This window comes from Astatotilapia calliptera, chromosome 20, assembly GCF_964374335.1.
Source record: "Astatotilapia calliptera chromosome 20, fAstCal68.1, whole genome shotgun sequence".
NCBI lineage: Eukaryota > Metazoa > Chordata > Actinopteri > Cichliformes > Cichlidae > Astatotilapia > Astatotilapia calliptera.
This window is the reverse complement of record NC_137441.1, coordinates 28,887,782-29,030,937: the sequence shown is the minus strand read 5'-3', so window position 1 is coordinate 29,030,937 and position 143,156 is coordinate 28,887,782. Positions and strand designations below refer to the sequence as shown.

The 143,156-nt window shown below is 40.9% G+C and overlaps 6 protein-coding genes, 2 long non-coding RNA genes and 1 other non-coding gene across 21 annotated transcripts in view; 3 read left to right on the top strand and 6 right to left on the bottom strand.

Annotated features, from left to right (window-relative positions):
- The window catches only part of LOC113013668 (hyaluronidase-1), an 18,371-nt gene extending 6,047 nt beyond the window's left edge, over positions 1-12,324 (top strand). For all 3 annotated transcript variants that reach the window (XM_026154751.2, XM_026154749.2, XM_026154753.2), the window contains exons 2-7: positions 4,202-4,835; positions 6,734-6,982; positions 7,565-7,711; positions 8,011-8,097; positions 10,035-10,217; positions 11,475-12,324. In XM_026154751.2, the coding sequence (XP_026010536.2) occupies positions 4,260-4,835; positions 6,734-6,982; positions 7,565-7,711; positions 8,011-8,097; positions 10,035-10,217; positions 11,475-11,864 (1,632 nt within the window). In that variant the 5' untranslated portion in view covers positions 4,202-4,259 and the 3' untranslated portion in view covers positions 11,865-12,324. The remainder of the gene's footprint in view (positions 1-4,201; positions 4,836-6,733; positions 6,983-7,564; positions 7,712-8,010; positions 8,098-10,034; positions 10,218-11,474) is intronic.
- A 2,899-nt stretch (positions 12,325-15,223) lies between these two features.
- On the bottom strand, positions 15,224-25,658 carry borcs6 (BLOC-1 related complex subunit 6). 5 transcript variants are annotated; one of them, XM_026154374.2, is made up of 7 exons: positions 25,559-25,658; positions 23,057-23,679; positions 22,500-22,686; positions 22,113-22,295; positions 19,353-19,516; positions 18,704-18,787; positions 15,224-18,315 (listed from the first exon to the last, which is right to left on the bottom strand). In XM_026154374.2, the coding sequence occupies exons 2-7, from the start codon at positions 23,666-23,668 to the stop codon at positions 18,190-18,192; spliced, it is 1,356 nt and encodes a 451-aa protein (XP_026010159.2). In that variant the 5' UTR covers positions 23,669-23,679; positions 25,559-25,658; the 3' UTR covers positions 15,224-18,189. The 5 variants fall into 5 exon arrangements, with proteins under 5 accessions (XP_026010159.2, XP_026010160.2, XP_026010156.2 ...); XM_026154375.2 differs by having other exon boundaries at positions 23,057-23,676; positions 25,559-25,649; XM_026154371.2 differs by lacking the exon at positions 25,559-25,658 and adding an exon at positions 25,488-25,544.
- Positions 25,659-33,284: 7,626 nt separating this feature from the next.
- LOC145422699 (uncharacterized) lies at positions 33,285-33,534 on the bottom strand. The gene is made up of 2 exons (XR_013903988.1): positions 33,428-33,534; positions 33,285-33,384 (listed from the first exon to the last, which is right to left on the bottom strand). It is a non-coding gene; the product is annotated as an uncharacterized LOC145422699 (long non-coding RNA).
- A 2,176-nt stretch (positions 33,535-35,710) lies between these two features.
- Positions 35,711-87,689, bottom strand: sema3h (sema domain, immunoglobulin domain (Ig), short basic domain, secreted, (semaphorin) 3H). Of its 4 annotated transcripts, XM_026153945.2 has the most exons (20): positions 87,617-87,689; positions 86,377-86,424; positions 84,597-84,747; positions 64,738-64,892; positions 60,382-60,444; positions 59,649-59,768; positions 57,727-57,820; positions 57,290-57,409; positions 56,648-56,793; positions 55,708-55,822; positions 43,693-43,762; positions 40,586-40,730; positions 40,262-40,351; positions 39,844-39,973; positions 39,651-39,739; positions 38,477-38,518; positions 37,779-37,936; positions 37,070-37,131; positions 36,729-36,871; positions 35,711-36,614 (listed from the first exon to the last, which is right to left on the bottom strand). In XM_026153945.2, exons 3-20 carry the CDS (start codon positions 84,703-84,705, stop codon positions 36,162-36,164), a joined length of 2,304 nt encoding a protein of 767 aa, XP_026009730.2. In that variant the 5' UTR covers positions 84,706-84,747; positions 86,377-86,424; positions 87,617-87,689; the 3' UTR covers positions 35,711-36,161. The 4 variants fall into 4 exon arrangements, with proteins under 4 accessions (XP_026009730.2, XP_080150486.1, XP_080150484.1 ...); XM_080294360.1 differs by lacking the exons at positions 86,377-86,424; positions 87,617-87,689 and adding an exon at positions 84,906-85,041; XM_080294358.1 differs by lacking the exons at positions 86,377-86,424; positions 87,617-87,689 and adding an exon at positions 84,919-85,032.
- On the top strand, positions 44,967-45,915 carry LOC145422700 (uncharacterized). The gene is made up of 2 exons (XR_013903989.1): positions 44,967-45,087; positions 45,331-45,915. It is a non-coding gene; the product is annotated as an uncharacterized LOC145422700 (long non-coding RNA).
- Positions 81,200-81,272, top strand: trnar-ccu (transfer RNA arginine (anticodon CCU)). Its single transcript has one exon. It is a non-coding gene; the product is annotated as a tRNA-Arg (tRNA).
- Positions 87,690-97,118: 9,429 nt separating the features above from the next.
- Positions 97,119-108,589, bottom strand: rhoab (ras homolog gene family, member Ab). The gene is made up of 5 exons (XM_026153868.2): positions 108,451-108,589; positions 100,219-100,376; positions 98,691-98,811; positions 97,634-97,764; positions 97,119-97,429 (listed from the first exon to the last, which is right to left on the bottom strand). Exons 2-5 carry the CDS (start codon positions 100,372-100,374, stop codon positions 97,256-97,258), a joined length of 582 nt encoding a protein of 193 aa, XP_026009653.1. The 5' UTR covers positions 100,375-100,376; positions 108,451-108,589; the 3' UTR covers positions 97,119-97,255.
- Positions 108,590-109,779: 1,190 nt separating this feature from the next.
- On the bottom strand, positions 109,780-119,638 carry tmem115 (transmembrane protein 115). 2 transcript variants are annotated; one of them, XM_026155132.2, is made up of 4 exons: positions 119,505-119,638; positions 118,064-118,752; positions 116,042-116,406; positions 109,780-114,217 (listed from the first exon to the last, which is right to left on the bottom strand). In XM_026155132.2, the coding sequence occupies exons 2-4, from the start codon at positions 118,553-118,555 to the stop codon at positions 113,914-113,916; spliced, it is 1,161 nt and encodes a 386-aa protein (XP_026010917.1). In that variant the 5' UTR covers positions 118,556-118,752; positions 119,505-119,638; the 3' UTR covers positions 109,780-113,913. The 2 variants fall into 2 exon arrangements, with proteins under 2 accessions (XP_026010917.1, XP_026010918.1); XM_026155133.2 differs by lacking the exon at positions 119,505-119,638 and adding an exon at positions 119,205-119,451.
- Positions 119,639-128,384: 8,746 nt separating this feature from the next.
- LOC113013452 (helicase ARIP4-like) overlaps positions 128,385-143,156 on the bottom strand; it is a 77,418-nt gene continuing 62,646 nt past the window's right edge. For all 3 annotated transcript variants that reach the window (XM_026154354.2, XM_026154357.2, XM_026154356.2), the window contains 20 exons: positions 141,862-141,995; positions 141,463-141,636; positions 138,234-138,451; positions 137,881-138,063; positions 137,219-137,352; positions 136,283-136,479; positions 135,920-136,123; positions 135,693-135,831; positions 135,433-135,610; positions 135,110-135,322; positions 134,770-134,888; positions 134,485-134,609; positions 133,783-133,882; positions 133,483-133,688; positions 132,725-132,900; positions 131,960-132,156; positions 131,579-131,778; positions 131,377-131,466; positions 131,046-131,141; positions 128,385-130,875 (listed from right to left, as the gene is read on the bottom strand). In XM_026154354.2, the coding sequence (XP_026010139.1) occupies positions 129,794-130,875; positions 131,046-131,141; positions 131,377-131,466; positions 131,579-131,778; positions 131,960-132,156; positions 132,725-132,900; positions 133,483-133,688; positions 133,783-133,882; positions 134,485-134,609; positions 134,770-134,888; positions 135,110-135,322; positions 135,433-135,610; positions 135,693-135,831; positions 135,920-136,123; positions 136,283-136,479; positions 137,219-137,352; positions 137,881-138,063; positions 138,234-138,451; positions 141,463-141,636; positions 141,862-141,995 (4,165 nt within the window). In that variant the 3' untranslated portion in view covers positions 128,385-129,793. The remainder of the gene's footprint in view (positions 130,876-131,045; positions 131,142-131,376; positions 131,467-131,578; positions 131,779-131,959; positions 132,157-132,724; positions 132,901-133,482; positions 133,689-133,782; positions 133,883-134,484; positions 134,610-134,769; positions 134,889-135,109; positions 135,323-135,432; positions 135,611-135,692; positions 135,832-135,919; positions 136,124-136,282; positions 136,480-137,218; positions 137,353-137,880; positions 138,064-138,233; positions 138,452-141,462; positions 141,637-141,861; positions 141,996-143,156) is intronic.

Below are 143,156 nucleotides of genomic sequence, written 5' to 3'. Positions count from 1 at the left end.
CAGGCACTCAAATAGTGGGACATTTCCCTTTTTAATGGCTTGTTAGAGAGTATGCAGCTATCTGTGCTCCCGAGAAGAGTTGCTACTGCTAACAAGCAATTGTTAGAACATTTTTCACCAAAATGTGACAAGCACCTGGTGAACAAAAAAAAAAAAAAGATAACGTCTGGAAAGCACAAGAATGCAACAAGCCCTTGTTAACACAGAGGAATTGGACACAATTTGATAAAGTGAAGTAAAACTGACAAACTTCCTTTAAGTTATTGCAGATTTCTCTTGTTAATTTAGATTTAAACTGTAAAAGGATGGCACTCGTTTCGAGAGGATTACCTCTTACAAAAGGCCTAACATCCAGCTAGATGACACGCTTACCTTTGTTATACATACTAATGGGCTCCTGAAGGCTTTTATGTTTGTTTAAGAGCCGTCGTACTTTTAAGATTAGAAAGATTAGCCCTATTCGTTATTATTTATGTGCACACAGTCTGTCAGGTTGCTTTGCAGTTTTTAAACTGTACAGCTGCCAGAACATGTTACTGTGTACCAGTACAATTCACTGCTCCTAAAGACCAAACAATATTTTTCTTTTATTCCAAGAGCTCCACTGGATAAATGGTTTTCTCCCTACCTTGACCACAACCTCTGGCAGAAGAGGTGCCGTATCTCAGTAGGATCAGCATAAATGCATAAAAAGAAAACAATTCTGCAGAGACATGCACTAAATGGACAAAAGGTATTGGGCCACATGTCCTAATTCTTGAATTCATGTGCTTTCAGTCTCATGGCAACAGGTTTATAAAAATCATCTAGCCATGCAGTCTGTCTTTACGAACATTTGTGTAGTAATGGTTTGTTCCTAAGTGCTACTAGATATTCCATAATCAACTGTAAGTGGTATTATTGCAAATTAGAGGCATTTAGGAATTACAGTAAGTCACCCACAAAGTGAGGGTCCATGTAAAGTGTGGGGGTCACTGAGTGCTGAGGTGCATAATGCATAAAAGTCACGAGTGCTCTGCTGACTCAATAACTGCATCGCTCATGTCCTTTGGCATTAACATCATACAAAAACTTTATAGCATGGGTTTCCACAGACAAACAGTTCCAGTATTGGAAATCTCAAGTTCCCAGTATCCATGCCCAATGCTCTGTATATATGCACTGTATATAAAAGATGAACACTGCTTCTTGGTGTGATGAGTGTGCTAATGTGCTAATGTGTAAGAAACCCCTGGCTCCAAGAAATCTATGAGGAAAAAATGGCTCCACTTCTTAATTTATTTAATACTGTAACAGCCTCAAATCTTGTTGAACACAGCATCATTTTAATTTAGTAAATTATACTCCAATTTATAGTAAAATTGACCATAAAGCAGGGTACGCTTTAGGGTATGGCTACCTTGTGTGAAGTCTCTACCTACTGAGTGGACATAGATTCACAGACAAATCCACCGCTGGCATGTCGGTCCTGGTCCAAGACGAGGGTTTGGAGGCAAAAATTTGATGATTTAAAATGTCAAAAAAAAAACCCAAAAACAACGTGTAATATATCCACTCCTTATGCTAGGGCACAGATGCAGTGATATTGTCTAAAGTCACATATCTCTGCATGCTACCAATTTAATAGACAGTTTGCCTGGCATCTTTACCCCCATTAAAAATTTATATTTTGTATTTATATCGTGAGCAGATCTTGGTGCATATCTGTGTCAGTTCACACAGATAATGATGCTATGGTGTCACAGCAGAAGTATTCCTCTGCCACTTTTAGCAATGCAGAGTCTCCCTCCATTATCAGTTTTTCTGCCTACACAAAAAAGCAACACAAGTGCTGTTTTCAGTTCTTATTAGCTCATATCTTGCGCTGCCTGCTGAACAACACTCCTTCAGAGTACAACAACAGTGTCTCTCCCTCCCAATTGGACAATTGTTTCCATGGACAGTTCTCTATTTTCTAGTTTGTGTGTGTGTGTTTTGTTTTTGTTTTAACAAGAAGCTGCAAGAGATCTTGCTCTCCCCTCCTTTTCTACAGAAATGTAAAAGGATACCCGGGCATTCATAGTTCATTATTCCTGAGCAAGCCACTCACTCACCCCAGTTTAGACTTTTAATCACTATATTCTTATAGTAATTACTCAAACAATCCAAAACTTCATGCACATTCACTGGCAGGAAGCAAAAGCAGTACCTCTTGTGCCGCTTTGAATTGTGTTAATCTAAAACAAAGCGTCCCACAACAAAAAAAAAAAATCTTTAAAGGCTGAGAGGCAAACATATTTTCTCCTATTTTCCCCCTCAGTTTTCTCTAGCTATCTGAACTGACGGGATAATTTGGTGCATATATTAGCACTTCATTATGATCCAAATTAGCCGAGTGAGTCACACAGTGGTCACACTGAATAGAAATTAAAATGTGACTCATAAAGTTACTTTAAGGAAAAGAGTGTTAAAAATGAAAAAAAAAAAAGTATTTTACTCCATGTTAAAGATAGCAAAACTATTTAAAAGTGTTTATAGCATCAATGAATTTAAGGGTGAAATAAATATTTGAAACTTCTTATCTACTCTCTCAGAACCAAACACTCTTGTAACCTAACAAGATTCTCAACTACTCAGCGTAAACCACTGGTGCCATGTGTGTTTGTGTGTTGTGCACCTTCAGGATTTCAGGGGGTTAATCAGATCAATCAAAAAGAGCTGTATTAAGCTTGCAGTAGAAATATCAAAAGAGGCTATGGGTTTGATTGAGGTCTCTTTCTGAGAGCAACAGTGGGTTACAGATGTGACCTGTTGGTCTCAGGATCTTGTGCCTGCTTGTTGCAATGGTTTTTGAGGGCTCCAGCAAGCCGTGACCTCCAGCTTGCACTGGGGTGGTTTGCAGCTGAGATGAGAATTAGCACTTCCAAGTCAGAGGCCATGGATCTCAGCCAGAAAAAGGTGGAGTCCCCCCTCTGGGTTGATTGAGTTGCTGGCCCGAGTGGAAGAGTAGTACCTTGGGGTGTTGTTCACATGGGAGTAAAGAAGGTTGTGGGAGACTGATAACAGATTGGTGCAACGTCTGCAGCAGTGCTGTACTGGAAGGAACTGAATGTGAAGCGAAGTTATCCATTTACTGGTTGACCTATACGTTCCTTTCCACACCAATGAACGACAGCTCTGGGTAGTGACCAATATAATACAGACACAACCGGTGAAAATGAGGTTCTTCCTGGGTCTCCCTTGGAGGTAGGGTGAGAAGCTCAGTCATTCACGGGGACTCAAACCAATAGTAGGCAGCTGAGGTGGTCCAGACATCTGATTAAGATGCTTCCTGAGCACCTCCTTAGTGTGTGTGTTTTTTGGGAATCCTACTGGCAGGAATCCCCAAGGCAGAGCCGGGAGACATGATTATGCAAACTCCTCGTTGTCGTTCCAGTCAAAATGGAGTAGGTGGCAAAGGAGAGGGACATCTAGACATCTCTGCTTGGACTGCTTGAAACCCTGCAACCCAGAAAATGTATCTATGAAACAATGTATTTTACTGTGCTGTTAGTCATTGGGCATTTTGTCAGTGTAAAAGAAGAAGAGCGGGTTTTGTACAATGTGACTGATACATGAAATCTAAATTTTACCATTTAGACCTTAAAAAGCCTTTTCAGCATTTCTGACTGATAATAATCAGTACTGGTTATTAAATGCAATCAGCAAAGCTTATGTATTAACAAATAAGATCAAAGTTTCCCATCCTAACTGTTGCAACAAAATGAACACAACTGCAAAAAAAGATGGCCATCAAGCCAGTTACAGTCCTGAGAAGATGCAGTGTCAATGAGCACATCTGGTCATGGGTGGTGGGTTTCTTTCCTTCTGGACTTTCCTTGTAAAATAGAAGTTATGTTTAGTGTCTCTCACCAACATGTGGTGAGTATTCTTGAGCTCAAGCAGATGTGTAAAGTGCACCATGAGGGCATCATCAAACAAGTGGAAAGCCAATTCGAATGTTTACATACATGTTTAAGATCCACAGATATCTGGGACAGGTTATTCCCCAGTGACCATTCTTAATGTTTCAAGTTGCTCTAATGAGCTCAAATGACCTTCAACAACTAACTGACAACAAATAACTTGTTCATCACTTGCTGCATACAACTTGATGGTGACATTGTTTAGCAACTGCATCTCTTTATAGAATAAAGTTTAACTCCTGCTTTGTGTTTTCCAGGAACATGATTTGCTGTGAGGGGCTCAAGGAGACGAGAACCTGAGAGGGAACTGCTTCAATGGCGTGGACTGAGCCTCGGTCTCATCAAGACCCACAGCCAAAACCAAAACTGAAACTTTACCATCTCAGAACTCACTCTGCTTCTTTATCAGCTCTCTTTTTCCTCATGATTGCTGCCTTTGCTGGCATCTGTACAGCTGCTCCACCGCGGCCAGCCTTCCCCCCTCTCCTGTCTGGACAGCCTTTTATTATCTTCTGGGGTATCCCTGATTCTTCCTGCTCTGGTCGGCCAGATCCCGGCTCTTTCGGGATGGAACGGGACAGCCGTGTAGCTGTCTTTTATGAAGATACATTGGGGAACTACCCTTACTTTGTAGATATAGACACGCCAATAAATGGGGGACTACCACAGCACACACGGCTGGAAACTCACCTCCAGAAGATGAAGCAGGACTTAGAGGAAGCTTTACCTGCCCCAAGGTACCTTGGTCTGGGGGTACTGCGTTGGGGTGAGTGGGTCCCTCAGTGGTCGCGGAGTCGAGAGAAGCAAGCGTTATATGTGGAGGCATCAAAGAAACTGCTCAAGGGTTTTTTTCCTAACTGGACCCCTGCAGAAGTGGAGAAGTGGTCAAAGGTAAGGAAAGTCCAAGGTGGTAGAAATAAAGAGCCAATATGGCACGAAGAAAAGATGGTGAAAAGGTAAAAATGCTAAGATGAGTTCATTTTAAAGTTCAGGGCAAACTGGGAAGAAGCCAACTTTGTTTTAAGAAAAAATGTTTGATGAAAAATTCAAAAGAAATACTGCTACTAAAAGCCCCACTATGGTCTATTTTGCTTTTGGTTAACACACCAAAGTTGCATCATTAAGCAGGCAAGATTTTAAAGTAACAGTGTAATAAACTATAAAGAGAAAGACGATGAGGAAATGTGAGGAAGGAAAATGTAGAAGAAAGTCAGACTGAAAATTTGGTACTTATCTCGTGAGTGTATTTTATGTGATGACTCACTTGGACAAAGTGATCCTTGGCATCATTTTGTAGCAGAGAGATTATCATTTAAACCTCAGCCTGGCCTTAGAAAATACACAACTTGCATTAATTTAGACAATTTGTGTGAACATAAATAGGTGTAAATAAGATATTTTAACCACATATTCACACTTAGCAACTCTAAGCAGTTGTATTTATGTAATAAAACTGCTAAAGAGATTTCAGATGTATTTGGTGTACTATCAAGGCCAGCATGGTAAGAGGCATTTTAGTAAAGGCAGAGAATATTGCTAATAAAATGTCAATCAAATTATAGTATCAACTATTTGTAGTAAACTCTTAATAAATTATTTTAAGGTAATGTATTTAAATATATATATATTGATTTTGATCTGTTGTAGGTCTCTTCCTGTAACATTATAGTTCTACTGGGTAAACAGTGGCTGGTAACTGCAGCACAACCAAAACTACAATGTACATACAAAGAAATTCATATTAAACAGAAATTTACATTAACTACTTGCATTCAGTCCAGACAGAACCTCATAGATTTGAAACAGAAATTCAGAAATTCATAGTTGCTGCAGGAAAGTAATTTAAATTGCAAAATGACAGAGGCGCTCAGTGACCAAGCTTTTACACAGGAATATAAGCAACCAGCTGTGTCGAATCCCCTATTGCAAAGAAATGTGTCGCAGATGAGTTGTGTTTATCAGTGCATTCCCATATGGAAAAGATATATATAAATCTTATAAAGTTTTTATCTGTCTTGTATGAAACTTGTATGAAAAGCATACAAGAGTGAAAACACATATAAGATCCCTTGAAAAATTATATAATGAAACTTGTATGTTTTGTATACTTACTAAAAAAATATATGAAAGTAATGAGAAAGTGGCCACTTTCATGAGTAAATCATATATGCTTTTGCTATTTCTTTTCCATATGGGTTGGCTTCTTCTGGGGAGGCTAGTCTATCAACTGTAGTGTTCCATTGTGTACTTTTCTATCCATCCAAGCTTTTACTGTATTGGCAGAGTGTTTGGAATCATTATCACACTCAAAAATAAACCTGGTGCCAATTAGATGCTGTCTAGATGATACTGTGTGGCTAAAAAAAACCAAACCCCAAATCCTCAAATGTGTTAAGGACACACTGCACACAAGGCTAACATATACCAAGTTTTATTCCAATAACAGTTTAGGAATCACCTTGCTGGTGCAAAAGTACAACTTCATGTCTCTCAAACTGTGTTATATTTGGCATTTTTCATAGATACAACTAAGAAAATGGAAATAAATTATGTGCTTTTGTAAAAGACTACTAGTAACAAAGTGTCAAAAAAATACTGCTGATACTGCCAAGAAGTCCTGTTCATTGAGCTGATAAGACCTGCTTGTACATTTCTGTCATCTTGTGTTGTATTTTGTTGTTTATCATCAAATAAAATGTGTCGGGATGATGACGTGCCCAAAGTCTTTTTAGACCACAAAACAGCAATTTCCCCTTAAAAGACATAAAGATCTGCTCATGTTTTCACAGGTGGACTTCGAGGCAGCAGCCCAGTCAGTAATGATGGAGACTCTACGGGAGGTCAAAAGGTTAAGACCCAAAGCATTATGGGGCTTTTCCCCTTACCCTAGCTGCTACAATAGCGACCCAACTCAAACCATGTTAGCCAATTACACCGGCCAGTGCCCCCCTGCAGAGATGGCTCTTAATGATGAGCTTTCATGGCTATGGAAACGAAGCTCTGCCCTCTACCCTCTCCTCACCCTGGAGAAGCTGCAGGTCAGTAACTTTTCCACGTGTATGTTTTAAGTGAACAGTTTTATTTGCTTGTAATTGCTATTATGTATTGCTATTATGACCCACCTTTATTTGTATGATAAAACTATGATAATAGAAAACATTGTGTTTAGGGAGCACTGAAAACCTAATCACTGTCATGTGTACTTCAGCTTGTCTGTCAGACAAGCAGAGGGAAAACTAGGGAGAAGAGAACAAGTCCCAAAAACTGTTCTCCAGCTCAGTTTCACTTCTTGGGCTGTCAAAATCTACCCGACTGTAGAAAGGCAGCTCCTAGTGTAAAACCAAAAAAAGAAGAAGGTCACGTCTGGTTTGAAACCTTTTACCTGTCAGAGTTAATGCATGCCAACATCTCTGTGAGCTCAGAGATACAGTACCGAGAAGAGCCAAAAAAACCTGAGTGTTTTTGCATTTGACAAAGACCAACCAATTTCAATTCTAAAACGCTGCACAGTAAACACATGTCCATGTCAAGAATATACCTGGAAAAGGAGCTTTGATCACCACAAGATGACACCGTTTATTTCTGTTAAAAGTGTGTGCATTATGTTTGCTTTTTTATAGAGTGGGACACCTGGAGCCAGACTTTTTTTATCCAGTCAAATAAAGGAAGCACTACGAATATCTTCTGCAAGCGGGGCAGAGTTTGACCTTCCAGTATTTCCTCTTGTTAAGAGTGTTTATGCCTCAACTAACACTTTTTTATCACAGGTAAGACATAAGATACAATGATATACACTTGTAGTGCACAGCAAACATATTTTACTTAAATAGTCAAGCAAAACATAAACAGATGAAGTGCAGAAGTTAATTCCAGTGACATATTCCAGTTTAAAATGTAATCTCAGAAAATGTGTTTTTCTGTTGCTTCACAGCTTCCTTATGGGATTATGATTCATGGCTTAATAAACAGATAGTTCCACTGTAATATACACTGAATATTACAAAGCCATTGTATTGACCTTTCATGGCTTAATTTATTGCACATTTTCTTCGTCTTTTTGTTACAGGCTGATCTGGTCAGCAGCGTAGGAGAAAGTGCTGCCATGGGAACAGCAGGAGTTGTCGTGTGGGAGAGAAGTGAGACTAAAACAGAGGTACACACTGTGCATAAAGACCACAGCATGCTCTGCACCCTCATTACTTCTGAAAAATGTGGGACACTGTGTGAAATATAAATAAACAGAAAACAGTGATTTGCAAATTTCATAAACCCATATTTTACTTCAGTAGAACATAAAAATATGTCAAACTGTGGAAATTTAAAAAAAAACATTGGCTCAGTTTAAATGTGATGGCAGGGGTGAGGGCAGCAAACGTCTAGAAAAGGGAAACATTAGGTTAATTAGGTAAACTGGCCACAGGTCAGTAACGTGATTGGGTATAAAAAGAGCATCTTAGGTCTTAGAGAGGTGGAAAACATTCCACAGCATAAAACTGTGAAGACTTTTAGTATCGAATCATCTACAGTACATAATATCATCAAAAAGAGTCCAAAAACTTTGAGAAATGTGTGGGTGGAAGGGACAAGACCAAACATCAGTACTGGATGGTCATAATATTTGGGCCCTCACACAACCCTGAATTACAAACAGGCTCGATTCTGTCATGGAAATCAGCGCATGGGCTCAAGAACACTTCCAGAAATCATCGTCCGTGAACACAGCTCACCCGGCCAACAAATCCAGGTTAAAGAGATATGTGAGCACAATCCACATATCCTCTCCGGGCCAAAGCTCATTTAAAATGGACTGAGGGAAAGTGAAAAACTCTTCTGTGGTCAGAGGAATCGAAAATCTGTGTAGAAAAAATGGCTTCTGTCCTCGGGAATGAAAATAAGCAGAACAATTCAACTTGTGATCAGCACTCAGTTCAAAAGCCTGCATCCCTGATGGTATCAAAATTCTGCTCTTGCTCTTGACGAAGGCGGTCGCACTTTTCTCCTCTCCTCCCCTCCCTTAGCTTCCCTGCTTAGCCTCTTGTGTCCTTGTCTAGTCTCGTGTTTTTTGTATTACTTTTCCCTGGAACACTCTCTCACAGTCTGTTCTCTAAAACCTACAAGAGAATTATGGATTTGATCAACTGGTCCCTGAATGCAATTGACACCCCTTTCTCAATGAGAAGTTTGGGCTTGGGTGAGCCTGAGTGCTGAAGATATCTACCTATTCGGAACCATGATAACAAGGTTCTTGCTGATCGGAGCTGGCTTGGCCCTGACTTATCGAAGAATTAAGAGAGCGGAACCGGCTGTTCAAACCCCCACAAGGCTGCCCGCTGGGACTGAAACGATGGGACGAGGCGTGAGTTTCTCAAAATGGGCTTATTGAGTCAGCACAGATAAGATCTTGGAGAAGCTTACGGCTGCCGTGAATACTCAGAATAAGACCTCTGAGTGCAAACTGGATTACATCTTGGAGGGGCTCGCTCGAAATAACACCTCTGAGCGCAAATTGGATGACATCTTGGAGAAGCTCACTGCAGTCGTGAGTTCTCAGAATCGGCTCTTTGAGCACAAGAATGACAACATCACGGAGTGTAAGTTTGATAACATCATGGAGAAGCTCGCGGCTCTCCAACGGGAGATTGAGAGACCAGTGTCGGACTGTTAGAACAGCTTTGAAATTCATGAGCTGTTCGCACTAACGTAAAAACCACCATCACTTCATACGGATACCCCTTTGGCGCCAGCTGCGGTCTCAAGGCTGGAGCTGAACAACAACACCCTGATAATGGACTGTGTTTAGACTGTTCTTCCCATTCTATGCAAGGCCACCTGAGTTGGCTGGAAGACTAATGTGGGACTAATAAAGGTATATCAAAGTATGGGGGTGCATTAGTGATTGGAGCTACAACCCTAAATCAGACACGAATAAGACAACATTCCTCTCCGGCAACTGGTCTCCTCGCCTCCCATATATTTTTATGTTTGCATTACAACTTTTGTGGTCTGCTACAACGCTTAACTTCATAAAGGAAACTTTAAGAGAGTTTCGTCCATTTTCCTGTTTACATCAAACTGCCTCTCTTTTTCCAGAGAGAGTGCCAGGAACTGGCTGAGTTTGTCCGTAAGGTCCTGGGACCCTACTCCATCAACGTTACCACAGCAGCTCGACTCTGCTCAGCCTCCCTTTGTCAAGGAAGAGGTAGATGTGTCCGTCAAAATCCAGAAAGCTCTGCCTATCTCCATCTCCCACCTCCATCCACAGTGGCTGAAAAGGTGAGAAAATACTATTTAAAGCCATTTAAACTTCAGCTTCCTGCATGTCAGGAATGAACTATGTAGTAGTCGCAGTGAAATCATGTTTGTGGAGAAGGCTGACAAACACATTGTGGTACCAGAGGCTATATAATAAAACCTAGATTTCTACAACTGATTCACAAAGTCTGCTTACTGTAGTTTACAGGGACGCAGTGATGCACGCTCCTAACCTGCTGCATGTTTGAAAAGTTGGAAACATAAAAGCTAATTTTGAAGAAGAAAATTTTAAAGTAAACCAGGTATGCTTAATCAGGGGGAATATAAACTAATCTCAGAGGGAACAAAAACAGCAGGGAGTTTGACCGCTTGAGGATATTCTGTGTTCAACAGACAAGAAGACGGCAGCTAAGATGCAAAGGAGGTGGATGCAGTGGAGTCTGATCCTCCACAGCAGGAACACCGTGTTATATTTCTGTAAATGACTAGATCAGGATTTCACAACACTCAGTACACACGGTTAGGTGCATACACCTAATGGCAATGATGCTTTTTTGTAGTTTTTCCTCTGCTCACCATAACATTGGATTTTAAATCAAACAATCAACATGTGATTGAAGTGTAGACTTTCAGCTTTAGTTCAAGGGTTTTCGAAAAATTTTGCATTAACTTCATTAATATGAAGCACAGCTGTTTTTATGTATAGCCCCCATTTTCAGAGGATCTAAATCAAAAGGTTAGACTAATGTAATTTTAAATATTATATTAATGATTGTTTTTAACACTTGGATGAAAATCAGTTGGAGTCTGAATACTAAAATCCATGTACATTACCCAGCGCTGGGATTCCTCCCTTGAGATGCTGTTATCTTTTTACTGCAGTCATCTTCCACTGCTGCTTGTTTTAGACTGTCTGTATTCAGTTTATTCCTCCGTCGCTGAAAATCACGCTCTGTTGGCTTGAGATCAGTTGACTGACCTGTTGCTTAAAGAATGTCCCATTTCTTTGCCTTTAGAAACTCTTGGGTTGATTTTGCAGGACGCTATGGGTCATTGTCTATTTGCACTATGATGCGCTGTCCGATCAGTTTCTCTCCTTCTCCACACTTTTCTCTTTCCATCATTGGGAAGAGAAAAGTGTGGAGAAGGTGTCAAGGTTTGTTGAGTAGTTCTTAAAGTGCAGAAAACTTTAGACTAATACTCCAAAAAACTGCAATATTTCCTGTGAGAGTAAATATAGTAGTGTTTGTTACTGATAACATAATTTTCTGCCATCAGTCTCAGGTGGAGGCAGCGAAAGCCACGGATCTGCCGGACACAGACACTAAGACAGCTGAACCGGATCCAGCTGAAACCTGGAAGAAAGACTTCCAGTGCCAGTGGTATAAGACAGAAGACCAGGATGTCTTAGACCTGCAGTCTCCCAAAGATGGAGTGTCTCTTGGAGGAACACTGGAAGCAAATGCTGGAGGTGTAACAGAGACTACAACAACTGCAGCAACAAAACGTGCCTCTGTGACAGAATTTAGTGGGAGTAGCACAGCTGGTACTGGAATTCCAGCACCTTCACTGGAAGCATCGACAGATAAGGGTACCAATCCCCCGAGTCCCCCAAGCATCACCGTTTTGCTGTTGCTGGTGGTTGGAAGCCTAAGCCTGGAACCTTAAATTTTGAACTGAACAGCCTTCCTCTTGGAGGACTGCATCAAAACCACACGTGTGAGCCCTTCTGAAGTGCCCTTGAGCAAAACATCCAAACCCTGCCAGGTGCAGACGATTAACCAAGTGTGTGATCTGAATGGTGCATCATTAAGAAAAGGACAAACTATGACCAGAGCTGAGGGTGAAGACCTACCACTGGTTGTGCCAACAGATTCAGGTTACACTGACTGGTTGGATTTAAAGAGAAATGACTAATAAGCCAGAAAGTCATCCAACCTCGCCACGCACTGGTAACGTTTGTAAAACTGCTTTGAGGTTTGTCCGTGCATGTGTGTATGGCCAGAGAAGGCCCAAAATACTCTGGCTCCCCTTGTATTTCAAGAAATGAGTCATGTTAAAGGGCTGGTTCAAAAATAAATGTTTTATTTTATCATGAAATAAAAGAACAGAAGAAACCACACAAGCACACACAAATGTCAGTGACTGATTTCATATGCATGTAACGAAGGCTGCTGTTAGTTACAAGTGTAGATGATCCATGGTAACGGTGCCTGGGTAATAAAACCAAACCTATTCACATCCCTGAATCATGGTCCAGGTAAGTGAAATGTCACGTTCTCTTATTTTGGGAAGCTCAACTTTGAATCTGCTTTTAACAGGGAGTTTATTTAAAGCTTGGCATGAAGAATTTAAATGCAAATTTCCTACACAATGAATGTGTGTCATCCTTGGGCTACATATTTACCATATTAACACACACACACACACACACACACACACACAAAACTCACTTAAGCTTTACATATCATAAATGTTAATACTGCTGAGATGCAGCACATATTTTCTGAGTGCTCTGGCCTCCTCTGCCTGAGTTCTGCAGGAACTACACCGCTCCACACTGGGAAACCGTCTGTAGGAAAAGCTCAGTTGTAAACACCTATGCACGGCTCCTCTTTGTAGACTACAGCTCGGCTTTTAATACCATCCGGCCATACAAACTCCGTCCCAAACTCCACCAACTGGGACTTAACTCCTCTCTGTGCAACTGGATTGTGGACTTCCTCACTAACCGTAGACAGAGTGTCAGAGTGGGTAAGAACACCTCTTCCACCCTTGTGGTCAACACCGGTGCCCCTCAGGGGTGTGTTCTGAGCCCTCTGCTATACACTCTCTTCACCCATGACTGTATTTCCTCCTGCGCGTCCAATCTCATTGTTAAGTTTGCAGATGACACTACAGTGCTCGGACTTATATCCAACAATGATGAGACAAACTATAGGACAGAGGTGCAACAACTAGAGTCATGGTGCCACGACAATAACTTGGTCTTAAACACCAAAAAGACCAAGGAGATCATTGTAGATTTCCGGAAGAGGGGCCATAACAACCATCTGCCTCTCTTCATTGGCAGTGAGGCGGTGGAGAGGGTGAGCAGTTTTAAATTCTTGGGGGTAACTGTGACCGAGGACCTGTCCTGGGGCAACCATATCACCTCAGTTGTACGGAAGGCCCAACAGCGCCTCTACTACCTGAGGAGACTGCGGAGCGCACACATTCCCAGATCTCTGATGTTGAACTTCTACAACTGTGCCATCAGCAGCGTTCTGACGTATGGATTTCTAGTGTGGTTCCCCAGCTGCACCAAGGCCGATCAGCAAGCACTCCAGCGGGTGGTGAAAGAAGCTGGCAGAATTACTGGAACAAGTCTGCCAGAGATCAGTAATATCTTCCCCACTCGCTGTCTGAGGAGGGTGCACAGTATCCTGCGGGACCAACATCACCCTGCGCGCCACCTTTTCCATCTGCTGCCCTCAGGGAGAAGGTACAGGTCTATACAGGCCAGAACATCCAGACTGGCCAACAGCCTGTATCCACAGGCTGTGAGGCTCCTGAACTCTCTGCCCCCCTCTCACGGACAATAACCATATCCAACTTCTTAATAGCAATGAACTGGTCTGCATTGGTGCATCATATCTTTATTCTCTTCCCCCTCCTGCCCCCCCCCCTCTTTCTTAAATAGATAACTATCATATCTGATATCATATCTCACAGTACAATAATATTGAATGGGTTGCATTGTTGTATTTTGTCATGTTTCTCAGGTCTTTGTCTGAATTTCTACGAACATTATTGCTAAGGATTGTCTTATTGCATTGGAGTCACACTGGGTTAAATATGTACACTTGGGTTTTAAGGGGTATTTATTATTTTCTTCTTTTTTGGGGGGGGGGGGGGGTTGTATGGAAGCCCCAAACGCAATTTCATTGTTCTTGACAATGACAATAAATAAATAAATACTAAATACTAAATAAACAATAAAATGAGTGAAGGCACAATTCTGGTTTGCCATTTCACTTTCAGGGTCACTGGATTTCAAATCTGGGCTCAACACCACATTTTCATGGCTTACAAAGAAAGCAGTAAATGCAGTACTCCAGACAAGCTGCAAATTCATATATATATAGTCTTGTGTATAAGACTGTGCTGTCCTGTGAAACTGAAGTACACTTGATGATCCAAGAGCTTGTACAACCATCTTTAGATAATCTAAAGAAATCATTTTTTGTGTGACTCTCACATTGTTGCAGAGGAATTTTGTCCCACTCTTCAATACAACCTCTCTTCAGTTCACCAATTGTTTGGTTTTATGCACAGCTCTCTCAAGGTCCTGCCAAAGCATTTCAAAATCGGCGACGCTCTCATCAATGGATGGGTTTTTCTCTTTTTTTTCCAGTATTTCTTTCACAGGTTTGTTGCTGTGCTTCACATCATTGTCCGTGCACGACCCAACTCTGACATTTGACTCTAGAATACTTTGGTCTTGGATTCCATGGCTGCAAAACAAGCCCAAATCACCATCCCTCCACCACCGTGCTTGGCAGTAGGTATGGGTATGCTGTGGTTGGATTTCACCAAATGTGGTGCTGTGCATTATAGCCAAACATCTCCACTTCGATCTGGTCTATCCAAAGGACATTGTTCCAGAAGTCTGATTAGTCTTTTTCTAACTGTGGGGTCATGAACTTGAAAAATTAAGATGTTAACTAAGGCCTGTAGAGTCTGAGTCAGAACATATCACACAGTTACTTTGGTTGAATCTGCTGGGACGTCCATTCGTGGGAAGGTGAACAATCTTTCTCACTGTAGAATGATGGACTTTAAATTGTTCGCAAGTAGCTTTTTAACCCTTTGCAGACTGATGGGCAGCAACAATTGCTTCTTTACTTTACTTCACTGCTGATGTCTTTCCTCCTGACTGCTACTTACACTCCTCTGGCAGCAGTAAAGATTCATTTTTAATCACAGGACTGTAACAGAATACTGGAGGTGGTATTCTGTTAAAAAAAAAGCTCCAAATGTTTGGGTTTTTTGCAGCTTCTGTAAATTTATTTTTCAATAAAATATACAGTCAAGACAAAGGTATCTAAATCATTTTAGTTACAGAAAGAGATCATATGTACACAGGTGCCTCTGATTGTAAAACAGAATTTAAAAAACAAAACAAGAAAATGACATTTCCTCTCTTACATCACAGCTCTATGATGTTTCTCTTGCCTCAAATATCTATCAAGTCTTCCAGTAACATTTTTTTTTACTTTACACTCTCCTACAAAACAGCATTTACATCTTTACACACATGTACTGGTATACGTCAGTATAACTGAGGGAACCTGGATGAATATTAACTTTACTATATACCTTGAAATTTTAATAAAATTTCCTGGCTAAAACCCTTTCCAACGAGGTTCAAGGGACGTAATTAAGAAACCAAAGAGCAGTTTTACACAAACAGCCATCATAACCAATTGAATGTATTTTTTGGTTTGATCTTTACCGCACTGATGATAACAAGTGCAGAGCGACATAGAGGGGCACGTTTTGCAGAGTTAATGCGCTGCTCTGAGCTCCACATCCACATATGACACTTCGTAAAGATGTTTGAAAGTGATTTAATGGCTGAATTAAGCTTCAATATTATGTTCAAGATTAAAATGTATACTTACCTTGCTTACAGTATTGCTCAGACAACATTTTAGATTAAAAATGACTTCAGTATTTGGTTTGGATTAATCTTGAAACGCTACTGACAGAAATGTATGCAGAGTCCAGTGTAAGACAACCAAAACAAGACTCCTCATTCCAAATGACATCTATAATAAGGTTCGCTCTTAGAATGAAGATCTTCAACACATACTCTGATCTAGATTAATCCTACAAGTGCAATTACAGCAGACATTTCATTAAATTAAAAAAGGCTGGGAACAACAGCAGGGCGACGCTGCACTCACTGGCTTTATCATTGGGTAAATTAATAAATGCTTAAGTAAACCACCTTAGCTCACATCCACAGGCCGTAGCTCTTTTTTGTTGTAACACTGTGTCCACTGTGCTGACATTATAAAAAGTTGCACAACAGTTTATCTGCTGTCTGAGTAATTTCTCTCCAACCCTTCGGTGCAATCAAAAGTCAGAACTGTGAATCAAAATTAATTTTTAGCATTTGATTTTCCATGTTTCAAACACATTTATTAAATGCAAAAGTACCCATCTTCACCAAAGTAAAACAGAAAGCTACAAAATCTCCAACTTGAGTCATTCACCACGTTTAGCAGCTGATTTAAGTCCAAAGCTGGCAAAGCCCTCACAATCATTCAAGAGCAGTTTAATGGATTTAAAATGTGTTTTTGAATGGAGCAAATTCTAATGCATAAATCATTTCTTTAAATTGGGTGAACAGGAACCTAACCAAACACGATACAATTAATGACACTGAGCAGTGTTTTTGTAGTTACTCGCCTGGAAATAAAAAGACTTTCAACAGCTTTAGATTTCACTGGAAATCAATCTTCGCTTTTTTTTTTTCTCGTTATTCTCAGTTTTGTGTGGCTGCAGTGGTTAATTTTTCTAAGTGGTTTCAGTCAGAGCTGCATAGAGTGTAAAGTGTTTAAACCTTGGAAATAGAGTTGTCACAATGTGCACATGAATCTTGTTTTATAAAGCCACATTGAGTCACGACTATAATCATGAGGGGGACAGACTGAAAAAAAGAAGACTGCACACTGATCTGAGCCCTTGGTTTGTGTTTGATGACAAGATGAGATGTTATCTCTGGCTACAAGTTATGGAGGCACGCAAGTCATGAATTTACTTAATCCAGTCAGTCTCTTGGGTTGCTAATGTAAGCTAGCCATCTCAGCACAAACAGTGCTAACGAGAATGAGATGAGACATTCAGTCCTGCGTGTGCTCAAAGTTACAATGCTTTTATTTTTAAGTTACGCACAATTATGCTGCCCCTTGATTGTGTTTTACAATTTAGCCCATCAGATGCACTTTACTTAGTTTTACAGTTTTATAGGATGTAAGAATTTAGGTTCTCAAGATGTGATGCAGCTGAATAATGAAGAATTAAAATCAGGAGATCAACGTCAGTATCCAGCCTTATAAATGGCATCTAAAAGTCAAAGGAAATTAAATACCTGAAGCTGTTAATCTTACACGTAATATTTAAAGCCACTGCGAAGGCTGCACAACATATTTTTCCAGTTATGTACTCAACATCATCTTGGACTGCACTGACAGAGTACGGACTGTACTGGTTCCCAGTGGCACAAAGTTTCAGTGTTTTTGAACAAGCACGCATGCTGAGGAAACTGAAAACACACAAAACACGTAAGGACAAACAGACATGACACAACTGTAATTTCTCTTGCAGTGAAAGAATCTGACCCTTGTTGCATAAGATTAAAAAATAGACTTTCTGTTCCTGTGCAAAAGTCACCGCCTTCTGAGCAGTTTATTATTGCCTCTCCAGTGGCAGAGAGACGGAGAACGAAACATCACCTCCATGTGGGGAACAGAGGTTAGTGCAATCTGAACCAAGCAGGCTGGACGGAGACCAACTCACTCCTTTTAGACAGTGAAGTGAAAAAACAAAACACAAAAAAAGAGCCCATTATCCCACCTTCTTTAAAGATCTGTCCATGTGCATGTGTCCACGGTACAAGTGTCTCTAAAATTGGTTAATTTGTGAGATTTTGTTTCATGACAACTTGGATAGCGTAAATGTTGTGAAAAGGAAAAAGCTCAGCCTGAAGAGCGAAATAAGCACAGTTCATCTGAGATCTCACAACACAAACATGAGGAACGTCTAAGCCAGTCCAGAGGAACTAGGAGTGCCAATAATCCAACATGCCGAGCAGCAACAGTTCCCGGACTCCACGGGTGTCTTCGCTGCAGTATGTGTGTGTGTGCTACCTGCACATGGGTGGGTGGGTTGCACACATGCGCCTGATGCTAGACCTTTGCATCTGGGATGTTTGTTTATGGTGTTACTTGCAAATTGCCTCCAGAGTGTCAAGGGTGCGTTTGATATCGCGTATCTGCGTAGCCAGGTTGTGTATGGGCTGCATGGAACGATCCAACTCCTCGCAGCGAGCCATTAGTGTATACATGCCCTGTGGAGGCAAAAACATGGACGACAGAATTTATCAGAAAAGGAATAATTTGTACTTTAAAAAAATAATGTGAGGGGGTTTCCCACTGTGGTCCTAATTTAAGGTTTTTCCTCATTAACAGTTTCTTTTCAGGTTCACAAGTTAGGAATGCCTTATGTTAAATCATATTTCTGTAAAGTGACCTATCATGTAGCGACTACAATCCAAAATCCAAACCCATAAACAAAACTCGTGTCCAAGGAAAATCCTGCAAAATGACATAAGCTGGGCTATCACTATTATTTAGCTAATTAGGTAGTAAAGGTTCATAATGCATGCTCTGGTGGACCCAGCAAACAGCAATCTTTACTTGTCACATTATGTGAAAGGAACAGAAATTACATGTCACCTTTATACTCATATCTACAGACTCTCCCAGGCTGTCCACTGAGTCTCTGTAGGTCTGGATATACCCCACACTCAGAGCTGTCATCTGCATAAAAGAGATGGTTAAGAGAGAGATTAAAGAATAGCACAAAAACAAAAGGGGAGAAATAAAATAGTAACATAAAACATGAAGACCCTGCAATATATCTACATACACCCTCAGCAGTGCTATTACAGGGTTAGACCCCTTTTTGCCTTAAGAGCTGCATTAACTCTTAATGGCATAGATTCAACAAGGTGCTGGGAACATTGATGTCAACATGAAAGCATCACAAAGTCAGCTGCAGATTTGTTGGTTGCACATCCATGATGTGAAAGATGCTCTTTGGATTGATATCTGGTGACAACAGTGAACTTGTGATATGAGGTGTTGATGGAAGGCAGGAAGCTTTTATGTTGTTTATGCCAAATTCTGACCCTACCGTCTGAATCCAAAGCAGAAATCGAGACTCATCACCAGGCAATGCTGTTCTCAGCTGACATCTGTGACACCCATCCTCACCTTAAACTACTACGTAATACACAGACTTCAATGACGTGTACGTGTTACACTTCTGACTCAGACGACAGCATAAACAGGGTGATTTGAAGAAAGAACTACTAAGACTCACATTTTGGATGGTTCCATTGAGGCTCCGCATCATCACCTCCACACTGTGTGCCACTTCCTGGGTGTGTCTCTGAAGGTCCAAAAGGACGGTGGGATCAATGGGTGGTATATCCGCTGGTCGCCGTGTCAACCCTCGACTTCGGTAAATAGGACCCGAACAGTCCGCTAGTGAGAGTCATCATAAATTAGATATACAATATAGAATAGCTAATATAGAATATACTTTTTTATATAAGCCATTAGCAGAATTATCTATAAAGTGCAAAATTATGGACACTGGAGGAGGAGATAAGCATATGCCTTCTGAGTGAAATGCAGTGAACCAAATTCTAGTCGGACCTGTGGGGTGCAAAATTAAACTATAACTACAGTGAGGAAGGAAAAAAAAAAAAAAAAAAGAAACACTGAATAAAATGAAACATTTTTATTTGACTGTTTCTCAGAAATTGAAACAAATTACACACTTAGCCAAGAGTGCCATGAGTAATTAAACCTTGGATTAAACAAACCCCAGTCAATAAATTGGAATTTAAAAACAAAAACAGTTTCAACCTCTGAAAAGTTTCTGTCGGGCTGTGGCAGGACCTTTAAGAAATCCCTTCAGTCTAAACAAGGTCTGTGCGTCATCAATCTTAATTGAATCAGCAGGTAGAGAGAATGAGCTGCCACAGAGGACATATTGACTGTGGCCCTGTGTTTAAATTGAGAGGCCAGTTTAGCTGACACTCTCATCCAGGGGGGTTTCTGAGTGAAGGGCAGGGGCTCTGTGTCTTACTCCAGCAAAATCTGACAAGACGGATGGCTGCTAATGCACAAGCTCTGCCAGGTCGACCTGCTGAACCTACATAGATGATTTAATTTCTGAGACAGCGGCACACGTGTGGGATTTTGAGGAAAAAGAAACAAAACCTTTTCTCCTGGGGTTGGGTCTCCATCATCTCCCCACAGCTCAGACTTAGGCTAATTTAATCACACAGGAAAATGTGATAAAATCTTATGCAGAGAGGACTCTGAAGGGAAACAAGCACTGGTGGAGGGTTTCACTAACCAAAAGTGTAACTTTTAGAGATTTCCCACACTGTTCTCAATGATATGAGCATAAAGCTTAATGCAGAAACATTTCCTGAGTACGTAAGAATCACTAAGACAGGATAAACCTGATTCATACACAGTGTAGAGTATCTACCTGTTAGAATGGCTTGTTGCTTCATGTTGGCACCATCACTGACATTAGTCACGTTTTTAGCTTTGCTTTATTTCATTATTTGCTGCAGCAAGTGATGTTTCAACACTTAACTACTCTTCAACTGTAACGATCTGTATATATGGTGCACTTCCTAACTGAATAAACACATCTTTCCTTGAGTCAGTCACATGATTTTTCACTCAATCTATTGAGACAGAAAGTAAAATAAATAACTTAAAAAAATAGCGACTGCATGAATTGCTTAGCTTGTACCGCATTAACATTGTGTGATAACGACAAACCAGTCAACTGCAGCTATTGCGTGCTCGGAGGAAAAATTATACATTTACTAGAGATGCATCGATCGATAGGCCAGGGACCAGAAAAGGATGATTTTTTTTAGTCTTCTCTGCTCTGACGAGTTCCAGTTGGTGAGACTCGGGAATGTCCCATGCATGAACCGGTCTGGTTTATGCATGGGCAACACATGCACAGCGATGCACACGAACAGTCATGCGCACATTGACAGCCATATGCTACCATGTTGTGAAGCGTGGAAGCTTTTCACTGTGAGTGAAGACACAAAGTTTGCTAAAGTAAACTGTAAAGGGGGGGTGGGGATCAAACCTAACCAGACACTTATATCAACCACACCCAGCTGAACATGGGCATTATAAAGTAGCTAAGAAAGGAAAAGACACCAAAGCTAAAACTATTCAGAGCTCTGACCCAGCAACCTCGACATGAGCAACGGCTCAAACCAGTAAAACCTGTAAAAAAGATCAAATGGAATTTGTCTGACAGTTATTCTTGTTACATAAATCTGTTGCACCTGCCTTTGTTTGCCTGAGGTAAAATCTACAATCAGAGATCTAACAGCTAAATATTTTAGTGAAATCAAGCAATCATCATTATAAGTAAACTTGTCTCTTTAGGTCTGAATGTTGCCCACACAGAGCTGTAAACCATACAGCTTAGAGTCCACACTCACACATATATCACCACATCTGTCTTTACCGTGGAATTCTTTTCTCAAGCAAATCTGAGTTGCACCGATCAGATTGTATGCACTTGATCAACTGTCACTGAATGACCCCACAGGCCATTAAGGGATTCAAGTAAGCCAGTTCATAATAGGATAACCAACCATGGCAATTAATTTGCTTAAATTAGTACCTCAATTCCAATTTACTTATTATGGTCTAAGCAATGCATTAATGATGACTAGTCACTGACTGGGTGTGTTTGCCTCTGCAAGGAGGAGCAGGCTGTGAATCTTAAAGAAGACAACTGTCACTGCAGTTCAGTCCCACCAGCTATACAAATACCAATAACCTGTTGAAATGCCATATTCTACAGCAGGAGTACAAGCAGTCATGAAAGAGCTCTATCTACATGTCCTCTACACCAGCACAAACTGTATACAGTCCACACATACAGTATGCATGTTTCTTCTGTTTGCACTTAGAATAAAAAACTAATAAAGAAATACAAAATGTTTTCATAATTTACAAAAAAAAAGGGAGAAAAACTGTGTTTGAATAATGTCAATTATTCCTCTGACTCTTTACTCACAGTCACTGCAGTCCAGACTAGGCTTGGAGCTCATTTTGATCTTCTGCTCGAGGTTTTTTGTGATGAAGTTAGTCAGGTCTCCATCATGACTGACTGTACCCTCTAGTTCCAAAGCCGAGGAGATGGTGGCCCTTCGGCCCTCTGACTGGCCACTTCTGCCCCCTCCTCGAGCCCCTGAACCACCTGCAACCAATATCAACAACTTGTGGTTACAAAACACTGTCGATAGTCAATAACACAGTTCAACGTGGAAGAAAAGTTAAACAATGTCACAAATTCCACTTCTTTTTACTTCACTCTGGTGCTTTACAGAAAAAGATTTTCTACATTTCTCAGTTTAGAAAAGACACGAAGAAAAAGCCAGACCACGGGAAGATGCACATCTACCTCCACACGCTTGACTAATTTCATCCAGGCTCTTGCTGTCCTGCATTCCCCGCACATTGCGAACCCAGACCTGGGCCATGATGTGAGGAGGGCAAGGGGTATCATCTGAAGAAAGAAGAGGAGGTGGAGGAGAAGAAGAGGTGGAGGTACTCGGACCAGGGGCTGAAGATGAGTAGCGTTGTGAAGACTGGAAATTTTGGAGAACAAATAAAAAATAAAAAAAGTAGAGAAAATTTACTGAACCATGTGGAGCTACACATATCTCCTGTCGTTTACAGTGGCCACGCTTTTCTTTGATAGACGGCTTCTTTTCTCACTCTTAGGTTTATTCACTCTAAAATAACGACAATCATCTTGTCAATCATTGATAGTCAGCACGCTGCACTTTATTTTAATCCTACTGAAATTTGTCTGAAAGAGGTCATGTTCTGATGACTCAGCTACATTTATTTGCGCTGGCTTTAGTTCTCATTACATCTGCTGACATCATTCTCTCTTCGGTACACACAATCTAATAAACCTGAAATGTCAGAACAATAATCCGGCACTCCACTCACTTCCACCTTTGTTCTCCTTCCGGCGCGCTGATTCTCCAACTTGTTTTCATTCTTCTCATCCTCCTCCACATCCTGTTTCTCTGTCTCTCCATCTACATCCTCCTCTTGGCTGTTGGAGCCTCCATCCGCAGTCTCTGCTTCTGTCTGCTGCCTTTCTGTGGTGACTGGGTGTCCTTGCTGATACGAGTCTTTGGACTGCCTGTGCAATGCTGAGTCCCACAGAAGAACTGCATCAGCAGGGTCCACAGTCTTAGAGGTTTCATCAGGAATGTCTTTGGATCCTAGATCTGTTTCTCCTGTGCCTGTCACCGTGGGGAGGGAGGGGTTTGCCTCCTCAGGGCTTTGTAATGATAAGCTAGAGGTTCTCTCATTCATGTCCATCTCTGTGTCCAAGTGGCCTTTCCCATGGTGAACTAGGTTTTCCATATTAGCATCAGCATGGTTCTCTGTGTGCATGTGGGACTCATCCACAGATGCCTCCCCGGTACCTGGTACTCTACTTGAACATTTCACTGAGACCGGAGCTTGAGGGCCATTCTCCAGTGCAACAGGTGTCGCTACCCCGTTTGCCGTTTCTGGCACTTCTGTGCCAATCACAGGGGAGAGACTCATCCCTCCGCCTGCTGATTACAAAGAAAGAACATTACTGGAAACCTGGAAGTGACTCTGCCTTTTAAATCTATAATTAAATTAACTGGTTTTACCATGAGCTAAAAGGGTTTTCCCACATACCAAAATAACATTTTTCATACAAACCATTTTTTTAAAAACATGAACCCATCTCATCCCCTTATCCTTCCTTAATCATCAGCGCTAAACACTAAAGTACATTAGAAAATGTTTGATCAAAAAAGTCGTAAACAAAGTCAAGAGTCTGACCAAGCATTCAATGCCATTTTTTGCTACAGTATTGAGTATTCAATGGTTTGGCCAGATCGTACTTGAGAAACACGAGTCAGGGGGTCAAATATCCATCATTAGGGCCTGATGATGTGGGTAGAACCTATGAATTTTATCCAATGGATTATTTACATATACAGCAGTAAAGAGAATTTTCTAGATTTTTGAGTACATGGGATGCAACAGAAAGGCAAAGCAAACAAAAGTTTGCATACAATCATAATGGACATGAATGTCACTTTAATTTTGGGCTTTTAATGATCTCCTTGAACTGGTCTTTTACCTGAGTGGAATGATTACACAACAAACATCTTTAATAACTTCAAAAAAGAAAAATCAAGAATTGGGTGTAAAATGTTAATCTCTTTGTGATTTCTGACCACAACTGGACATTATCAAATGTAAGTAAGAATAGGTTAACTACATTTTGCCATGTAGCTGAACAATGGCAGCTGTTTATGGTTTGTCTTGATCACTTCGATGCATCAGGAACATCGTTCTCACCACTCCTAAAGCAGTTCTCAAAACAGTTAAGCCATTTCTCATAACACTGAACTGTGCAAAAGACTAAAACAAAAGTTTTTCACGCCAAACCAAGCAAAGTCAGTCGACAACGTCCAATCTGTCACCAATGAATATTGTAGGGCAGCTATTACTGTGTGTGTAACTGGCCTTGCTCTTCCCTTTATAGTTGAAAAAGCTTTAAAACTGATATAATTTAAAATACTAAATCAATACCAGACAGCATTAAGGTAAGTGATATCTGAAAATCTGACTGCCAAAAGTGTTAAAAACTGGTTTTCATGAATCAGAGTCAAATGAAAAATGCATCAACACAATGAGAAAGTGAAGTATGTGTAGAAACAACAGCAGTGCGTATAAACACAATGAGAAATGCTTAATGTGAGTAAGGAGACTTACGTTACTGCTGTAAAGAGACAACTCTAAAGGCACAACCACAGACAAAAGGAGAGGAGTACATCCACTGAATTCACTGACTCCTCTTCAAAAGTAGAATAAGTGAATAATGTGCTTGGTCTCCTGACCTCTCATATGACGTACAAGACAATGGAAACAATTAGACTGTGAGAAGAAGGGGGCTGCTGTGAGAATTTTCGAGAGATTTAAACACGTCGGTGTTAGCTGACACACTTATGGATCATAACAATTTTTCATAAAGACTGAAATGGCGTCGTACTAAATGGTTTAGCTCAATACTAAGCTACCTTAGTGTTAATATTAGCTTATATTTCCAAATTTTAAGACAGCAACGCCCGAAAATTACTGTGTGACAAACAAAGAGGAACTAAGAAAAAAAACCCTGACAAGCATAAGTGTCTGCCAACGCTGAGGAAGTTGTCGTAGTGCTGTCAGAGTCGCCTTGCTAGCTCCCTTTCAGCTGCCAGTGCAGTTAAATGACGTTAGCGCAGCGCGGCTAACATTAGCAGTCCAGGCCTCCAACTCCCAGAACACTCACAGCTGGCTTTTATTGTTTGACACGGCTACATCAAAACGTACATTTAGTGCTAACCTTCGCAGTTACCCACAAACAGGCTCATACAGCAGCGCTACAGAGCTCCGTTAGGCGATAAAAACACTCACCTGAGGAGTTTCTATCCTGATAGATGTAAGCAACAACCAAGTCCGATGAAAATATCCTTCCGCGTCAAGTTCCGAAAGAAATGTTCCGGCCTGCAAAAGCCATCATTAAACATATATGTATAGATAGATAGATGTATAGATAGATAGATGTATAGATAGATAGATGTATAGATAGATAGATAGATGTATAGATAGATAGATAGATGTATAGATAGATAGATGTATAGATAGATAGATGTATAGATAGATAGATAGATAGATGTATAGATAGATAGATAGATAGATGTATAGATAGATAGATAGATAGATAGATAGATAGATAGATAGATAGATAGATAGATAGATAGATAGATAGATAGATAGATAGATATGTTATACGAAAGAAAAAAAGTTCTGTCAGCACGACTCTTTGGGTTTAAATGTGAAAAATAATTTGTAAAATTTCATTTAAAAATGTCTCAGATTATCCTGTTATAAAACATAAAGGTTCTGTTACTTCTTTGTACTTTGTTTCTATTTAATCTGTTACTTAGTTACTTTGGTTTAGTATGAATGGCAGTGAGAGATGTCTTTATCAGCAGAATAAGCTGTAAAATGTATCAAAATACAGCAACACATTTTCCACAGATGTACAAATGGACCACAAATGTCTTTGTCAGGCAGATTCTGGCACCCTTGCTTTAAAGAAAACCGGTTGTGTTCTGAGTGTACTTATGTTTTCAGTTTATCAGCATCCTTTCGTTCCTATATGTGCTGAAACTCAGTAAACCGTTTATCCACATGATAATCCTGCATTTCTCTATTTACCCCAACAGATGGAGACAAACACCGCAGGTCTCCAGTCTGCAAAGAAACTTCCTCGACTACAAGCTACCTGTTGGTGATTTTCTTCTGCCAAATACAGATTGAGGTGGACCCTCCTTTACCTGTAGTTATAGCCTATGACCAAACCACCCCAGTGTTGTGGAGCTTTAGCAACTAAGCAAGAAGCAAGTCCACTAAAATAAACTGAACAATAGCAACAAAAACTGAAATGTTGGTTACCTTGAAGGTGCAATATGTGTTGTAATGTTCATGCCACATGGGCCAAGCGTCAGCATATACTGGTTTGGCTTTGTACTTCTCTTCAGTTACATATCTCCAAATCTAGTGTAAATAAGCAATCATAGAAAAATGTGCACCACTGCGTTTGCTCTAATTTGTTTCAGAAACACTATTTCACTAAAGCCTCATTTAAAAAACAACAACATCGGTTTGTTTTGGGTTTTGGTTTTTTTTTAGGAATATTGGACATAATTTTAGCAGATGGTGAAATAAAATTAGTAACTGAGTATAAGTACAAAGCCAAAGGGCCCCCAGTTTTGCCTGGTTGCACACTGGAAGTCAGGACAGTGTCTGTGGCTTCTTAAATCTTTAAATGTGGTCAGAAATGACAAACACTGCTGTAGAGGAGGAGAGAGGAGTCAAAACCACACAATCACCACATCTGAGGATCTCGTATAATTTCTAATCTAAGCCATCCATTCAGGCCAGCTGTGTCCTGTCTCTTGGTGAAGATTCAGCTGTTTTATCCAATTTTGTTCTTCTCCTGATGTGACAAACATCAAAGCCTGTGAAATTTACCTAAAGACTAAAAGACTTTAGAAATAAGCCAATATTCAAGGATTTCCCAGTAGAGCACTTAGTAGTCACTTTGACTGTTTCCAGGTTTTGTGTTTCTTTTTTTTTTTTAAGGCTATTAATGCCAAAGAAGCTATTTTAGCATACCGGTATTAGGAACTGCCACAAGAAAGGCACCGTTTAGGAAAACGAGGAATAAAAAAAAGCAAATTGAAGGCACATGGCTCCACACACATGTGGTTTTTGCATAATGAAAGCTGGAGACTGCATGTTGCACAAATGAAAGTAAAAGCCTGTAAATCATTATCCCACAAGTCACAGATATTAATTACACCCATACTCAAGGGGCAAGACAACTGTGCTCTTCAGATGACTTGAATTAAATCTGCTCTTCTTCATGTGAGGCAATTTTTGCTCACGGCAACCAAAACTGCAGCTGAATTTATTCAGTTTTGTTCAGTTTAGACATAAACTTTAACAGGGTAACACTTTAAAACTGTAGATGAAAATTATAAATCCTCCCATCGCCCCCAACTGTTTTTTCCTACTAACTGTTGCCAAGTGTTTGCCCCTAGGAGTTCATCTGATTGTTGGCATTTTCTCTGTATTATTGTAGGGTCTTTACCTCATAATATAAAGTGCCTTGAAGTGACTGTTTTTGTGATTTGACTCTATGCAAATAATTAAATTCATGAATTCATAGTTAATTAAACTTTTTCACAGTTTACAACGGTAAATGGGTTAGCAGTTTAATAATTAATTTGCAAACCAATGCAAACATCTGGTTATCAAGAAGCAAATGGTGCTTATAAAACTTGGTAAACTGTTAACAATAAACATGGCTGGATGGTTAATACACTTGCCATGGACACTTCATTAGGTACACCTGTTAAACTGCGTTTTAATGTCTAATCAGCCAGTCATATTGCTGCAACTTGTAGAGATGTAGAGACTTTCTCAAGTGACCATCTTGAGGGTTTCCAGAGAACGGAGAATATCTGTTCTCTGGCTGAAAATGCCTTGTTGATAACAGGGGTCAGAAGAGAATGTCCAGACTGCTTTGAGCTGATAGGAAGGCACAAAGCTCACACATTATGACCAAGGAATGCAGAAGAACATCTCTGAATGCACAACACATCAAACCTTCAAAAAGTTGGGCTACTTCAGCAGAAGACCACAGTGGGTGCCACTCTGTCAACTAAGAACAGGAAACTGGGGCTACAGTTTGCACTTGCTTACAAAACTTGGGCAATATGAGACTGAAAACGTATGAGTCTTAATTTCAGAAACAGCATGAAAGCTTTAATCAGTCCTACCTTGTATCAGTGATGTACATGTAGTTTAGAGGTGTGTGGGGGATAGTTTCTTAGTTACCTGAGCAGAGTTTAAATGGCACAGCCTGTCTGACTACTGTTGCTGACCATGTTCATCCTTTTATGACCACAGTCAGTGACGATAACAATAAATTCTCTGCATTCAAACACCCTCCACAGTAACCAGATTTCTATCCAACAGAGCTGTGTTGTGCACTGTGTTGGATCTGAGCCATTAAAAAAATTATAAAGCTCTGAAGACAAAAGGAGGTTCAACCCAGTACTGGCAAGATGTTGCTAACGAAGTCGCAGGTGAGTATAAGGTTATAACACTCATTGTGAAGCACACAGGTGAGATGTGGCTGGCATTTATCACTAAACTGTGAACACAGAGACCCTGTTTTGTGTTTAGTTTCTTCCACAGGTTAGTTACATTTTCCCTTGTTGTTCAATTTACCTTCGACTTGCTGTCTATCGAGATGCCAACAAACTAGTCAAAGCCGGTCAGGTTTAGGACAAAATGAGAACTGAATTAAAATATGACTAGCTTTTAGTGAGGCACTAAAGGCCAGGGATCCTATAAGGGTGCTTAGAAACCCATCACAAACATGGACATATTTAAGTACAGCTGTTACATAGGAGAGATATTGTGTTTTTGGCGAGGCAGCTTCAGAGCATTTTGGAAAGTCTGGCAGATCGGGTAAGTGCAAGACAAAGTAGAAGACATAATCAAACAGAGGCATCTGTGATAATGCCGGCGTTTCCAACAACCGTGGAGTCCTTAGAGCTCCAGTGGAGTCACTCCAGAAAACCATCAGTGGCAGTTAGCTGGAAAATTTAATCTGAAGCCTGAGCAGACAATTTTATTCAGCATGAGAACTTCACTGAATGGGATACTGTGGTGAAGTGCACAACCCCCTTATTACACCTAAAAAGACTCTTTTATGAGCGAAATGGTGAAAAGACGTCTTTCTGGTCACCAACCAATGGGAAAGCCAGACGAGTAGATGAGTCATTCTGTGTGGCAAATTCTAAAGTTTCCCCTTCTGAGAATTTTTTTTTAAAGCATGCACTAGTTTTTGGTACATTTCCCAAGCATGCTGTTTTTATTGAGCCCTTGAAGGAAACAGCAAATACCAATAAACGCAAAGCCATTTATGTCACCACATGTCTCATGTCTTGTCACCATATCGGTCACACGGGGAGTCTAATTTGCGTGTGGTGGTTAGCACTGTCGCCTCACGGCAAGAAAGCCCCCCATTCAAATCCAGTCTGGGGTCTTTCTAGATGTCGTTTGCACATCTGCAAGAGATCCTCCCACAGTTGGGCTAATTGGCGATTCTATATTAACTGTACATGAGAATCATGCATTTCCTCTGCTGGTTGTTCACTGTGGTGCACTGTGCACACTCTGCATTTGTTTAGTAAAGCTTCACAAATTCCTTATCAGCCATGTGAAACTCTAATATGGCACTCTGAGCTAAATTCTACTGACGGCATGCTGATATGCTCACATTGATAAGACATGCTGACAGTTATTGATCAGTGTTTTCCATCATCAGCAACTTATGTTTGTGCATAAGCATGCTAACCTTTTCAGCCAGCTGTCACTGAACGTTTACATTTTTAAGTGTTATACAAAGGACTAATTTTGCCATGACAAAGAAACATCAGAGGTCATTATGGGTCATCCTCTGTCTTTAACAAAAAGAATGACACTTTATCTTCTAGATCTTGACGTATTTCACTGGGTAAGTTAAAAATTGTGAAATTATGAGCATTTTCCTGGGAACCCCGTGTATAAAAGGAACTCAAAGTATGAAACTTTGAATCAAAGTGCTGGAGTAATCCAGGAAAACAACAAAGACCTTGCAGCAGGTCCGAAGACTAGACTGCAAAACAATTGAGGGATTATTATCCTAAAATTTTTAAGTTCCTAACTAAAACATCTGAAAAAATAACTCAAAATTGAAAAAAACCAACAACCTTAAGCTGTTAAAATCTTGAGACAATTTTGACTTACGAATGGCAAAAAAGGTTTTTGTTGTTCAGAAACATAAAAGAGAGCCAAACTGATATTCTGCCACACAAGAACATGAAAACTTTTGTCTAAATGTTTTGTTAGAAGATGAAGTCACATCAGAGTGAGTTTCAGCTGCTCGCATGCCAAAACAAAAAGCGTTTTCTAAAAGTTCCACTTCACAGAGTCCTTCATAGGGTTTTTTTTTGTTTTGTTTTGTTTTATAACATGACGTGAGTAAATCGACACGATGTATTCGAAAAGACTGTAATCGCTGATGAGAGCCAGATGATACCTTTTGCCTTTAATGTATAGCCTAATAAGAAACCAAATGAAATATAATTATGGAATCACAACTTTGTCATCCAGTAGAGGTTTGTAAAAACACTGGAAAGAGAATGTTTATTTCTTAACAAAACACAGGATTACAATAGACTAACTTCATATAAATGCACAGTTCTCTATTTCTATGATAGAGTTCTTGACCTCTCTGTTATCAGAAGTTTTCCAAACAGCAGAAACAAGCAAAGTCAAGGATGTTGAGCACGACTGGAACGCATCTGTCGCCAATCAGATTACTCAGCATACCAGTTGTTTATCATTTGATGAGAAAGTAGTGTATGTGGTCGCTTTGGCAGAGACAGATGGTGATTTGGTATTGAACGGTATGTTACTGTTTTGGAGTGAAACCGGTGATGGACAGAATGCATGAAAAATAGCATAGCTGTAATGAATGCCTGTAATACAACTATGCACCGCTCAGTGTCCAAATCTGCCCATATGCTTCTAAAGGACACGTGTCCTAAGAAGGCTGAAACCCCTGGGGTTTAGGACACGGTTTAAATGATTTTCCATTACTTATAATTGACCCTTGCAAACTATATAATTTACAAGTAAAAGCTTTATATTGTAAACTCTGTAAAACACATTCTAAAAAAAAATGCTGAAAAAGAAAGTGCGAAGGTGCCCGTGTTGCTGTAAATTTTGTTCATCCTGCACTAAAATGTGTGGATCGGTGTGTAGCTCAGAATATGGATATTTTTCGTATAGGCACGCTAAACCACAAGACACAAGCTCATTTGAAAGCAGACCTTTATACATATTTACAAAAAGAAAAACAAAGTCTCTGCACATGAGAGGAGATCATGTGATGACAGTTTCATTTTGTCTGCAGAGAAGTCGTTCTGGAAAATCACAAGAGACAAATGTTGGCACTCAGATGTAAATACAGCATAACAGAGTGAGGCCATTGTAATGAACGAGGAGCAGCTCTGCACCTCGTCTTACAGGAAAAGCATTAAATGTTTAAGATGGTCCTCCATAAAAATGTCTCGTTGGAGTTCTGCAGAGAACTTTCAGCAGAGATGGGATCCGACATAAAATATACACGCTACACATTCATATATATATATATACACACAATATCCACAAGGCAGGGTCATTACAAGCATAGTTAGGTTTATCTTTTTAATGTTTCTGGATCTCTTGAATAGTAATTCAAATAACCCGAAGAGCAGTCGAAATTAGCAAGAAAAATAGAGTTGAAAGCTTTGCTTTGTTAGACTGAGGGTGTGTTTTCTTATTGAGTAGAATTCGAGCCTATATTTATGATCTGCATGGGTCTCTGGGGTAAAATGTCCATATAACAAACTGCAGTTTGAGAGGCTAGCTGCACTGCCACTATTTTTTAACCTTTATGCTAAGCTAAACTAGCTAGCTAGTGGCACTTGCTTCAGTTGACCTGATTATGGTTCAATTGCTCAGCTCTATTAAATGCTGTTATGTATTGTGATTTGTGATTCTATCGTAGTTTCTTTTGCAGTAATGGATAGCCATTTGGGCAGAAATCCTGCATGTTTTCTTAACAACGGGCGTGCACAACAATGGCTAATTAGAAGAGCTTTAAATCTGTGATAGAATACATAAGTGATTGTAGTGTTAGCATTCAGCAGCTTCAGCGGCAGTATGATAACTGATAAATGATACAATATTATGTGACGAGAAAGCTACAATCTCTGGCCCTCTTCTACAGCACGACTTTTATGCTGTCTTCCTTCCCTCACTCCCCCAACCGGTCGCCGCTGCCTGAGCCTGGTTCTGCCAGAGGTTTCTTCCTATTAAAAGAGTTTTTCCTTGCCACTGTCACCAGGTGCTTGATCACAGAGGGTTGTCCCACTGTCGAGATTTTCTCTCTATTATTATTGAATCGTTACATTAGAATATAGAGTGCCTTGAGGCAATTGTTATGCTGATTTGGCACTTTAGCTACAACTAAATTGAAATTGAATTAATCAAAGCTTTAGTCCTGTTATGTTATGATGATTATTTGCTTGCTCTGGACATATTTCAGGGAAATATTTCCAATTTTCATGAGCACAGAAAATCTGCTAGAAAACCAGCTGTGTGACCAATCAAAATAATTTAGCAGTAAGCTATTCGACTCTAAACAACTTTAAACAGCAGCTTAACAACAGGCCAAATCCTGATTTCATTTTAGATTACAGCTGCAGCGTTACACTCTCACACACACTTTCATTTTTAAGAATTGGCTGCGTGACACTTGGACAGCTGCTCAGTGTCACACGTTCCCTTATAAACTAAACTCAGAATTAGTTCAGTGCTGTGACTTCTTTCATGTGGCCCGAGCCAAGAAGCAAAGAGCCAAGACACCAAGAAGCCAAACCCATATTAATTATCTGTGGGCTCTCTGTGCTTTGTGTTGATGCTACATTCTTCTTATAGCATCAAAAAATATCTCGAATATATTGCAGAGTTCCACGTTTGGAAGATTTATTGACACAGCCCTGTCAGCTACTCTAAATCTGATCCCATTAATGTCAAACACACAAAAAGACACACAGATCCTTAACCACCTTAATGTCAAACACACAAAAAGACACACAGATCCTTACCCACATAGAGAGACGAAGCATACAGCAAAGAGACTGGGATCCAGCAGGATCATGGTATATATTACCGTCAGTAATGTGTGCTCAGTATCACCACTGCTGGATGATATTAAATAAGGGAAAACTTTGAGGCTGTTATTATTGGGCTTAACCATGCATGTAATGCTCGTTCTTCCAGTATAGCATATAAAATTCGATTAAGTTTTAATTTAGTAAGTTTTCCCTCTGTCCTTTAGCTACACCTTTCTCTCTCTATGATTTAACTAGAACTCATGCAATGTGAGCCACACACAACAGCAGTACTGTTGAGCTCAGGCTTGATGTTGGAACTTTTAGTCTGCATCCAGCGTTCTGGGAAACGTCAACAACGAGAAGACAAGCAGAAAAAATATCATATTTTAAATGCACATTTAGTTCCCACTGCCTCAGACTGAAGCAGCACTTCCTTTCGATGCCAATACGAAAGACAAGATTCAAAAAACGAAAATAAAAACATTTCCACTGGTGAATGTGGGAAGGTACATCAACTGGTAACAACTGGACGTCAGACATACGTACAAAGACAGAACAACAAAGACACTCATGTCAAAAAAGTATCACAACTCCTCAAAGAAGTAGTCTCACACCAGATTAAAATAATAAATAGCACAAAGAAGGAAGTTAAATAGAGATGGAAGTAGCTGTGTTCGTTTAACATTTTAAGAACAAATCACAATTTACTGCCTCACAAAGTCACTCAAATCCCACTGGCCAGAGTCCATTTGACGCCAGTCCTGTTTAGCACTTTCTCCAGTTCCAGCTTGGTATAATAAAGGCTTCTTTATGATCCGCTGGGCCTGCTTCATAATTTACAGTCAGATGTCATTACCAGCTGGGGCTGCAGAACCTGCAATAATGTGCTCCACTCTTCTGTGTTAGTCTAATCCACTGAAATTCACCAACAGGTTGGGAAACATGCATTTCTGTACAGAGTTTTCTTCTAGTTCGGTTTACAGTTTGATCCTCTTGTTCATGTTGTAATGAAAATCTTTTAAAATCCACTCTCAACTTCTTAAACAATAACCTAATAGATGTTGAATATATAGAAAGCTTGAAAGCGCCCTACTTCAGACCAGCGGACGACACTCAGTTCTGAATGTCAAAGCGAAGTTTCTGTTGGAGTTGATGTTCAGACGTGTCTGCACCTTTTTCCTAAATTTGTACAACGTCCACACGTGGGACTCCAGATACACTCAACCAACACTTTAAACAGCACGGAGCATTTTTTTTCCTTCTTTTGTTCACTTTGTTTCCACACCTAAACCAAACCGCTCTCTGTGTCGTGGCACAAAACCAATGGTAGCTTATGCCCGTGAGTCTTAACCGAGCCAGCAATGCAGAAGCAAACACTGAGGAGAACATAATGGAAACATCTCCTGTAGCGGGTCTGCACGGCTGCAACACAGAGCACTAATGTCCTGGGAAAGCTGATCTGTAACCTCATCAAAGCCGTCGCCATGCTTTTTCTCTGCCTTTCATCTTCATGGTCGCAGTCAGTCATCTCGTGGTCAGACCCCACCTATCTGAAGAAACCAACAAAGCCCTTACTGTAGGGAAACTGCCTGAAGGATTATATGTTATATATCCATTAAGTGAAGAAAATTAAAACTCATCAGTGCTATTTGCTGCTGCTCAAAATAAAAATAATCAAAGTTTCTGCAGAATTAAACTGTTACCTTGATCACTAACAGCTTGTTTTGGATGTTTTAGCCCTTTTCATTATGTATCACTGCCGTACATACTAAGTTTTAAGATGAACAACTCTTCACTACAGAGAACAGTTTGACAGCTTTCTTTTTTGTGCTGTTTCATTGGGTTCCAATGACATTTGAATGGTATTTGACAGCCTTTCAGCAAATACATATTTGCCCTTCTGTCAACTTCTGTTCTCTTTCCAACAACAAAGAAGCAGTTTGAAAATTTATTCCTGTATGCCAGAGGAAAGAGTGTCCTTGAAATTGAAGCGCAATAATTGTTTTGCAAAGTACTTGGGGAAAAAAGTACTTCTTCAACTTCAAGAACATGACTTTGAAAAAAAATGTCTCTCTTTCCACATCACAAAATAAATGGAAAGCAGTTTTTTGCCTGGAAGGTAGGAAATCAATCTAAAAAACATCTGCTCTGTTTTGAGGGATAGCTGTGATTCCTAATTAATGGGCAAAAACATGCAAAACCACAAGTATGGTCCTTTTCGGGACAGACGGTTTGGATGATTTTTCCAAATGCTTAAAATCGACTTCTGGAACGAGACTTGGATTTTTGTTTTTATTTTTTTTCTCTCTCTCTGTAGAGCGTCCAAATCTAAAGAATCCAATCAAATGTCCTTGTCATGACTCAGAGTCAGTCAAACTTAGGGATTTAGGCATGCCGTTTATCCTTCATTCAACATGCGATGCAACCTAAGCCTTTTCATTCATACAGTCGTTTGTCCCGGTGAAACAGTCCTCGCTGTCCAGATCCTGTACATACTTCAGTCACTCGTGTGTAGCTTAGCTTGTTTGTCTCTATAATGAAAGGACGCCATGTTTGTTTGTAGATAAGTGCATGCGCATGAAGTAGTCTCTGTACATACAGTATGTGTGTGTCTCAGTGTATAAGTTAACTGTGTATGTGTACATGTGTGCATTTGTGTGTGTGTGTGTTTGCGTGTTTGTGTAGTTGTTGAAGTCACTGAAAATCTGCCCCCCCGCTCGTGGATGCGTTCAAGCACTCCTCGGCGCCCTCTGCTGCGGCTTGCTCCTGCTCTTCCTCCCCGCTGCTCTTCCTCCGCCGCCTCCTCCTCCTCCTCTTCCCCCGCCATGCTTGTGCCTCTCTTTCTCCTTGTGTAGCTCCGCCTTTGTGTCACCATGGCGATGGTGGTTGCGTGGAGGGCGGTATCCCAGAGCCTTGCAGTGCTGGCCAAGGTTTCCGGGGTGAATCAGTGCCATCACGTTCTCGTACCACGGCTGGGTTCCGGCGCTCTGATAGGACGAGGCCGACCAGGAAGCCAGGAGGCGATTGGCAGAGGGGCTCCAAACAGCGAGGCGCACGGTGACCGCAGTCCAGTGGTAGCCGTGCTCCTCCACCTGGCAGTGGTAGACCCCGCCGTGAGACAGCTCGGCTCGACGAATCAGGACGCCCCGCTCGATCACCACCAGCTGGTCACCAGTTATCACCTGACGAGAGATTTTTGGAGAGGAAATTTATAATCTGGATAATCTCGAACAAAGTGGCTGTAAAAAGGATTTGGAACATAAATGAAAGCACAAGTGTAAAACGTGTGACTGCACCTGGTTTAGTTCAGCGCTGTTCTCTCCAGCCTGTTTGTACCAGGTCACTGCAGCATGTCTGGATCTAGGCAAACACTCCAGGTAGGTGCTGTTACCCTCTGCCACCATCATCACCCTCTGTTCTGCCTCCACCTGCAGTCCGGCTAAATTAAAGAGAGAAAAGGTGAAACAGGTTAAAGATATGGTGACCTGTCCGAGAAGCCTGCTTCTCGCCAGTCTCAGCTGGAACAGGCTTGAGCCCTCTGAAACCCTACTACACTGGTAGTGCTCCATAATGTGGCCTGAGCATAGTTCAACAGGTAAAGCAAAGACCCTGAATGGAAACAATGGAAGCTGCTCACCTCCCTGTCTGACACACTGAGTCAGTGGATCCTCATCCTCTCCTAAATGACGAGCATTCCTCCTGCAGACAAACAGAAACAACAAGCTTGTGTTAGACAGAACGGACAGCAAAGCGATGATTTTAACAAAGTGAGAGCAGCACTAGGAGAAAGGGCACGCATTTTGGGGTCACACGTATCATGCCTATATGTTGTCAACACAAACAATGCCAGTAAGAAACATAGTTTTAAATAGCTCTATATAGCATTTTTAATTTGACCTTCAGATCAATCTATTGACATGAGTTCACTGTATACTCAGAATTCATTCAAAACTTTTTGAGCTATCGTGTTTAAAGACAGAACGACACACACGCAAAACCATAACTTCCTTGGCAGAATCAATTTGCTCACTGGGGCAAAAGTCAGGATATCATCATAAACAACCTAATCATAGAAATTATGGCCAGTTGTGATACTTAGTAAAGAAACAAAATCTTAATCATGTGGAAAAAATGCCTAAAATCTAATCAGAAAAATCTGAGCTTAGGTGTAACTTGAACCACGTTTCTGACTATCAACAAATGTGGTTTAAATCAAATTTGGGAAGATTGATTCCACATTGATTCTTTTCATAATAAAATAAGTTCAAGCCGTAAGGGGAAACTCAATCTGCTGTAATGTTATCAGTGCTGTCTGGATCTGCATAGAGCTGGTATGTCCTCCCTACCTGCGCACGGTCGGCATATAGGGGCTGCAAGCATGTCCGTCCCAGGTGCAGTAGGGGTCCCTGGCCAGGCAGCACTCAGCGCAGGCCTGACCGTACAGCTCACACTGGTAAAGGGCCAGCTGAGACACACCCTCCTTGGAGCCCACAAACAACCACTGCTAGAGGAGAGGGGGTGGGTGAAAGATTGAAATAGAGATGGAAGAGAAAACAACGATGGAGGGGGGAAAGCAGAGACAATGTGGGAGAGCCAGAAGAGAAAAACAAAGGGGCATCAAGTTCACTCCCCTGCAACACGGACACTTTGACAGTCACCAGGAAAAAAAAGCAGATTCATCTCCACTCTGTGAGTCACAAATCCAACTCAAGCTGTATCAATGTCAGTGGCCACGGAGAGTGTGTGTTTGCATGCGGGGTGGAAAACAGAGAAATGTGAGGATGCTTGCTTTTTATAATCTTCGTGTGTGCGAGCTGGGGTTTCGTTTTCTTTTTTCTCTCTCATGCCAAACTGTTTTAATAATGCAAGGTGCATTTGTGTGTTAGCATCTCTTCATTACTGCTCTGACTGAGGTGAGGTAACCATGGCAACTGGTGATGAAGCCGTCCTTGGAGACGCAAGGTGGAGAGACGAGTGAGAAGTGCGATGTTACCGTGTGTGAGTGCGGCAGTTTGGAACTTTGAAAGCGAGTCTCGTCTGTTACCTTTTTCTTTGAGAGTGCCATGGCTGTCACCGGTGATTTGTGCTGTGAAGGAGACAGGAAAGGGAAACTGAGAAACACACCAGGTTTATACTGAAACAAAGATAGATAGATAGATAGATAGATAGATAGATAGATAGATAGATAGATAGATAGATAGATAGATAGATAGATAGATAGATAGATAGATAGATAGATAGATAGATAGATAGATAGATAGATAGATAGATAGATAGATAGATAGATAGATAGGGTTTTACAAAGCATATACTTTAGAATACAGAGCAGGAAAAACACAGTCAGGTCTGACCACAGATATCTCAGCCACATCATTCAGGTTGAACCCAAAGTTGTTTTCCTTCATTTTGCTGTTTGAACCCAAAGCGGAGTTCATTCTGGACAAAAATGTGGATTTTGTGAACTGTGATCTTCTCTTTTTTGGTAACTATGGCCAGCTGCAGTAATTTGGTCTTGGTGCAGTGACAAGCTTTAACCCTTTAAATCCTGAACTGTGAGATAATTGAAAAAATTGAGCATTTATTGAACCTTCTGATTTAAAAATGTTTTTAATATTAATATACATAAACTAGTTTTCATTTGTATTGTATTTGTTCCATTTGAAAATTTTGTTCAGATCATTGCTTAAAAATCTGTTGTGCAATTTATTTAAGATGTATAAGTCTAAAAAAACTCATGCATCAAATATGATACACTAGACATTAAGGGGTTAAATAAAGGTATTTACTGCATTTCATGTCAATATGCGCAGTACTTTAGTGGTATAGTATGTGCATAACTATCTTTGCATTAACCAGAGCAGAATGGTGTCTTTGCACGCATGCGTTTCCTTACTGTTGAGAGAATGCATGTATTTCCATTCATTTCCATATGGCATGGACAGATATGGAATTAGTCACACTGTGTCTGCATGCATTGTTGTCACGCAGGCTAATTTGAAAAGTCTGTGCTGCATTATGTTGTGACAATAATGTACATTTGGATCTAGTTTTGAGAGGTAATTGAATTTTTTTTAATGGAGGAGGAATGAATGGACGCCGCGAAGAAATCAACTCAATCTGCAAACAATGAGCTTTACTACAAAATAGACCAGCTCTTAACAAATCTGAGTTTTTTAAGGTTTCAGCCTGGTTTTCCTCACAGAAAAAGCTTGCAGTACCTGAAACACCTGCATCTGCTCCAGAGTGATCTCCTGACTCTGGCCGTGCTCCCTGTGCAGATGGATTGCTTTCATAACGAGTCCTGAGTCTAAAGACAAAAAAAATAAAAATAAACAAATCATTCACCATATTTCATTTTGAAAAAACACTTTAAAATGCCAGAAACACAACCTTCAATGTCACATGACCTACCTGTACCGATGAACAGGACGTCGTAGGTGCCATCGACAGCCTCCACTCTGTCCACCAGCAGTTTGGTGAACTTGTAATGAACACCCACCCTGACCAGGAGGGGTCGCTCTCCAAGCGGCAGGACATTTTCCTATAAAAAAGAAAAAGAAAAAGCAAGAATGCATCACATTAAATGTGAAATCTTTGACTAATAAATTTGTTCAGCCAGTCTTGCTATTCATCATTAATACAGCAAAGGTTTCATATTCCCTGTGATGAAGCAGTGCCCTGTTGGCAAGGACTGCTAATTTAATTTCCTATGTTCACTTCAGAATTTAGACAGAAATAGAGAGAAAAAAATGGCTTGACCTGCTGTAAAATGCGGCAATCTAATTAAGCTAAACTGGCTTAATTTAATAAAGTGAAATATCAGCCAAACCTGCAGCAGCGGATGAGTTCTGCTGAAGAAAATGACGTCGTCGGGATACTCTCTGGTCGAGCTATAGCTTCCATATGTACTGCTCGGACACTGACAAAGAAAGAGAGAGACAGAGACTGAGATCATAATGTTTCCAGTCTTTTGTTTTGAGCATTCTTATATGGAAATTAAGCACAATTTTGCAGAATTAAATGACCCTCCATCAAAGACAGCATATTATTGCAATGTATTACCTTGGTAAATCACGCATTTGCTTTTAGAGAAATACAAAAAGTCACCTGGAGAGATAGCGGTGGTATCTACCAGTTTTGAGTATGAACTTACTGTTCCTGGCCGTGGATAGGGCACCTTGCCTGTAAATTCTGCCCATTTATACTGAGGCCCTTCCTTATGCAGGAAGTTCCCTTTAAAGGCTCGAACCACATCCTCCATTCGGTAAACACACACCGCTGAACCGTTCAGGATATCACTAAGGAGAAGACAAAAGGAGAGCAGATTCAGACATCAGATATGTCTGAAGCAGAGCATACCTTTGATTACTTTACTTGATATACTGCAAAGGTCTTTAAGCAGTAAATGGAGTACTGTATTAGGAGCTGTGACTCATTGTGGCTTTCCAGCTTGAACGCATCAATTAAATGAATGCGCTCCAACCCAAAATCCAGCCTGGGTGAATATGCTGCTTTCAGCACATCGGTCCCCACTATAACACATCCCATCCACTGCAGTTAAGATCACACATTTCTGGAGGATTTGTGGCAAAGCACGCACGAGCTAGAGATTCCAGCAAAGCAGAAACAGAACAGATAGAAAGGCCACGTTATGATGAATCAGGGGGCTCTTAGAGAGGAAGCTTTTTTCTCTCCTCAGTGGTCAGAGGTCTCAGTCTGGTATTCAGATGCCAAATCATACAGAGTACAAAAGTGAACCGTGACGTTGTAAAAAAGCATTCATGTCAGCCTCTAAATTGTGTTTTTACAAGTTGGGGATGTCACCTTTACACTTGTAAATTCTCCTCTTTCCTATTCTGTTTTGTTTATAAGTGGCCTCCTCTGGAAGCTCACCTGCACAAGCATTCCTCCACCTGAGCAGACCTCAGTCCCCTGTTGCTTTTTGCGGTTGTGCTTTAATAATTATTAGTTGTGTTGCAGGTTATTGGCAGTGCTGTTAGTTTCATGGAGTGGTTCAACTTTACCAAAGGTGTGCTACCAGGAGTTGAGCTTAGCGTCTAGTTTTACTTTGGGTCCCGGCCACTTTGCATTGCGAGAATAAATGTGACAACAAGGCTACCGGTGGGCAAAATCAATTAATCAGCTGTCTGATACATTATGAATCACAAACAATTAAAAATAAAAGCAGAGAGCAAAATAAAAGCAAAGAACTGTTAACACGCTTGCCTTCATCACAGGCATAAAAACCGGCACGTGTGCAATCGTTACTGTACCAGAGAGACAAGTCTCCTTTCAGAAGGAATGACCTTTTTGCTCTTTTCCAGTTCTGTGGTTGCGACCGCACCCTTGGTGATGCTTTGGATTTCTGTTCCCTGCTAAGATTCCACACACTTTCCAAAACCCCCAAAAACAGACCAACTCCCTGCTCTGCAATGCCAGATGCCGTCATACTTTTGCTGCTACTGTGGAGCTCTGGCGTCCAGCTCAGAAACTGTGTTATTCTCTGGATATGCAACATGGTCAGTGGAGTAGAGAAAATGAGAAAACGCAGCCTTTTTCTTTTACTTTAATTAGGCTGCTTGCTGGATCATTTTTTACTCGTTTTTCAGACAGAACCTGCTTTTTTCATGTCTGTGTTTTTTCAGCAGACATCTGCGTGAGCTTTTATGAAAGCCTGTCTATTCGGACAACTGCCTTTTTAAAACTAACAGCCTTTGATGGTCTGAAAGAATATTTTTGATTCTTCTCTATTATGTCTGACATGTATGCAATTTGTACATTTCCTAGGCTTTAACGTAGACTTCAACAGAAAGCATATCTCCTGTGGGCTGCTTCATAGTAGCCTTTTTATAAAGGGTATTTATTATTCCTTTTTTCAGTCATGTAAGTTAAACATGGTCAAAAGTTTCAAATAATTAAGGCCAGCATATGTACAAGTGATCCTGCAAGCCTTACTTCTGGCTCTTTGTGACCTCATCGGGAACATATAAATTGGGAGCCAATCAGAAGAAAATTGGTTGAAAGGCCCTAAAGCATTTGTCCTCAAAAGCATTTTTTAAACTGTGAGTTATGCAAAGCTGCTTTAGAGTCTTATTGAAAATCATCAACTCCTTATTAAAGTCACAATTCATTTTTTTGCAATTTTGTCCTCATGCACTTCTTCCAGGATCTCAAAATTGCCTTTTTGTCTATTTGTGTGTGAAAAAATACAGTAGAAGTCAAGTTGTAACCTTTCTGTAACACAAACACACACACACAGTTGGACACAGATGAAGAAACTGTGCACTGATGATGACAACTGTGAAGGCTCATATACGCTCCATGTTGTTCACATGAATGGATGTATTTCATTCATGAGTCACTGTGACATGAGACCCGGCGGGTGGTGTGTATCTCACAGCGTGTGACATCAACATCTGACACGTGGATGTGAAACATCGAGCACTCATATCCTGTCACAGACGCTCTCTTGTCATCGTGTGTCATCACAGTACAGGACGGTGCAGATGATCATTTATTCAGTATTTGAAGAAAAAAAACTTTATACTTTTATTTTCTTCATATTTTAAAACGATTACCACTAAAAAAAAAAAGCTTCTTATATCACATGTTTTAACTTGTTAAAAATGACATGTTGAGGAGTTACTGTGTGGGTCAACAGGTATTTATCGTTAAAGATCTGATGCTTCTGTCATCTGTTTTTAATTCAGTGTCTGGTTAGTGGTTTGAAATTCTCACTAAAACCTCATCAGCCTCCACTGTCATCGGCAGTTCAATTTACAGCTGGCTTTAAACTGCTTTTAAACCTTTTATTTAAACAATTACAGCAATTCCTGCCTCTGGGGCCCCAAGAAACCCAATGCTCCATAATAAAACTGTCACCAAAAAGTATAACTATGCATACCACGGATCCTATTTCAAAATAAACTATTGACAAATCATCTAATCCTTTTCAAGAAATCGTATTTATCCTGTACACGTTGAGTACACAGTTACTCTTCTCCTCTCTTCCACTCTTTTGCACTCCATTTCTATTCTTTTTTTTTTCTTTTTTTTTTGCATGGCTTGATCAATACAGAACTAAATGCTAAGGACTAAAGTCCTTCTAAAACTAGTCCGCCCAGTGTAAAAGTGAAGGGACTCCCTCCCATCTACCACCATATACTGACATTTTCCACACATAAACAAGGGTATGCAGTTTACACACCACCCATTCAAGTTACTCAATTCCCATGATTTCTGCTTTACAGAGGCACATACCTTGAAGTGGTAAACAGGCCGTAGATGAGAGGATTCTTCTTGTCTTTCCCCTGGAGGATGAAGATGTCCTCTGAATGGAGAACATCCAGACATAATGATGAAAGGAAGGGAGGGATAAGGAGAAAGACGGGGAAGGGAAATGGAAGGAGACAAAGACATAAAAATGTTAGTCAGAAAAGATCAGAATGATGTCTGAATTACGGAGAAGTTTTGGAGAGTTGCACAGGACTGCATAAACTCTACATGTCTGTATTCATGTGAGCAATGCTCATGAGTCTGTGTAACAGTCTATTTTCTTTATTTGTGTGAGTGTGTGTTCAGTTTTAGGTACTTTGTATTCATTATGTGTATGCCCGTGTGCGTATCTGAGTGTGTGCATCTATCAGTCTGACTGTGTGACTAATAGCGTCGGGCATGCTGGCAGCATGGCTGACTGGCTGCTTGTAATGAATCTGTAGCCATTAATAACCAGCCGCAGTGGGAGAGCCGAGCGCTCCGTCCGCCACAGGAACACAGCACCTGCTGTCACACACACTAACACCACACCTCGGTCTCCACTCGTCATTTCAAACACAGCGGATCACACACACACACACATTTGATATGTTTTTCTCACTTTGGCGTCGCTCTGATAGTGATCCGCTCATGCAGCGCAATCAGGTGTAGTGCGGATTTGTTTTTTTAGCTCTTTCCATCTGTCTGCCTTCGACACCTGATAGCTCAGCGGCCATAACACCGCATTTGAATACAGCAGGTAAAACTGTGGGATCTTTTTTTTTTAATGAACTTGTAGATTTAAGTTCAAATGCTAAAAGTATCCTCAGAAGTGTTAAGGAAAAAAGGAAAAGAAAAAGTGGGGCAGCTTGTGGCCCCATCTACTAATGGGAAGGTCAGCGGTTTGATCCCTAGGCTCCTCCGCTGTCCTCGTGTCAAAGTGGCCTCGGGCAAGACTGAACTGCAAATTGCCTCTGATGTTTTCATCGGAGTGTGAGTGAGTGTGTGATAGTTAGAAAGTGATTAACTGTTTTGTTTTTATCTTGTGTTCCCATCAGATTCAATGTAAGTCCGTGAAAAAGGTTACAAATACTTTGGAGGTCCAAAAAGATACTGTGTGTATGATAAAGAAATAAAGCGACTCTGTGACTACAGCTCAGGAGTGTAAGTGTAACGGGTGTATTAAAAAATAATTTATATTTCACCAAAGATCCATCCTGCAGTGTTATCTCGCTTTGTCAGTATTGGTTATGTATATGTGTTTATTTATATATGTTTATTTTCTGTATTTATATTTTGGGAGCTTTTATTTTGTTTGTGTGACCTTTGACTTCCCACGAAGTCACTTCCTGTAGCTGCGCGCTATTTTCCTCAGTCGCCTAGAGGCCCCGCTGAGGAGAGGTGAGCGTACGCTAGTGTTCTCAGTTACAGAGCAAATAAACACAGTTAAAGTAATTCAAACACTGCTCGTTCCCTTTGTGCATTTTGTCTCATAGTTCTGTTTGATGTTTTAGTGTGAATTATTGTTTCTCTGTCGAGTACAGCACTTTATTGTAACATGCTAGTTAGCATGTCTCAGATGAGAGCATAGGAGCATGCACGTGGCTTCTCATGTGGTCCGCTATCCTTCTCTCTCCCTTGAAGGTGTTCATGCAGAAGTCCAGTAAAGTGAAGTTGCTGTACTGTTTTGTTTTTATTTTAAACAGTTCTGGGAGAATAAATCCACCCGGCTGGCAAAGTGAGAGCTGACTCCTCTGGTCATTCACACAACACAACGCAGAGAACTAACGGCAATAAGAGTTTAAGGCCAGACCGGGTACATAAGGCTGGCAGATTCCCAGCTCCTCCAGCCTGAGTATGGAAGTTTTCTTTGGAAATATGCTGAACCGTAAAAAACTGCCGTATCATCACTTTGTGTGTGACAGTAAAGGTGCTGAATGTATAGCATAAAAAGCAAATGGGTCAATACATCTTGAGTTGTGAAGCACTTTACCACAACGCTCACAACTCTGATTCATGGGGGAGTAAAATAGGAACAAACTGATGTGACATGAACTCACAATCAAATAAAACAGACTGGTAATAAAAGGCCCACAACTGTGAACACATATAGACTGACAATGGAAACATTGTGTCTCGTATGAAGCACCAGTGGTTCAATACTGACAAATTGTGATAAAACATTAAAAAAAAAACACACATTAAAAAAATGTATTAATGTTCCTGAAAGTTGTGCACAGTTTGACTTTTTTGCCTCCCATATTTCCACTTTTGTTCATCGCTGTGTTATTCAGTTGCCTACACTTGCAGCTCACACTAGACCTTGGCTTTCACAGTTTATTTAAATCAGAATAAATCAAAGGTTTTCTGTTCTGCACTTTTGTCTCAGATAAGAGCAGGGAATGTTTTATCATCCCATCAAAATGGAGGAGAATGGAGCCCTTTGTTTTCCGTGCAACACGCTGTGATAATCTATAAATACATGACTCCTAGGGCTCCTTTCTTTTTGCTTCCTACTTTTGTGGCAAATAGCTTTAAAAGTTCCCGAAACTCTAAAAAACAGGTTCGACCCAAGGAGTACTCAATGAGTGCCCCGTATGTCTCTACTTTTATTCTTCTCCTCTCCCATGCAGAGGCAGATATGTTGTTGTGGTGCTGGAGACGACGAAGCGTATCAATGTTCCCACATTCCTGCCGTTCCTGCTGCTTCAGGTGGCCTCCGTGGAACTACGGCCCTGCAGGAAGGCTAATCTCATCTCGACACAGCTACACACACTTGCAGCTGCCACACACAGTGGCAGATTTGGGAGCACGCAAAGAGAAATAAAGGCATGTATAGCCACATTCATGCACCCACACATACCAAATTGTTAAACTGCAGGGAGCAAGGAACATTGACTCAAACTTGCATGGTACCGATAGACACACAAACACCCACACAGGCCCCTCAAAGATAGGGAACAGAAGAGCATGGGTAGTCTGCTGCCTCCAGCGTACCAATTGCTCACTCCCTCTTCCCTTTAATATATCACTTCTTTGTTATTGCATTTTATTTACTGCTTCTTTGAGCTCTTCCTGCCTTTAAATCACAATGTAGATGCCCCCATTTGTGTTATCACTCCTTTTACCTCTCTTGCTGTTTCCTATCACTCCCTAATTCTACTCATATCATCCCTCCATCTTTCTAAACAGCCTCTTCTCTACTTTCCCATCATTTGTTCGAGCTTATCTTCTGCTCTCACATCTTCCAAAGAATGCTTTTCATTAATCAAAACCTTTATCATCTGTTGGTTTACTTTGCATCTCTATGTCTACCTGTTTTTTTTATGGCCTTCATGCATTATTACTCTGGATGATGTATATCCTGAGTACACTTTCATCTGAAGCTCCTCGAAGTTTTGTTCAAAGAAGAGATGAGTCAGACTAAAAAAGAAGGGCATTGTAAGATGCACATCTACACCCACAGAGCTCAATTTTATAGTCACACAGCCACCCTGGTGGAACCCTTCTGAGTACAGATGAAAGCCCCTTTAAAACCTAGTGGAAAAGTTTACCAGGTGATGGGATTGCAGTCAAACAGAGCAAAGAACAGATGAAACTCATCTGGAAGTGCAGCCAAGCTGGCATTGGACTTGTAGTTAGATACACCACATTTGGACAGAACAATACTTGGCCTTGTTAAAGACTAATGCACTACTGCAGGAAAAATACTTTTAATGTTGTAATCTAATGTAATTACATTAGGCTTCAGTCACACAGGTCTATTGGTCAAAAGAGGTAGCCGGTGCTCCACTCAAAACCTCTGTGTGACTGGCCTGGTTGCTAGCAGATTGCCCACAGTTCAGTCGCCTATAGTTTGTACCCTGACTTGTCTGTCAGTAGTTAGCAAGTATTTTTCTAACCACTAATAAACGACACCAAACAACTATCCCGCAGCAACTTGCCAACTGGTGCGGGAATATACATTTTTCCCTAGCAACCGTAGTTACTAGGGAGTCAACCCTGTGCACTGGGGATTTAGCAATCGATTTCTCCAGCAACCACTCGCAACATTTTTCTGTAGCGACCGGTGGTTGCCAGACGATGCCCAAACTGAGCGTAAAAAGTGTAAAAAGTGAAGTATTTCAGAGTCAGTTTCAAGCCAAATAAGAATTTTTTTCCAAGCCAAGACCAGTAACTGTATAAAAGACTTACTAACATCAGCATGCTAACATGGGGTCAAGTGAGATTAGGTAGATTTGACATGCTAACATCCACTTGTTAGCACAATACCTAAACTAGTTTTGCAGGTATTGAGTGAAAAAGTGCTGGAAAAAGAAACATGACTGTTGATTGCATGACAAGAAGTTAGAGATTCATCTGAGTTGTTCAGAGGGAAGGTACGAATGGCTGCACCAGATTTCAAGGCAATAGACTGATTTCACAGAAGCCATTTTGAAATACAATATGTAAACAAATTCGGTTCACCTAAACAGGCAAGAAACTTTATTAACGTCATTAGTAACACATGTGTATACATGCTGTTTCAGGACAAACTGACTGCCGTGAAATATGCTTATTTAGGATTTGTTACTGCTCTGTATAATTAAAACCTGACATATTTCAGTGTGGATCAAAAATGATCAAAACAGCAGGTCTGGCTAGCATCCACAGAGCTGCATCTCCAAACAATGCACCAACTATTATGAATGTAAGAAAGAACAAAGGTTTCCAATTGAGGAAAAAAATCCCAATTTACTTTGTGGTATTTTAAGACAGGTAAAAATGAGGCCACACAGCACGTAAAAGTAAATACATGCATTTTTTTGTTCTGAGTAAACTTAATACAAACTCTGGTAAAACCCTGCAGGGGAAAAACTTGCCTTCTGCTCGAAAGTTAGTCTCCCTTTCTTCTTTGCACCTCAGTGTACATGCAGCTCCACATAAAAATGCAGTTCAAATTTAGAAGACGCAGCCAGCGCAACATTTTTCTTTCTTAGACACTTTGAACAAGACGTCTTAGTTATTTACGGCTCAGCTTGGCAAAACTTCACTCTTATCGCTCCGTGACGAGTTTAAACCTCGACTGATTCAGTGCTGTTCCACCTACATCCCTCGCATGTTTGATTTAGTAAACTGGAGTGGCTTCTAATGTCATTAATCTTTAATAGAGGAGGGATAACGCAACACTCAGACATGCATTAATCACAAATATAGTGCAGAAAATATGAGGTCACTCTGCTTCTATCTGCAAGACGGGCTGACCAGGTGAGAGTGTTTGACCGCTGAAGCAAGAAAGAGTGTTTATTTGGTTTCTTGCTCATGCTACAGTTAAAGACGACAGATTCATGGCTTCTTATCTTTTTTTAAGCACAGCTTCTTTACTCTTTCAGCCTCGACCACTATCTTACACTCCAAGATGTTTTCTTTTTGTCTCCTCCTGAATCATCTTCTCTCCTTTTTCTTTCCATCTCTTTATCTTTTTATTAGTTTTCTCATCCCGTGCTCCTTTCTGCTCAAATCCACCTGGACTTCCCGGAAGCCCTCTGGGTGTATCTCGTTCTCTTTGTTTCTCACTTTCGCTGTCCCTCCCAGTCTCCATCCCTCCCTCCCGCTATCTCTTCTTCCCTCTGTCCCCCCCGTCCATCTGTCTGTCTGGCCTATTTTCTCTGGAGGATTGTTCTTGTGTCTTCTTCTCTAAACAAAACGAGGTTGTTTTCCCCCTGAGGGAAGACAGTCTTGTCTAGCCCGCAGACCTGCAGACCCAGCCCCTGTCTTCTTCCTCCTCCTCCTACCCCTCATCCTAATTGTCTGGCCAGTGCGCCCTCAGGCAAACTCCCATATTCTCCTCATTTCTCCACTGTTTCTTCTTTCCCTCCCTTTTCATCCAGCCACCCCGAATACCAACACCTAGATCGTGCCTCCTTTATGCTCGTCACCTTTCTGCCAACTCCTCTTGTCTCGTCCCTCCATCTTACAGTAATTTGCCAATAATAGCCCTGCCTCCATCTTATCCGATCCTTAACCCTCTCGGCTATTGACCCTATTCCTTCTGACACTCCATATTTCTCACTGTGATACATGTTTTACCCTCTAGCAACAGCTGTTAACTCAGTTTTGCCATCCATGGCCAGACTAAGATGCCAGCTCTCCATCGGTGGTAACAAAGGACGTTTGATACCACTCTCTGTGTCATACAATGTTTTTGTTCTTTTTTTTCGCTTCAGGATGGAATTGCACACCAACAAATATACATTTGAAATCCAGTAAATTACACTGAGTTTACTACAAGACAAATATAGTGCAAATCTCTAATCTCTTTCATCTCCACCTTCAGTCTGCTTCAGCCTTCCCCATTAACCCCATTTCCCTGCTTCCGTCTCTCTCTGTCTCACTTCAGTCAACCTTCACACCCTTTTAGATTCACTTCACCTCACTCATCCAATCCTGGTCCTTAGAGGGAAAATATATTTGTGCATGGCCTGCAGCAATTCTAACTCTCTCTGACCATTATCCTTTCCCTCAGTCCTTTACATCAACTTTATTTTTCCTTTCTTCCTGACAACTTGATAGCGATGGCTGTTACACTAACCCAGGGACTTTACACTCAACACATGCTTTAATAAACTATTCTGTCATTCTTAATATAGTAAAAATGTGAAGAGGGATCAGAGAAGTGATGGCAACAATAAAAAGCTGAATGTGCGAGGGTAAATTTCTGCCTATGCTTCTTCAATTTCCACTTTAGAAGTCTTAACCTTTTGAAATGCTAAAATTGTAACTATTCCTTTCATTTCTCCACATTTTTGTTTGGCCGTAAGAAGAAAATAAAACGTTTTTCTTTCTGCGATTACCACTCCTTTCTTCATCCCCTCTCTTTTTTCTTCATATGCCCTGCCCAGAAGCCAAATTTATTTCCAATGTTCTCTTAAATCAGATATTCCCCTCTCCTGCTCCCTCCCCCTCCTTCACCTTCTCTTGCACAGTGTTGCAGTAATAACCCGTTGATGACAGCTTCCACATCCCTCCTCATCTCCCTCAGCCCATCTTTCTTTGTCCTTCTCATGTCTGGTCAACACCACGTGCTACAACCTCTGCCCTCATCCTGCCCGTCCTACTAGATCCCCCTCCTCCTACCCTTCTTTTGGCCATCAGCCCAGCTCCTCACTTTCACTCACTTTCTATCCATCTCCTCTTTTTTTTCTCCCTCTGATAAACTGGGCTTCCTTTCAAGTGTTTGCAGTTAAGCTATGATGGATTAGTAAGGTTCAACGGGGGAGTCAAATCTGCCTCAGCATCACAAAACATGTTTTCCTAACCAGTTTGAACAAATGGCGTTTGTCGACGAGGCAATTAAGCATTAAATAGTGGAAACACATTTGTCAGATTAACCTGAAAGGATTGGGAAGGCTTGGCAATATGTGCAACTGCTTAACCGTCACTTCATATACGGAGGGAGACAAATCTTTCCCTCTAGTTTATCTTCTGACCTTTTTCTCCATCTGATGAGGTCAAACAGACCCGGAGAAGATACGGCTGACCCAAAGAAAGGTTAAGGTCATTTCAAAAACGTCCAATATATAAAACATCAATCTCCCAGAAATGTCATACTTGCTGTTTCTGGGTTGTGGCTCTCATACATCACTGATGTTTTTTGGATCGCTTACAACAGCTGACTGTTCAGAAGGTCATCGTCGTCATCATCTCAAACTCATTTTAAATTATATGTGGATTTAAAAAATAATGAAATCTACATTTGAGCTTGAACAAGAGGCTTACTTGGCTGATGTGTTTCTCTGTCTCTCGTCACTGTCATGCTTTTATACCATCCACAAACTCTCCCAGTGACACTCTTCCTCCCCTGCACTTTTCCTGTCTGTGGGAAGCGTACGGGTGCTGCCTTATGTCTGAAGCACTGACTCTTACGCACGCAGACAAAAATAGACGAGGAAAATGGCTGAGAAAATCGAAGTAGCTCCAGTGTCAGGACACAGAATCCGGCCACAGAGGGTTGCCTGTCTCCAGCTCTAAAACCTCATAGCATGACTCTCCTCCACAACAACAACAACAACCACAACAGCGGGGAAAACAGCACTGCACGGTCCTTTCCTGTGAGGGACTCGGCTTCCACTCGACTGTTTGATTCTTTGAATAATTATGGTTAAGTGAGGTCTGATTTTTGTTTTTCTCACACTAGCGTGGTTGACAACAAGAGCTCAGCATTAACACTTACACAAGTGAACAAAAGGCCCTAAAGCTCCAGACACAAAACAACTGAACAATAAATCCAAAGCAGTCCGGTGCTGTGAGTCAGTCCTCGTGGCAATTACAGCCCAAATGCTTTGTCCAAAACAAAGCCAACTCTGAGGGTGTTCAAAACCCTCATAGAACATCTGAGTCAATCCCGACAAAACTATGCTAAAGGAACAAGAGGTGAATCAGCAATTTGCAACAAGTGCTTTGACAAGCTTGTAGAGCAACACGTGCAGCTTTGATCTGATTCCCCTGCCTGTTGAGTGACATGACATGTGTTACAGAACTGCTATGAACACAAAAGGAAATTGATTTTCTATAGCTGGGCTAAGTTTAGATCCAAAAATGTAGTATCAGGAAAAGTTCAGAGCTCAGGTTCAAATAAATCCTTCTCAGTAAAGGTGTGGAGAACTTCATCATGGTGTTTAGAATAAAGGCGCCAAGGTTAGAGAATGATTGTGGTCAGAAATGCAAACATTTGCTTTACATTGGAAATGGTAAATGAAGAGTGGCCGCCAATCCATCCACCCCAACCTCCTCCCTGTGCTGATTTTGACACTCTGTAACAGACATGGGGCATAAAGTAAATTAAGAACTACACTCTGCATAACTCAGTGGAAATATGGTACAGGTTACAATGAATAATATGAAAAATTCTATCTATACTATATATACATATATATCAAGATGTATATAAGTCTATCTCCGGCCATTTGTCTAATCTGTTTCAACACTGCACAGGTCAGCGATGAAACAGACTGGACTGGAATTATCTTGTGAGCTAGACTGAGATCATTTGCTAGTGAAAATATTACAGCTACTAGAGGTTTAGCTTTGTCATGCTACAGTATCATTTTTCGGGTCTCTCTTTTTTAATGGAATATCTGGAATTGTGCGAACACTTATTATTTATCTATTCATTGCCTTTACAGTGTTAAGTACTCATAGTGTTACTTAAGATGGTACTTTTATGGATTGTTTATACACTACTCTGTGTTTAATCATTGGTTATTATTAAGCTCTGGCTCTCTTCCACAGTGTGTTTTTGTCCCGGCTCCGTGCCCTCTGAGCTGCAGAAGGTTTCCTCCTAATAAAAGAGTTTTTCCTTCCCACTTTCTCAACATCTTTACCTTACAATATAAAGCACCTTGAGACAGTCGTCTCAAGGCGCCACATAAATACATTTGGATTGAACTTAATGGGTGTTTGACTGTTGTTAATATATTTCTTTTGTGCCTTACAGAATTAGCAAAAATGAAAAAAATGTTCAACAAAAAAAATGTATGCAAATAAAAGCACCCACACGCAGCCTGGTGTCACCCTCTGCTCTGGAGGGACCAGCAGAGCGTCGCGAGTTTATGGGATTTGTAGTGTTTCTATGTGGCAGAGCATGGCATAAACACAACATTGGCAGCATTCTTAACACGATGGGTTAATCTCCTGTATATGCAGGTCGTGGTTTTGTATGTGTGTGTGCTGCTGAAGTGTTTTCACAAACAAATTTGTATGCAGCCTTATCAGATGTTTAAAACATGGCCAGAGGCATGCTGGGTAGAGATGTTTATGCTCTTGACAAGTCTGAACTCTTTTGTATACACAGACAGGCTAAGGCTTGAGTGTCTTTGTGTGTGTGTGGTAACAGCTGAAAAACTGTGTGTGTGCTTTCAGGTGTTTGTTATTGTTGAGCGTGTGTTTGTGTAATGGTTGGACTATGTGAAGGAGTGTAAAATTTACTGTATATGTTAATGTACTGTATACATTCACGCAAATGGTAACTCTCTGAGTGAGTTACTTAGTTTACTCTAAGTGTGCTCTGTTTACACAAAGAGCGGAGACGAGTAACCTAAGCAGAGACAAGTCCCAACCTCACGCTGTCCCACTGTTACCATATGTCAAACTGCGTGTTTCAGATTTACACCTTTTTTCTTTTCCTAACAAATACCTAATCCCCTAAGGGCCGAGCAGGAAACACAGTGGCTTCATAAGAAAGAGAGTCTCAGATGATCTGCTCGAAAACAGGGTGGTGCAGTGAAAGCACGCCGGGCTCGTAACTCATGGATCAAAACATTTCTTTGTTAACTGTTTGTCTTGGCAGTTGATTAGAGATTTCAAACACTCGAGGAACTCCATTAGCAATTTAGTGTTCTTTGGGTAAACTCTCCCTTCCAAGAACACCCATGAATTTCAAACTCCAAGCCTCTAATTTTTAATGCAGACTTTTCACAAAAACCTTGCAGTCTCAAGAGTATTAGGTTTGTGGGCTGAAGTCAGGGCCAAGGAGGAGCCAGTTTTCTGCAGAGGAGTGTTTCACACTCGATACAAGCCCACTTCTTTTATGATGGTGGAAATTAGATAAAGGAAGCAAGTTCTAGCTCTCATTCGGTTTCCTCAGGAATCCAAACATCTGTCCGTGGCTCAAGGATCTTCATCTGGACTGTTATTGCAGACACACCCGTGTTAGATGACATTTAATGAAGACCCAAAGCCATGGCCTCTGTAATTCATTGGCAGCAGAAATTCAAAAATATTATTTATTCAACAATTAATTTCACTTTGTTTATGCAGCACACTGCGAGGTTTATGTGTGCTAAATGTGCAGTAAAAACAAAACCGATTTGCTTCATCCTCCTATGCCTTCCTTTTTTTAAAACCTCACCATGCTTTCCTCTTTCTACCATCCACCCTTTCCTTTTCATAACTTCCAATCAAAATATGAAATGACTAATTCTGAGCTGTATGGGCAGAGGCAACTTTAAAGAACATAATCCCACCCGCCCGCCACAGAGGACTAAAGGTGAAGTAGGAGTACATGAATATTAAGTTTCTACTCAAATAAAATAGGGAGCTTAATTTGTAAAAGGCATCCTCTACATAGTTTCTGTACTCTCCACCACCAAATTATAATGGTAAAGATAGAGATACCCTGGTGCAAGCATCGGACCTACTGCTACATCCCCTACTGTGCGGGGAGCTAGCAGTAGCAATGAATTAACAGGCTGTATCATCAACTGCAGTTATTTACTAAAGCTTTCTACTGAGGCACAGTTACATCGATGTTGAAATGTTGATGTCTTCTATGAATAAATAAAGATTTCTGTAGTAAAATATTTAAATCGCTAATATTGTAGCTCCGATCTCAGCTAAACATAATTTCCTTAGAGAATAAAGTATTCTGATTCTGATGAATCAACCCAGTTACTGTGGTGGTGTCTTTTAATGATGTTTTAAAGCTTGCTGATTGCCCATTAACATTAATGCCACCGTTTTTTAAGAGAAACTCAGAGTTGTGCATCTGCACATCTGTGAGCGACAAATTCACAACGGCAGCGTCCAAGTTCACAAATTCAGCATCTCGCACCTCTCACAGACCTGCTGCTGCACGCACCCACACTCAGAGCTGACCGGAGCACTCTGATGTGAAAATCCTCGATAACGAATAAACCCATTGCAACGAATGTTGCCGTGGTAACCAAGACTGAGGCACGAAGACAAACCCAAGGTGACCGACAGGGCTGTTGGTCACCGTGGTAACAGTGGAGCTATGAAGGCATTTACTGAGGCAGTGGTTTTTAAGTTTCCTTAAGTGTCTGCGAACTCACATGAAACACACACACACACACACACACACACACACACAGGCTGAGTGCCTGAACTCAATTCCTCTTTTATGAAACATTCAGGGACAGACCTTCAGCTGTACGACCAGCGGTTAAGACCTGTCGGATGTGATTTTGTTTGAGCTTTAATGTGATGCGTTTTGCCTTTTGATGCTTTCATGTGTGTACTCACGCAGCTGGTCGAAATGTGTCTGTAAGCCATCTGGTCCTGGGACTGAACAGACCATTCGAGCCTTCTGGAAAGTGCTCCACTTATTAACTAAACTCCTCTGGCCTCCGATGTCGTTCTACATGAACATTACAAAGAACTGAATTAGATCTGCTATGATTACAGAAGTAGCAAACATACAAACATTGCATATTTAAGCTGGCAAAAAAATTCATGCACACACAGTAACATTGGCATGAAGCTCGCCACGCTGCCAAGACTGCTTGCAATTATGGACAATGACTCCCACCCCCTCCATAACACACAATGTGAAGAGCAGTTTCAGCAACAGGTTCCTTTAACCTCGCTGTCTGAGGGACGTTACAGGAGGTCGTTCCTTCCCGCTGCTATCGGGCTCTTTAATTCATCCACTTGGGTCAGATCACACATGTGGAACAGAATTAATCACACCTCACCGCACCCTGTCACTTTTGTACATGATGACATATATTTGAGCACATGCTTTTCCTTTGATATTTATACCTATATCTCTATATTTATCTATTTATCTTAATATTTATCTATCAATATCTCTGTTTCTACACTCTTTTTAAACAAGTGTTTGATGTTTATTGTATATTTGCTGCTATGACAACTCAATTTCCCTCTGGGCTTTATAAAGTCTCTCTGATTCTAACAAAGCCATGAATGTGCAAACATGTCCACACAGAAAACACACACAACAGTGGAAGACGCAGTGATTGTGACAAACATAAACAGTCCCTCATACATTTCAGTGATACACAGATACACAGTTGCCTGCTCTAACACACACACTGACCAAACAGCACGTACATACCATCCCATGGAGGTAAACGTGTTTATGTAAGCTACATGCAGACGTGTTCTGATGAGTGTCCAAACTGCACAAACCCTATCTATGCCAAACAAACATGTCGCATACCTTGCACACACGTGCCACTCTGGAGTAGAGCACCTTCCCAGCAGCACCTTCCGCCTCCTGAGCGCGCTCGGTGAAGAACACGTAAACCTTATCATCTTCTGGATTATCAGTTTCAGACAACGGCGCTACCCGCACAAACTGGGCATCTGGAGGAAAGTACCACAGACACACACACACACAGGCAAATTATAAGAAATCAACTGTAATACAGTCCTACACTGATACAAATGTAATTTGCAGCGCAAGAAATAGAGAAAGAGCAAAGGGCTGATTAGGGAGAAGTCGAGTTTCCAAACAGCAGGGAGTCAGTATATATCGCCTTGTTATCAGCAGCAGACGTCGATACACAGGAGCCTGATAAAACACCAACCGGGTGTGCAGGAGATGATTTTAGAGATGCTCAAAGATATTCAGTCTACTTCAGAAAATTCAGTTCACAAAGTACACACACTGAATGTGCTGCACACGTTAACCGTGACTTGTGATGTTTTCTTGGCGGAGAATTTGACAAAATTTTGTGTTTTAGTGATTGTGTTATCGTAAGGAGCACATTCTCAACTAACTTCTAATGTCAGACGCAGTTCTGAGTTGTTCAACACAAAGGTAGACTTCAAAAAGGAAGTGGTGCTTTTCTGCTCTTACCCTGCAGCCAGGTGGAATCGTACTGCTCAGTGCGGATGACACGACGGTTGCCAAGACTACGGAAAAAGGCAGAGTCCCGGCTCATGAAGTCTGAGGTGATGCCGGCATACAGCTCTCCATCTACACAGAATACACAACAGTATTCTCATCAGTAGTCATTGAAAGACATCCAAGTCATGGCTCTCCTGTTTTAGACATCCTCTAGAAATTATATATAACTTCCACAGTTTGATGAGTTTTATAACAGCAAAGCATCACTTTTGCTACAAACACAAACCCATTTTCCATCTAGTTTTTCTTTGATAAAACACCTAATCATGCACATTTAGATGATTCCTTTCCACCTAACGGTTATATTTTGTTGTAGAGAAAATAAAGTGCATGATGGTGCGTGTACTGTTTATTAAAGGTGAGGTTTAAAGAAACAGTCAACTTACCAACGACTGCAGAGGCCGTTTTCTGGAATGGATCGTAGGGACATTTGCCTTTCCCGCACTCTGTCTGGCCGTAGGAGAGAGTCTGATGCTCTGACTGTCAAAGAAATCACAGACGTCACTCACACAGAAAGAAGACAGATCACAAAGCTGTCCTAATTTATATTGCAATCTCAAGTAGTTTATCCACTGATGCAGCAAATCATCCAGAAGCATCATAGTGGCGGTTCAGGTGGTAGAGCGAGTCGTCAAACAATCAGAAGGTGGATTAATCCCGACCTCCACCTGTCCGTGTGTCAGAGCATCCTCAGGCAGGATACTGAACCCCGAGTTGCGCCTGATGTCACTGTCAGTTTTATTTCTACAGCACGTGTAAGCAACAAAGTAGACCAAAGTGCTTTACAAGATAAAACCACAGATCAATATAATAAATACAGCAGAATAAAACACAAAACAAACAAAATGAATAAATATAATATGAATTATTATTATGAACTAAAACAAAGACAATGCAACATAAAAAACCTACACACATGCATAAAAAGTACCAGTGCATGTAGCACCATTTCAGCGAGCCCAACTACCCTGCCACACATGCACTCAGTGAGCACCTAACTGAGGGTAATCGGGCTAAGTGGAGGGATTTTAAAATGTGTGAAGCTCAATGTTAAACCAGTCAGCACCATCGGCACCTCTAAGAACCATGTCTGAACCTCTGCTCTGATCTTACATGGTCTTTCATGGGATTAACTGTTCTCTGACACACACACACACACACACACACACACACACACACACACACACACACACACACACACACACAACTAAGTGAGATGAGTGAGAAACTTCAGAACCGGCAGCCTATTTCTGGGAAAAAACGATAACCCACATGTGTCATTATGATGAGAAATTACACACCGACAACAGCAGGCAGGTTTGACCTCTACAGTTACATTCACCATCCATTGCATTTGACATACAAATGTCAAATAACATATCTAAGGTGTCTGGTAGCCCACACAGTGCAGCATCAGTGACGAAAGGAAATTTGACATATCACAAGGTGAACCCTGGGGGATATGTGGGCATAGGGGCAGACACCACATGATATTTCAGCTGCTCATAGGCATGCTTATGGGGGCTGGAACTCGAAGTCTGAAAACAGACATATTGGTGGGTGGTAGGAAAATCAAGGCATCCAATACATATATTTCTATTTTTTAATGCAGACAGCCCTCAAAACCTGGATAAATGAGTAGAGCATCAGTGACGAACGTTAATTTGACATATCGCAGACTGAACACTGCATCCACGGGCAGCACTGCAGTTAACATCAAAGTGCTGCTTGTATAAAATTGCAGAGAATGGCCCAACTGATTCTGATTTTGGACCAAAATGGAAAGAGTAATCTATGTGACTTTGAAAGAAGAGGTAACTGTTGTTGGGGGGCAGATGGCTTCAGCCACAAAAATTGCTCGAGTGGCTGCTGTTTCAGAAGGATAAGTGACTAAAGTGGCATAAATGTGGGAACTACATCAGCAGACAGTTTGGAAATTACAGTTGACTGCACACGTGATGACCATGATGGTTCTGCATTAGTGTGATAGGTAAAGAAAAATGTGAGGAACAAAAAGAGGAGCTTCTTCAGATTTCAAGGAGAGGGATTTGATAGCAGGGCTTCAGCGAATATCGGGTTTTGATGGTCTGCTTCATTTTTACCAGACCAGAAAGCTAGCAGTCTTTTAAACACAACCCATTCTTCAGCTTTATTATTTTTAGGAGCAGCAGATTTAAGTCTGGTAGAGCTGACGCCTCTACAGATACCATTTTTTTATCCAGCAAAGTCGCAAAAGAAAATAAAAATACATATTTTGCACCAGCATACATTACCTGTATAGTGTATGTAATTGTGTCTGTAGCATTACCTGATGGAAGACGCTGGTGGCTATGAAAGCGCAGCGGGGGTTGAAGGCCCCGGTGCCGCACACATACAGGTGAGTCTGGTTAAAAGGCTGCAGAACACGCAGGAAGTTCGCACACTCCAGCTGGACAGAGAGAAACAGGGACCATAAAGTGAGGAATAATGGATGACACACATTATTTTGCACTGATGCTTAACTGTTTTCTATTACTTGTTTGAATATCAAACAATATGACTTGCACTTATTAAACTCTGGCTCAACTGACAAATTTTCACACCTTTCATCTTGAGCTTATTGTGAAGTCAAGAAGCAAAAAAGTAGTCCTAAAACTTCAGATGTGACCGACTGTTCAGCACGCCCCACCAGACGTCTGCCAGTACTTGGATCAACTGAATCTTGATATGCCTGCCTGCATGAAAACTGTCTTGTTTGTTTACAGTTCCCAAATGAATAAGATACATTCAGCTTTAGTTCTGCCCTTGATGGTAATCTATCATCCTACTGTATTGCTTTATTGCTTCATAACTCTAGACAGTTCTTGTAAGGTATTATCAAACGGCAGTAGGGAGTAGAGAAAGGATGAAAACGGCTGATGTGGTTTGACACCGATTCATATCTGCACGCAAATGTGTCCGAATGTAATTCTTTTCCCCGCGTTGCTTAAGTCAGGGTAACGCGGTTACTTACCCAATCTTAGCGTGTTTGCGTGTGCATCTGCGAGTGTGCGTTTGATTACCTCTGGATCCTTCCCAGCCATGAGACATTCTTGGACGCGGTCCGGACTGGCTGGCCAATACAGCTACAGAAAGAAGAGAGGGGGAGAGAAAAAAGAGAGGGACAAAGAGATTTCAGAAATGTTTTTATTGCTCACTCTACATTTCCGATAAAGGGCTTCGGGGGATTGGCAGGTGCTTTATGAGGGAGCGTGGCAGGGATAGTCAACAGAACATGACTAATCTAGAAGAAAGAAGGAAATGATTTTCATACCTCTTAACTCCAAACAGATAACAGTCAGCTTTAGGGAGGAGAAAAGAAAAAGCCAACTGGCAGCATTGCTGACTTCTGATAATGAGCCAAACTGCCAGAGCAGAGTACATGACTACAAGCATGACTAACTGACATACAATCCTGGCCATGCCTACACACTGTGAATGTGCACTGCAATGCAGCTATTATCACTCATCTAAATAACTAAATGACTCTTGATTAAAATTATGCATGCCTGACAGTATTTATTCTGACTTTAAACCCTAAACATCGTGCTATTATTTGATTTGTGCAGTTATAACATGATGTTATTATGTTATCTTGCATCAACAGAACAACTGAAGCAGCCACTGTAAAGGGTCCAAGATGAACCAAACGGGATTCTGGCTCCACAATTTCCTCTCTGTTGTGGTCACAGTTAGTTTCTTCTTTAACCAGTAGTTCTTATTGGACACGACAGGCTCTAAGACAGGGAATCAAACTTTCGGTGACCGAGTTCCAATTCAGGAAGTTAATGACTTAGGCCACATTAACCTGTGTCAGCGCAGCAGTTCTCAGACTTTTTCTGAAGATCAAAAAAGCTCATGACCCATGCCCCACATTTTTTATTGATAACAATCATAAAGACTCCATGTTGGATTTTACTTAAACAAAGATGAACGTTATCAGTGCAGCAGCATCAGCAAAGCCTTTATGAAGTTCCCTAAACACCCCCCCCCCCCCCCCCAAAACAAGTCATAGTTTAGTTTAGTTTCACTTCATATTTTTCTCACAGACCTGTAGTCTGCTAAGATGACTAAAAGAAGAATAGCTCTCATAGTCTCATCCTTTGCTGTTATATCATGATATGAACCGGAGATGAATGAAATACAGTCGTGCATTCCTTTCCTGCATCGTGCAGCCCACACGATGGATTTTGAAGACCCTGGCTCAGAGGAAGATATATGGTATTTACTTCACTTTGTATGTGAGCTCTTTGATAAGGGCTTCAAGAAGAAAATAAATGACATTGCTCCAAAAAAAATATCTTTCCACACTGTGTAATGCACAAATGAGAGAGATCTGTGCCTCTTGTGAAGAGTCAGAGAATAATCGAGATCCACATGTCGACGTCTCTTTTTTTTTCCCCGTTGTTGTTGTTTAAGCTGTGAGAATCAGTGTGGTGTAATAAACCCCTCAGGTTGCTAAGTTTTTTTCTTTGGGTCTGTTTAGGTTTGGTTGTGTGAGGTCATCCTGGGTTCAGGTAAGATGATCACACATGAAAAGGTACATTTGTAACGTGAAAAATGGATGACTTCACCATTTAACAAACTAAAGCAATCAGAGAAGTGTTTGTCTTGCACTTGTTAGCTTAATCACATTAAACCACACTGTTTGCTTCAGTGTAAACTTAATCAGCGTATAATAAAAACTCTATAATGGAGAATGCTTTCATGTAAAGCCAGTAAGGGAGGAAACAACAGAGGCTGGGATGGTGTGCAGTGAGGGAGAGAGTGCGAGAGCGAGAATGAGGTGAGCCTTAGTGTCAAATGGCTTCAACATGACTAATCTAAATATTTCCCTGAGACAGTCATTCCCCTGGAGAGCAGAACGGTGAGACCGAGATGTAATCGATACAGTAAGCGAATGTCTGCACTTGTCGCTAAGTACGTGATACACAAACTGCTGTTCAGGTGTCAGAAGTAAATTCAAGACCTCAACTTCACACTGCATTAGGAAGTAAATGTGTATATAAATTGTAACAAGTGCACTTTATTAATTAAAAAAACACATCTGTGCACTGATTGTAGTTTTTATCTCTCTTTTTTGTATTTGGGGTGAATGAAGATGTGAAGAAGTGACAGGAGATTGTAGAAAGTGATTAATGACAAATGGCGGTGGTTTCAGGAAACAATTTCTGGATGTACACTAATTGTTCCACGATGCAGTCATTCCCACAGAGGCTGGTGCGGGGCTGAGACCATCAGATTAGATTAGAGACCACAGACCCCGTTTATCTCCGAATACCACACACTGACAGGAACACGGACCACCACTAAGGGAGTCTCAACAGGTAAAGACTGCGGTTAATGGGATTTTACCCCTCTGTGAAAAACATGCTGGTTGTCAGTTTATACGAAACAGAAGATGTAAATGTGGGTTTTTGTAAAAAGGGAACATATTTTAAAAAGTAAAAGGAACAAGGGGGGGAAAAGCTAGAAAAAAATTTAAATTTCTGTACTTTTGGAGTCGTTTTCAGAGCCGAGAGAAGATTCAAAACAGAGAAAATGAAAGGAGAGAAGAACAAATACTGTAAGCAAACAAAAAGCCGCAAACAAACATTTAAACCCCTGGTGACCCTTTGTGTTACAGCAGCTGCAAGCTGTTGACTCACACAGAAAGAATGGCCTGAGTATTTTTTTTTTCCCCCGATCAAAGAAAAATGTGATTTAAATGTTATAATAAATTATAAGATCGTCTCTCTAAGCCACACTGATTTTTATATAGCAGAAAAACCGCACGTCCACTGTGCATAAGTGTGGGTAAAGTCGGGAGGAGATAATATAAATAAAAACAGGATCCAGATTGTCTCAGGCAACATTGATAAGAAGCTCTGAGAAAATAAACAGAAATGTTGAGAACATGGCACTGAGTGATTTTAACACCGGGGGGGGGGGGACTGCACACAGGCTGGAAAGGTACAAACAGCCTATAAATACTGGATGTACAAATATGTAACTTAACAGCCCGCACAGAGCTGAGTTATGATTTGACTGTGACTATCTATCCTTATGCTGGCTGACTGCCTGACTGAGTGGGTGGCTGGCCAGCGCAACTGATGGCTGTCTGTCGGTTTCGCTGGTTGTTTTTTATTCTGCTCTTCTACCTGTTTGGCTCTCTGACAGCTTGCATGCACGTCTGACTGATGAGGGTATTGATTTGATCCGGCTGGGCAGGGTTAAGAAAGCCAGCACTGTTCTGTGTCCTTGCTGTGACCCTGAACTCTACCTGACTGGCGAGCCATTAACGTGGCTGTCTGGCTGTCTCGATACCGTGCTAAAGCTGCAGAATGAAACTAGATACTGTAACAAAACTTCCACATCTAACAGCCACCACGAAGGAGCGCCGCGTCTCGCAGCAAGTCTTGGGTTGGTCGGAATATTATTGTGGCACTTCCACATTCCTGTGTATTGCTTATGTGCTGGGCAGAGTCTTCGTTTGACTAAGCTTCACTTTACTGATATGTGAAAAAGCTAATCAAATCAAATATTGACCCGCTCACTAGTGTATAAAATCTAGAGATGCGCTTGTGCAGTCTTTGCAAACCAAAAATATGTTGTGCGGCTGACCTCGTGCAGTCGTTTTTCATCTAAAGTTTAGCTGTTCTCGTCTGAAGCATAATACCTCCGTATTGGTGCCAACAGAGGCAATCGTGCCTTTGAGCAGTAAATGTGGAAAGCAGAGGAAGTTAGGATGTAAGAAACGTGCATAAAATAATTGTGGCTTGAATGGAATCCATTACAGTCCTATCTGTATGTGTCTTCTTTTTTAAAGTTTTCTCCCCCCTTCTTTTTTTAAAGCGTAGCCCCTTCTTTAAGTGTACATTCCCAACTTCTGTACTTTTTCCATTTACCAATTGCTAAACTAAATAATACTAAGTGATCAGGCCAAAAAAAATCACCTTCTGCTCAAAAGGTGGAGACATTTTTATCAAATATGGACAGCTTGGCTGCCAAGGAGAAAGCTGAATAGAGGTGGAAATGTGGCACAGCCTCTTTCTGCTTTTTGAACACTGTTTCTGTCTCCATGCTAAATCGAAATGAATGGTAAGTGAATTGTTTGTTCAGCTAAGAACCACAAAACAGGGTCAGAGGAAGAAAAGCGGAGCTTTTGTGCAGCACAAGTAAGGAATTTGACAAAGATAAGAGATTAGAGGGGATATTAGAAGGGTGTGACTTTCCTCTTAAACCATCAGCAATTAGCCCTATTAAGTCTCTGACACATCAGCTATCTCATCTGCTGTCATCTGACTGTGTGTTTTATGTGTGTATTTTGTGTTACATCTCTTGAGTCTACCTTTCCTTAAATGGTAAGCAAATGTGTGCTCGCGTCCTGCGGTTCTAACCTTGCGTGGGTTTTGCGTTATGTCATCCATACTGGTAGACAGAAGGCCATCTTTCATGGCCACATAAAGGCGTCTCCTGTCTTCATCGGGCAGCAGGGAGTGCAGGTCTCCCGCCATCAGGGGTAGCGTGAGCAGCCGGCCATTCTGGATCAGCTCTGAGAAGAAGAAAAAAGAAGAGAAAAAACACAAAATAAGGGTCTCCATTCTTATCAGTTTTTAAAAATATTCAAGGGAATCTGGAACAAAAATGGCATTAAACTGAAAGAAATCTGTTGTTTGCAATAAAAATCTAATCTTTGTCTTATTCATTAGGCATTACTGTATATGAAGAAGTGTTTTCCACCATAGAAAAGGTCCAACAGCCTCCGTGCTTTTTACAGTTTTACTAATAAATGACAAATAGCTTTTAAGTTTTTGCAGACATGTCTGTAAACCGCTGATGACCAATGTGCTAGCAAACAAAGCAATCTCGAGGAGAATTTCATACAGCACTGTCTCTGCAACCATTTTCACACTAGCGACTGCCAGAAACCACTTGCAACCATTTGGGGAATATAAATTTTTTTCCTCCCAACTGGTGGTTGTTGGATGGTCACTGACAAATCTAAAGGCCAGTGTGACTGGGGCGAATAAAATATACCTTCCAGTACTTTGATACGCGGGTTTTTCCATTCGCAGTTTGGTTGCAATTGTGTAAAAATCAACAATAAATGCAGGTTTTCAAAGTAACAGACTGTGAGAATTAATAAACCTAACTATGACGCAAATTTTGTCTTAACAGATCATCACTCGGATCATCTTTGAGATAAAGTGACGTGTTGCGCAAAGACACAGACTGTCCCACGCCTGCAGCGCCAATCACAAACGGAACTGGCAGTTGTTTGTTTTGCTGCCTCATTTTTTCTTACCAGGTTGGTCACTATGTTCAAACACAGAATACTGAAATGTATCTCTCGTGAATAAACAAACGTAGACAAACAATACTTACACATCTCTAGACAGACTGGATGATAACAACCGGATCTGAAACCTCAGATAATGAGAGCACAGATTGCTTTTTTTAATGATTGCACCATGTAAACTATGAGAACTATGGTGCGGGGAGATCGACTGATTTCAGAACAAGGACAGAAACTGCATGTCTGTCTGTCTCGTGCTAACTTTCATATTTTATCTGCCACGTCTTCTTCTGTAGATCGGATTTGGCAAAACTAAAGCATAAACATATAGTCTTTACAGCAGCACCAGACATGGCTTCACACATTGGCAGCTCTACATAGCAGTGAGGGGTAGAAAGAGCTTATAAAAGTGGTTCAAACTTTAAAAACAGTAATAGCTAACTGCATACTCTTATTTATCAACCAGGCTCTCCTGCAATGCTTTAAATTGAACTGAGAAGGGATGCACAAAAGCAAATTTCCAAGCTAAATCTTCAAACCGAACCCAAAGACAGATTGGTATATATGGAAAAAGAACAATTCAACTTGCATTTGTCTCGTTGGCAGAGAGCACGACTTTATTAAAACCATCATGCATAACTTTGGATTGTTTGAGCTGTAAGCGTATATGTGGTGCAGTTGGTGAACCACAGCATTTTTTCTTTCTTCAAGCAGTTTAATCTGACCTAACATTGCGCATTGAGATGCATTATACACAACAGCTGTATTTCCACTCAAAGCAGGGGGTTTGGGGGGAGCAAAATAATAGTCGCTGTAGTGGGAAAAAAAAACTTCCTAAAAAGTTGGTAGATCCCGTGGGAAATTACCTGATGGAGGCACGGTTAATATATTGTTTCCTAGTGTGGCAGGAGTGTGAATTTGCATTCATAGTTTTGCTACCAATGTAAACTAACTTTGTACAAAGCAAATGCAGAGTTGTAACAGGAAGCTAACTGAATTTTTATTCTGTTTGTACAGACACGGTCTCGATCAGATTTCAGTGTAATCTGATAAAGCTGAAACCTGTTTAACCTTTTTGTCCATTTTGTGCCAATCTCAAGTTTGAGCAAGCAAGCAAACGCTGTTTTGTAGAGCTCGAAAATGAGAAGGAGGACAGAAAAAGCAAGTGACAGAAGGCAAAAATCCCCGAAACTGTCATACTGCATAAAGGACAATGCATAACATTCAAAGACAAAGAAGTGATAAGCAGCAAACTGGGGCCAAAGGTATTTGTCACAGCTGAAGTTAACACTTGTTTGTTCAGGTAACAAAAAGAGTGTTTAAATCTGGTGATACTAACTAGCCACAGTGAGCTGCTGAAAAGTTTTCGTTTAAGTTTATTTCCTCTTTGTTCAGATTGACGAGCTGCAGAAATGCAAATAGCTGAACAAAAGTCTCAGTTTGCACTATAATTCAAACAACTTCACTTTCATTAAGCAGCTCTAAAGTGCAGCTTCAAAGAAAACTTTGCATTTAGGCTAGATTTTGAAGTGGAAGAGTCCTCTACAGGTATTCTGAGCAGCTTTCAGATCAACCTTTGGTACACAAACCAGGGAAATTACATATTTAGCCTGATGTGGAAATGCCTGTGAATTTCCCAGACGGGGCCAAACAATGTGGCTGGGTGATGTCTATGCTATTTGGCCCAGCCTAATGCCAGTACTGACAGAAACACTTGGAAACACCTATTAACTGTATAATACCCTAAAACCAGCATAAATCAAATCATTTGCAATAAAACAGATAGCAAACTGTTGAGCACAGAAGGTGAAATTCCTTAAGAATGAGAGCCCCAGTGTTGCATAGAGGAAGCATTCTGTAGGGCTGACTGTAAGTGGGTGGCTCAGTTAAGGTGCCTTAAATGCTAACATTCATGCAATACAGCTGCTACTTATACTGAACATTGCAGCTCCCATAGATGTGGGTTTTCTCACTGCTGTTAAGCAGGCTTTGGAAAAGTCTTCAGAAGCACACATGTGCAGTCTGAAGTTCCTGTTCAACCATTTCTTGATGTGTTTTTAACTGCTAACAGGCAACAAAGAGTGTGCAAGTCCATCACGCTCAAGTAATTTTACAGAAACTCGAATCAGATATATTTGGGCCATGTCCAAATTCATCAAAATGGCTAACACGGAGGAATGACAGGTTCCCACAACTGTGTCCAATTAAGAAGTGTCCTGCTGTTAGCCCGTGTGACTTTTGTTCCCAGTTGGCGTGCACAGTCAACTGTCGACTTTCTTGACAAATTCAAGCAAGCAAATATTTGTTCCCTTTTTGAAACGGCGACTATTAACGGAGCTGATCAGCAAAGGATTGCACACATTTGACCTTCACTGCTATCGTGCCAGGAAAAAGTCCAAGCTGTCCAAAAAAGATCAAAACTACAGTTTGCCAAAACCAGGTCTGCTGGAAGATTTTGGTCTGAATAGATGAATCTAAGATTATCAGGCCACAGAATCAGCAGACGTTTTTTAAACAAGCATCGCACACAAATTGTAAAGTGTGTTAGAGGGGAAATTTTTTGGGATGCTTCACCGCCACCGGGACTTGGCAGCTTGCAGTCATTAATTCAGCTGTGATAACAGGATAGAATAATGTGAGGTCATCTGTCCAAAAGTTTAAACTCAATCAAAATCAGGCCTTTCAACAGAATAGGAGCACAAGCCGATCGGCCATAAAGGTTTATGGAATGGCCTCTTCAAAGCCCAGATTTGAATCATACTGACATTTTGTGGGAGGATTTAAAATCAAATTGAAAAACCTACTTGCAGCTGAAGGAATTCTGACATCAGAGTTATGCAAAACGCCACACAAGAAGTAAGCAGAAAATGCTAGCCTTTGAATCCAAAGAGTAGCACATGAGAACCCTCCAGAATACTCCAGTTGTTAATATATTTGTTGTACAAATTACTAAAAAACAGACGGCCTTGAGGTGTTCTTTCCAAATATATTTTCTATAAGTGCATCTGGCTGTTGGACAAAGAAATAAAATGTTTTTGCATAAAAAGGTATTTGTTGTAATGTTGTGTTCACTGTGTTACCACCTGAGACCTGTGACGTTCAAAGTGCAGTGAAACCCTGAAATAAAAGTGAGAGGGTAAAACAGCAAAGGTGAATGAAGTCAGAAGAAAGGAAGAGGGAGGGGAGACGGGAGAAGAGCGACAGCGAGGAGGGAAGATGAGAAAAATGACACGGCAAAGTGACAGCAAGATGAAAACGGTCTGATGGGTGGAGACAGTTCGGAGATGAAAATGAGAAAAATGTCAAAACACAACACGATGACAGACAGTTGAGAAAAGGAGGGGGCGGGATGAGGCAAAAGGGCAGGAACAGAAATCCTGGTCTGGGAAATTAACAAATACTGATGGGTAATGATGACGAGGACGGTTGATGAGAGCAGTTGAAAAAGTGTGCCTGTAAAAATAATACTGCAATGATGTGGCGGGGCAAATGATGGACGTATGGAAGGATTGAGGAAGAAGTGGAATCAGGGGAGAAAGCAGGACTGGGTGGGGGAAGAGAGAAGCCGTAAGCGTGACAGAAAACTATGCAATAAAAAAGTGAAAAATGATGGATAAATAAGTAGATAGAAGGGGAGAACGGCAAAAAGGCAAGATGGGAAACAGCAACACTGCTATGATGACAAGATGAAAAATGGTGATTGGATGGATGACAGGTGGGGGAAAGAGCAGGGAAGACAGTGACTGTGGGAGAAAAGAGGAAAACAATGGCAAGAAGGATGAAAAATACAGACAAGAGAAAAAGGCAAAGAACAGGTGATGAGGAAAAAGAGAAGGAGAAGGAGGAGGTGACAGAAGGAATGCAAGAAAAATGCTGAAGACCGAAATGAGAGGAAGCACAACATGCTGACAGTCAGGCAAAAAAACACAAGAGATGGATGAGCAGAAAGGAAATTAGGGTAGAAAAAGAGAAGAAGACATGACTCAATGGAAATGGGAAGATAATGCGAAGCAGAGAGCGAGCCGCGGTAGGAGAGGAATGGCCTTGCACACTAAAGGTAGATAGCAGAAACTTATACTTGAGCTCAGTGTGAAATCTCCCCGGGTACTTTGTTAATATTCAGCAAACGGTCAGAGAGGTAAATTGTTTTGCTTCACACTGATCTGAGCTTCATTAATCCCAGAAGGAGCATCAGAAACACAAAGAGTGCAACACAATCGGGACTTTTAGTTTGGTGTGCTCAAAGTGTTTGACGTAGTTGCTGCTGACAAAAGATGCAGACGAAAGTCCTTACAAAGCCTTGACCAAGGTTATAGTAATAGCTGACTCCCACCTAACCCACCACCTCCATCTTAACAACAGATTTCAATTCAATTCAGTTTTATCTATAAAGTTCCAATTCACAACAACAGTCTCCTCATGGTGCTTCATAGTTTTCATAACTAAAAACTACAACAATCAGACAAACCCCTATGAGCAAGCCCTTGGCAAGACCGAGAAGGAAAAACTCCCTTTTAACAGGAAGAAACCTCCGGCAGAACCAGGCTTAGGGAGACAAAACACCAAGTGCATCATGGGAAGCCATCAGCAGCCCAGCCCAATTACAGCGTAACTAACAGAGGATTCAGGGTCACCTGATCCAATCCTTACTCTATGCTTTATCAAAAAGGAACGTTTTAAGAATAATCTTAAAGTAGAGTGGGTGTCTGTCTCCTGAACCCAAACTGAGAGCTGGTTCCACAGTGGAAGGGCCTGAAAGCTGAAGGTTCTGTGAAACATGATTCGTGCAAATTATACAAAAAAAAAAAAAAAAAGAAAGAAAGAAAGAGAAGAAAATCTGTTCTAATCAGTGCTAATGAAAACATGCCCCTATTTTTTATACCACTCCATTCATCACTGCCATTCTGTTTTTATTCACTGGGCAAACAGTGAAGTGTTTTCCCCTTAATCAGCAAATGAATGGTGAGTAGTGCACTGCCATCAGCTTCGATTGACTTGAATTCTTCTACTGCTATTTGTCTTCTATCACAACTGACAATGATAATGACAATAGAACTGAGTAGCTCTACCCAAAAATAGCGTGCAACATTCATCAAAACACCAGAATGGAAAGATGCACATCTTGGAGAAGCTTTGCGGCACTTTCAAGTGGGGCTGTGTTTACATTTAAATGTGCTATTCGTGATGGCACTCATTTCTTGATGCATGCTCAATAAGCCAGTTGATCGTCAACTTTCTGGGATTGGCACTTGTTAATTTTCAGCTTATAGTCTCTTTTCTTTACACATTCCTAAAAGAGCTACTTTGGGCTGCTTCCTTATTCACGAGGGGTCGCCACAGTGGGTAGCGCTGCATGTTTGATTTGGCAGATTTTTCACGCCGGATGCTCTTCCTGATGCAACCCCGAAGGGATTTGTGTCTCCAACCCTACCAAATTTCAAAATAATAATGATAAGAAGACATTCACTATTTTTTAAAAGTGGTCTATTTATGTTGAATATTGAATTTGAAGCATGCATACTCAACTTCACAGCTTATATTTAACAGAATGGTGTTTCCTCTTCAAGGCAATCAAAGCCTGGTGGATTTCATGCCTTGCTCGGCCCATTCAAGCATCCAGCACTTCATTTGAATTACAGCGTGTGCGCCTCAAGAGCAGCATGACCTTGCTTAATTCAATATGAAGGGGGGGGTTTTAAAAAAAACTCAGCCTAATTGAATATGAAACCACCTCTGCAGTAAAAAATAACGGCACCATTCAGCGTCACAAGATCCTATTGGTTAAGACAGGCTGAAAAGTACAGCTCATAGCTTGGAGTTCATTAAATCAGCATTATAACAAGGAGGATGACACTCCAAGATGGGAACTGAGAGTGGATGTACCAGAACACACATGCACGCGTGTGCACACACACACACACACATATTTATATGATTGTGTGTGTGTGCAAAGATGGAAAGTGGGTGCAGTTGGTGAGTCAGCAGCACATGTTTAATGCTGAAACAAATTTAGATCTTTGCATCCACACAAACACGTACTAACCCATTCTCTCAGTTTGGTTACAACTCTGTCTTTACCCTGCACATCCACCCACCCACATACACACACGCATACACACACACACCCAGGAAAACTTTGCACCATTCAGACATCGACCATCTTGACCTCACCACGATGAATGGCTCTTATTCAATATGGAGAAAAAAAACACATTCCTTCTCCACCATACACACACACACACACACACACACACACACACACACACACACACACACACACACACACGCACACACACACGCACACACACACGCACACCCTTGACTCAGTCATGAAGCACCAGCTGCACCCACCCCACCCTTACTCATGGGACAGTTGCCTTGGTAACGGCAACCATGCCAACATAATTTCAAAGCTGGGGGGGGGGTTGGGTCTGTGTTGTGTTGAGGGGTGTCTCTTGGACTTTACACCCCCCTACCACCCAGGTCTCTTATACACACACACACACACATAATAATAATCTGGTCCACACCTCTCATCAACACAGCGAAGTCTGGAATGATGGAGTGTTGTTCCAAGACATCAAGCCATTTAGGTAATGGGAGGGCAAATAAACACAGACAAGCTTTCATGCATACCACTGACCACATGCATTTACAGATATTTCACAATGCAGCAAGCATCATCTGTGACCCTGTCCGCCTGTTTGTCTGCCCCTGACAACATTCAGCAGGATGTTTACACACAGACACCCACCATCACCAGAATCTCTGGCCATTATCAGCAAAGCGCGGTGATGGAAAGTCAACCAATTTCACCTCACACCCCCATAAAGCTCCAGAATGGAGGTGTCTGAAAAGTCGCAGTCAGAGCGCAAGAGAAAGACCAAAGTTTTGTCCGTGGCAGTTTGTGAAGAGTTTATCGACCCAGATGCAATACGCTTTTCGAGACAGCGGTCTTTTCAGAAACTCGGAATTACAATTGATTTCTTTCTTCTTTTTATGTTGTTGTTGTTAAACGGATTCTCTGCTCCCTTCAAATCAAACTGAAAGCTGGAAAAACCATCTGATACCAAGATAGGGAGTTGTCATGTGGCACACAAAGACGAACAAGATGAGAAATACATCAGATGTGGATAGCAGGGCGTAAAGTGAAGGTAATTACTGTTTTCTCCCTCTCTTTAACCTTTCTTTGTAGTGACCTTTCATAATAAAAGACTTACTTACTCTTCGACCATGTTGTACTATTCTCACTAGTCTACCAAGCAAACCATTGATCACAGAAATCTAATGGATTGTAGTAGTTATGGCACTATAGAGGGAGAGACGTGCTAAAAACTGCATTACTTCCTCAACCCTGCATACACCTGTATAGTGTTATCAAAAGCTGTCCCACTGAAGTGACGTGAGTCTTAAAGAGACAAGACAAAGCGGAGATAATTAAAAGTGTAACTCTAATATATTAAAACGGAACCAACTACTTCTGATCCATCAAAGCACTACAATCTGCTCTTTTGCCACACACTCAAACACACACAAATGCACACTTGCCAGTGCAAGCTCTTGCAGAGTTCAACCACTCTTATCAGCATCAAACTGACAGGGAGGTCAATGAGGGTCGTGACCTCTGATCGGAGCCAATTGGCCTCTGACTCCTGTCACTTGGAATCAAAGACGGAAAAGGTTAAGATGTAAAAGAACAGACACGCTAAGAAATAAGCCTACAGGTCAGTCCAGACGCACATACACAGACACACACACAGATTTTGTCTCTGCATGAATGGTTCTTTTATATTAGTGCAACAATCTGCCTGTCCTTATTCGCCTTCGGTAAGTGTTATTATTTACATACTATTCATTTTGAGGGTCTGTGTGTGTGTTTCTATGTGTGAGTGGCTGGATATTTTTGTCCATGGTGAACATTAGATTAAAGGTTGCTGGTCATGGGAGCTCTGATGGACCTTGATATGATTAGTGCAAATGTGCGGCGTGTGATCCGGCTAAGAACATTCCTGCATTGCACATATCTGACTCGCATGCACGCGCACATGATATACACGCACAAAAGATTGCATATTATGATCAAACGAACATGATTTTTTTGCTGATCAAGCTGGTTTCAAATCCAATTTAGCTCGATAGTGTTTGTTTAAGACGTTTAAGGCAGAAAATGTTCAGTATGTTTGTCGTTCTCTCTGTTTTACAAGCCCTGACGCAGCAAACTATGCTAATCATAGGCTCTGTATGCATTATGTCATTTGCTACATAATTCACAGACGACATTCATATGACACTAAATAGAGACTTCGAAATGAGTTCTAATTTACTTTCTATAAATAACTCAGCTATAGATGTCAGGACTACACTATAGGGATTGATTCAGACACAGTGCAGTGACTGGTCTGCACTCTGCAGCAGAGGCAACCTGCTGTGTACGTGTGCAGCTTACAGCAAAGAATGAAAAATCACTGAAGAAACAGATAAGTGTAAAACTTAAGTTTTCATGACACCTCCTCTTACAGAGGATGGTTACTGGTACTAGTTAGGAGCTCTGTTTGGAGCTAATTTTCTTGTGCAGAGAGTATTTGTCTTGGCATCTGTCTTCTGGAAGTACCTTTCATAACAAATTTAGTAGATGGTCAGAAGCGCTGCTTGTTACATGAGAAGAAAAAAAGGCATAACTTCAAAACTGAACTGATAAGTGGCCCGTAGAGATTTCTGTGTGGGTTTATACATCCACTTTGGCGTTCCACCCCAACAGTCACATCAGGAGCAGGAGGAAGAACAGAAGTGAAACATGGATAAAAAAGAAAATGCAGTTCCTCAAATGGTCACTTAAGGCTGGCTCCAAAAGGAAGTCATTTGTATGCCAGGGAATACAAAAGACATTTGTATTCTACAGTATGAGAGTTATTTGGTACTAATATTATAAGTTATAAGTTATTTGGTACTAATTATTTTGTACTTCTGTACAGCACTTTGGTCAGTGTTGCTGTTGTAATTAAATGTGCTATATAAATAAAACAAACTTGAACTAATTCCCCATATGCCCACACACTGTAATGCCAATCTTCAGAACTGAAATAAATTGCTGGAATTTACAGCCTGGTACAGAAAAACAACAACAATATCTATACTCTATACTATAGACAATATTTCAATTCATGACGACTTTAAGAGCTCATTTTGAATCCAGGTGGAAGCCAGCACAGGTGGCTGTTTGATTTCCTGTCTGCTAGGCCTCACCTCCACTAATGTGAGTCAGTGAAGTGCACCTCTGAACTATTTTATGGCGTCTTCTGAAGTTTGGTGGTTTGATCCTTGGATGCTTCAGTCTCCATGCCAAATAACCTTGGGCAAGTTATTGAACCCTGAGTTGCTCCTAATTCATTCATCGGAGTGTGAGTGTTAGAAAGTACAAAAGTCTCTTAACACTAATTACCGCTTATGTGTGTAACACTCCTACTATTTATGGATGCAGCTTGCTAACCAAATTTGCTGGTGCCAGATGATAACTTAGCTCTCTGATCTAAATATGGGTCACTGCTGCCTCCAAAGAGACTAAGATGCAGTGCTAAAACCAAGTCTTCAGAAGGGCCTGGCCCACAAACCGATGGGTGACATCATGTTTTGTACTTACATTTCTTTCTTTCTTTCTTTTTTTAACATATTCTCTGCAGTTCTAACTTTATGACTTATTTTGTTTGATGTTTGAGATTTCCTCTTATGGACGTGACTCTGTGCTCTGAGCTCAGGTGGACTGTCAAGGTGAGGCTGGCAGCCAAGGTGCAGGGATGACACTGAGAAGCATCAATTTGACACACAGTACAGCGAATGCCAGCACAGCTTTTCCATGCCAGCATCAGAGGAACACATCATGAGTACGTGACTATGCGCACCGCTGGACAGGTGAGCTGATTTCATTAGCGAGCAGGAGGTTTCAAGAACGGAAACTTTCCCTGCTGAGTGAGGAACTTGCAAGCTATTTCAAGAAGAACAGAAGAGGTCTGCAACTCTTTCAAAAGTTGGTACTGACACGTTTGAAAAGTGAGTGGCATACAAGAGAAAATTGAAAGAAAAAGATGATGAAAGAATCAAGTTGCTATTTCAATCGTTATCTCACTCCCGGGAGTCCAGCTTTGTTATTTTCCTGGTGTCTTATTGCAATCTCTTCCACATCCAGACACTCCACTTATAGCTGCGTGCACACACAAGCGACACTTATCATTAATCTATCCAATTATTAGCTCATGGCCTAAACCATTGTCCATTTATAAGCTGCATACAGTGTGTGTGTGTGTGTAGTTTTGTGCGACTGCTTTTGTCTGTCTGTTCGTCTACCCGCTGAGCCCTGGGGAACTTTAGCTGTCTGGTGCGGCGTTCCCAGGGGGAGGACTTTGTTAGCTGCGCCATCGGGGAGGGGGTAGTCTTGGTAGGGGCGAGGAAACCGGGGCACATTTCCTGTGGAAATGGGGTTATCACTTCACCAATTACTGGTGCAATTACAGTGGGAGGCCTGCAGAAGCCTGGGAACAAAGCCCATAGGCACACAGATGGGCACTCGATGTGGGGACATGCACGAGCAGTATGTGCGCACACAAAATCTTTTCTAGCTCGCAATAAAATCTAATTGTCTCCTTGTTTTTTCTCCCTTTCATGCCAAGTTCTTGCTACTTTGCATCTCTCACAAAGCCCGACTGTGTTACAGAGGGTGATCGCGCCGCCTTAAGCTCCCGCTGAGTGTCAGAATCCACAATGAGCAATAATGATGAATGAAACTCTGATGTCCGACGTGAGGCGTCCCAGATGCCGAATTAATCATCTGCAAAATAACACGCAGTACACAACATGAATCTGGAATGCCGAGCACTGTTCAACCAGACTGCACATAGACTCGGCTGACATTCAGTAATCATACCTTTGTCTTTTTTGAAATACTCCATTTTTAATTTACACAGGCTCAACTCTTCTATCACATCGAAAACATATGCGCCCACACACATACACGCATACATACCAGAGCGGAATTATAGCCAAACACACAGACACGCACTATATCTGGACTGTGTCACCAAGAGACCAGACCCACGTGGATAGCTTGACCTTTGACCCTAGAGGGAACGATTATTCATCATCATCATCACTAGACTGTTCGTTTAGGTCGCTGTGCCGCTACACGCACACACTGGAGTCCATCCGCTGTTTACTTTTACTCTAATTTGTTTTTTTTTTATTCTAATTAATGTAAATGAAGGATCACTGAGAACTCATTGTTTTCGTCTTTCGCTTCATATTCTCACAGTTATATGCAGCCTAGTGTGGGGACCTCAGTGCAGACCAATGTTCTGGGTTAACTCATTTGCTAATGGCAACAAAAACAAATGTTTTGCATTGGACAGCTGAAGTTTGTCTATTTTCCCACCCTGAGCTTCACAATCTGAAACACAAAGAACCTTAAAAGACATTTAGGACTGCTGAAGTTAGTGCTTAGCTCCTGTTTCTCAAAAAAGAACAGTTTTGTAATCCATTAATAGTGAAAACGTATAGATTATAAGCTATTTGGAGCAAATGGACAAAAATCCAAAAGGCATGTGATAATTTTTTTTCCTCCTTCAGATTCAGTTGAGTCAGTGTGACATCTGTCTGTGATTCTGCTGACTCTGAGTCTTCAAGTTCATGACTCTGCAGTGGGCTCATCCAAAGAGGAAACAATTGCCCTTAGTGGCCTGGACTGGTGACAGAGTCTTAAATAAAATCACCACTGTGTTGTTTCATAGACTGTGAGGCAACACATCACTGCTGATGAGCTTGCTCTGCAGCACAATCGTCATCCACACTGACCTGTTAATGTGAAAAATGGCTACTAGATGCGTAGCGTGCTTCATGGATATTTTTTTATATGGGCAGCCATGAAGACAAGTAGCTGTCCCCTGACGGTTGTGGACAGCCGTGATGTCTACAGCGATTTACAGGCAACTTTGAGGGTCAAACTTGTGAAGACTCTCTACTCTAAAGCCAGCCCAGATGATCAAACGCATTATCTGTTACTCTGCATCCTCTTGCTTCTTAACAGGAAAAGGAAGTCTGACTTCCAACCTTTTGTGGCACATGTCTGATCTTTCCACTGCTGCTAAAACAGAGAGAATCTTATTCTTGTGGTTTCTGCTTCTTTTGCAGAGACATGGGAACGTCAGATCGGTAACATGAGAGGTTAAAGATCGGCTGTAGTCACAAACATTTTTAAAATACTCTCAGTGAGCCTCGACCTTAGAAGTCCTTCACAGTCAGTCTAAGAACAACTGACTGAGGAAGCGTGGTCGACTGATTCTAGATGTCCTATGCTTTCGTTCAAAAGGTGAAAAATAATTTAAAATGACTGTTCATGAAAATGGGCATAGAACAGAAAGTAAAATCCTGACATAATCATAGACTATAGTCTCGATTACAGATGGATTTTAAGAGAGAAAACTTTAGTTTAAACACAAATATACATTTCCAGCCAATTCCTGTTAATATACCTCTGTATCCTCTACATTTACACTCACATCCTCCATCTCCAGCTTGGCCTAAACTACACCTAATGAGGTAAACTAACGGTCAGAGTAGATCATAGCACTATTGATCCCATCTGTTTCTGGCTTGCAGCTGATGAAGACCTCAAGTGTGTTTTGTGGATTAAAATCCCACAATACCACAGAAATACTGCTAACGTGAAGGAAAGCTGTGAGAAATATACATCTGGACAAAGATGAAGACCAAAATCACAGAAAACAGCCCAATAAAACTTTTCCCCCTCCATTCATGACTCTGAAGCGTCAGCTCATTAAAAAATATTGAGCTTCTTTTGTTGTTTGCGTCTTTACTGAGTTTCCCCCTGTCTGGCTTTCAGTACACAGTAGAACAAAGTTAAACTCCCTAAACAACACCTGAATAATGGGAGTAAAATTTCAGTCTCACACTGCTTGAAAAGACTTGCTGACACACAGAAAGAACCACAGAGGAATGGTTGGAAACTCAGCTCTAGCTTATTGACAGCAGGTCAGATTGGAGCAAATTAATACTTGAGGGAAATTGAAGAAATATGAAGCTTGTGGATTTTTATTTAATGACTGGCTAAAGATAGCGCTCACATATTAACACCAGAAACCTCCGGAGGGTAAATTTACAGCATGTCCACTGTTGTCATGGGTTGCTGTTGCCAAAGCAAGGGTGTAATTAGACTCTATTCACCGTCTCTGTCCAGAAACAGGAGAAACCCCTCCACCTCAGAGTCCCTTAATCAGGGTTTTTTTTTTAAGTCTTAGCAAGTACTTAAAGTTTAGTGTAGGTCTTCCAAATATTCTGGAGGAATCATTTTAAACAGCAGAGGAGGGTGAAGTCTTTTCAAAAGCCTCGGTAGCAGCTATACTTTTCAAATTAGTCTGCAAGCAGCTAGTAAATTAAGGTCTTCTTCCAGAGAAAAGGCAGTCTTAGTTGAGTCTTTTATGAAGCGTGGGATGAGCAAACAGCTGCCGTTTGACTTCAGCAGTGACAGGCAACAACTGCGCCACCATTGGGGCCTGGTACCATTAAAATTAATAACAGAGACTATCCGGATTCTGTGCCAGATACCCATCCCAGTGAAATCCAAGTCTCAGCAACATCCTCAGCCCAGAGCCTGGAAAGCACTGGCCTAGATAGAAACAGATCTGAAAGAATAAATGAATAATGAAATATTTCTTGATTTTAATATCCCTCTGAAGGCTTTTGTGCTTTATTGGGACACGCGGAAAAGAAAAAGGTGAGGCTGGAGAGAGGAGACGAACTTTTGCACGCCAGTCAAGCGAACAAGGAACAAAACAGATTACTGTTCCTAACCTGGAATCTCAACACAGCAGTGAAATAAAAGTAAGCCGAGGTCGAGTGCTAACTGTTTATCTGCTTCTCTCGGCTGGAAAACACGCTAAGATATATTTATACTTAATGGTAATCCATTAAGCTACAGATTAAGCTAATGAGCCTGAATAGCACTAAAATCTGGGATTCCAAATATCTGTGATCTGTGAGGTGAGAACATCAAGTTTAAAACCAATAAACCGTCCTATCTTTTTGGAACAGCCTGCATTTTCTTTCTACAATCTCTCTCTACTCATTTAAGGCAAACAGTGGCCACATATGCTGACAGCTGCTGGTTTGTGTGTCTCACAGACAACACAGCTGCATAATAAATGTCCTTCTGCGTTATCAAAACCAGTCAGCTCGTGGATGGGCAATGCCAGGGCTTTAACCATCCTTAAATATCACAGAGATAAAAATGAAACTATTTAAGGATTTATCTTAACTATAGCTTTTTCTGTAGCAACATTTTCTCTTTTAGAAAACCCAGATTGAGTCCCGCGGACAAGCGCATGAGCAAACATGCATCTGGACGTTGATGAACGAATCTACTGTGTATAATAACCACGCAATTTGCATTTTAATAGCATGCAATTTAAAACAACTCATTACGTTCACATTACAATGTGGGCATTTGTCCAGAGAGAAACTGCAGGATGAGTAAAATGCCCGGATTACGCCCCATCACAAGGAATCAGCAGTTTAAAGGTGAGCCATCAAAGCCAGTGTCTCCATTCACGCCAAGCAAACTCTGACTTCATTCCAATTCACTACAGAGACTGACTGCTATTAAATGTCTATGGCAAACCAATTGATGAAGTGAATGCCACATGAATAAAACATGACTCAGCCTCTGTGTGAGTTAATAGGTTCGAATTCACTTAGATAAGCCAGCCGCAGCTCCTCTGAGGCTTTTATGAAGTTTTGCTGTGGTAATGTGGTGAGGATGATATTCTCATCCTCGCCACATCATCGTGATGCTTCCTTTAGTTTCAGAGTTGGAAGGGTGGTTGGTGATGATGCAGCTGTAAGGGACTGCATTCTTCTTTAGGAACTTGTAATGATTGTGTTTTTGTACACATACACATTTGTGTAGCTGCGTTCGGGTATACAGCGTTACTGTGTGCGTGAAGTCTCACATGCTGCATCCAGAGTAATTATTTTATAGGGTCTTCATGCAGCAATCCACCAAACAGGTTTCACATAACACATTCCCAAGCAAATGTGTACGTCTGCATGTGTGCGGGGGACACAGATCGTATCTATAACTGCCATTTTCCCTCAAGAAATGCGCACTATCACTGACTGAATGGCCGGGATAATGGACTCATTATACATAAGTGTGTCTGTGTGTGTATTGGCGAGTGAATAACTGGGATCATTTAGCCATTAAGAGATAGGTGGGGGTTAGGAGGTAATCAAGCGTGTATTTAAGTATTTAAAGCTGTTTTGTTTGTTTTTTTAATTCTGAGACACACACAAAGCTGTTTGGTCAGTTATATTTCTCAGTAAAAGGTAAAAGGACCTTTGTCATATATATATATATATATATATATATCACTGCAGTTTTCAGAGATACTGCAGGATACTACATGCCTCCAAACCCAGTGACTGAGAATTCAAGTCACATCTGTTGTGGTTCATAGCAAAGTTGATAACACAAACTGTCTCCACATATATACCCAGCCAGAGCCCCAGTGGCCTAACGGATAAGGCACTGGCCTCCTAAGCCAGGGATTGTGGGTTCGAGTCCCATCTGGGGTGAACGTGGTGTTTTTTAAAGTAGCTCAGACAAGGCTTGTGGTTGTAGTTAAAAGAACAAAGTAACATTCGCTGTCAGTTGGAAATAATTATCTCACATGCTCTATCCACCACAATCTCCTCCTACACTGCCTTGGCCAACTTTATAATAACTAACATCTTTTCTTGCTGCTGTAAAATTATTACAGTGACTTTTTGGGGCATTTGCTGAATGAACCAACACAGCTTTTTCTTGAAATCTAAGAAAACACCCATCAACTTATCCAGTCATTATTCTAGACACAGACTCGGGATTGTGAACAGCAGGCATGACTGACAGCAGAGCAAGCATGCTAGTTCAATGATCCAGGGGTCAATAAGGCTAGTGAGCGTTAGCATTGTTGTTTCATTACATCACTGCTTTTGTCCCATGGTCCCAATGTTGTACGCCCTTTCACATTCTGAACTGTCTCATCAGCAGTGCTGCTACTGAGGCACCAACGCAGTGGATACAATTTTTTTGTTTTTGTTTTTTTTTTGTCTCCTGTACCTTTTCCCTCAGTTGTCTATTTTCCTTCTATTACTTCATCATCAATTTACTGCTGCTGTACCACTCACTTGAGTCTGAAGGATGCTTTTGGTTTCTGCTTCAAAGCTCTTTGTAGTAGCCAATTTTCTCCAGTGATAGGGTGAAATACTTCACTTAAATGTCAGCCTGTACTGTTTTTTCTCTTTTAGTTAATCATCTGCTGTGCATACCAAAGGAAAAGGAAAAGCTAAATGTACAGTGTCTCTAAGCGGCCAAAAAATATTTCGAGTAATTACAGCAATTCCATGAAAAAAAAAAAAATCTCCTCCTTGTGTCTGAGGAAAACCTCTGTGGTGATGAGAAGGGAAATGACCACAGTATAGAGCTCCCACAGAGAGGCAGGAAGAGCGTGCACGCGCACACACAAACAAAAACAAATGTGTACAACAGCATGATGGTGGGCACCACAGTAAACACATCATACTTTTCTTTTTGTTCTCTTTCCAGAGACGAGCATATTGACCGCTGTAGATAGGAAACACACATACAGACACATATATACATACGCACACGCACACCTACACCGCTGCTGTTCAAGGATGCGAGGATTCGTCTCAACATAATACACAACAAAAAGTAAAATGGGCAGAGATCCTGGAAATGAAGCTGCTCTATTTAGGTACATATGCAGAAGCCTTTAAACACATGCACCAACACGCCAACACTCACACACTCCATATTCCTGTCCAAGAATATGCAGCCATATATATTCAAGGACATGCAGGCACCTATTGTATCACAATCACTCAATCAAAGCTACTCCAGATTCCATTAGAGCCAAACTCCCCCCTGGGAGAATCCAAAAGGATTCCCCTTCTCCCTCTCTCTTTACTTTCTAGGTCACAATTGGTCGACTCCAGATTTAAAGTACGGATTCTACAGCATCTTTCGGCTTATGCAAGGATGTGTAATCAGCTGGTGTCGTAATCAACGGTGGCTCCGGTAAACATGATTAAAGGGAGTTGAGTTTACCTCGCTGTAACTAAAGGCCTCAAAAATCCTTTTCATTTGAAAGGGATTCGCCAGAGCCGCGAGGGCAAACGCTGAAATCCAAATCCTGTTTTAATTACAGGATTTTGCTTTCACAAAACTTTTGACCGTCACGTTTGTTATCCTCAAACAGCAAAACCCCAAAACGGGTCAAAGCATTTAGTCCTGCCCTATTCAGTGGTGACAAGAGCATCTATAGCTACAGTGTTTGTTACGCACACATCATCCTAGAGTCCCCTTGTTTCTTCAGCGAGGCAGACCCCACCCAACTGCTGCATCCACGAGGGTAAAGTAAACAGTAAAACTGGAGCAGCTGATGCAGAACAGCACCACCTTGTAGTAGTCAAAATCAACTCCGGTTCACCAACGCATCAGCCTGTAACAGCATAGTTCATGCGACATGCTGCACAGTGATACAAGTGCATGGAGAAAGAGGAAAAAATGTGTAACGCACACAGAAGCACAATGCAGTTCTCCACCGACAAACAGCTGAAACTTCAAGTGGCTACAGCTGTCCTTTCCCTTTTTTTAAAAGGAGGTTCTGTTATGTGTGTCCTTCCACCACTGCGTGGACCTCACTACAGCGGACAGATCGGCCCGGGGCCAAGACATAATTAATTCACTGATGATCTGAATCTGGGATTTCTGCCATGAGATAATTATTTCTTTGTTAGCCATAACTGAAACTAACAGACAAGGACACATTTCCAAATCCTGGAAGAGGGGGCGAGGTGGGGTGACGGGAGGTTTGAGGTGCTGTCATGGAGAAGGTCTTTCGAGTTTGAAACTTCATTAACGAAGTGCTTCAAAGGCGCTGGCAAAAGATTTGAGCTTGACAGGAAATTAATCTCGAGTCGATAAAGTAGGCTTTGCACATGAATTCTCCATGCTTTCGTTATGCTTTAGAAAAACTTCTCGATTGATAAGGATAACACTGTAATTGGGTATTTTTGCCAAAGAAGCAGCATGTACAGGTTTTCTCATAATGCTGTTCAAGCTGTTCAAACCAAAATACAACGGGAAGAAGAAGCAGCATGACTTTTTGTCTGGCAAAGTCCCAGTTTAGCCAAGAGAAATCAGAGACAAACACTAAAATAATTACCCAAACTGCCAGCAGCAAACATCCTCCACACTATCCCACTTGATTGGCTGGTTCATCTTTACCTGCCGTGCCTTCTACAGTTACACTTGCACTCTATTTTCTTGTGCAATAAGAGCTTATCTGAAATACTCTTATGAGTGCTGCATTTAAATCGGTTCTTTCGTTTCTTCTTTTCTTTCCCGGACTTTTTTTTTTATGTCATTTGCCACGTCTGACATGTGGTTTTACAAAGACTCTTAACTTTCAAGAATATGCTGTTATTATTCAAAAGTGACAAAAGGACAAAAGCGCTACTTTTCACTTAAAGTGTCAGACCTCACAGTGAAAGGAGGAAGCAAGGTGGGGCTAAAGATACGGCTGTCACACTCTGAACCTGACTACTGGAGGATGATTGATTAAATACAGGTGGTTAGAGAGTTGGAGGACAACATAGGAAAGAAAAGGGCTGATGGAGACAGGTACATGAACAGAAAGGCTTTGTATAATTTATACATGAATTGCATAACAGTGTGTGGGCATTAATAGAAGGACAAAGAAAGAAAAGTGGGGAAAAATGTGAAGCGGTACATGATTCCAGCCACCTGCATGTACGTGTGGGGAACCAAGACTTGAAACACTAAAGGAAACATAAAGAGAAATGCTCAGAAATGGACGTGCTGCTTCTTACCAGGGTGTGTGAACTGCAGTCTGGGTTGAGATGCTCTCCACGCTCCTGTCAAGGTGGCACCGAGGTGGGCTAGCAGGACCACCACCAGCAATTGCATCCTTCTCCTCATCGCACACGGGAAGTCCAAGTCCAGCTTCAAATGTACTGAATTCTGGCAACAGACACACTAACTCAGTGTAGAACTCAGAGAAAGGGCTAACCTGCCTGCCAAAGTAAACTGTGAAGTCCCAGTCACAGTGTGTCAGGCTTAAGTCCAGATCCTTAAAATGATTCACAGTTTTTCACAGGAAGGTAAGAAGTAGCACTCACACTCAAACTTTACCATCTTTGTGTCCGCGATGCTATCTGTGCACGCACGCGTCAGAGATGGAGGCAAAACGTACTCCAAGAAAATGAGTGAGTCGTCTCTCTGCTGCCTCCTCGCAGCCTGACAGCTCTCTACTGTTCTGTCTCTCGTCCCAGCTCCTCTCTACATGTGCTCGCTGTCTCCCTCCCTCCCCCTCTCTCTCTCTCTCTCTCTCTCAGGAAGGAGAAGAAAAATCCGAGATCTTTGTGGCCACACATATGCAGACGTGCTCGCCTATTCACTCCGCTCCAGGAAAACCTTGTTAAAGTGGAACTGAGACGGAGGAAATCAGCTTTCATCTTTATGCACCATTCTCTTAGTCTCTCTCCCGACCTCTCCTTATTGCGCTTACTCTCTCGCTCACTCTTTTTCTTTTCTTCTGATGGCTTTATACTTATCAAAAAATAAATAGAATAAGAAAAAGTGGCTGATAAAAGATTATGGAAACTTTTTTTTAAAGCAACAGGTATAGACACATGTTTATTGTGTTAACCACTCAATGAAAATAGGTTTTGAGAATCGATTAAGAATAAATCGACGTTTTATGAGAGGCGAAAAAGGGTTTTAGCGTTTCTATGAACCGCAGGTTCCAGCCTCAGGACTGCGTTCAGGTGAGACCAACTCATGAAACACAATCAGGGACCGAGCCAAGAGGTGCACTAAAAGTAAATGAGTGAGATCTTACAATCAGTTCCAAAACAACCCACGCAAAACACCAAACTCTACCCCTCAGTCTCTTTCCTTATCCTCATTATTTTCTCTTTTTCCACTCCTAACCCAAATGCAATCATTACCGAGCCCGTGCCTTCTCTCCTGCTCTGTTATTTTCATTAGATACCGACTCACTGGAGTACAGCTGCGCCGGGCTGAATTTTTCACCAGCTCAAGTTCAATCACAGGCTAGCGGGGACGATTTATTCATTCTCCTGGATAAATAATGAATTTAGGTTACGTGCAAATGAACAAGTATATGCTCCCTCTGAGGATTTCTGCTTTGTAAATGATTTATTCTCCGAGCTTGTTTGTTATTGCATAATTAGTGCAGGTTTTTCTTTAAATATGACCCAGCGGTTTAATTATGTGATTAGATGTCCTCTGTCTTGGTGTTTACACAACCTCATAAAGCTTACAGTTCGTGGAGGTCAAATCTGGTCAAACCCGGTCATTAATTAAGTTATTCAATTAGTGAAGGAGAAAAACTCTCTCTATCCATAGAGACTCCCATTGTGATGACACTATGCACTACTAAAGTGACCTTGGGCAAGACGTCACTGCAAATGCATCTCTTGGTAATTAAGTGATTCTTTCGGGGTGTGGCCAAGGAAAATAAGCATAACTGAACCTCAGATATATTCATGTGCTGTTTTGTATCACTTAGAAACAATGCATGATTATTTCTGCAGTTACAGTACAGCCAGCAGTACTACTGCTTACCTCTCATTATAGCAGTGCCAGTCCTTTTTTCACCCATGCTGAGATCACCTGCAAGTAAAACAGTGCATATAGTAGTGTTGCTTTTACACAGTCATCATGTCCCACACTAACCGCCCGGGCTAGTTTTGTGTTTTAGACAAACAGGTAACGCAGGACAGAGAGATCCTATGCAATAGATATGCAGATGTTTTATGTTTGGATGTGTTGTATCACTTGTGTTTTGGTGTTTTGATAGTTAAAAAAAATTGCATAGCACTTTATAATATTGCCCTCCAGATTTAGCATTAAATTACAAGGTCTTTTATTTTAATTTAGGTTATAATCATACCTTTAAAAAAACTTAGCAGATAGTACAATTTTTTAGAAAGGATTCAAAAAACCTTTATTTACTCTATGCACCTTTGGTAAGTGAGTAACTAACACTCTTTCAATACTACAAGTGTTGCTATAGCCTTATCCTCAAAAGGCAAGGTTAAGTGTTATAAGTGACCCTAAAAGTAATGTAAGCATACAATATACGATGGGGAGGTTAAAACCACTCCATACTTCAGCCCACGTGACTAAAAAAGTCAGTTGTGCATACAATGTAAAATGGGGAGGTTAAGCTTCTCCATTATGTCATCTGTACCCCTAAAATGTAGATGTACACCTGATGTAAGAAGGGAAGTATAAGCTATTCCATAATATGGCCATACCCCTAAAAATAAAGCATATTTACAGGTTAAAAAGGGAAATAGAGTTCCTTTGAAATACATGGAAGTTACTCACTACTTAAAATCACTTCATGTTTCTTCTTTCTGGTAAAAAACAGAATTGTTTCCCTCTTTCACTTTCACTGTACACTGTAGGTAAATAAAAATACAGCCCAATTTTTGGGGAAAATCCCACAGATATTATGTGTTTTTACTGTGGATTACTTTGATTAAGTGTTGGGGAAATGGAATTTCATGCTACAACTTTTAATATTTCCTGTCCTATTGCACCTTGAAGCTGTTTCTACGGCTTCTGTTGGTAAAGTGTTAAACGTCAAGTCAGACGTGACATTTTAGAATAACGCTACTGCGACTGAAAATGAGGAAAAATGGGATGCTGGAGTAATCATTTACACATATAAGTCTCTACTGAGTCAGCATTTGCTGTCTTTCGATGTGCATTTTGTAAACAGCTGGTTGAAATTGCGCAAGAATCTGGTAAAGCTACAGTTTCACCTGTCAGTAATGGGCCAAACAGAAATCCTCACCAGGAACTTAGCATGCTACTGATGATGCAGGTTCTTCTCCTGGTTCTGATGTTCACATTTCTAATACCTAAAGAGAAAATGTGTAAAATGACAAGCTTAAAAATATTAATGTTGCATCCATCTCTTACCGGAACCTTTTAAACCCTCAGGTCATTAAGGCAGGATAATTAGAAGCTCGTTGCTGATCCTGCCAGAGTCAGTCTGCTTGTTAATTGCAACTAATGACCTCCCAGTCAGCCTGAACAAAAAGCCTCCGATTTGTCTTTGACACGTTACGTCATTTGTCAATTAGCATGCAAACTCTGGCTGCTAAGACCAATTGTTAGTGGTCTTGGATCCCACCGCAGCTATTCTCTGCAAACCAGGCACACACAGACACGTCCATTGACTCATGCACATTCCCCGTGTTTCGTGAAGTGAGTGAGAATGCAGCAGTTAATGAGCAGCTCATTGTCGTCGTTTTCTTCTGTTTGGCTTATGGACCCCTATAAGGCAGACATAACATGAACCCTGATGACCAGTAATTGTTAATGACAGTAATGGTTCACAAACCAGTGTAAGTGATGTAAAAACAAAACGAGCATCAGCTTCATTTAAGTGGCCTTTTGATGCAAATAATCACAGACTGAGAATCAACACCAGAGCTCTGAAAGGTCAAACGTTACAAACTGTAGCCATGTTTATTTACTACACTATGGGATATAATGGGGCTGGGAGTAATTAGAGTCATAAAGTCATAATTAGCTTGAACCATTATTTCAAGCTAGGTCACTTCAAATTTTATATTACTGTTTGCTTAATTATTACTTTCAATGACAGCAGTGTTTATTTAACTCCTTTATATACAGGTTATGTGCCATATTTGTCCTATAAGAAAAGATTTAGCATGCTCGTGTGACTTTCATATTTCAATCGAAACTATAAACATCTGGAAAGAAAGAAAAGTTGGCCATAATTTAGTCAGGGTGCTAAAGTGTAACCTTGTCTGTGCCACCTATTCAGTACGGTGGTTATAGTGCACTTACATCAGAGGGGTAGGACTATGCTGCCACCTTACGTTTCTTCTTACTGTTTACCTGAATGTGATCTCGTAATCCCGCGAGACTCTGGACTAACCGTAATCTCTGGCGTTTCACCAGAACACCGAGCGACACAGTTGTAATGACGCCTTTGTACCGCTAGAGGTCAGTCTGACATTGTGTGGCCTGAACTGTTACAGCGAATATGTAAGAATATGATAATAGTCATCTCAGAGTGGAGTAAACTTACCTTGTGTTATGTTTTTAATATACTATTCAGATGTTAGAATAAAACATAGAACGGGTACATAGCTAAAAGTAATTACTGTGGTTGTATCCTCATGAATGGTTCAACTTTCATTTACGACTGCCGTTATTTGGTTTTTGGCTATTTTAAATTGGGCTAAATATATTTTTTAATTAGCCAGTTTTAAATTAGCCATATTTTTAAATTTGTAATCCAACGGTGAGGTCGGGAAAGAAATTCTTTAGCAGATGATATGGAGTATATGGCAGGGTGGAGAGTGTTTTGGAGGGAGTGGACTTGACCGTTCTCGTCCTCCGCGCTCACATCATGATGTGTTGGAACCTTTTGTGCGGGGGCGCGGCTGTCGTGAGCGCGCTTTGTTGGGGGATGAGCGGCAGCTGTTAGTGAATTAAAAGTAGATCCAAAACATTAGCATTTTTAAGAAGTAACAGCTAAGACACCCAACTGGCAGCTTTATTCTTCTTCTGTTTTTTAACTGTGTCGTGAATCGTAATTCTTGTTCTACCGGAGAAACAGACACTCACTGGTGACAGGACACCCAGCGGTTAAAAATAAAACTTTTGGAAACAAGAAGAATAGGTGGGTGTATCGATGAGTCACAATCACGGGGAAATCCTTGTCATACCCTCCGTCCAAAGTCATAACAAAAACTACACACCAGTCTCTCTCTCTCCCACACACACACACACACACACACACACACACACACACACACACACACAGGACCGAGCAGCCAGTCCCACCAGTCCAAAGCCACTACCGAAGATCGTCTAATTGAAAGATGACTATCGGGAAAATATAAGGGTGTGACAGGCAAATCTGGGCAGCAGCTGCCGCATGGATGGCTCTGCTAATTAAGAATAAGGAAATAGGTATTGTTACGACACAACTCCGAGTCTCGTCATTTTATGATTCACTGCAGGCTTGTTTGGATGATGTATGTGAAACCACTCAGTCAGTTTCAGCCAGTATTGGTTTTTAGAAAACCTCGTTACCTCAACACTGTTCATGAATGCTGATTAATGGGAAAATGTTCTTTTAAGAATGAAGTTGTTTTAAACAGAGATGTTTCCAGAGGTGGGCATGGGTGGCAGCAGCCCCCTTAAAGATTTTGTATATAACCACAACCCTAGCCACGCAAATATTTTACATTGTTATTACATAGTCAACACCATTTATTTAAAACCTTTAATTATTCTATGGATAAAAGTCAAAGCTTCCTGGCATCATATAATTACTTAAAACTAGCTCACATCACAGTAATAAGTTTAATAAACAAAATAGTAGCTAATTCTAATAATGAATCTGCAAATTATAATCTAGTAATATGATCTAATGCATGTGATTAGAGAGGGCCACTCGACACTGGCAAATTATAAGGGCAAATATAAAATGAAGGCAGTAGCATACACAGCAAACTAATAGTACTGCAGTAGTTTAATCCATAGATGTTTATTCATTGCCGAGACAACATTGTTGTGAAAATTTAATGTTTCTGTTGTGAGTAAAAACGGTTCCAGACTGAGGGGCCAGACATTTCTGACGTCAACACTGCTGTAGTCATGTATCTTGGGCCAGAGTTAAATTGCAGTGATGCTCACATGAAATGAGATCTTTTCCTGTCAGGAAGTTGACGAGATGTTTTTTGTTTTGTTTGTTTTTTCAGTTTTATAATGAGAATCATCTTAAATTACCCTTGGCTGATCGTGTTCAGTGGATCTGGATGGAAGAGGGGGGTACACTGGTCAGCACTGTTGACTCACAGCGAGGAGGTCCTGGGTTTGAATCCTCTGTGGAGTTTCCCTTTGTCTATGCAGGTTATCTCAGGGTACTTCAGCTTCGGTGCAACATTTAAAGGCATTCGTGGGGTTTAGTTAATTGGAGAATATAAATTTGCCTTAAGTGTCAGTGTGAATGGTTCTCTGTGTTCAGCCTACAATAGACGGCATCCCATCCTGGGAAGGCCGTCTATTGTAGGATGGATGGATCGCGAACAAAATGTTATGGCCTACAAATTCAAGCCAGGGGCTATAGCTTGGTTTGGGGTTAGCTTTTACTGAAAGATTATCACTAACTATTTTTTTTAACATATTTAAAATAACAATTGCTAGCTAATGCTAATTTAAAACATAATGTGAAAACTTCTGCAAGGAAGGTACAAGAGGTTTAGGCAGGTTAATTGGATTTTCACACACTTCTCTTCGAAAATCTCCTCTATATAAATGGGATCAACAAAATATTTTTAAAACAATTTAAAACTATGTATTGTATCGTTATCGCTTCTAAGAAATCAAAGACAATTTTAGGTGCATAATTAGACAAAAAAATCGTTGCCTCCATGCAGATCCGCTTTGGGCTGTAGAACAGCGAGTCTGAATAATGATGAACTTCAAAAAGATCCTTTGGAAATGCAGCAAAGTGAGAGGTCTTTCCTTTTTCCTTGCTGCCTCCCTCACAAGCCGACCGTTTCACTGCAGATAACAGACTCTTGTGTAACCCGCCCCTTCTCTTTTTTCCTAGCACCTATTGGACGACTCCCTTCATCTTCCTCTTATCTTATTGGACAGGCGGACCAGGCAATGAGCTCATATTGGTTAAAAATAGTCGGGCCCGTGAGTGGCTAAAAATAGAGCGGTATATAAAGCCGGCAGTTGAGCCTCTTTGCTCGCTAGTCTTCCCCGGCTGTTAGGCGAAAGGGAAGGGAAGGGAAGGAGGGGGAGAGAGGGAAAGACTGACTGAAAGAAAGAAAGAAAGAAAGACGGGAGGGGAAGGAGCCACACAGCAAAAGAAAGAAAGCAGCATCGGTACCCTCCCCTTCAGCTCATTCCTCTACAAGTGTTGCGCTAGAGACAGCGCGTCTTATGTCTTACATGCCACCAGTTTTGGGTGGAGTAGGCAGTGACGAACTTCCTTCCTTCCTCTTCGACTTCGTGGGTTTCGCTCTGAATGCGTCTCTAGAGAGCCCCAGTCCATTTCCTTGCCTAGCCAGCAGAGATCTCACAGTTGAGGAGGTGCTTTTTATTAAGTCGGGAATACCCTTAATATGTCTTAAGTGTCTGTCTGTATAGTCATAGCTGGTGTAGCTGTGACTACAACAAACTACAGTGGTTCTAACAATGTTGCTTCTTGTGTGCCTGTGTTGTGTTTGCCACTTTGCAAGTGTAACAGCATTTTAATACGGTTATTACAAACTTTACTGAGACTGAGGCTGTGCCCGTTTAGTGACAAACAGGAAACAGATGAGATCACGAGGGCAGAGTCGGTAAAATAAGAATAGAGTACAACACAGCTTATTGTTTCTGGATGAGGCCCTCTCCTACAAGAAGGTCCGCAGTCACGGAGGTCGGTCCTTTGCAGTCTGGCAGGCTTAAGTTGACGTGGTTCCTCTCACATCCGCCCACTGTGGCTTTTGTAGTTTACTGTTGGAGACGACCTCCTACCTGTATACTAGAGGCATATTTTCTATATCATTTAATATTACTGAGCAAAAATCTTAAAGTACCTCTCATTTTCTTATGTTTTGGAAATGGGAAACGGGTGCAGAGATTTATGGAAATGTGCATGTAAATACACGTAAATACAGTATATAAGGCAAAAATAGAGTTTGCACAACTCCAATATCAAAATCACCTTTATTTTTGAACACAGCCTGAACTCTTAGTCAAGCTTTCTTTTATTTCTTTTAAATAGTGCAGGACATTCAAAGCTCTTCTTTGGATGTTGGCTGCCTTTTGTTCTGTTCTGTCAAGATGATCCCACACTGCTTCAATCATGTTGAGATCTGGGCTCTGAGGAGGCCAATCCATGACTGATTGTGCTCCACTGGGTGTTTTACTGCATTGGCAGTATGTTTGAGATTATTCTTGTGCTGAAAAATGAAGATGTGGCCAATCAGACGCATTCTAGATAGTTTTTCATGGTGGGTCAAAGTCTACTTCCATCAGTTTTCTACAAGCACCCCAAACTTACTGGCTAAAATGCAGCACCAAACTATTAAAGAGCCTCCAGTGTGTTTTACAGATGGCTGTAGACACTCACTGTTGTACCTCTCTGCTTACTTCCTCTTTATATACTGATGACAATTTGAACCACAAATGTATACTTTGGATTCATCACTCTATTAGACCTGTTCCTGCTGATTTTCAGTCAAGTTCTTAATGTGTAACTTGTAATACATCAGCCTTTTCTCCCTGTTTTCCTTCATTAAGAATGGTTTCCTGATAGCCACCCTTCCACCGAGCCAAGTTGTTGGCTAATACCTCATTGTTTGTGCAAGAAAACTTGTCTAAAGAAAAGCTTTGGAAGACCTTCAGAAAACTATAACTCAGAAAACTCAGAACCATAGGTCAAGACCACTTTAGAAAATGACAAGAAAGTCATGCTGCTTGGAAACAAAATAATAAAGAGACGATGGTGCCTCAAGCTTTTTGCACAGCATTGGGTTTTTTTTTAAATAATAAAGTAGCCGGAGTTTCTGATATCCCCTCCTTTTGAAATGGCCTGGCATTATTATGCTACTTCTGTGAATATTAAATGAATGCTTAATTTCTGTTCCTGTGTCCTCTTGCACTCGAATGCCCGTGGCGATCATTACTCTCCAAATCATGATTTCCGTGTTCACATCAAAGTGTCTGGCAGCACAAGAAAGGAACTGACACAGGCAGATTTTTTTTTAACCAGTATTTAGTCCACGCCGTTTGACTGCTTACATGTGCTACACAGAGGTATTTTTTTCTTTTAAGTTACACAAAGGCGTATGTAGGCTCAGCTCCATGCAAGTACCATCCTGCTCATACATTTAATCCATTTTATTCCTGGATTTCCACTCCTCCACGCTGCATTACACAACCACTGCTGGACACCGAGTGGCACCACACTCCGCACACACTCGCAGATTCTCGATTACTTGCCCCACAACATCCAGCACCGTCCCACGCAGGCTGAAACTGCCTCACCTCAGCATCCCACACACTCTCTGCAGCGCAGGAACATCATCTTTGAGTGGTATGGTGTTACTTTCTGCTCCCCAGGCAGCAGTCATCCTAACGACTGGTTATTTATCAAGGTCGTAATCAAACTTCAGCGAGAATCAGCTTTTTATTTAATCTAAGCTCATTCTGACGTTTAAAGGTGCAGTGGGAATGCAATTTCATATTTTCATCCTGAGTTGAGACTTCTCAGTCTGAACTGATCTCAGACCACAAAGTATAAAATAATGACCACGTTCTGTAGCACAAATTAAGTGTGGATGACTTTAAGATTAAGAGCATGACTGAAGCTTCCTGCGAGAGACTAAATCCTAAACCCTGATCACCTGAGCTGTATTGTGCAGCTCATTTAGATTTAGTGCATCCCCCACGTAACATTAAGTTAGTTTCTGGCTGCAGCAACCTTGAGTTGAGTCTTTGCTTCATGTTACTTTTTTTCCTGAAATGTACCTCTCGAGTAAAGGCTTAAAAAGGAAAAAAGAAAGAATTGGTTCCTTTTTAAAATGCTCTATTGCATCTCAAGTCGTTTCACTTCCCCTCAGCTGCTGTCTGGATTTTTCTCTAGATTTCCCGTGCTAGTTTTACTGTCATGTATTCAGACATAGTGTTGTAATCTTAAGACATAAAGGCACCAGTACATTAAACACTAAACCATTCATTTATATTACATGTTTATTGACTGAGCCAAAGTGCTCTTCCCCAACCCGGACGATAATGAATAGGAGTTGTGTGTTATAGAAAGTAATTTATTACACAAACCAAAGCTAGTTTACAAATAGTTTCCAGTCATGTGCGTGTGTATAGCCTAGTATGAACAAACCCACATCTTTTTTCCTATTTTTTTTTTAATATATTTACAGACTTTGCATACAGCTTGTTTTTTTCCTGTTCCTTTGTTTAAATCACTACTTCAGCATCCAAAATAAGGACTTAAAAATACAATAAAAACTAGAAATAAAAATGATTTGTACATGAGAATAAAGTTTGCTTTCCTTTTTTGTCTTTTCAGCTAACAGTGTGTTCAAAAACAAACAAACAGAAAAAAAAAAGCCAGCACTAATTGTCCTAGCGATGCTCTAGACAGGCAGCCGAGAGGCCAGCCTTTCTCCTGACTGCCCAACAACAGCATTTGGCGGGATGATTGATTGGTTATTAAAACCAACAGTAAATCATCAGAAAGATTCAGGTAAAGCACAGAGAAGGAAAAAACAAAAACCTAAAGCAACATAAGTATTCCCTAGTCTTCCACCTCTTATTTTTTATTTTATTTTTAATTTTTTTTAAATACTGATAGACAACATATGTTTATGACTTTTTTTTTAAAGAAGTTGGAAATAAAGTATAAAAACAAACACCACGAGACTGGTTTCTAGAACAGGCTCCTCCCTGTAGACCAGGAAGAAGAACAGGAGGGCGCAACGCTTTCACAGAAGAGAGCCAGAATGTGTTAGCAAAATACACAGTAAAGTCAGGAAAGGCTGGTGACTAACCAATCCTCAGACTGGCCATGCCTACATTTTCTTTTTTCTTTATTTTAACAAAACAAAACTATATTAGCAGCAGGTGGTTATTTCTTTGATGTGGCTCACCTGCATGTTATACGAAATCCACCTGGCTGACCAACCTGACAATTCTGGCATTTCTATGCACTGTTCTGGGATAAAAAGGTCATGTCACTTTGTTGTTTGTCTCTCTTTAACCGTTAAAGCAGATGAGAGTTACTAACAGGCAACCTGTAAAAGGGATGGTAAATCCCAGGTATCCGTTCCCTCCCCCCCCTCAAAAATTTACCTGATCTGCTTAATGTACACATGACCCTTCTACATGCTTACACAAGCACACACACGTAATATTCATAGTCATTCATCCCAAATAAGGAAATCAGTGGTGTGCATGTAAACATTACTCTCCCCTCCTTGTTCTTTGTCCTGGCCTAAAACCAGAGGAGGATGAGCACCAGCGGCCAGCTGTGGAACAGGAAGGGATGGGAGCAGAGCCATGGCAGTTTGCTCAGGTGGGTCTACGCAACACAGGAAGCTACCTTTGTCTTCCAATGGGACCACAATTCACCTGCCACTTCCACTGATTCAGTCTGAAGAACTTAAATGTTAAAGAACCCTCAGATGTGAACTAAAGTAGACAAACCAGCTGCAGTTAAGACTCCAGCATGTTTATGCTCATCTTGTCTGGCCACCAAAGGCACACTGCTGCTAACCTGGAAATAACTGAACCTGGCTGTGTTTTCTAAAACACTAAGATCATCTGAAGCAAGCAGATTGTGATAAGATACACTTCAGATCTCGTTTAAAACAAGCAGCTAGCCTCAAATAACAACAGCACTCAATGTCAGGTGTCTGCAACAGATTATCCAGTAAGAGTAGAGGCTAAATGTGTTTGTCAGAGTCTATAAACAGAGGATTAACTACAAAGAGAAACTAAATGGCATGTGAGCATGCTCCATGCCTCTCCAATAACACAACCCACCTGACAGCATGTGACTACTAGTTTAATCCTATCAATAAGAGAGTTTTTCTTCCATCGGATTGAAGTGCTAGCTAATACACCTCAAATTTGTTTCAAGCACCATTCTGAGGAGCACTCAATTTATTTAACTGGCGATTTGTCTCCTATTGAGGGCTGTTTTAACTGACCTACAGCATATAACGAGTAAGATAAAAGTGCAAAACTAGGAAGTGATGCCCTGGCTTCCCTGTCTTATCGTGGCCACTTCAGAACTTCATACATCCCATCCCTCCATCTTCCAAACTTCACACCATCTTAGCCCTAATTCCAGGCATGAGCACCTGGGGATGAAGTCCACTGGTGGCCTTTTACAGTGGTACTCATTTACTGTGCTGTCCGTTTCTCCCTTCCGTCTGTCTGGTCATCCATTCAGGTAACTTTAAAAAATTTTGTTATTGTCCCCAACTCCCTGTAATTCATGAGCAACTTTATCAGGGCTACCAGTCAGCTAGATTTTACGAAGGACTCGATCTTAAGGATCTTTATCAGTGTAAGTGGCTTGTTGAAAAGTAACTGTTCCAGCATTTGGCTGGTCGCTGGTGTAAATTTCCCACCCAGATGGTAAACCCACAGGTAAAGAGCCCAATGGTTTACAGCGGTAGTCATTTACCACCTCCCTTCCCTTCGTCTCCCCACCTGTACTTTGCCATCAAAGCCTTTCAAACCCAAGTCCCAGGGTAAATTCAGTCCAACAAACAGCCAGGTTACAGCGGTAGTCATTTACTGCACTCTTTTCTTCCTCCCCCTCCCTCCCTCCCATCTTGTAATCCCTCTGTCCCTCCCAAGCCCTATCCCCAGGTATAGCAACCCAGGGTGAAACAGTCCAAATATGACGGCCAATTTACAGTAGCACACATTTATTGCTCTTTTTCCCACGACGGGCCTGCAGTGCTGCCCTGGTGGCCATCTCAAACACCTCCCGCACGCCGTCCTTTGTCTTAGCAGAGCACTCCATGTAGCCAAATGCTGCAATCCGCCCGGCCATGTCTCGGCCCTCTTCTGATTTCACTGGCTCCTATTAGTCGAGAAAAACAAAGTGGTAGTTTAGGAACACACATATTCTAGATAAGTGTTTAATCTCAAACAGCTTTTGCTATAGTGACTGGCAGAAACACGGCACCACTAATTCAAGATCTAAAAATCAGAAGAACACTTAAGATTCACTCTCGCTTAGTTCAGAACAAACATGTTAATTCAAACCAAGTAAAAAGTCAGGCACCTGTTTCATCTTGGCCAGCTCTCTGCGTGTGTGCTCGTCATTACGCAGATCTTTCTTGTTTCCGACCAGAATGATGGGAACGTTTGGACAGAAGTGTTTGACCTCCGGGGTCCACTTCTCTGGAATGTTTTCTGTAATGGACAAAGACCAGAGACGGGAGGCATAAACAAACAAATAATTCAATTGTTTAAGTGTTATAACTGTCAGACTAAAATTTAATTGAGAGCCCTTTATGCCTGAGGTGACCCTTTTTTCTTTCTTTTTTTTGCTTTAAGACATTCTCCAGTGATGATGTGTCCATCCCTGCCCTGTTCCAGTGGACTTGTTTATCTTTTTGTAGCCCTCTGTGTCTCACTTAAAGGAGAAACAAAGTACTATTTACCATTTAATCCCATTTTTTCATAGGAAAAGTGGGCACCACAAACCATCATTGCATTCTTTGCAAAAACAAAGCAGTTTGATGTCACCGCAGCTGCATTTACATTTAAATGTGTTAGCAGAGTAAAATTGGAGGATGTCAGCGTTCTGATCAGTCTTTAAAATTTAAGCTTATGCAGACATAATTAAATTATGTTTCTGAAAAGAAGAAAGAGCTCTGCTTTTATCTCCACTGAGTATCAAATGTTATCTTACTTGGTCAGCAAAAAATGTTGCTTTGAAGATATATGACAATCTTTCGTGCAATAAGACTTTGTTTTATTACAACTATGTCCTTTCATTGAAGCTTAATTAATCTCTGGCAGTTTAATTTTTCTGCTGCTTTTATCACTTTTATGTACAGCCATTTCCATGTGATCATGGAAGTGCTGTTAATAATCATCATGAGGAAAAAAGATACGACTCTGTTTAACAGCAGGAATGGATGACACTACATAACAAACGAGTTGTTACTCTGCGTGCACACAAATGTAAGTAGTTCCTCTGCAAGTGCACAATCAAAACAGTCCAGAAATATCTTCTAATGAAATCAGAAATGTGGCAAACACAAAAGAGAGAATTTGTTTTATTTATGTCATGAGTGTATGCAACTGCAAGAATGTGTTTGCTTTGTACACACCCAAGCTGTCAGGGCTGTCTATGGAGAAACACATGAGGATGACGTCAGTGTCTGGATAGGAGAGAGGTCTCAGTCTGTCATAGTCCTCCTGACCTGCTGTGTCCCAAAGAGCCAACTCCACCTGACCAACATTGAGAAAAGAGAAGGCAAAGAAGGACAAAAGATGAGATTTGATGAAAGGAGAACAAGGAAAACTTTTAAAAACTGATCAAAAGGGGAGGGAAAAATGTGTAATTTTCATCTTGATCAGCATAACTTTTACACTGAAGCCAGCAAAGAAGGTGAGCAACACCTGCAGCAGACAGTCCTGACAACAAAGGCTTTTTTTACAACCTTAAACTGGCAAGGATTACTAACATAATCACTAATTATAATTTGAAAAAGACCTGAAAGAGTGATGATCTATGATATGGAAATGATAAATTCATTTTTTTCCCCAGCTGTTGCCATTCAATAGTTCAAATATTCTCTTCACAACCTTTTGAATACCCAGTTTGAAAGCCATATAAAGCATTACATTATTAGCCAGACATAAGAGAACATCCACAAGCTGCCTAAAATCAATCACATTCAAAGAGCAATTTTAGTTTAAATTAATATTTCTGCAAAGCCTTGGTATATGTAATACACGTGCCAAATTTGTAAGAGGTAGGGGAAAAAATACCAACAATGTGCTCACATAAATTGTGCTCTTGTTCATTCTGCACGTGCCATTTAATTTCAGAGACAATACAAAACATGACAGTGACATAACATCTTCTCTATACAGAATGCAAATCTAAATGGTAAAAGAAGGCATTTGGAAAAGTGTCACACTTCAAGAAGCATGAATCCTTTGCAGCAGCACAGGAGGTTAGAAATCAGACAGCCAATAAAGACTTCCCGTCCCAGAATCCTATTAACCCACAAAGAGGTCAGGACTCAAGAGTTTGTGACTGATGAGGCTGGCTGCCGCAGTTATCTGGGAGGAACTAACTCCACCCACACAGGATATGTGTGGAGTGCTAAATAATCAAATCCACTGAACTCCAGAGCAGAGTGTCCTACTATATTTTATATAATCCTCACTTAGTGCAAACACACAAGCTACAGACACTTTGTAAAACATGATGACCAAGCTCAAAAAGAAACCAGACTTAGCAGATGACTGCTGTTGTGTGAAGGAAGATGTGAAAATGGAACAGTACATTTTTTCAACACTTGCTCACTTGGCCCTGAAGGTAGAATTAAAGCACTGAGCATGATTAAGCACCCAGGAAATGAGTCCCAGCACAAAAACCAGTGCAGATAGTAAGGAAGGGAAAGATGTGCTGTGACATTTAGAAGACCCAAGACTGAGTCACCTACTTTATTAAAATATTCAAAAAATATAATTCAGGTAAGAATCTTTAAATTTGTTCACAGAGTAAAACAGTCACTTATGCAGATGGGTCAACAGGTCTAAAGCATCTACCCCAAAGCACCACTCTTACATGACATTAAGTATCAGTAGGCAGTGTAGTAGTTCGAATCCCTGCAGTTGTCTCACCTGTTTGCTGTCCACCTCTATGTCAGCAACGTAGTTCTCAAACACAGTGGGGACATAGACTTCAGGGAACTGATCTTTGCTGAAGACAATTAGAAGGCAAGTCTTCCCGCACGCTCCATCCCCCACTATTACCAGCTTCTTACGGATGGCTGCCATCCCTGGTGGAATACAAAAAGGAACATTTTAATCAGGGAACCACAGGAAAAGCGTTGTATGAAGTATATGTATAGCATGGCATTACAGCAGAGCATCAAAAAGGCACTGACTGTAACCACTGGGAGAATTACTCTCCTGTTCACAAATAAAATTTGTGCTACTCAGGTCTTGTTTGACTGCCCATTTTGAGCATGAGAACAGAGAAAAATGTGAAAGTTGAGTCACATTTGTGCCACATAGAAGGGTAGTGTTGCTAGGTGCACCTGAACTATGCAACACTACACTTAACACCTTTAAACCACATAGCTGAAAAGCAACTCAGTCTCAGAAGCCCCCCAGAGTTGTGAAATGATTAATGAAATCAGAAAATAATCAGAAATATATTGGTATCACTATTCAAACTGATTTGAAAACAGAGTATACTTGATAAAAATGGCAAAGAAAAGAGCAGGAATCATTTTGTATTGGGGTAAAGTTAAACTTCCTGCAGGCTACTACATATAGTTTGTTAAAAACTAAAAGGTTAATTACGTTGTTCACATTCTCGATGTAAAATTGAGTAAATAACTGTAACCCACTTTCATTAATAATCCAATGTCTTGTGCATGTAACTTAAGAATACGTGTAGTGTTTACACTGTCCCCTGTTCTTCTAACTGCACTGCACTGCACGTTTTCTGCACTACCTATACACAACATCACAAAGGTGTTGTGTGGTGCACAAAGATGCGAGCTACTAGGAAGTACTGAGTCAAGGTTCCAGTAATTCATTATTGTAAATGACCCAACAAGCGCACCAGTGTGGGTGTGAGATGAACTTGCCCAACAGAGTTAAGGGAAGTTAGTGCAAATGAGTGACATGCAGTCTTGTGTCACTGGTTTGCAGCAGCTAGGATCAGTCCATGTTGGGAAATTGCATTCAGCTGAATGTTAAAGACACGAAATGAGTGCCAGTGTTTTGGATTTTCTGCTGAACCTCCACAGATATTTTACAATTATTTAATATGCACTGCTGTTTAAACTATGGAAAATGACTATAATCTCAGCCACATTTAAAAAGAAAAAAAAAATCTGAGACACTAAACAGGACAAAAGAAGGTGACTTGTCTTCATTTGAATAGGAAATGTGTTTTAAATGCTAGCGTTGTTCAGCTGGACACACTGAAACGCTCTCTTTATTCATTGAGCACACATCAAACATAGCTCATTTGTCATGGTGGCCCTGCTGCTTAGACTTTCACACCAACACAGTACATATACTGTGTACTTGCTAACAGCACAAGGACAACGGGACCTCACATAGCAGGGCTAATAAATCACATCCCTGAATGGATATTTCCTCCTTGGTTTGAGAAGGTATAGCAGTGTGGAGTGCCAATCATCATTCTCTACCCTGCTATCTCCATCATAGTGAGTCAGGTGGAGGCGTGGTAGAGAGCAAACTGCTTGACACCTCTCCTGTTGTCTTTCAATCCGTCAGCTAAAATATGGTGTTAATCTGCTGCAGTTCTGGAGATGTATCTTTGTTTAACTGGCCCCTTTAATCTGCTAGGGTACCAGAGTTTTATTGATGTACCATAGTTTAATAAAACCCCAGCTGCATGAAAATAAAAATTAGTTAATATACCTGAAAATCGCTTTTGTTTTGTTTACATATATTTCTACTTGGAGAAATTTAAGAGGTTTATCCCTCAAAACTTTAAATACAATAAAGTTGCAAAAAATAGTTTCCCACCACAGGAAATTTATTTTGAGTGTCTTCATAGTTTTATTTTGGAGATACAGCAATTTTTATATACTGCAGGAAAAACAAAAAACAATCCTATGATGCAAATTTGCAAAGAAAACAGCATGTGCCTCATTTCACTGTGGGAAGTGTTACGAACAGCTGATAGGAACGGCAAAGCGTGTTTCTGGAATATTATGTTTTTGTTCCTGCAAGCGCTTTTTATGCAATTTTTGCAAAGCTATATGTGGAACGAAACCGTGACCGAGGACAAGCTGATGGCATAAGATGTAAGTACAACTCCTCCGGTTTCATATGCAAAACAAATTATTGCGCTAGTTTACACGGTTCAGGTTCTACAGGGATTTAAAAATAGTTACGCAAAACGGAGCGTGCAGCTCTGACCGGCTTTAAAGGGTTAACAATGACTTTAAAAAAATTATATAAAATAGTGTGTAACACCACTGAAGTTTTTTTTTTTTTAAACTCTCTTTTCAACCAACGGCAGTCACTCTCCAAATAACTTCTGCTTAGCTTTCCGAGCTTCCCTCGGGTCCTCTTAATCAGCGGTCTCCAACCTTTTTTGCGCCACGGACCGGTTTATAAGGTGTCGCGGATAAATGAGGGAGGGGCTAATAATCGGCTCAGTCATTTTTAATGATCGTTGAAAGCCCAGATCGTAATCGTGATTAAAATTCGATTAATTGAGCAGCCCTACGTCCATATAGTAATTTGCATGCAACTGAAATTCTCAGATACATGTGCCTACAGTCTTTAGTTTCTGGCAACAAAATCAGTAAATTTCTGATGAAAAGGCAGCGTTTTCCTAAAGCACAGCACATCTGAACAAAGGGCTTACTTCCACCACTAAGATTTTTTCCACAGAACACATTCATCAACCACAGGTTAAATTCACACATGCTAGAGTTCCTGTCACTCGCTGGCTATGCTGCTCTTCCCTGTGGGCTTCACTCTCTCATTTTTTAAAATTTGCTTGCCAAGCAGAGCAACTGTGACAGAGCTGTTAATGCTCTGGCCAGGACTGGCTTGTATTGCTCTCAGGAACAAATTGCGTTGTCTTCATCTTATGCCCGCTGCTCTGCTCAGTTAGCCCCTTCCCATAGAAATGAAGAAACAGAGGATGAAGCAAGTGAACATAAATTAGTTAATAATTGTGTTACACATTTTCTTTTCAATTTCTAGTTATCAAATCTAAAAAGCATGGAAAGCATCTCATAAATGGTAGATGAATTGTCTAAGTAGGACATCGGCGTCCAAAAAAAGGAGGGAAAAAAAAAAAAAAAAAGGATCAGATCACCCCCACCATGACTTGAGAATAAAAGGAAAAGACAAGAATTGGGGCAGCTGTAGCCTAGAGGTGGGTATACAGTCAATTTGCCCACTAGGTAAAAATGAGTATCTGTGACCTCCTTTTGATGAATGTTGGTTATACGTCAAGTCGTTAAACGTACCAACCATGCTTAATAGCTAGCAGGGGTCTCCGCAATAGAAATGATATAAAGCTGGTTTTAGGCATTAATTTCAGTAAATACAATTATCACAATGTAAGTATGACCTAGTACAGAAGTGCTGTCAAAAGATTAATATAGGTTGATTATTAGTTCTTAGGGTGAATACTGATGGCCAAAGTACAAAAACTACATAACAATGTTGCCCATCCCACACGTGATTGAAAGCTACAAAGCGTGTTTTCAGATTCTGGAGCTGTGAGCACGCTAGGATCTATGACGTAATGTTGTCATCAGACAATGACTGTGACGCTCTGTGCACGTTTCCACATACCTGCCAATTTTTTTTAGGACGTGTAGATTGTAATGTAAAATCTCTGGACCAATGCATCAAGTAAACGTGCACCTTTCAAGGGGGCATCATTGAATAATGACTAAGTGCCCTTAGTGTCTCTAGATGTACATTTAAACGACAGGATAATTGTTAGTTAATCATTCCTTTTCTAAAATCCAGATGTACTCAATGAAAAAATAAAACTTGAGCATTGTCTACCTGTTTACAACAAACAGAATGTGAAATGAAGATTTCCACACATCATCATCGGCTGTTAAAATTTAGGCAGCCCATTTTTCATAGCCATGCTAAATTTAAACATGTTTGTCAATTAACAGGAGTGACGTAACAAGTCCTTTTCAAAAACACCACATTCTCAGACATTGACATCATGGTGATAACGCAGATAGTGGGCAAGCTGACCGTCACTAAAGATAGTATATTGTTCGAGTTTAACAAAACACGGCTGGTTATACAAGCTGTGTTGTATGCTGGATGAGCAGCAAACCAAGGTAACATGTTACTTCACTTGTCAGTCATAACCTTGTAGATAGTAAGGACTAGGCTACACGTGCAAACCCCCAGCCAATTAGCATGGTAGTCAGCAAGAGTCTATTAGATTAACTCAAATGAGAGAGACGTTGACAACCAACAGGATCAAATTACAGCGAAGAGTACACAGAGAAGCAGAGAGCAACAAATAACAACTGGTTAATATACACTTAGCCAGCAGTTTTTTGTTAGTTTGTTAAAATATTATATTAAAAAAAAAAAAATCAAGTAGGCATTTCTGGTTACTTATGAAAAGCAGCCCTGTTTAGATACACAACCACTTTCAAACACAAAAACACTTCCATAATGCTTTCACACGTCATTCAAGTGTGAAGTGACATGCTATTCTGTCAGCATTTTCACTTTGTATGACACAGCCTTAAACATTACTGTGCACCTGATGATTCATCATCTTGTCTGCTAGAAAGAAAACAACAACAAAAACAAAACAAAAGACAAGAAACCTTTAGAAAGTGCCACGGTGGCATCGATAAGGTGTGTATGCTTGGTGAGGAAAAACCCCACACATACATTCTCCAGGGTGGAAAATTACCCCCACTTAAGGCTGGTTAACTGACTGCTGGCTGATAAATATTTCAATTTCTCACAGATACGTGACACAAGCTTCTTCTGTGATCTAACATGTATGTGCTGTACATATTGATAATAAATTGCAGCCCAAAGAAATGCAATTTATTATCAATATGTACAGCACATACATAACGGAAAAATGCAGTATAAAAATATCCCCTTTAAAACTGCTTGGTAATGTATGCGCTATTAGTTTGCTAAAGCACTACAGACTTGACAACATGTCATAGATCTTCAGCTAATGAAATGACTAGGCTGCTCACAAGGGTTGTATTCAAGAAGAGAAATATTTGCATTTCAGCGATTTTTCCCCTAACATAACCTGTACTTAATGTAGGCAGTAGTCACCTGCTGTAAGCAGTTTGGCTAGAGATACACGGTGTATGAATTTACTTTGGAACTCAGGTCATTACATGTCAAAGTAACAAAGACGAGCTTGTTATACTAGCTACCTTTGGTCAAGACAGCCCTTTAAATTATGACCTTACAGTATTTGCTCATCAAGTTAGCTGTCTGGCCATGTCCCCTGTGATCTAGGAATTCTGTCTGTGTGAAAGATTGAATTGAAAACAGCTTCTTCACACTGGTCAAACCCATGGTTTTTTGACTGGATGTCATCTCAGCCTACCAAGTACAATGTTGCTGAACTTGATTCAACATTGTGTGTACTCCAGTTTGTCCCTGCTGGTTTGCTAAAAGTGGCTAGACAGCCATCTGTAAATATCAGACCATTGTCGGTATAAACAGTGCAGATGAATCTGTACGTCACGGTTTCGGTTTTGCCCTGTATGCGATCAGATGATAATTCATTTATTTTAAGGGTGTAGCATTTCTTTAAACCCACGGTTCAGTTCATCTCTCATTTTTCAGGCAGGTACGAATCTAGAGGAAATAACTATTTATGCCACAGTTTTTGATCATAAACAAAATAAAATAAATCCAATTTTTCTTTTGAATTTTCAGTGCATTTCATACTTGAATGAACTTTACCACACTCAATGTTTTAACTAATAGCACTAGCAGCTCCAGTTGGGCATCACAATACACGAAGATAAAAACCACTGTAAGTTACTGTGGGAGCAATTCTGGTCTCGGTTTTCAAATTTACTTTTAAAGTATGCACATATGTGATGCCCTTTCAAGCCCAGTTCTATAAACAGGAAATGTTTTTTACAGCATTGAACGGATTAGCCATGTAGCGTTATAAACATACAATGAAACACGCATACTATAATGTGTACTTTACACAACATTAAATTAAAGGGAACAACATCGTGGGCCTTATTAATACAATACATATAGTAGAAATGTAGGTTCCTATTACATACTACATTCTGATAACTGTTCGTTGATAACTACATCTTACTGAATTACTCCGCAAACAGGAGGCACAGTCATCAATCATCAATTAAAATGAAAAAGAAAACCATAAGTAAAAGCACTACTGTCAAATTTCAAAGGCTCAATCAATTCTTGTTAACAACAATTTCAAAATGCATTTCAGTTCTGAGACTCCAGTTACCATAATCAATACCAGAAGCTTTTATTAGCTTAGGTTAAGCATACCATCAAGTGTATGAGACCAGTTGATCTACAGATAAGCACAGCCAATAAAATTACTGTTAAACATTTAATATACACCATTTTAAAAATGATTATGGTACCAACTGCAATTTAAAGAATAAAATAAAAACAATTACAGTTTCTTTGGTACAAACCTCTGGAGACACTATTGTGGATAATAAGGCTGCAGAACAATTACCAATAATCAGCACACAAATTCCAACCACCCATTCATCACCATCCTACACTCTGGGCTTGTCTTTGTCATCACGCATGTACTGATATATATGTGGTATGGGTAAGAAGTCTTAATCGGTATGAAATTATTTTGACAAAGCTGACCATTTATCTAAATTGGATACTGTTCAAAAGCCATCATCTTCTTCTATTACAGTGGAGAGGATATGAATTTAGTTAACAGCTTCAAGGGCAACAACCCGCAAGTCCTGCAGTAAAACCTTGCTCGTGTATTAGGAGGCAGATTCAGAGTGATAGAACCTTATGAAGGAGTTACCCTGGAGGCTATTCTACATTGAAAAGAATAATGTCAAGAAATATTTACTTTGATTATTAATGTACAGTACTTTAAAATCAATTTATATGCTATACAAAAAGCTATGCTTTGCGATTGTGGTCACTGGCTCTGGCACTAGATTACATGTAACAGTTTCTCATTATTAGTCAAAGAAAAGAAAAAAAAGAACAGGAAATACTTCTGTCAACTTGACAATTACATACACTGCTACCATCTCCCCAAGACTGCATTAGATCTTTAGTTTTGATTTTAACTGTGAGAGAACACAAAGTCACACCCATGATACTGTCACATCAACAATAACCATAACGCATAAATATGATGATGGATCACTTTGGTATCACCAAGCAACACCCATGTGGCGGGTTAGAAAGCTGACTTCTGCTATACATGGTCGTCCACTATAGCCAAGGTACAGAAAAAGTTGTGTCGCCTGTGAGAGCTCGGGAGTGTTAAACCAAACATTTTTTTAACCAGCTAGCCACTGGGTGGGTCACCAGAAAAATGGCGTCATCACAGAGGCAACAGATGGCTAGTGTGTCCGCAGTGGAAGAATGGGTGGGTGGCCAACATCCAAACTACACACCAAGCGAGATCCACACATAACACACGTACGATTTACCAGAGGTAAAACCTTCTCGCCACAAAGCGTCTCAAAGAAAACGCAACTCTTAAAATGCCCTAATAAGTAGAAATGGTGCGCCCAAGTACAACTGACGCCTTCTAAAGCGTACAAAATGACGAGAAATATGAATTTTAGGTTTTAAAGAAACTGCAACGCTCTTTCACACCGCCCTTCTTATCTTTAACTAGTCACGGGAAAATTATAACCCGCCTAACAGCCATACTAACAGACAAAAAAGACACGCCGGAGAACCGCCTGATCAGCCGAGGCAAGTCAGGAAAATCGCCTCATTGTTTGGTTAAGACTCGACAATCTAGACCAATCTTTGCGGTTCCATTTATAAGCCTTGCTAAGTTTGCACAGTTTGTAAACAGTGCCCGGTATAGCCTGATAATTTTCTTTAGGGGGAGGCAGGGGTCGAAAGACTTTCTACGATAAGCACACACTAGTTTTTTCTTCAGCACAACTGAACAGCAACTGCGGAAGCGGCACTAAAATAGAGGTCGGCTCGGGGAAAGGCTAACTTAGCTACCGTAAGCTAACATCGCTAGCTTTTAGCTTCGCTAGCACGGCCTCGCTCAGCTCCGGGCAACTTTAAAAAAATATTTCCATCACTTTTAAAAATAACAGTGCGAAAGAAACAACATTTCATCATAGTCGGATATCGCAGAAAGTTGTTTACCTTCAGTTTATGTGCCTAGCAGTTGGGTTTTTCAGTGTTTCCCGGACCAAAGTTGTTTTTCCGACCAGCCGACTCGCTCGCTGCTTCCTCCCGTCTAAATCTAATACAATGAATTACTTGACGAGAGCGAGCCGCTAAGGTTTGTAGTTTCTAGCAGAGGGGGAGGGGTGGCGGGCACGAGCCTGAGAGCCACACCTGCGCGGGCACGACTTGGTATGAACACTTGTGGAAATGTGTAATTTCAGGGTACTATGTGAGCCATAAACAGAGTCTATTTCACAGGTGGAATTTAAAAAAAAAAGACTTTCACTCAGGTTAACATGTGTTTTAAAACAGCGTAAGTGTTTCTATCCAACCAAAAGACTTTTACAAGGGTTTCCAATTACAGGTAATCTAAAATAATCTTACTTAAACCACTACGCGGTGTCCAAAACGACTGACTCCAACATTTCCTTACACTTTAACAGTAACTCGTTTTCCTTAGGTTCCAGCTAATTGTAGCTTTGGGCTAAACAAGTGACAGTGGCCATTACTGTACTGGTCCAGTATAAAATAAATGATGGGGTTATGCCCCTACGGGCGAAAATATTTTAAGAACCGAGTTAATTGAACCCAAGTTATAGCATTAAGGTCCAATTCTAAACAGTGCCAGAGCCAGAGCCTAACAGGAAAAACTTTGTGCTTACTGCCCCACCTGGCGGTCAATTTCAGAAAACAAGCCAATTCAGAGGCAGGGAGACGAAATTGTGTAAAAATGTTCCTGTAAATATGAAAAACAAAATAAATGTTACACTACAGGTTTTCCTCACCTCTGGCAATATATAATATATGCCAAATTAATCACACTTTTTACTTTACTAGGAATTAAGAGGTTAAGTATTAGCCAAGTCCTTCTAATAAATACTACTGTGTGATCACCTCTATAAAAGAAAAGGCTTTGGTAGTATTTGTGTTAATGCAATGCCAAGGAGGAAGTGCATCAACAATGATCTTAAAGAAGCAACTGTTTCTCCCCTTCATTCTGGTAAGGGTTATAAATTCATCATTATACATTAGAAGGATTAGTCACTAGTGGGAAAACACTCAAAACAACTGACAGTCTTCCCAGGAGTGGACGCCACAGCAAATTCACCCATCAAGGTTGGACTGTGCAATGCTCAGGAAAGCTGAAAAAAACCAAAAAATCTAAATTTAGGATTCTAAAGGTCTGATGTGTGACTTATAGTGACATGTAAAAACTCTTTCACATGACTACTGAGCCCACAAATTCAATAGTAGCTCCACAGCAGGGTACCAATTACCACAAGAGTAATACACCATTCACTAACATTTCATACAATCGCCTTTTATTTCATATTGAGATGAACTAATATATTTGAAAATCAACAGAAGTCTGTGCAAATGCCACAGTACAGAGAAAGAAAGATGTCCTTAGTGTGAACGAGATCTGCTGGAGCAAAAGTAGAGACAGAGAAGGAAAATGGAAGTAATGAAAAGCAAGAAAAATAAACCTTGTGGGTGATCAACTCTGCCAAAACACAACAGTCTCATCTTTCTTAACCATTTTTATCTAAAGCTCATGAAGTTTGGTGTTTCCCAAAACAATGACATTTTTCCTAGGACTATGTTGTCTCACAAAGTGTCTTAAAGACTTGACAACCTTACATGTACAGCATCCCCCAAACACCCAAATGTACCTTACAAGTGATAACCCAGCCATATCAAGCAGTGATTATATTTAATGTCATTGTTACAACTCTCTTTTCTCAGCTTCACATTTGTAAAAACACTCATACTGGAAAATTAAGACAAGAAAAACAATCAGATTAATAGAGGCAATAGTTCTAAAAGAAGTCTTAAATTCTGATGTAACAACACATGAAGCCCTTCAGTTACTCGTCTTCCAATTTTATACCTTGGGCATACAATTTTCATCCATCTCTCATGTGTCTCAAAGCAAGGAGCTTGTTTAAGACCTGAAAAAATTGAACATAAAATTATGTAACTGGACATCCAATTGGGAAATGATTTGTGAGAATACATTTAAGGATGAATGTAAGGGTGGAGTGAAACAAGCTTTAAAAAAGTCACCATGCCCGGCTGAAGACATGATACATGTGAACAGGGGAAGGGGAAAAAAGACTTGAACCAAATTTATGTCGGCCAAGTTGCAATGCTAGCATTTCTGCAGAGCCTAAAAGAGAGGCCACTGTAATTTAACAGTGAACAGCACTGACATCATTCATTATGCTCGTCTGCAGTTTTTATAGTTTGACCCAACTGTACAAAGGGATAAGACACACAGACAGGATCTGCCTTCTTCGCTTTAATGACATTTTAATTCAAGGGGGGGGAGGAAATAAATAAAAAACAAAACATTGGAAACAGGACTGGAGGTGAGGTTTGGCTGAATGTCAGACTGACGAGATTCAGTCTGAAACCTCAGACTGCCAGCTACAATGCTCCACAGCCTTCAAACCACTAAAAAATAAAAAAAAATAAAAAAAAATAAAAAGGTACAACTTCACCAAATCACTGAACTTCACAGTTATCTGCAGGCAACCGCATTAGCATGTTTTGCTGCAATGCTGATTTTGTGATGCAAGCTGAATTGGGCAGCCAGTCAAGCTTAACACACACTTTTTAACTGCTATTTGACTATTTGCGGACTATCTTGCATGTAAAGGGTATGAAAATGACACCATAAAGCTGTAAATTGCACTGTAATTCTATGCAATTATGTACAAAGTTGCCTTGACTGTTTTTATCCGTTGCTACTGTGTTTGATGGTCGGGTGCAGTGTTAAGTATCAGACGTCTGACTGCAGCTTCACCTGCTCCACTCTGAAGATCAGTTCCTGTGTCCGTTCATTTACAGAAACAGTAACATTCAAATTAATGTAGAGGCCCAAATCATCCCATGTATACACAGGCTTGCCAAAATATGAGCACAGTGAGATAAAACAAGAATAAACAGGACAGCACACAGAATTCCATCCCTCTAATATGGCTTATCACTTCCCTGTCAACATCACATCTCATTCCATCAACCGTTTCAATTTATCACATGGGGCGAAGGTCTGCAGACTACAGGCTATTTTTGCCATTTATTAAGAAGCAAAGAACCCAATTCTATATTTCAGAGTTAAAAAAAAAAAAAAAAAAAAAGGGAAAATTTGAGTCCAGACACAAGGCTGACCGTTTTCTCGTAGCTTCAAAGGCGTGCTCAGAATCACTCCTTCTGAGCCACAGATAAACATTTTCACTTAGGAGGAATTCAATTTGGTTGGCTACATTTATGTGGGTTTTTTGTTTTTGTTTTTTTATTTTGAAGGTGTGGTGACACAGGAAGTTTCATTATGTTGATAAAACAACATTAAAAACAACCTATTTTAATATTTATTTTGAATTCAAAACTATTAAATGGAATTACACATGTAACATCATACTCATTTTTGTAGCTCTGTAGTTTCCCCAATAATATAATAATAACAATCTGTAATTTTCTTAAATATCTTTAGGAAAGTAGAGGTAACTCTTAATTCTTAGCAGTTCACCCTAATCAGCGTTTAGTCTTAATGTTTGGCCTGTTTTCACAGGAAGAATCATAGAGGCCGAAGGAGGGTGTGAATATAACCTCATGGACTTTTGCTCTTCTAATCTAAAGTGATTTTAAAAAACAAAAAAAAAAACACCATGGTTCACAGTCTCAGCTAGTTGTAATTTCTCACTGAAATTACAAGCTTATGATTATGATTATGAGTGTAAACGTATTTTTCCAAAGTACGGTTTCAGTTTGTCATCATTGCTAAACAATTCATTTGCTTCAAATGACTAATCAAAAAGGACAGGAGGGAAATTGCAAATTCAATGATTTGATTGTTTCCACAATAGCATGCAACAGCAACAGCAATGACTGGCAGCACAATCAGTGAACTGATGACCTTTAGGTGTAAATGAAGTTCATGTTTATTTAGATGAAATAATTTAGCTGCTATCAACAACCCTAGAAAACGATTCACCATGAGTCAGGTCTGGAAGTATAAATTTAGAGATGGTAATGCTACAAGTCCAAAGGATGTGACTGTGAGACCTGTGCCATGTTGACTACTGACCAGGACAGCAGTCCTCTGTTTGTGGAATCATTTGTCCTCATGGACCAGTGCCAGAGTTACAACAATTATAAAACTTAAAATCGGTAACTCATAAATCAATGTGATTTTCTTTAAATACCACATTTCTAATGGTGCAAATGGATAAAAGAAGCGCAGACAATGACCACCCTCCCTTCATTGTAGGCACCCAGATAACAGAACAGCACTTGCTCACACATTTGTAGCATAATTTCAGAATCTTGAATGCAGAAGTGTAAACAGGTTAGGATCAGGAAAGAAATAAAATCAGCTTGCAAAACAAGAAAATCATCCACAGATCTGTGTGAGCGTAACACCACCAACATGTCTTGTTAGTCCAAAAAAGTTAAATTTTTGTTGAATTAAATAAGTGAATAGACTATTTGGGGGGGGGGGGGGGGGGGCACTGACAAGAAAAGAAAAGGGAAAAAAAAAAAAAAAAAAAAAAAAGGAGGGTGGGTGGGGTTAATGTGGTTTGTACTTCTGCTTGTGATTCCAGAGAGGTATCGGGTGGCAAGTTGACCTGGTCTGGAATTTTTCTTTCACCTGGCACTTTTTCAAATCTTGATGTTTGGTAACACAGTTCATCAGCAGGACAGACCCGCAGCAGCTTCTTTCCTGTGGTCCAGCAGTTGGTGCTGAGTAACATGCTTTTCATGCTTCCTCCGTTCCACACCTGGTTCTATATTTGGAACCAGTGAACCCAAAGCTAATCTGACTTAGTGCTTCTCAATTTGACGCGCCACAGTCTTTCATCGAGAATCAGGAACTCAAACCCAGCCTCTGTCACGGACAGCTTTCCCCACAGCGAAAAACAAAAGAATGAATATGGCTGCTCTGTAAAACTTACAAAAAAAGAATATCATACACCCATTTCATTATTTATTTAGAAAGCAAAAAAAAAGAAAAAGACACACGAAGCAGTGAACAGATTTCTGCAAGCTGGGATTAAGTCTGGAAAAGAAAGAATTTTTGTGACTTTCTTTCGTTTGTATGCAGGAGCGAGTCAAGAATTTAGTGTTCAGTCTGCCCAACTACACTGAGCATTTACAACCATCGTGTCTCAACTGAAAGCACTGTACAGTCTTTTGGGCTTCACAATGATGCTGACAGAGTTTGAGTGTGCACAGCTGTTTGTATACACTGGTCAAAGGGGTGTGTGTGTGTGTGTGTGTGTGTGTGTGTGTGTGTGTGTGTGTGTGTGTGTGTGTGTATGCCTAATAGCTGTCACTGAATAAACCTGTATACTAGTCAGGAACTCTGAACACACCAGTATACTTGCCAGTGACCTCAAACAGAGCGTGCATATCTGTACACTTGTGTTCTGTTTGCTATGATCTTGAAGGTGCATCCTCAAAGCTGATGATGCTGGACTCTGGGTGCTGCACTCCACCCGAGGAAGGTGCTCCGCCACTTTGTGACATCAATGATGAGGAGGTGGAGGAGAGGGAGGCACTGATGGCTCCCCCTGCTGTTCTTGGTGTGGAGGAGGGCTCACGTCCGCCTGGTAGGAGCGGCTGTGTGTCGGTTCTGACCTCGTCGTCATCGTCGTCTTCCTCGTCATCCATGCTGGGCCAAGCAGACTGGTCCTCTACGCGTTTTAGACGCTCGTTCAGAGCTTTCAGGGCCAGTTGTCTACAAGGATGAGACGAAGAGAAATGCTTTGCTTCAATGATTTCAGGGCTCAAAACACTAAACTACTGACATAATAAAAAGAAGTGAGTAATGTGTCTCTATGGGATTCTTGTAGGAATTTCATACGTACACACTGAGAGTCTTTAATGATAAAGACTAAAAAGCTGATAATGTTGAACAATATTTAAATTCACCAAAATAAAAAATACATATAAAAAACGAGCAACATCTACCAAGTGGGCCCCTCGGGGAGTTCAAATAACTTGGCTTCAAGTATCTGACACAAGTTTTTGTGTGAGGCAACATCAGACTCAACCCAAACACTGCTTTTCTAATTGTAAAATAAAATGTGACTATTTGAATGGTGCCAAAAGAACAGAAACATTATGTTTGCACTAGTCTAATCAGAATTACATCCATTTTAACTGCGTGTAATTCTGATTAGACTACTTCATACTGCACTAATCTCACCTTTTGTCTCAAACACATCAGGGAGTCAGTGGAAACGAAATACTAGAAATTAAGATTACATCATTGTGCAATTAAAGCCTCCCAACAATTGTGACGCTGAACATTAAGAGAAACACAGAACCTGACAGGAAAAGCACCAATAGAGCTTTTCACATGCGTCAACTCATTTTACCAAAGTTGGTGGTTAAGTCAAAAACTACCGCAAACGTACAAAACTACTGCTGACTCTTTGCTCTTCATTTCCTCCATGGTGCATTACCTCTTATAGTAGTTGTGCCGAGGTGTGACGTAATTAACAAAGAATAAAGTCACACTAAATTGAGTAGATTGGCTGCTGTCGTGACACCCAATCAAGCTTTTTGAGTCAAGATCGGACATGTCAAACTGAATCCATCCATTCCTAGTTATGACAAATCAATATTTACTAGAGCTACCTCACCAAATTCTCTGTTGTCTTTTAGGATTTCTTTTTTTAAGTAGGAGTACCCAAATCTAGCAGTGAAAAAAAAAAATCCTAAATAATGTTTTACTTAACTTTTGCTCAAAAGTCAACTCTAAATTTATTAAAATGTCAAAGAAGTCATTGCTGCTGTGGGGGCATTTATTTCTCTCCAAACATGTAGCCAAAAAAGTTGCAAATGTATAATTCACAATTGTTTCACATCAACAAACATATAATCTAAAGTGGTAACAGTAACTTGTTTTAAGATATCTGTGCTTACACACAGACGTCACTGAACACACTGGCAGACTTTGCTATTCTAGACAAAACACACATGTCACACCCAGTCTTTTCTTTGGTTAACTACATGGCTACTAACAACTACTGTAATATTGTAAAAAATTAAATAAATAACTGTATCATGTTAATGATACACAAGTGTTTAAATTAATATGCAATTCTTATTTTGTACATTTTTTACAGTTACGATTATGGTCTCTTCCCTTACTTTGTAAATTTGCCAAACATGACACCAAACACACACAATAAAGTATATTTTGTAGCTATCCCATTAACAATGTATTATTAATGAATGTGTATTGAGAGTCTGACATTTTAAGAGCTATAACTCAAACGTTCTCTTTTAATAGAACGGCATTAGAATGCCATTAGGAACCTATTCGCACCATTTATTGAATTATGCAGGGACTGTTGGAGTGTGGCCTTAACGTGGGCATTTTAGACCATAATTTGAAATATAAATAGATGAAGGCAAAAATAACATTTTATACAACACTTTACTGAGACAAACTGAGGCTGGTTGTATTCAATGCTTCAATTTCAGTTTAGTGTATGAGGACATATGTTTACAGATGTAAATATTTAACTCCTCCTTGTTTGCGCTCACTCACCTCCTCCTTTCTGCATCCTGTGGGTCTGTCCCAGGTAAGCTGATGGTGATGGAGGAGGGCGCTCCCACGTCGTATCTCTTTACCATCTTCCTGCACACCTTCATCTTCACCAGGGCAGAGTGGACGAGCCCTGCCAGCAGTCCCACAGCTGGCTGCACTGCCTCTGGGAAGAAACTTGCGAAGGCAAAGTGGTCTGACATGTCGCCGCGGCCCCGGCTGTGCCTCTGGTAGAAGCGCAGGTAGACCCATCCGGACAGTGCACCATAACTGTATGAAGCCAAGGGAGCGGAGCTGTCAAGCAATCCAGACAGGCGCAATAAAGCCAGGAAGAGGAGGACCAAAGCTGGTGCTGCTTTGAGTCTCACCTGAAAGGAACAAAAAGACTTCAGTTCTGGTGGCCAAAATCATCGAGGAAGCTACCATTTTATAAAAACTTGTTGGCTTGCAGTTCTCACAATCTCTTTAAGTGAGTTAGATTTAGGAATGGGGAAAACCAACTGGTTAGATGCCGGGTAACAGGCAGAAGTCACAGTCCAAGTGTTTCAACAAATGTTTCAACAAAGTTCCTAACCTGGTCAATTGAGACCAAGAGATTTGAGAAGTGACCCAGTTTCACTCAAACTGGCAACAAGCACAAAAAGCAAAAATGAGGGCAAACTAAGGCAGAATGGCCAAGACGTTTCAGAAACTTATTGGGAACATGCCACTAAAGTGTGTCTCAGCAAGAAAAACTAAAACCTTATCTGGACACAGCTGCTCTGCAGACGAGCAGGAAACTAAACCCTAAAATGTAAATTAAAAGACTGCACTATAATCCAAATGTCGAAGAAAATCGAACACAGGCCAACTGGAGAAAACGCTGAACACTTCAGTCTGTAAACTACATGTGCTTACACAGTGATAACTTATGACCATATAATCCCATTAAGAGCAAAAACTGGTGACAAAATGACACTTGGATGAATGAAACCTCTGAAAGCGTTTCACGTTTTGCAACATGATTTTTAAATTAATATACAGATGGTAGAAATATGACAATTAAAAAAAGTTATGTCTCTCCTCCAGCATAAACTACAAACAGACCACTTTTACAGACTTTGGGAAGACGACTTACAAGTGTTACAGTTAAGGCAATAAATCTGTGATATCTAGCTGACAGAAATCTATGTTTTGTTTTGTTTTTATTTATCACTTGATACAAACCCAGCCCTGTGACAGACTGGTGACCTGTTATGGTCAGTCACCTCACACCCCTGAGTTTGAAAAGTTGAAGTGGATGGATGAATTGATAAAGTCCAAATAACAGACCTCTGTAAAAGACCTCTGAGGAGGGGGTGCCAAAACTTCTCTATACAGGAAAAAAGGTAAAACACCAAATCCCCATATAATGCAAAAATAACGCAATAGATAAAAAGAATTGTTTTGTGTGTGTGTTGGGGCGGGGGGGTCGTTTATTTTAAACACAATTACAGATACAATCTCATCAAGACTTATCCTGTGTTTGTTCAGACTGTGAAAAGTTGCTGAGTACTTTTTAGCCAACAGTACATCCAAGAAACACCTGAATTTTGCATTATAAAACCACAAATGATTACACATATCATACAAAGCCAGTGATTTTACACTGTACTCCACCATATACATTTGGTTTTATTCTTCAATATATGCACTCCTATCACAACCAGAAATTCCAACTTTCATCCAGTCTAAAAAAGTGATTTTGAGACACTAAATCTTACATATCTACTAATAATTAATTACTGCTGCACATCTAATGGCAAAGCAAGCAGTCTGCAGGTAATACTCCTAAGCTTGTATTAATCCAGATAATAATTAATAATAATAATAATTCAACATTGACTGGTGTTATATTGATCTGTCACGTCCAAAAAAACAGAGTTTATGCACATATTCTAGAGACTAGTGGTTAGCTTTCCATTGTTATTTGTGCAGTTGTTAGGGTACATACTCAGTTCATCTTTACGCCTTTTTACCCCACCCTCTCTTATTAATTATGCTCACCTGTGGCACTCTGAGCACTGTAGTATCCCCCATGGTCTGCTTCAGCGCCACCAGGACACCTCCCAGGAATCCGGCTGCTCCATGGACACGCACAGCAAACAGGAAGTCCAGGTCAAAGGTAGCCACATAGGTGAGGAGGTAGGAGAAGCCTGCTAACAGGCCTGCAGACACGTTAACCACTGCGAAAAAGATCAGGAGCTCCAGAGCACCCCACAAAGGCTCCAGCAGGCGCCCACAGGCCATTACTGTCCCCACATTGGCTGCCACACCCCAGACGTGCTGCTCCACCACTCCATGGGTTACCAGCGTCCACACCCAAAAGTTGGGTGGAAAAAGGTAGCCCGGGGTCACCCCCAATGCGTATGGAGTGTTGACAGCCCATGAAAGCAGGTACAGCAGTACTACTAGAGCACTTATAGCTTTTACTACTACACTGGTGCTGGCAAGGGCAGCCAGGAAGTGCTGTCGTGCCACAGGCAGGTAACGATTCATTGTGGTCAGTTATGAAGAAGGTCCTCTTTGAGCAACTCTGCCCAAAAGAGTTAAAAAAGCAGAACTAGTTGCCTGTTGTTGTAGCAGTTCTTAAATAATGGAGAGAGGTCAATGATGCCAAGCAAAACAGGAGACACCCGTGGGTCCTGACAGCATCAAAATCCACACTCCTCTGTGAGCCTTCATCCGGATAATGTCTGTGAAGTGGGCATAGGCAGCTTTAGTAATCAATACAGTTAGCTTCTACTCTTCCTACAAACGTTTGTTAGCAATTGTATTAAAACTCATTAAGGGAGTTTGAAGCGTTACAGCTCATCTACCCTTCAAAAGGAACAGTACAGTGGAAAACAAGCAAAACCGCTGATTCTTACAGTTTAACAAAGTAACAAACTTCGGGCTTCAGTAGATAACCTTAGCTGGGGCATTTTAATCAAGCTGGCGACCTTCAGTCGGTGTAGACAAAAGTAGGGCAAGCTTACAAATCACCACCAGTTACCAGACAGGTGCTAGGGGCCAAATATGCCAACAATAAGAGAAGCAAAATAGCCAAGTAGTAATTTCTTAAGAGCAGTCTGGCTGAGCTAGCTTGTAAACACTGATAGCTAAGGCTAGCTAGCTGTCAAACTGAGAGTGTTTCCAAGTACTTTACTTTATGTCCACTGAAGATCAGAAGAGGTTTCGTGTGAGTGTAAAACAGAACAGCTAGGGCCAGTAAAACCTGGTCTGTGAAAAAGCCCACCGAGCCCCAGTTCTTAGTCCTCTCGGCCCGGGCTAGCCTGAGGGTTTCCCGTCGCTAGCAACAGGCCCTCAAAACAATATTAAAGACGTTCCCGGACCAGCGTCAGCTCTCATACAGTTCATAGTCTTTCTCATACGACCCTAGCTTCATTGGTTTATTTTAATGTTCTTCTCTCCTTTCAAAGCAGGTTGCCAGACAAAATTATGTTACCTTTCCAGGCACTTCTCCTCCCAGAAAACACCACACAGCGAACTGACCTGCGCTGTCTGCCACCGTCATCAACAATCGGTGAAAAAACGCCGTCGCGTAACTTCCGGACAGCATAGCACTCTGGGATACTGAGTTTTTACACAATCATTTCCGTAAAACGAGTCTGTAAATGATGACTTTCGTTTGCCTACGGTGAAAACTATTTCATTTAGTTTACATTTACTTATATACGCTATTTAATTTGCACTATATTTTAAGTTAAATATTTCACTTTTTTTATCCTGCCTTTATAGTACTTTTACTTTAACCCTTTGAGGTTCACACCAAGAAAATTGCAATTAAAAATAATTTCTTTTGCATTTTTCTATTCATTTAGAACAACAGTAACAAAGTTTAGATTTTTTTTTCAAACAACTCCATAGTTTTTTAAACTTGGGCCTCAACCAAACGACTGAGATTTTCATTCATGGTAAAACTGAATACAAAAAATATTTTTAAAAGCTTAACAAAACAGTTATAAACTTCTGTAACTTAGCAGCACAGTAACTGAACAGATACAAGAGAGTTGTAGTGCTACAGGACCAACTGCAACTGCAATTTAGAGGCCTTAGATTTCCTTTATTTCTGGTGATATGCAACAAAGCACTGCTGGTGGGCATTCAGGCACAGAAGCACTTTGCACTTAATGATACAATAATAATAATAATAATAATAATAATAATAATAATAATAAACTTTATTTATTTATAAAGCACACTTAAAACCAAGGGTATACCAAGGTGCTTAACAAGTAACATAGAGAACAAGAGGAAGATAATAGAAATAGAAATGGGACCAAAGTAAGCACTAGGTATGCAAGCAGATAACTGTCACTGATACATAGGAGAAGCAGCAGATACAGAACAAACAAGGAATTAAATGAGCATAAAAGTGCATAATGTAAAATCATAAGTGAAATGTTAACCAGAAGGAAAGGCAAGATTGAAGTGGGTCTTTAGTCGTAATTTAAATAGTACAATAGAATCAGAGGTGCGGATAGCGAGAAGGAGGTTATTCCACAGTACCGGGGCAGCCAGAGCAAACGCACGGTCACCCCGAGACTTCAGCTGAGATCTAGGTTGCGTCAGAAGTAGTTGAGTAGCAGATCTAAGTGTCCTATTACGAGTATGTGGCCTGAGAAGTTCACTAAGATAACTCGGCGCTAATTTATTAATAGTTTTGAACGTAAGGAGTAATATTTTAAATTGAATATGGCACTTTATGGGCAGTCAGTGCAAGCCAGCTAGAACAGGAGTAATAGAGCAGAATTTCCTGGTACCAGTCAAGAGGCGGGCTGCCCCATTTTGGACTGTTTGCAGTCTAAGGAAAAGAGAAGAGGGAAGACCGTAGTACGGAGAATTACAATAATCCAACCTGGAGGTCACAAAAGCGTGAATAAGCTTCTCCAGGTCCTCATGCAGAACATAATGCCTAGCCTTAGAGATAAGGCGCAGTTGGTGGAAGCTAGATCTCACTAGCAGACACTTGCTTATCAAGTTTGAGCGAGCTATCCAGCAATACACCCAAGTTACTGACATAGTCACAGGAAGAGCTAGCAAAGTGACCCAGAGCAGCACAAAGTTGGACATATTTCCACCTTGACACTTCCTTTGAACAGAGGTTACACCAGCCTTGGTTGTCAGAGTGAAGTGGCAGGTGTCCCAAGTTGTCATAACGCACATCTGGTTGTGGATGTGAAGATCTTGGGGTGTAACGTTTCTGCTGAGGCAACATTTGAGGTGGAGAAGAAGATGATGGTCAGCTAAACTTTGATGGAAGCTTGTTGACCTGCATCAAACTGTGGGCAACTGCACGATGAAACCTTTTGAGAGAGAGTGGTTTCTCATTTAGTAGGGCACAGTCCCTCTTGTGAACAAGCCAGGCATTTGAGATGCAAAGGTGGAGGATGTGGCCAAACATCGTAAAACACCATTGATTTGATTTTGCTGAAGTCTTGTAAATGTGGACCGGCATGTCTGATAGAGCAGAGATCTAGATAAGAGATATCCTGTTGGAAAAAAAAATATCGCAAAGCAAGAGGGAGACACAGAGGGCAGCTACACAGGGGGAAACTACTAAATAATCAGGGAACTAAACAGGGAATACAAGAAACTCAAAACAGAATAACTAGACTCTATAGAATAAACTAAAGACTAACAAAGTGAACGTTATACATAAATCATAGTACAAAAGTGTAAAAATACAGGAAAACTCAAAACACTGGGTCAAATGACCCAGGACCATGACAAATAACATCATGTACAGTAAGACAGGCATGGAGAACAGCACTGACCATGAGAGGCTTCGAACAGATGACACAGCATATATACGACTTTAAGTATATATGTCATCTGTGATATTATTGTGCACAATTATAATGTATTGTTCACCTCCCTTAAATAAACAGGCAGCTTTAAAGTGTGAAATATTCATTGTTACGTCCCCCCCGAAGGGGTCTAGGCATGCGAGTAAGCGAACCAGTAACAAATGAGCCCGGAAACAGAATGAAAAGGAAAACAGACAGGTGTTTAGTAAATAAAATAGTTTTTATTATAGAGAACCTTAACATAAAGAGCCGGCACCGCCGTTTTTCCAATAACACTAGAAAAAGAAAAAACAGTTGCAACAATAAAAAACACAACAACCGAACAAAAAACCCCACACCACGAGGATGCACTTCCAGGGTCCCACAAGCTCACCCTGTCACTAGCAACCGCTAGCTTTACTGCTGCTGAGGCCCACAGGCCCACACTACTCACATAAAGCATTGAAAGCGAATACAAGGCGAGCTTCTACAAATTACAGTGGGCTCAGGAGAAATTCACCTACCTGAGACACTGGCCATTTTAGATGGTAAGTCCTGTGACTAGAAGGATTGCAGCGATTTAATCCATTCCAAAATCATAGAGAATTGTTTGGGGGTTTTTTGTAATGATGTCATATTGCTTTCAGTGGATATTTAAGCTGGTGCGCAGGTTTCCACTATCAGCAATGATTGGTATGAATGCATGTGACTGGACTGTGATGGACTGATGATGTGTACTAAGTGTGACTGACTTGAAATTGAGATGACTGTAACTATTTTAGGATTAGTCACTTCTAATGCCTAATCCACCCCAAACAGTGACAAAGTTGTGGATGTATGTGTTTTGTTTTGGGGTTTTTTGGTTTGCTTGTTTTTGCAGGAGCAAGAGGATGACAGAGACCAGAGGAGGTTCACATAAGTGTGTGTGGGCCCTGCAGACTTAACCCTTTAGCTGACACTTTTCTGTGTTACTGATTTTTGTGTTAAGGAAACTATGGTTGTACTGGCTGCTTGTTGGTTGTGCTATCACACTGTATTGTTGGAAAATTTTAAATATTACAGTGGGAAAATGTGTATACAATGTAGAAAATATACTGTGTTGAAACCAGCGTTCACAGCAGCAGATTGTTGACTACATGATTTACAGCAGCACCTCTGGAATCTGTTGATCCAGGCCTGACCTCCTGGACGCTCCACTGCTAATGTTTTTTTCCCCCTCTCTCTAAGGGTCTTTGTGGAGGATTTGGCATCACACAGACAGACATGAGTGACAATAAAGCAGGATGTGCAGTGATTACAAAACATTTTAGTGTTGGGCTCATTATCATATCACTATTTATCTCAAGCTATTGAGCTTGTAGTGTTAAACCAAGTAAGTGACATTACTTAAGAACAGTCACCGGTTACAGCAGTTTTGATTAAACACATGGGATGATCCTTGATTTGGGCAAATTATGGCAACAGTAGTGCTTTTAGTGATCTGGGGAAATAAACTGCACATGGCACACTTGTGTCTGTAGTGCTGGATGCCTTATTACTCTTATGACCAGTGATGGGAATAACGGCATTACAAGTAACGGCGTTACAAGTAACAGCGTTACAAGTAACAGCGTTACTAACGGTGTTACTTTTTTCAGTAACGAGTAATCTAATTAATTACTATTCCTACCGTTACAACACCGTTACTGTTACTAACAAGAAAATGCGGTCGCGTTACTATTTTTCAACAAACAGACGGTTGAAGCTGTGTTCAGCTTACCGCTTCTTATATCAGTTGCACGGAAGTAGCTGTAAGTAATCTGGACTCTACAGTTTTAAGCAGCTGCGCGCGCTCCCACGGACAGCAATCACTTTCTGCCCGACGATCACTTTTTGGCACAACACCTGGACCCCTAGGAAATGCCCATCCCATCCTAAGTAATTTAAATAGATGACCGGTAGTCGTTGGTGTAACGTTTCTAATCATTTTACAAATGGTAAATGGCCTGTATTTGTATAGAGCTTTACTAGTCCCTAAGGACCCCAAAGCGCTTTACACATCCAGTCATCCACCCATTCACACATACATTCACACACTGGCGATGGCAAGTTACATTGTAGCCACAGCCACCCTGGGGCGCACTGACAGAGGCGAGGCTGCCGGACACTGGGCCCTCTGACCACCACCAGTAGGCAATGGGTGAAGTGTCTTGCCCAACAATGGTTGTAAGACACTTACACTTCGGTCGTACTAAGGTTGAAGTTTTCTTTTACAGATGAACAACTAATGCTGTTTCATTTCTGTATGTGATCTTACATGTTTGTTTTCTTTTATATTATAACTGTCATTCTTTTGAACAAAGGGTGGAGAATCAGATGAAGAGAGACTGATAGTGAGAGTGAAGATAACTATAAAGTGTGAATTTGTTTTTCCTTATGACTATAGGAAGGATGAACACAAATGGTGCAGGGCGCTGCTGCAGGCCCCTCTCTTATCATTAAATGTAAGGGCAGGAGGCAGTGCGACCTTTTCACAGACAGAAAGAGATGAAATGGCAGCTTCTGCTGCAAATGTGGGAAGTTTACATGCAAGGACCACAGTCTGTCCATTTGCAGTTCCACCTAAGCAGGACTCTCACACCCAGACAGATACTCTCTCTCATGCCTTTTCCCCATCCCCAACAACATAAATGTTCACGTTCATCTTTCTAAAATGTTTTTCTGGTTCAAACTGATCTTGTGGTTTTCTTTACATTATTGATTTTATCTTATTTTAGAACACAACAAGGTAATAAGCATTTAGTAGGAGAGAAAATATTTTAGTAGTACGTCCCAGACTCTACTATTTAAAATACAAAAAAATCCAGCAGCACTGCAAATATATAAAATTGTGAGATTTGAGTTTGTCTTGTACAAACAAACTGTTGTTTAAAGAGTTAAAAATGTAAAAAGTAATGACTATTTTATATTTATGGAAAGAACTGGTGTTAGTTAAAAACTTTATGCAGAAGAAATTGCACAAAACCATAAAAATGCTAAAAATGAAAGACCTAATTTGTTGGTGGACACTTTTGGCCACAAACAAGCTGAAAGGGTAGTGATTTTTAATAAACCCAGCGGGTTAAAATCATTTTTGGCTAATGACAAAAAAAGTCACTTAAAGGGCCAAATTGCTTTTTATTTCTTCACCTCAAGAAGGGGTGACGTGGGCCGCACGTGGCCTCCGGGCCTCAAGTTTGAGACCCCTGACCTAAGGCTTTGGCAGTTTAATTCGAGAACAAATAAAAGGCGTTTAATAAAAACTGTGACATAACCAGTAATATTCATTATATTCTCCCAACAGCCAGATTATGCTAAATTAATATTAGGAAAGTAACTGCTACTTTGCTACTACAGTGCAGTGATGGTGCGGGTGACTGCATTTTGTCAGAGGGGCTATTTGTTCCTGCAGTGCAATAATTATTCCAGTTATCCACGTATACCTGTATATATGGCTGAAATGAAACAATATACTACCATTTCTTATTTAGACACCACAGAACACTAGAAATAAAGCTTGATGTATTCTTTAAATTGTTCACTGTTTCTTCTTTTGATGACAGCAATAAAGTAAATGACACAGAAAACCAGCCCAAAGCTGAAGTTTACATCTCTCTTGCGACTTCGGTGGAAATGTTCAGCGATCATATTTGTGGAAGCTTGTTTCTGGCCTAGATTTTTTTTTTCCTACGTCGCTTCGTTCTTGAGTAACCTTGTTCACAGAATTTTCAGAACTTCACCTCTGACCTTGTCCTTAAGGTCAAGGTCACTGAGCTTGGGCATCCACACTGCCTTTTACACCTGAGGGGTAAATGTCTGCTTGTTTTGAAAGTTTCTCCCACACACAAGTAGTATGAAGTAGAACATGCAAGCCTGATTTGACCCTCCGTGTTACATCGAGTCAGTGTCACCAAAACGGAATAATCAGATCAGAAACTAGTCACTAGCATGTATGAGGTGAAAGAAATCAATAGAGTAAAACTATCAAATTCACTTGAGCTTTTTTACTTTCTTAAAACTGCACCATTTTTTTCTGTTTTGCTACTATGAGCTTATTTATTTGAACCTCCTGGTTATTATTATTATTATTATTATTATCTCCAGTTAAATCAGTGTAACTTACTGTTCATGACTGAGGCAACAGTAAAACCTGACTATTTTATATTTAGAGTGAATATGTATCTCAATTTTAAAGAATAATAGACCTAAATGACTTAAGGGTCTATCTAACTTAAGAGAAACCTATTATTTGAAGTGCTTCAGGCATTTTAACGCAATTAAAAACTCACTTAGAATACTTCTATCCCTAACTTCAAGTCTCACTTTAGATTACACATGCATAAAATTGAAGATTAACATGCAAAACTGAGTTACTTCGAGACAAATATACTGCAGCACCTCTTCCAAGTGTATCTTCTTCAAATCTGTTGTAAGATTTAGATGCCCTCAGTTGCCTGTATGTATGTGTGAGTCTCTGCGTGTGAATAACAAATAAAGAGGGCAAGTACTGCATCGGTCACCGCTGATATAAACAAAGTAGGAAGAGTATGATTTAGAACATGTTTCTTTTTATTTACAAATTTCAAAAAACAAAAAAAATGATGTAATCCAAAGTCATACACATTGTCCACACAACAAGCTTTGACTGGAGCCAATCCTCAAAGACAGCAGATTTAATCTTCACCTCGCCTAAAATGGAATTCAGACAGTCGGCTCTGCTTGCCCGACCACCTTGATTTGTATAAATAAATATGTAAATTCAAGTAGAAAGCTGTGAAACTAAAGAGCAGTCAGTCTGCGCAGCAAACGCTGAGCTGACAACCAAACAGTTCAACACTGAGGAAAACTTGCTGTTTTGCCATCACAGGGGTGATGACACGCCTGGACAATTCTGGTGATATGGTAATACAGCACAGAAAAGGGGAGAAGCACTTGATATTGTTTTTTTTTTATTGTTGTTGTTTTGCTTTGTTTTTCCAGATGATAAGTGGGCTGGGCTGCCTCGGTTTCTGACCCATTACTTGTGATTGAGCTAGCATGCACATAAATGGCTCATTTAGCTCAGATTCAATACTAAAATTTGCATCTATATTATCTGAGCGCAGATAAATAGGAAATGATTTCAACACTGTGCAGTCGTTGAATATCCCTGGTGACAGTTTTTTGGTTTTTCATATTAAACGGCTGATCAGTTATTAGATATGATTTTAACTCTATGCTATCCTGGATAGTAATGTGCTTAATAACACATTGGTTGGTCCACATCAAAGTTCTGCACAGTTTCACATGTGTTGGGTCAGACTGGCTTATCATTAGTTCTTAAAAAACAAAAACTGTAGTAACAATACTAATATGACTGTAAAAATCTTACAAACAAGATAGTGATGAAACAAATGAAACCAAAAAGACATTGTAAAAAAAATAAAAATACAAATGAATAAATATACACCGTCATAAATAAATAAATTTGGTAAATTCAAACATTGTAGAGAGCAAAAATGAAACACAAGTAAACTTACAGTTTCAGTATGGAGAACAAACACATGGAAGAGGGAGAAAAGGACAGGTAATGCTGAGTCTTAACTTGACGTTGTTTTATCTTTAACAAAAGAGCTAGTGGTTTTTAAAGCTCTTCCTGCAGCTGTTTAGGCCGAGGGGGGTCAGCTGGAACAGCAGATTGATGGTTTACATCTAGAACCGGACTGATATGGGATTTTTAGAACCGATGCCGATATTGGTACCGATATTGTTTACTGATACATCGGATTTGAGGATTTAAAAATCTCATATATCAGCCGATATTTTTTTCCTTTCACGCACAGAAAACAAACAGATTTCCCTAAGATTTTTTATTTATAGCTATTTATGAGTCTTGACCAACATCCAACCCTGCAGTTTAAAAATAACATTGTTTTATTGTCACAAGTAGCGGATTGCTCTTTTTTGCTCTACCCAACAATCATCTGATCTGCTAGTAGTTCCAAACACGTGTTAGCTGCGAGTGCAGACTGTCCTCTGGTGGATGCAACCCCCACCCCAAAATCTCTTATTTGAATTTTCCATTCACCATCTATTATAAATGCCAAAACTGAAATATTGGCAAAAAATTAATATCGGCTGATATACACAATATATAGGTCGGACTCCATTTATAGCAAATTTAAAGGGGAAATTGGTCACACTATGAAGATTTTCTAGCTTCCACCCAGTCAAACACAGATTTGTATCTTTTTACAGTGTAAAAATGGATATGTACTTCTCAACTGTAGCTGTGAGCATGCTGTAGAGAGAGTGTGTTTCTGCAAAGGATTGTTTTTATTTTTTATCTGCTCTGCATTATTTGGTCTCTTAAGACACAATCCTCTTTGATGGAGGTTTCAGATGTGCCATTTCCTTCTTTTTCCTTTTGGCAAAGCTACATCATCTCTCCCTAAAAAAAAGGTTTGGTTTCACATTGACCTCTGTTCACGAACCGAGATGAAACAGAGAAAGAAAAAGGAAAAACAGCAGAGCAGAGGTGAAATCTCTCTCAAAACATGTTACCAAACCGAGTAACATGAATCTAAATTTTTTCTTTTCTTTTTTAATGATTCCTTTTGCAACCCTTAAAAACACAACAAGCAGTTACAAACACAGTAATAACACGAGCGTTCCTCTGGGGTTGTACAAATACATATATAGGCTTGAGTGAGTGTTTTGCATCGTTTTTCACTAGGCTACAGTAAGACTGTGGGTGAGATTCAGAGAGCCATGGCGACTGTCTGTCTCTCTTTACCTCGCCTCTCTCACAGTTAACATTCAGAAAGATGGAGGCAAAAAGGCATTTTCTGTTGGTTGTTTCTCCGCTACAAGGAGGACACCTCACTGGGACACAGTTTATTTTTTTCCTCATTTTCACCTGGCTGTTGTTTTTTTTAGGCAATCAGAGATTACATAAATAGAAAAAACACGCACAAAAAGAAGAAAAACAAATCTTCCCACATCTGATGCCTAAAGAGAAGGAGTCTTTTCAAAAAGGCCCGGTGTAAAGGCATTTGATTAAGCGTACATTCTTTCATTAGTTTTTAAAGTTTCAGTGAATATCTTTAACCTCATCCTCAAAGCACAACTGTTTCTTCAGTATTTCAATATGATCTCACATCTGTTGTGTGTTCTTTCAAGAACAAAAATCCTACAATACACCTGTCCTGGCAGTGAGTTATTATTACGTTCTGTCAAAAACGCTCTCTAAAACTTCTGTGTGATCTTGTAACCGTTGCGTTTGCCATTTTAAGAAGTGTTCAGTAGCAACAAGTGATGGACGATACCACTTCAGTTATGAAATAAACTGTGCTACCAGCTAATGTAATAGCAAAACCTGTTTCACAAGCAACTCCAGCTCCTCTTTTTAATTAGCGGAAAGCAAAAGTCTTGACACTTAGCAAAGCTGCAGAGCTAGTATCTCTAAAAGTCAACAGTATAACTAGTGGCCGCTTGTGGTCACTATAGGCCCATACTCAGCAGTACTCAGTCCAGTGATAAGCATCTTAATGCCGGCATTGGACAAAAAAAAAAAAAAAAGAACAGTTTTTTTTGGAAGCTCAAAATCTTCAAACTTTTATTTTCTCCATCCCTTTGGAGGGTTTTTAAGCCTTTATCAGGATTCTTCTTCTGATATTCAGCATCACGATTATCTCTCTCTGTCCAGTCACTGTTAAATCCCCATTCAGACCATTTCTTCAAGGCAAGTAGAGATGTTCAGGAGAAACACTTCAGCAGGGCCTCAGATCTCAACACCTTAAATGTCTGTCATTTTTTCCTCATTTCATTTAATTTAATTTCATCTTGGCCTCTTGGAAACCTGCATCCTGGCAAATGGGCTGCCATTCTTTTATGGTGACTATTACAATTTCTGAAAGCATTCTCACAAAAGGACATCATTCTTTTGTCACTGTCCCCTCACCTCAATTACATCATCTTCATCTGAGCTGCTGATGCTGCTGACATTCCCGCTGTTCACCAGCACCGGGCCTCGCTGACCCTCGGACCGAGCTGAGGGGGAGAAGGAAGAAGGGGAAGATGAGGAGGAGCTGGATGCAGCAGTAGGAGGGTATTGGGACAAGAAACTGGCTCCAGCTGGGCCGGGAGTAGCAGCTGGGCCCGACACCCCTCCTGGGAGCATTGAGCTGGTGTAGAGGCTCGCCAGAGATGGACTATACGACAGAGGGAAGCCTGGTGGGAGCATCCCAGCCATGCCTGGCATGTTGGAGCTCAGCATGAATGGTGGCAAGGCTCCTGAAAGTGAACTGGCAGCTTTGACTGATGGAGAGGATGATGATGTTGAGGAGGAAGATGAGACGGTGGGAGCGGTGGTTGTCATCAGTGATGAGGAAGGAGAGGAAGTGGGAACAGTGCCGGCTCCGCCCATGTTCCACCCATGCCGATCTGGGTACATGTAACTGGCGTCACTCAGCTGAGTGTGGGGGGGCTGGAAGTAATGCGAGCCTGCCCCCATGAAAAGCGGATGCCCCAGTGAACCACCCAGCATGCCAGAGTTTAGACCCATAGGGGGGAGCCCATAGCCCCCAGTGAAGGGGAAGCCCTGCGAGGCCACAGGGGCTGAGGAGTGCTTGCCGGCAGAAGGCTGCTTACTGGCCCGCTCATCCAAGGATGGGGTGGAGGCTTTGCGCTTGGAGCCCGTTCTCAGATCTTGGGCGGCAGTGGCATCCATGTTGGGCTGAATGACATTAGTCACAGAGGCATCATGGTGGCTCAGATTTCCACTTAATAACCCACTCCCACCGCTGCCATTGGTCTGAACCAGTTTGGTTGAGGGCAGGCTGCTCACGCTGCTCTCTGGCAGATGAACAGCAGAGCCTGCTGACCCACCAGCTCCTGCGCCGCCCGTATAGCGCTGCAACTCATTAATGATCTCCGGGCTGTCGGGGGAAAGAGGGCGGGGCACAGTCTTGGGTGACAGGCAACCGTTACTGACATGGGTGGGAACCTCTGGAGGGGGTGCTTGCAAATCTGAGGGGAAAAGAATTGGATTTAAGCTTTACAAGAATTCAAGCCTCAGTTTACTGAAAGAATACAATAAAGTCATTAATATCAGTGTGCTACATCTCTGACATGGTACGTAAATACAGTAACTAGGGTTACATGCTTTCAGAGGTGTTATTGTAAGGGAATCATCCTACCTTTGGGTGGTGCTGTTGAACTCTCCTCCACCGACTTGGCCTTATTAGCTGCTCTGATGGCAAAGATTCGGCCATCAGATGTCCTGATGTAAGTCCCTATGAAAGCCACAGGTAAACAAAACCGTTATTAGAATTAAATGAAAACATTTCATTATTACATCTTTTTACCCGACTAACTCGACAAATACCAAAAGTTTTTTTTAAATAATCTCTTCAATAATAACAAAAAACAAACAAAAAACAGCTGGAACAAGGACACGTTCACACAATTATCTGCATTTTGTGACCACCGCACAAAAGAACTGACATGTATAACAAAGCGGTATTGTACCTTTAGTGCCCCTGATGACATGGATACTCTCTCCAGCGGTGATCCTGGCCTGGACATCTGTGGAGTTGTTGGTGCCTGGAATCACTATGTCTATAAAGAGATAAAGAAAGACAATCAGAGTTTAAGGCCATAAAGAAATAGTAATCTTTAGTACTGACAGAAAGAATAGGGATAAAATGGAGTGCATGGAGAATCTGCTTACCAGTGGTGGTGACAATTTTCTGTACAAACACGCCAGCTTTCTGCAGGCAGTTGACAGGGAAGCCTCCGAGGCTGCATTTAGAAGAGTCATTGCCTGGGGCAGAGCTTGCAGATGCCTGGCGGGGCATCATAGAGACTGGAGTTGACTGGACTGGCCTGACACTGGCCACTGGCTTCTCTTCAGTGCTAGTGGGAGGACGCCTGAATAGACAGAGATTTTCTGTTTTTTACTCTTGATTTATGACTTGTCTTTATTTTTTTGAAGGAGGGTTTACTTGATAAATGCTCAACCTTTTAAAATGATTATGAGACAAGTGATACGAACTGGATTTACGGTAGCTTGTTAGCATACATACTGGGATTGTAGATGTCAATTACTAACCAGTTTCTCTGGCTAAAGGCAGGGATGTTGGTAAGGCTCTGATCACTGGCAGGGTAATAGTGAGCGTAGGAAGGGCGGGTGTATGGCACCGAGGCCCTCTTTTCAGCCTCGTAGCCCTTCTTTGCTGCTTTCTTCTCTGCATTGCTCAGCTTCAGCTCCCTGCGGTCTATCAGCAAGGACTCGTGGGGGAATGGTTGCTAGAAAGGAGGAGGTTGAAAGCTGATCAGTGTTCTGCTCCAAGTTTGCACGATTACCTCACTTATGATGACCTCATCCTATACATTTATATTTTTTCCAGCTTATACCAATTCAATTTAATAAAATTCATGAGAACGCCAATTGGAAGATTCTCTGCTTTTTAAAGCGAGCCACAAAAAGGGGTGTAATTATGTGATGACTCATCACGTCTTAATCTCCAGAACCTCACAAGCTGTTTAAAATAGTGTTATAAATGTAAAACAAAGCTTCACTGTAACTCCTTGGCATACTTCCCATAGTTCCAAAAATGGATTTTAGTTGGCAACTATGGACACACTTGGACATGTCATCCTGCTGTAATGACAGCTAGGGGCTTATTCAATTAGCAGAGAACTCTAAAACATAAACAAGCTTACTTAAGGAGACTTCTGTCTGTAGAAAACAAGTTTTTATCTTCATCAAATCGTAGTGAACAATGGAAAAAATACACAATGGAGTGCAGGAGCGTCTATGCTCTATTTGTAATCGCCTCTAGAGGGCGTATGGGGACAATATGTTTCCTCATACCTTTGTAATCAGGTGGGGATTGAGGTGCAGGGCCTTCTTGAGGATGCTCTCCATTCTGTCGTTGGGCTGCAGATGGATGCTAGATGAGTCTGGTTCCTCCTCCACAAAATGAAGAAGAGACTCAACTTCTCTCCTGGTGAAGGTCAGCACGGGGTTCAGGTCATCCACAACGCGGTCTGATTGACAGAAAGGGAAAAAAAGCAGAAGAACTAAGACATTGAGGTAAAATTGTTTGGAAAAAGATTCATCTAAGGAAAAAAAATGTAGACAGAAATGGCTACATTTGAATGGCCTCGATGTATTCGTCTCACCAGACAAAGCTTACAGCAAACACTTGAGACACTTCAGTGTCAGACGAGAGCCTCTTGGCAGAAGAGCTCTGACTTTGCCTCAGAGCTTATTATTTAGTTTTAGGGGTTCTGCTCGCACAGAGGAACCTACACTTGGGGTTTTCAGTGAATTTCAACACTGACAGATGTTTGAAGGGAGTGAAATTTCCATGAAGTGAGGATGATGGAGGTTGAATACAATCTCCACGTCTTATAATTTTTCCTTATTTTTTCCCTTTCCTCCTCCTTTTTTTAAAATTTGAGTTATTTCTGGTTAAAAATACAGGAAAATGTCTGTGACAAATGCTCCTGTATGCAATGCATTTTTAAGTAACTAAAACGTTACCACGCACATATTTTAGGAGAGGTTATTTGACTGCAGCTCCGTTGGAACTCTCTGCAGCGCTTTTTCACATGTTTCCGACTCACCAGACATGCCCTGTTTGGAGATCTGGCGGTCGTAGATCTTCTTCTCCAGCGTAAAGTCGCACACCAGCCTGTAGATGTGGCACGGCTTCCTCTGCCCATAGCGGTAGACACGGCACACGGCCTGGGCGTCGTGGCACGGGTTCCAGGAGGCGTCAAAAACCACCACGCGGTTTGCCCCGATCAGGTTCACACCTAGACAACCAGCCCTGGCAGGAACAGACGGGACAGCAGTAAGCTGATTACTCCTTTTAAGATTTATGACCTATAATATTGATATAATTAGTGTGGAGAGCGTGTTACCTGGTTGACAGCAGAAAAACCCATGCGGAGGTGTTGGAGGGGTCATTGAACTGGTTTATCAGTCGCTCTCTCTCTGAGGCAGTTGTGCTTCCATCCAGTCCTTCAAAATATCACACGGCAACTCATATCTAAGAGGTTCTCATGTTCTTTAAGTTTTATATTCTTGTAGCTCTTCTCTTCCTGTTTTTCTCTGAATTTATACCGCTTGCTTGCTTGTTTCACAGTACAGTGAAACTTTACCCTTCAATATTTGAATCCCCATATGCTATTATATGGACTGTACAGATAAAGTACCATGTATATAGAGACAAGTTACAGCTGAGGATTCATATTATTAGAGCTCAACTAACCAGTTAAAATAAAACATTAACTGTAATTTGATCTTGGATGACAGATCTTTATAAATATCTGTGGATCATTCTTATCAATTACGACACATGAACCCCACAAATAGAACAGCTGTAAATGAAAACACTGGCTTGCAGAAAAATGATAAATCAACATATAGGTATTATTTAAAGAAATCGAAAACACCAGCAGGTGGCAGCACTCATGGCAAGTCAATGAGAGTGGCAGCACCCAAAGCATTGCAGTCAGTTCCCCCAAAGAGAACAGACTCATCAGTTCAGCATAATTAGCGGCTCGGTTTAGCATATTACATAGAGCGCTGTTTCGCACCTCAGAAACCTCATGATTACTTACGATAGTAGTTGAGGTTGCGGACCCAGTTTTGATTGGGTCTGTCTCTGCTGGGCACATTGGGTGATGGAGGCACTGGTCTCTTAGCCAAAAAATCCTCGATCACGGTCAGCGTGGACAAACTCTGACTGCAAGAAGGCAGACGGACGGGGGGGGGGGATAAGAAATCTGATCCATGAGGTGCACGAGTGTAAGTAATGGAATGCAAAATTGTTGAAAAGTAAAGATTTTTATTACTTTTTCTTTCGAATCAAAAATCTGCATCCTAGCACTTTTTACATCTTTTACCTGAAGACGAGGAGTTTGTCTCCCTTTCTGACACTCTCCTCTATCAGGTGGAACAGCAGAACCATCTTTGCAGAGTTCTCCAGGATGCCAGGCTTGTAGTCAGTCATGATGTCCTTTGCCTGTCCGCGTGAGAAGACAGACTGTAAAAACTGCTTGCAGACCAGCTTCAGAGGTTTTTCCTATATAAGCAGTTTCACTGATTTTGAAAAAGTGAGGTTACAGATGGGAACTATGGGCCAGTTTTCTCACATCTGAACACAGCATGGACTATTTAAAATTTCAGTACCAACATTTGTTAACTTTGATTGGATCGCACTTTTCTAATAGTCTTCCAACGTACCCATTCATATGTGATGACCTGATTGGCTTTCTCCTGCAGCTGGTTAAGGCTCAGGCCACCGACGGGGTTAGAGTTGTCCAGGTTCTTGGGCTTTTGATTGGTTGGTGCCGGACATCGTCCTGTAGAGGTGATGTCATCAAGGTCTAAATCCTGGTCGCTTGCCAGGTTTTCCTTCTGCAGAGCCTCATACAGGACATCTGGATGGTTCCAAATCTGAAGAATAACGCAAATTTATATTTAAAAAAACTATATATAAATGTCATTATCGTCACCAGTGAAACAAAGTTTCTGAAGAGATCCAGACACACGCTCGCACTCCTCACCTTGCAGCAGACGCAAAACGCTTTGAGCGGGTTGAGGCTGAGCCAGCCCGTGTTTCCTGCCTCTCTGAAGCGGTTCATGAACTCTGTGTAGAGGGCCCTCTGCAGGGGAGACAGACGCACCAGAATCACATGCTCCTCCTTAGAAGGCAGCTGGTCCTTCAGGACATCGTGGCCTCGTCTGGATTAAAGACAAATTACAATCAATATTCGCAAAAACCTCACTGAGCTTTTCTTTTATGGACAATGACAGTGACCCTTACCTCTGTACAAAGCCCTCCAGCAGGCTGTGCAGGACGTGGCTCCTGTACCTCATCAGCTGGATGTCCTGAGGTGTGCTGTCCACACACTGGCCGTTCAGAATGGGACGCTCGAACATGTTGCTGAACTCCTGCCGCGTACCTGAAATGTGCACAGGGTGTAAAAGCTGCAGTGTTGACATTAACTGCTAATGCTCGTCTGCTGAAACGAGGCACAGGTTGCTCCGTACCTAGAAAATCGGGCCGGACAAAGTCGACCATGCACCAGTATTCAATCAGGTTGTTCTGGAGCGGGTAACCGGTGAGGACCACACGGCGTCTGGTTCGGATGTTCTTTAGAGCCTGCGACGTGCTGGCGTGACAGTTCTTGATGCGATGTCCTTCGTCGCAGATTACCACGTCTGGACCGGGCCGAGCCAAAGCTTTCTCGATACCTACAGAGAACAAGTGGGGATATTTTTAATCTAATTTGCAATTCTGATTGTTCTTGCGCTGTAATCTGAAACTTCTAGTCTTTGCATTTCTCCCATTTTTACTTCACGTCCTGTCCTTCCTGTCCTGCAACCTCTATCATCATCCCCAGTCTCTCCAACCTTTAAGTAGCTCCTGCTGCCTGTCCTCTTCATCCAAGTCGATGACGACAGGTCCCGCTGCTTTCTTGCTCTTCTTTTTCCTTCCAGCCACGAAGCTCTTCTTCAGTGACAAAAGGCGATACATCTCGTAGCCCATCAGCAGCACGCCCCCGTCCCGAGCCCAGTCCTCCACCACCTTTGCCCTGGCTGTAGTATTCCTGGATATCACCAGAAGATATCAGGTTGGTTACTGCTTGTGTTTCTCAAAGGTAAGACAATGAAATATATTTTTGCCTGGCAGCAATCCACAAAGTAAAAGTGTTTTCCTAAAAAGATAACATTCATTACAGTTCAATAAAAAAAAGAAGAAAAAAAAGAGAAAGAAAGCTGGAGGCATGTTTTCCTTTGAGTGATGAGCTTAAATGTGATTCGAAGCACCTTTAAGTGAAACCTATGAAAAAGTGTGAGATGTATGACTAAAGGCGAAGAAAATGAGTCAAAGAAGGGAGGAAATCCTGTAATAATATCCGATTATCTTATATTAAATAAATATTTTCAGACATTCACATACGCGTGAGAATCAGAAAATCTTTTCCAGCAGAAATCCAGCAGCTGTTGGGAGGGAAGATACTAGAGAGACGGGAGAAAGGACGGGCCAGACGGGGATTAAGCTCACAGGCCGACCAGAGGGTCAGCTTAGTCTTTTTGGTTTTTTTAAAGGCAGATAAATGAAACACTTCCTGACTGCTTTGACCCTGCTGTCTGTGTGAGGAGGAGAGAACCTGCAGGATTTTTATTGTTTTTGGTTCTTCCTCGATGATTACATAACATTTAATCAATTTGAATTCTGTCTAGTGTGATAGAGCAAAACAACAAAGACGTGGTTGTTTTTAAGCGCCCAATCTTAAAAAGGATTAGGTTAAAAAAAAAAGAAAAAGAAGTGTGTTTGTTACTCACTTGTGTTCATCGTTGAGAATGTGAACCTTAAAGGTACGTGGTGTCACCACTGCAGGATCAGGATCTGGAGGTAAAGCCTCAGGGGGCGGGACCCAGGTGTTGAACTCTGACAGCCAGTTCTGCAGCGTGTTCACCTGGAACAACAAAAATATATACATTTTAAAAAATCACCAAACCCTCTTATAGCTTATCATCTAATTTCTATAAGAATTCTGTTCACGTCATAAGAGTGACAGCTCAGAAACCTCACTCCAAACAAAGGCAACAAGCGTCTTGCCTTCCAGCTTCACAAGTCCAGCAAATGTGTTCCGTTTTTTGTGTTTCATTTTCCCTTTTGATGCAAAATCATTTTAAGATAATAGAACTCAAGGATAAATACGATCAATAATTCATGCAAGCGTGAGCTGCAGAACATCTTAACATTATTTATTAACATGCCCTTTTCTCTGAGTTTCTCTTCACATCAACTTTTACACACACTTTCTTTCTATCGATCGAAAGCTCGCAGGCAAAACGTGTCCCTGCACTTATTCTATTATTCATCTATTCACTTATATCTTTTGATTTAATCCACTTAGATTTTTCTCTTCTTCCATATATCTGAGCATTTATTGATTCCTTCTCCGTTCTACTACACCAAGATCAAACCCGCGGGTTCTTACAGGTACGATGGCGAGCACGGTGTGAGCCTGGGTGCGTCTGAAGAGGACGTCGATGAAGGAGATGACCTGCAGCGTTTTTCCCAGGCCCATGCTGTGTGCCAGGATACAGCCGAATCCACTGCTGCTGCTGAAGCGCTCCACCGACTCCACCAGGTTATCGTACAGAAAACGGATTCCCCCAATCTGAGAAGGAGGAAGAGGCAGCATAAGAAAAGCAGAGAGAGTGAAACTCCGGGGTCAGGATTTATGGGGCTTTACAAAATTGACATTAAAGGACTTTTTAAACACAATGAATAAATTCTCCTTTTTTTGGATTTTTCAAAAAGTTACACTAGGTGCTGCTACATTAGTACCTGATGAGGTTTCACTGCTCTGGCCAGCTGAGGCGACAGGAAGATGTCTTCCTCTGTAGTCGGATGGTTCAGGTTGACCAGCACCCTCCCCTGGGCGTCCGGCTGGTTGAGGGTATCGTTGATGTGGGCGTCGCTCGGCTCGCTTTCTTCTTCCTCAGCTGTAGACTCGCTAACGTGGACGATGGAGTCGTCCTCGCCATAGCTCAGATCTATGACGTCTGCGCAGGCCGGAGAGAGTACACAAACACTTGCATATAAAAAATTTTCATCATTTTTTTGGGGGTGGAGGAGAAATTGCAAACTGGAGAAGTTATTAATTATGTAAAATTGGTAATTCTACTAGGTTAAATGATAAACACTTTAAGAATCGGTGCATTTCATGCTGTTTTCGTGGTGAGCAGGGCTGTTTCGCTTTTGAGACACACAGAATGAGAGATTGTGAATAAACAGGCCCAGCGGCCCAAGTGCCAAAGATTGAGAAATCTTGCAGCAGCTATTCCAATGAAAACAAGCCCTCCTTCTTTTTAATGGCCTTCATACATTCATGTCAAGTAACAGGGGTCACTGGTCGCATCTTGTATGACGCTGCTTCAAACGCGAAGGTTATGTGCGTGCGCGTTTGGAAATGGAACGACCGAAATCCATATCTGATAAAAAAAGGAATTCAACGTCAGCGGTATCAAGTGGTTAAAGTTACACAAGCTGGCAGCCTGTGAGGGCACAACGGGAAGAGGTGGTGTGTGTCAGTATGTTAGTGTGTGTGCGCGCGAGAGAGAGAGGGAGAGAGAGCTTATATAACTGCAGTGAATGGCTGGTTATACAAGTAGGATTAGAGTGGAGGGGGAGACTGGTTATGCAACCCAAACTAGAAATGTCACTGTGCCACTGTGGTGAAAGTGTGTGTGTTTGTTATGTGAGTGTGTTCTGGCTCATAACCAGGATTAGCCGGCTTTATTGCTCCACAGACCCACTCTGATCTGCCCCCCCACACACACACAGACCCACACTTTCCCCTTTCATCTCCCTTCCCCTCTCCCCCTTACATTTGCCTTTTTTCCTCTTTGCTTTTGTCTTTCTCAGCTTTCACATCTACATATTAACCGTCTCTGTTTATCACGGCCATCTCTCTCACCCTCCCATCCTCATTTGTTTGTGTTGCAGGTATGTGTGTCTACGGTTTGCCTTCATCTTCTGGCCCCGACACTGAAATATATGTGTTTATACCAAACTGTGTGCGTGTGTGTTTATCCTTGAGTGGCTTTCTGAATGTTTGTGACTGTGTGAGGGTGTGAGAGAGTGCGCACTTGGGCAATAAGGGAACAGTACATGATGTACTCTCTGAAGGTTCTAAATATTCTGATGCACATGGCAGCTAATCTACGAAAACACCCTGCAATTTATAACTCACACACGCACACACAGACACACAACCTTTACAGGAAGCAGGGAGAATTTTGACCTCAGTTTAAATTGGTGCTGTAAGACTTTTAGTAATTAAGTTTAAATGTTTTTACAAAATCCTCCCTTGAAGGATTCTTTTCTTTTCTTTTTTTTAATCACAAGTAAAGTAATCAGCAAGTTTTCATTTGAAATAATGGGACGCTTCCTTTCCAGCGGCACTACTGAGGCAGCTGCGAGAGCGAAACTAGAGCTGCAGTCACAAAACAGAACCCATACGACTTCCTGTAGTTTACAGACGTGATGTTGAACATAAATGCTGATTTCTGTTCATCTCTGCAGATGAATGGACACCTAAATATGTGCTGACTTGTGGTTTTTGGAGTAAAAACCTCATTCGATATTCAAGTTCAGGCTGTCTTTCAAATCTTCCTTTTTTTCTTCTTCTGGAAATTCAATCTGTCGGGTCTTTTACTGCGTCAGCTTTCCAGACCCCTGGGCTCAGAAAGCATTTTGAAACAGAGTGTGTAATTTAATAAACGCATGCCTGTCATGAGGCTATTGAGGCTGGTTTGCTTAATCTTTAAAAGGCTGATGAGATGTGAGGTTTCCACCAGACAACGTCAAACTGCTACAGTTGCGAGATATTTCCTTTTGATGGGTCAGTGTGCCCCCCCCCCCCCCCACACACACACACCCCTCTTTACGGTCAAGCTTGAACTTTAACATTATGTTGTGTAAAGAAAAAGAGAAGGTGCACACTGTGGATCTACTGTTTCTCAACACCGACTGTAGTAAAATGTTTTATGACTTTATGATTTTGCATTGTGCAGCCTTCAGTACCTTCAGTACCAAGAAATCCAACAGTAGGACAGACACTGTGATGTAACTGCTACATGTTTGAGTAGAACAGATGAGTCACTTTTACATAAGTCATGACAGCAATTGTGCAACGCCTGATAGCATAAACGGACAATACTTCATTCTGCACTAATAAGGCAAACCAATTAAATAACCCAAAGAGGAAGTCTGCAGCCTGCCACAGCTGAAACTGAGAGCCTGGAGAAGCTGCCAGTCCTTAAAGTGAGATTGATCCTGGAAGTTTTAAAGACCTAACATGGTTTTGAGCTTATAACCAGATGGCTTAAACTTAAAATCCAAGTTTCTGCAAGTTGAATCTGCCCTCAAACTTCTGTTAAACGTGATGAGGAATGAATGGGAAAAGAAATACACTAAAATCCTGAATGTCCCGAAAAACGAAAAGTTGCTGCACACTGTGGTGTTTGGGCTTTGTAACAATAAGGATTCTGCTTTTTAAAGGTTTTGTCCAGTTAGGCGACCGTCCCCTCTACGATTATTCCATGATAAATGTAAAATACACCCTGAGATTACAAGAAAAGGGTCAGTACTCCAAGTCTTTGTCCACAAAATGCAAACTGTGTTTAGTTTTTTTTTAAAATATACCTCACATTTTTTTTAACACAAGCATTTTTGAATACTTCTTCTAAAGACTGAAAAGGAAATATGCTGACTGAAAGAAACCTCAAGTATTCCCTTGAAATGTAAAACAACAACAGCGTGCAATAACACAGCTAAGTAACGACTCTTCAGTCATAAAACGCACAAAAAAGGGACGTTGGAACCAGACAAACATCTTGTTTCTGTTAGTTTTTTTCTGTCTGCTTTGAGAAACATCTGATTTCAAGTGATGTCCTTTGACAATAAGAATAAAAGCTCTTGTTCAAACTGAACTGAGCTGCTGGTTTAAGTTGGTCTAAAACACTTGGCATTACTTTTTTTTTTTTTGCCTTCCTCTGTCTGTGTCTCTTACCTGTTTTGTGTGTGTGTTGTGGGCTAACAGAGGCGGGTATGTTAGCCTTGCTGTCGTCTTCACTGATGCCCGTGCTGCCCGAGTCCACACAGATCACCTCCCGTCTGCTCGAGTTCACTTCTTGCTGAGATGCTGCTGACGTTGCCGATGACGACGCATGCGTTGTCACATCGCCTGGAGAAAAGGTTACGTAGGTGACGTTAGTATTGGAAGAAGATTTGGGGACAAATGAGGGATGAAAAGAGAAAAAAAACAGCTGTGAGATGATCAAAAAGAAAGCAAAATCGAGTCGTTTTTTCTGAACCTGGATACAAACTTGAAATTGCAGTTTGTTGTACAGTTTAGACAGTTACTGTCTGATGGAGCAGCGAGTTTGCATGTTTGTGCACACACTCTCACCAGTTGTGTATTCGGGCAGCAGCGGTATGGGGAAATCCTGTTGTCCTTGCTGCTCCAGACGGCGCCTTCTCTCCAGCTCCTCCTGCTGGGCCGCTTTGGTCACTGCCTCCAACTGATGCTCCTTCAGTAACTTCCTGCGCAAACACAGCAACAAATCGGTTTGCTTTTATTCTAGTTTTAGAATTTCACAAACTGTAACCATACAGTTTGCACTGTGCACGTGTTCGATTGCTGATGAATCATTCTTCTCACACTGGAATACTCGCAGGGGCTTAATTATGATAGTCACATCATTACTTTCTTTAAAGCTACATTAGTCAGCGTTTAATAATAAATTGGAACCAAGAGAGTTGCGCACTGTGAAATGTGTGACTCAGCGAAAAAGCCACAAAGAATTATCAAAGACTTTTTAAATGCTTTGTTTTGCTTTGGAGGAAAAATTACTGCCATTACTCCTAGGCTCATTCGAAGAACCCCACTTGTTTTGTGTCCTCATGTTGAAGGACAACCTGATTTACACTACCTGCTAGAACAACATGGGAAAGTTAGCTTGATTTCTTCAGTCTGTTCTTTTTCTAGGATGGAATGATTGGACAGCATACATAATGTGGCCGTCTTTATTAAATTAGTTAAATGTCCCTCGACCAGACCCTTTTGGTAGCTTTCAGCAAGTATGACAAGAATACTTCTGGCTTAATATTTGAGCACTCTTGGTAGATTTAAAATGCGTTAATTTAAATTGGTTTCCTGGAACAGACCCAGCTTTTATGTGTAGTCCACAAATTTTCAATAGGGAATGCCATTCTAATGTAATGACTGATTACATTACAGTCAGTCATTAAACAGACCAAAACCAGGTTTGATTTGTGTTTGGGATCATTGTCAAGTTGTAAAACCCAACTGTATCCAAGTTTCAACCATTTAGCGGTTGATCTGCTTCCACTATGTGCAACGTACCAGTACCACTGGCAGTAAAACAGCTCCAGAGCATGATGGTACCGCCACCATGCATGACAGCTGGGACAGAGTTCTCAGGTTTGACCTTTACTCTTGTCATTTTGGCCAAACCGGTCCTTTTTTGTCCGATCTGACCACAAAACCTCTCCCTGGAAGAGAAAAAAATTTCACCACAACTCTGACTGATTAGGCTAGTAGGTAGATACCTGACTTCTGCTGTACTGCTAGCACACTAAATGCATTAAGTGTTTGCTGATGTTGTTTCTGGATCCTATATTTCCACAGTGGGTAAAACGCTTACTGGAATATGGGACGATGAAATGAACATTGTGTCTCCG

What these genes read in the sequence shown, in the direction of transcription:
- rhoab (XM_026153868.2), bottom strand. Translation starts at nt 100,374, where the DNA reads ATGGCAGCCATCCGTAAGAAGCTGGTAATAGTGGGGGATGGAGCGTGC. An exon ending in TAGAGGTGGACAGCAAACAG is followed by an intron (nt 98,812 to 100,218) that starts GTGAGACAACTG and finishes AATGTTGGTCAG; the next exon opens with GTGGAGTTGGCTCTTTGGGA. An exon ending in AGCTGGCCAAGATGAAACAG is followed by an intron (nt 97,430 to 97,633) that starts GTGCCTGACTTT and finishes CTCGACTAATAG; the next exon opens with GAGCCAGTGAAATCAGAAGA.
- borcs6 (XM_026154371.2), bottom strand. Translation starts at nt 25,515, where the DNA reads ATGAGCCTGTTTGTGGGTAACTGCGAAG. An exon ending in GTTTGTGGGTAACTGCGAAG is followed by an intron (nt 23,680 to 25,487) that starts GTTAGCACTAAA and finishes CTTTGTAATCAG; the next exon opens with CAGGCGGAGGGATGAGTCTC. An exon ending in AATTAGTCAAGCGTGTGGAG is followed by an intron (nt 22,296 to 22,499) that starts GTAGATGTGCAT and finishes TATTGGTTGCAG; the next exon opens with GTGGTTCAGGGGCTCGAGGA.
- sema3h (XM_080294358.1), bottom strand. An exon ending in ACTGCAGTTCACACACCCTG is followed by an intron (nt 64,893 to 84,596) that starts GTAAGAAGCAGC and finishes TCTTCTTCTCAG; the next exon opens with AGCTGATCCAGAATGGCCGG. An exon ending in TCAGTGTGTCAGACAGGGAG is followed by an intron (nt 36,872 to 37,069) that starts GTGAGCAGCTTC and finishes TCTTTAATTTAG; the next exon opens with CCGGACTGCAGGTGGAGGCA.
- tmem115 (XM_026155132.2), bottom strand. Translation starts at nt 118,555, where the DNA reads ATGAATCGTTACCTGCCTGTGGCACGACAGCACTTCCTGGCTGCCCTT. An exon ending in CAGTGCTCAGAGTGCCACAG is followed by an intron (nt 116,407 to 118,063) that starts GTGAGCATAATT and finishes TGTTCCTTTCAG; the next exon opens with GTGAGACTCAAAGCAGCACC. An exon ending in CAGGATGCAGAAAGGAGGAG is followed by an intron (nt 114,218 to 116,041) that starts GTGAGTGAGCGC and finishes TCATCCTTGTAG; the next exon opens with ACAACTGGCCCTGAAAGCTC.